The sequence below is a fragment of the Aquarana catesbeiana genome, linkage group LG09 (assembly GCF_042186555.1).
Source record: "Aquarana catesbeiana isolate 2022-GZ linkage group LG09, ASM4218655v1, whole genome shotgun sequence".
Lineage (NCBI taxonomy): Eukaryota > Metazoa > Chordata > Amphibia > Anura > Ranidae > Aquarana > Aquarana catesbeiana.
Genome location: NC_133332.1, coordinates 56,199,163 through 56,321,058, shown reverse-complemented (window position 1 = coordinate 56,321,058; position 121,896 = coordinate 56,199,163). Strand labels below are relative to the sequence as shown.

Sequence of the window (121,896 nt, the reverse complement as noted above, 5' to 3'; positions counted from 1 at the left end):
AGAGCCAGCAGGTGTTCACCAGAGCCTCTAGTGTTGAGCATGGACTGTGCTGCAGTCTGACTCCAGGTCGCGGCCCCCAGGGTCTCACAGCTCACGGTAGACTAGAGGAGAAGAGGAATGAGGCAGCAGGCTGGAACAACAAGGATAGTAAAGGGATAAGCCAAATGTTGGGGCGACTAGCAGACAAGGATAAACATAACACTCCAAAAGGTCAGGGTCACAAGCAGACAGAGATAGTCGAGACCAGGCCAAGGTCGGTAACTGGAATCAGACGTAGGAAACACAGCAAGTACACACAATGATTGATAAGCAAGGTTGGCTTGCAATGGCCAGGTTAATATAGTGTTCCTAATTGGAGCCCGGGGTGGGGCTATGCTGAGGAAAGATTATTTAAACAGTCAGATGAGGGTGGCTGGCCTCTAAAGGTGAACACAGGAGGAAAGGTGAGCTGACAGACACACATTACTGCATAACCATGACAACCTACCATTAAAATTATAGACTGATCATTTTTTTGTCAGTGGGCAAACGTACAAAATCAGCAGGGGATCTAGGGCTGAAACAACTAATCGATTAATCGACAAGTAATCGATTATGAAATTAATCGATTACTATATTCATAATCGATTAATCGGCCATCAACATAATGGGGTTAAAAAAAACTAAGATAAGCCCTTTATAGTACAAAAAGAGCAAATAATCGCTACTGTAAATATTACTTTCACAGTTCTACAGTAAAAAAATGAACCCCTTATAGTAGTGATTATCTGCTTTTTTTGTACTATAAAGGGCTAATTTTCGTTTTTTTAACCCCATTATGTTACTAAACGTCTTAGGCCTGGTTCACATCTATTTGTTTTTTGGTGCTTTTTGCAAAAACGCACTACAGTTCATTTACATGGTTTCCTATGGGACACGTTCACATATGTGCTTTTTTCAGCCGCTGCGTATTTGGAAAGGGTCAGGGACTTTTTTTAACGCAAAACAGTGCTTTTTTGGTTCAATATACTTCAATGGAGAAGCTGCAGAAAAGCATGTAATGCATTTTTGCAGCAATTTGTGTTTTGTAATCTGCCCAACAACAAATTGGCCAAAAAAAATGCAAAAACGCAAATCGCAGCAAAATCACGTGCGTAAAAATCAAAACGCACAGCAAAAAGCACTGCAGAAACAGATCAAAAGCAAACTGCATAGGTGTTTACCGAGCATTATGCTGGCCACACGGATCAATTTTCAGACGAGAATATTCAGACGAAAAATCTTTGTACATTCGCTGAATGAAAGAATGTTTGAAATTTTAACTTGTTTTTAACATGAAAATTCCTTTGACCAAGAAGTTTTCTATTATTCCCAAATTTTCCCATCACTGTGGTTGAAAATGAACGTGGATTTAACCCCACTAACGATTAGAAAATCAAACAAACATTCTTGAAATGAAATTTTTTTTTGAAGGAAGACATTTGATCTTTGAGTCTGATGATATTTATCAGATTCACCCTTTAATAGTATATACAGTATATCTCCTCTAATAGTATATACAGTATATCTCTTCTATCTGTTATTCTCAGAATGGATTAGATATTTTGCTCCCTAACCATATAGATGGTTAATTATATTTACCACTGCATAGAGATATTTAGAAATAAATTACCTTCTTTTAAAACTTTACATATTAACTAAGTTATACACCACACCTTTTTTTTTAAGGTTATTAACCTATTAATCAAAACAATAATCTGCCAACTAATCGATTATGAAAATAATCGTTAGTTGCAGTCCTAAGGGGATCAAATACTTTTTTCCCTCACTGTAGGAGGTAAGTGTCAAATTTCAAAGCATCAAAGATATCTGTTATTGAGCATATACGTATGTGACATTTCAGGTTCATTTTTAATAAGGGGTAAATAAAGGACCTCAGATATAAACATGAAGAAATGGTATACAGAGTCTTGAAAAAGTATTCATACCCCTTGAAATTTTGTGATGTTACAACCAAAAACGTAAATGTATTTTATTGGGATTTTATATGATAGACCAACACAAAGTGGCACATAATTGTGAAGTGGAAGGAAAATGATAAATGTTTTTCAAATGTTTTACAAATAAATATGTGAAAAGTGTGGGGTGCATTTGTATTCAGCCCCCCTGAGTCAATACTTTGTAGAACCACCTTTCACTGCAATTACAGCTGCAAGTCTTTTTGGGTATGTCTCTACCAGGTTTGCACATCCAGAGAATTACATTTTTGCCCATTCTTCTTTGCAAAATAGCTCAAGCTCTGTCAGATTGAATGTAGAGCGTCTGTGAACAACAATTTTCAAGTCTTGCCACAGATTCTCAATTGGATTTAGGTCTGGACTTTGACTGGGCCATTCTAACACATGAATATGCTTTGATCTAAACCATTCCAACCATGTGTATGCCCCATCGGACTTTTTCTGTTGGCACGGACTCAGATATAGAACGTGTTCTAAACCTTTCCATCGGAAATGCCGACGGAGTTTAGCCCTTTGGCAAGTCCGCTCGTGTGTATGCGGCATAACAGGTTTTCTTCTAAGATTGCCCTGTATTTGGCTCCATCCATCTTCCTATCAACTCTGACCAGCTTCCCTGTCCCTGCTGAAGAAAAGCATCCCCACAACATGATGCTGCCACCACCATATTTCACGATGGGGATGGTGTGTTCAGGGTGATGTGTAGTGTTAGTTTTCCACCACACATTTTGCTTTTAGGCCAAAAAGTACAATTTTGGTCTCATCTGACCAGGGCACCTTCTTCCACATGTTTGCTGTACCACCCACATGGCTTCTCGCAAACTGAAAACTGGACTTCTTATGGATTTCTTTCAACAATGGCTTTCTTCTTGCCACTCTTCCATAAAGGCCAGATTTGTGGAGTGCATGACTAATGCCCCGTACACACGGTCGGACTTTGTTCGGACATTCCGACAACAAAATCCTAGGATTTTTTCCGACGGATGTTGGCTCAAACTTGTTTTGTCTACACACGGTTGCACAAAGTTGTCGGAATTTCCGATCGCCAACCACGCGGTCACGTACACCACGTACGACGAGACTAGAAAAGGCCAGTTCAGAAGCAAGCGCGGCAACCTTTGGGCTCCTTTTGCTAATCTCGTGTTAGTAAAAGTTTGGTGAGAGACGATTCGCGCTTTTTCATACTCGTGCCTTTCAGATAGTTTTCTGCCATTCAGTTTGTGCTTGTGGGTTTGTATCTGCTCTTCAGTGCGTGCAGCAAGTTCCGCGTGACTTTAATTAGTCATTGTATTCTTGTTCGTTCGTTACTGTTTTTCAGGTCGCTCTTCACAGGCCTTGCTGTTCTTCAGTGCGTTCTGTTACTTCGTTCTGAGCAGCCGACCGTTTTCTAGCCATGTTTCGTATGCGTACTCCTCGTAGAGTTCGTGCTGTGCGGGGGCTTGGTGTTGGGGTCCTGACCTTGACACAAGTCCAGTCCATGAACAGGGTGGGGAGGAGTTCATGGACCAAGAATTGGTTGCTTCAGCGTGACCAGTTCTCTCATATGCCTTTGCTCTGTGAGATCCGTGAGAATAATCCTGATGATTTCAGGAACTTTCTCAGGATGACGGACCCCGTGTTTCACCGTCTGTTGGCTTCGCTGACCCCTTATATTAGCAGGCAGGATACCTGCATGAGGCAAGCCATCATCGCTACCCTGCGGTACTTGGCAACAGGGAGAAGCCTGCAGGACTTGAAGTTCTCGACAGGCATCTCCCCCCAGGCTCTGGGGATCATTATCCCAGAGACCTGTTCTGCCATCATCCAGGTCCTGCAGAAGGAGTATATGAAGGTAAGATTTTTATCCTTTAATATCACATTTTATTGTATTGAATGTTTGCTAACATATTGTATTTCTTTCCTCATTCCCTAATTACCATGATTGTAATATGCTGTGAATGTCCCCTTTGTTCTCATGCATGCTGGATTTTTATGTAATTATTATTTTAGGTCCTTCATACATATTTGCCCTTCAATAACCTCCCCAGCATGGTGTCTCCTGGCCTATATTCACCTCATGTAGTCACTTAACAATGTATTTTTTCTGCTCCATAGTAGTGCTTTACCCCAAACACCCCCTAAAATGTTTTGAAATGTTATTTTTGCTTTAAATTCTGGCAGAGTGCCAGAGGGTTTTTTTTGTGGTGTCCCCGAATAATTTTTAGTAGCCCTCCCTCCCCCAACTGCTAAGTCAGCTGATCCCAATTCTCTATCCTCAATCATCTATCTGCTGACTTTGCCAAACCCATACACACTATACCCATCTCTTTAGTGCTCAGATTTATGGATGAATTCCCCAAAGCATGTAGTGCAAGGGCCTGCCTGTATACTTTCAAATGGTACTGTTTAAAGTTTTTGTATCCTATTATTATCTTGCTAGGTAATAGCAGAATGTCCAAATGTGCTCAAATGTGTACAGTGTGTATTTATATCTTTGTATTATGACACTTCTTACCTGTCCAGTGGGCTGCCAATAGTGTAACTAAGGAGGGGCTGTTCCAAGTAATACCCTGTATTTAGGCATTCATCTCTCAATGAAGTGAAGAGGGCTACCTGTCCAAGATTTCCACACACCCCCTATAATGTTAGAAATGGCCCATGAGAGGGGGGGATATGATAGGTGTACCTTATACTTTGGCGTTGTTAAATTCCCCTTAATAAATGCTATCTGGAGGTTGACCCATAATGTTTGTGTCTAATCTGCTTGCCATGTTTCTGAGCAAAAATAGTAATGTTTATTTTTTTTTCCTCAACAGTTTCCTTCCACGCCACAGGAATGGCAGACTGTGGCCTCCCACTTTGCCCAGCGGTGGGACTTTCCTAACTGCGGAGGGGCAATTGATGGGAAACACGTCCACATCGTCCCACCACCCAACTCGGGGTCGTACTATTTCAACTATAAGGGGTTCAATAGTATAGTGATGTTGGCGGTGGTGTCGGCTAATTACGACTTCCTGTATGTGGACATGGGGAAGAATGGCCGGATGTCATTTTATAGATAGCACATGTTGGCACACTGTGTGCATCCTCCAAATTCGGCTTTTCAAAACATTGCAAAAAGATTTAAAACATTGGACCACAATCAAAAAAGTGTTTGTGGGGTTTTAAATTCGCCCCAAAACATCAATGATGTTATTATTTTTTTGAATCACATCATTTATTTTTTTCTGGATGTTTTGCAATTCTACATTACACCCCATGATCTCCCCGATCAGGATCTGGGCACTTTCAGATGTGAAAGGATCTCGATCCCTAACATCACGATCACCTAAAAAGAGAGAAACCAAACAAAAACAGGTATCAAAAATCTGCCACCATCCATCTCTTACCTGAGTCTGTGGTCGCAGACACTCACCTGTTGTGGTGCCAATTTCCACCACATTTTCTTCTTCCTCCTGATCTTCTTGGGTTGGGGGTATTTCACCTTCTTCCATAGGTGGGGGGTCTGTGGTCTCCTCGGATGAGGGGTGTCCTCCGAGTCTTTTTTCCCCTATGTAAAACAAAAATGGTATAATTAGCACACAGATATTTGATGGCAGAACTATAAATAGGAAACATTGCTTGGAAGTGGGGTACAATTGTCAAGCCGAGTTCCAAGATGTCTTTTTTTTATTGCCCTTTGTCAAGCTGCAATACTTTACCTGTTTAGTACAAGCTTCACAGATGTAGCCCCCCCTATAGTATACACTGGAGCACCTGTGTGGCCCCCCTAATAAAAATGGTGTTCTTGTGTCCCACACTAGTGCTCCAGTGTCCAGATGTGAAAACAGCTGCTCAGTGTCCTCTCCTTACACAGAATCTAGTTTGCAGTTCATTCTAGTAACAAACCCATCTACCCAAACAAATATTTGGCATCCAAGTAGGCCCTAAAAAATGTGGGAAAATGCATATGGCCTAAACAATGGTGTTTTAGAGGCCGAAAGAAAAATGTTTGATACGAACGAATAATGGGCCCATGAACATTAAAGTTGCCCTTTTAAACTGTACAATTAAGAAAAGCATATGGAGCAGCACAAACGGAATAAAGACAAAAAGAATAGGAACACAGCACAACTACTTACTTTTTTGCAGCACTCTCCGGATCTTTCTGTACTGCTCTGGCTCTCTTAATTTCAGGTCCGACCACCGCTTCCTGAGCTGATCTTTCGATCGTCGTACCCTGAAATTCCTGTGAAGACTTTTGACCACTTTCGCCATGATCTTGGCCTTTCTGATATTGGGGTTGGGGTAAGGCCCATACTTTCCGTCATAGTCGGCCTTCTTCAGGATGTCGACCATCTCCAACCTCTCCCCAAAGGACATATTTGTGGCCTTAAATCGTCTCCTTCTGGATCGGGACGTGTCCGGATCCAGGCTTTCCTCCTCCTCCTCCTCGTTCCTGCAATTATCACGCACCTGCTGTGACTCCGCCATGTGCTCTTCCCCCACTGCGCCGAACAAAAAGGGGCGGGGAATAGACTAGAAAGAACGTCAGGGGCGGGCGGAGTTACACGCATGCGCAGTGTATATAAAGCGTAACACACGTGCGTATTACGTACGATCTGTGAGCGGAGGAAGGAGCATTGGATCGTAAGAACGAAGGTAAGAGACAAACTTGTGCCTATACTGCTTCTACATTGAGGCCTATATTGTAACAAGATTAGGAGAGTTTTGTCTGACATTAGGCTTTGTCTTGTGTTGTGTCTTGCAGTGAACATGGATATGCTAGTGAAAGACAATGACTTCATGTCACTATTCATTGATATGTTAAGGGAGCTGCCATGTCTGTGGGAGATTAACCACCCACATTACAAGAACCAAGCAAAGAGGAAGGCAGCACTGGAGCAATTGTGTGAAATTGTGACGCAGGTGATCCCCACGGCAGACATCACCTATTTGAAGATCTTAATTGGTGGCCTGAGGAGCACATATGTAAGGGAGCGCAAGAAAGTCCTGGATTCACAGAGATCCGGAGCAGCAGTTGACATCTATGTCCCCAGGATGTGGTACTACGACAGGCTGCATTTTCTGGCAGGCCAGACTGAACCCAGGCCATCCCTCTCCAGTCTTCCTTCCACGCTTCCTTCCCCCCCGGCTGAGGCTTCTGACGCCCAACCTGGGCCTTCCAGGCAACATGTGGAGGAGCCCAGATTGAGCCAGGTATAGCATTCCTCTAAATATTTCTGCTTGTCCAATCAATGATGTTAACTAGATGTTAGTTGGGAGTACTAATTTAGGATTGTGATTGATGAAGCAAAAACTAAAACCATGTCTCTTTTTCATACACAGGGAAGTCTCAGCCAGGAGGTGGCCGGGACGAGCCGACTGCCTGATATGCCGGTCCCTACCCTCCCCCTGGAAAGAGAAAGAGGCAGGAGGAGGAGTGCCCTAGAGGAGGCTGGCAGAGGACTCTTTTGGAGGGCTACAGAGGTCCTGGGAGCACCACACACCATGGAGGAGGACATTGCTGCCACCATTGCCTATAAAATGCAGAGGATGGAGGAGGGACAACAAGCCATGTGTGAGTCGCTCATATTGGAGGCTCTTAAGAAAGGTATGAGGGGCCAAATTACAGCTCAGACACACCTTTGCGATGGTCCTCCTCCTCCTCCTGCAGGTCCTCCTCCTCCTTCTCCTCCAGGTCCTCCCAGTCCTCCTCCTCCTCCGGGTCCTACTCCTCCTCCTGCCACATCTCCAACTGCACAGCCACAGCCTGGAAGGAAGCGTGGAAGGAAGACCAGAAAGTGAGGACCCTGGATTCAGTCTGGTCGGCCAAAAAATGCAGCCTCTTGTGGTACCACAGCCTGGGGACACACATGTCATCTGCTGCTTTCCAGATCTCTGCAAATTCTGGACCAGACTGCCCTCCCTTACATATGGACTCCTCAGGCCACCAATTTTGATTTTCAAGAATTGATGTCTGCCGTGGGGGTCCCAGGCTTCGCTAATTTCTCCTGTTGATCCAGTGTTGCCTTCCTCTTTGTTTGGTTCTGAGCCCTTAATAAAGGATTTTTGTTTTGAATTATACTCTCCTATGTGTTTTACTTCAAAAAGGACAGTTTGTGAGTATTCAGGTACATTTCAAATATGCAATGTGAAATGAACAAGGGACACCAACAACAAACAATCTCCTTGAGATTAAATAATAAAAGATATCAATGGTGTTGGGGTAACTTGACACACAAAACACACACAAAAATAGTCTGGAGTAAAAATAAAAATAACATTGAACAAAGATCAGCCTTGGAAAAAATACAAACATTAAATCTAAAAAAAAAAAGGCTTAAAATCCCAAAAAAAAAACAAAAAAAAAAAAAAAAAAAACATTCTGTCAGATGTGACAACTAACAATATATTCAGGGAATCCCAATAAAAAAACAAAAAAAAAACTTTGTGAGAAGTGTGTGTGAATATGAGCAGCAAAACTACTTAATTCTTCGCACATTATAAAGAAGAAGAGAGTGCGCTGTATTAAACCATTTTTAACATTGCAGCGTGACGAAAGTGCTGTATCCATTGCGAACGCTAAGTTTACCAGAACGAGCTGTTCCGTGTCGGAATTTCTTCTGAGCATGCGTGGCACTTTGTGCGTCGGAACAGGCCACACACGGTCGGAATTGACGCGATCGGATTTTGTTGTCGGAAAATTTTATCTCCTGCTCTCCAACTTTGTGTGTCGGAAAATTTTTACTCACCGCTGGATTTATTTGACTATTTATATTTATTCTTATATATTCATTTTCATGCACATTGTGAAGCGCTTCAAATATCATTATTTATAGATAGCACATGTTGGCACACTGTGTGCATCCTCCAAATTCGGCTTTTCAAAACATTGCAAAAAGATTTAAAACATTGGACCACAATCAAAAAAGTGATTTTGTGGGGTTTTAAATTCGCCCCAAAACATCAATGATGTTATTATTTTTTTGAATCACATCATTTATTTTTTTCTGGATGTTTTGCAATTCTACATTACACCCCATGATCTCCCCGATCAGGATCTGGGCACTTTCAGATGTGAAAGGATCTCGATCCCTAACATCACGATCACCTAAAAAGAGAGAAACCAAACAAAAACAGGTATCAAAAATCTGCCACCATCCATCTCTTACCTGAGTCTGTGGTCGCAGACACTCACCTGTTGTGGTGCCAATTTCCACCACATTTTCTTCTTCCTCCTGATCTTCTTGGGTTGGGGGTATTTCACCTTCTTCCATAGGTGGGGGGTCTGTGGTCTCCTCGGATGAGGGGTGTCCTCTGAGTCTTTTTTCCCCTATGTAAAACAAAAATGGTATAATTAGCACACAGATATTTGATGGCAGAACTATAAATAGGAAACATTGCTTGGAAGTGGGGTACAATTGTCAAGCCGAGTTCCAAGATGTCTTTTTTTTATTGCCCTTTGTCAAGCTGCAATACTTTACCTGTTTAGTACAAGCTTCACAGATGTAGCCCCCCCTATAGTATACACTGGAGCACCTGTGTGGCCCCCCTAATAAAAATGGTGTTCTTGTGTCCCACACTAGTGCTCCAGTGTCCAGATGTGAAAACAGTTGCTCAGTGTCCTCTCCTTACACAGAATCTAGTTTGCAGTTCATTCTAGTTACAAACCCATCTACCCAAACAAATATTTGGCATCCAAGTAGGCCCTAAAAAATGTGGGAAAATGCATATGGCCTAAACAATGGTGTTTTAGAGGCCGAAAGAAAAATGTTTGATACGAACGAATAATGGGCCCATGAACATTAAAGTTGCCCTTTTAAACTGTACAATTAAGAAAAGCATATGGAGCAGCACAAACGGAATAAAGACAAAAAGAATAGGAACACAGCACAACTACTTACTTTTTTGCAGCACTCTCCGGATCTTTCTGTACTGCTCTGGCTCTCTTAATTTCAGGTCCGACCACCGCTTACTGAGCTGATCTTTCGATCGTCGTACCCTGAAATTCCTGTGAAGACTTTTGACCACTTTCGCCATGATCTTGGCCTTTCTGATATTGGGGTTGGGGTAAGGCCCATACTTTCCGTCATAGTCGGCCTTCTTCAGGATGTCGACCATCTCCAACCTCTCCCCAAAGGACATATTTGTGGCCTTAAATCGTCTCCTTCTGGATCGGGACGTGTCCGGATCCAGGCTTTCCTCCTCCTCCTCCTCGTTCCTGCAATTATCACGCACCTGCTGTGACTCCGCCATGTGCTCTTCCCCCACTGCGCCGAACAAAAAGGGGCGGGGAATAGACTAGAAAGAACGTCAGGGGCGGGCGGAGTTACACGCATGCGCAGTGTATATAAAGCGTAACACACGTGCGTATTACGTACGATCTGTGAGCGGAGGAAGGAGCATTGGACGCGCCGATCGTAAGAACGAAGGTAAGAGACAAACTTGTGCCTATACTGCTTCTACATTGAGGCCTATATTGTAACAAGATTAGGAGAGTTTTGTCTGACATTAGGCTTTGTCTTGTGTTGTGTCTTGCAGTGAACATGGATATGCTAGTGAAAGACAATGACTTCATGTCACTATTCATTGATATGTTAAGGGAGCTGCCATGTCTGTGGGAGATTAACCACCCACATTACAAGAACCAAGCAAAGAGGAAGGCAGCACTGGAGCAATTGTGTGAAATTGTGACGCAGGTGATCCCCACGGCAGACATCACCTATTTGAAGATCTTAATTGGTGGCCTGAGGAGCACATATGTAAGGGAGCGCAAGAAAATCCTGGATTCACAGAGATCCGGAGCAGCAGTTGACATCTATGTCCCCAGGATGTGGTACTACGACAGGCTGCATTTTCTGGCAGGCCAGACTGAACCCAGGCCATCCCTCTCCAGTCTTCCTTCCACGCTTCCTTCCCCCCCGGCTGAGGCTTCTGACGCCCAACCTGGGCCTTCCAGGCAACATGTGGAGGAGCCCAGATTGAGCCAGGTATAGCATTCCTCTAAATATTTCTGCTTGTCCAATCAATGATGTTAACTAGATGTTAGTTGGGAGTACTAATTTAGGATTGTGATTGATGAAGCAAAAACTAAAACCATGTCTCTTTTTCATACACAGGGAAGTCTCAGCCAGGAGGTGGCCGGGACGAGCCGGCTGCCTGATATGCCGGTCCCTACCCTCCCCCTGGAAAGAGAAAGTGGCAGGAGGAAGAGTGCCCTAGAGGAGGCTGGCAGAGGACTCTTTTGGAGGGCTACAGAGGTCCTGGGAGCACCACACACCATGGAGGAGGACATTGCTGCCACCATTGCCTATAAAATGCAGAGGATGGAGGAGGGACAACAAGCCATGTGTGAGTCGCTCATATTGGAGGCTCTTAAGAAAGGTATGAGGGGCCAAATTACAGCTCAGACACACCTTTGCGATGGTCCTCCTCCTCCTCCTCCTGCAGGTCCTCCTCCTCCTTCTCCTCCAGGTCCTCCCAGTCCTCCTCCTCCTCCGGGTCCTACTCCTCCTCCTGCCACATCTCCAACTGCACAGCTACAGCCTGGAAGGAAGCGTGGAAGGAAGACCAGAAAGTGAGGACCCTGGATTCAGTCTGGTCGGCCAAAAAATGCAGCCTCTTGTGGTACCACAGCCTGGGGACACACATGTCATCTGCTGCTTTCCAGATCTCTGCAAATTCTGGACCAGACTGCCCTCCCTTACATATGGACTCCTCAGGCCACCAATTTTGATGTTCAAGAATTGATGTCTGCCGTGGGGGTCCCAGGCTTCGCTAATTTCTCCTGTTGATCCAGTGTTGCCTTCCTCTTTGTTTGGTTCTGAGCCCTTAATAAAGGATTTTTGTTTTGAATTATACTCTCCTATGTGTTTTACTTCAAAAAGGACAGTTTGTGAGTATTCAGGTACATTTCAAATATGCAATGTGAAATGAACAAGGGACACCAACAACAAACAATCTCCTTGAGATTAAATAATAAAAGATATCAATGGTGTTGGGGTAACTTGACACACAAAACACACACAAAAATAGTCTGGAGTAAAAATAAAAATAACATTGAACAAAGATCAGCCTTGGAAAAAATACAAACATTAAATCTAAAAAAAAAAAGGCTTAAAATCCCAAAAAAAAAAAAAAAAAAACATTCTGTCAGATGTGACAACTAACAATATATTCAGGGAATCCCAATAAAAAAACAAAAAAAAAACTTTGTGAGAAGTGTGTGTGAATATGAGCAGCAAAACTACTTAATTCTTCGCACATTATAAAGAAGAAGAGAGTGCGCTGTATTAAACCATTTTTAACATTGCAGCGTGACGAAAGTGCTGTATCCATTGCGAACGCTAAGTTTACCAGAACGAGCTGTTCCGTGTCGGAATTTCTTCTGAGCATGCGTGGCACTTTGTGCGTCGGAACAGGCCACACACGGTCGGAATCGACGCGATCGGATTTTGTTGTCGGAAAATTTTATCTCCTGCTCTCCAACTTTGTGTGTCGGAAAATTCGAGGGAAAATGTCCGATGGAGCCCACACACGGTCGGAATTTCCAACAACACGCTCCGATCTGACATTTTCCATCGGAAAATCCGACCGTGTGTACGGGGCATTAGAGTTGTCCTGTGGACAGAATTTTCCACCTGAGCTGTGGATCTCTGCAGCTCCCCCATGGGCCTCTTGGCTGCTTCTCTGATGAATGCTCCCCTTGCCAGCCTGTCAGTTTAGGTGGACAGCCATGTCTTGGTAGGTTTGCACTTGTGCCATACTCTTTCTATTTTTGGATGATGAAATGAACAGTGTTCCGTGAGATGTTCAACGCTTGGGATATTTTTTAAAACCTCACCCTGCTTTAAACTTCTCCACAATTTTATCCCTGACCTGTCTGGTGTGTTCCTTGGCCTTCATGATGCTGTTTACTCACCAAGGTTCTCTAACCAACCTCGGAGGACTTCACAGAACAGCTGTATTTATACTGAGATTAAATTACACACAGGTGGATTCAGAGACCTGCCCCCCCCCCCCCCCCCACTAATTCCAACGTGCGTGCAGATACATCCACCGCACGCCAAGATAGTGGCTTAAGAGTTTTGAGTTCCCAGAGTTCCTCTTTACATCAGAGGACAGGGATTACCACTGAAGAATCAGAGGACAGGAATTACCGCTGGAGAATCAGAGGACAGGGATTACCGCTGGAGAATCAGAGGACAGGGACCCCTGGCAGGTCACTTGGCAGAGCTCCTTTCCCATCCCAGCACTGTATACAGCTCCCCCCCCCCCCACACACTACACAGGGCTAAAATCACATTCCTTTACACACAGTCTGTCAGTCTTAACAGGGTGTATCTGGCTTTTATGTTTCCCTTCTGACCCATGAAATTCTCTGGTCGGAACAGCAGTGTAGTTGCAGTAGGCAGATACACCCTGTGCAGATCATGGCTACCTGGCTGTGTTGTAAAGGAATGTGATTTCAGCCCTGCGGTGGAGAAACATTATAGAGTGCTGTAATGGGAAAGGAGCTCAGCAGCCAGGCATAGTATGCAGGGTGGAGGGGTGGTCAGGGGGCTTTGGGGGGGCAACTTAGATCTGGGAGGGCAAAGCCATGTGACACAAAATCTGGAGCCTGCATCCCTTCAGGGCCCCACCGTGGAGGGGTTAAGGGATTTGTTTTAGCATTTTCTGAAGTTTTCTCTGTCAGTGTTGGCAGGTGTTGGGAAGGTCACCTCCCGGAGGTGTGTCTCTTTTCCCCTGTTGTCAGGGAAGTGGGCTAAGTAGACATCTCCGGGTGGGTACAGAGAATCCCAGCTGGTGACTAGGAGACACTGAGCAGTGTCATACCTCACCAGTGACATTGGTCCCATCATGGCTACAGGACGGCACTCTCCTCTTGCCTCGCTGAGCTCTGTTACCATTCCATGTTGCCAGCACACAGCACAGACACTTCCCTATCCTGGGCTGTTCTCACCTCCTGCTCCTCTCCATTCAGAAAATGGCTCACAGCACCTTCCCAGACAATGGGAACAGACGGGTGTGGACTGTGAAAGGCAAAGTACTGGAGCATGGCTGTGGGGCCCTAGGGCAGATCGGAGCTGAATTTTGTGGAGGATATGATAATATGACAGGGAGGCTGCAGGGGCCCCCTAGAGCTAGGTGTGGGGTTGCAATTGTGACCCCTGCAACCCCTTATGCTACGCCCATGGGTGGATTCTATTTACTAATTAGGTGACTTCTGAAGGCAATTGGTTCCACTAGATTTTAGTTAGGGGTGTCAGAGTAAAGGGGGCTGAATACAAATGCATGCCACACTTTTTTTTTTTTTTAACAGAAAAACGCCACACTTTTTAAAGATTTATTTGCAAAAAAAAAAATGTATCATTTTCTTTCCACTTCACAATTATGTGCCACTTTGTGTTGGTCTAGCACATAAAAACCCAGTTAAAAACATTTATGTTTGTGGTTGTAACATGTCAAAATGTGGAAAATTTCAAGAGGTATGAATACTTTTTCAAGGCACTGTATGTGTTTTCCTCAAACAAAAATTATTGATCTGCCCCCCCCCCCCCCCACATCCACCTTCACATTGTATGTGGGTAACATGAACACTCAGGACTGTAACATGGCCTTTACAGTAGTGGTAATGTTCTTTTTTTGGCAGTATCGTGGCAATCCAGCAATGTTCAAATCAGTTAATAGAGGAACGTTTCACAGAGTTCCCATTGTTTGCTTTTTGGGACAAAATGTATTTCCATTCAGCCAACTTTCAGGCTGGGTTCACACCATTGCCGCATCCGGCCCACAGCAGGGGTCCGGTGCGTCCTTGTTCACCGTTTCAGGTCTGATTTCAGCCCGAATTTTGGGCTGCATTCGGACCTGAAACGGACCAAAAGACACATAGCATTTTTGTGCAAAACGCACCAGACCTGCTGCAGAGATATGTGAACTGGCACCATAGAGAGCCAGTCAAAATCTCCCGCTAGTAAAAATTGCATGCAGGGAACCCGCATCCAATTCGCAATGGTGTGAACCAAGCCTCAGCATGGAATTTTTTTGCTGAAATAACAAAATAACATTCCCATTCAATATACAATTTTCTAAGCTGTCAATAAATTAGCCATTCTCAACCAGAGTTTTGTAGAACACCAAGGGTTCCTCCAGAGTTTGCTTGGGGTTCCTTGAGCAGTGGCTAATTAAACTCCTATCTGATAGTCCCTGCATAGTTTGGTAGCCAATGCCATTTGGTATTACACCAACGACCTTCTAAAGTGCCTGTAAGGTGGACATTCTAAGCACCACCACCTCCACTGTAAAGGGGCATTCTTACCGCTGACAACCAATGAACTGGTTCTCACAGGGGTTATCTGAGATCTGAAAATTATTTCACAGATTCCTCTGAGGTAAAAAGGCTCATAACAGTTGACATAACTTTACTGAACATGATGCAGCATACAGTTCAATATTAACAACGTCCTGTCCCTAATCATAACTGCAATAATGTAGTGGCCCAGACATACCTCTATGAGGTGAGATTCAATTATGGCATTGTCCATGGCTTGGATGTCCTCTGCAATTCCCAGTAGCAAAAACCATAGCAGACGGAATAACGTTAGAATTCAAAGTATCCTAGAAGCTACTAAGGGTTCGTACCTGAAAATGATGACACACACATCACTGAATCTCTTATTGGACAGAGATTGTTCCACTGATATCAAATTGGACAGAGTCCACATAGTCTTCGGTTCTAGAGATCCAGGCAATAGCAGCTACTCTATGGATGTTTTATGCCGCATCAACTTTTTTGTGCTAAAAGAAGAGATCATGCAAAAAGTGGGGGAAGCGAAGTATTTGGAATTTGATGGGGCAAAAATTCCCTGACCTATCAGGCCAAACGCTGTTTATGTGAAGACAATTACAATTACCATTGGTACTGATAGTGTCACCCCTTTCATCTACAGGTCAGAAAGGATAGGCGCCAATTCATCCTGCAGTCCTCTGATCAACTCCCAACTTTTTTTTATTTTCTACACACTGAGGCATTAGAATTCCCTGACTTGCTGGCTCCAACCCCTCCCTCAGCACCTCCATGATGCCACTCGCCTCTCCCACAATGAGGAATCATAGTCAAAGGTCAGTTCAGAAAACCTAAAGTCTGGACTCAACCATGACAGAGGACTAAAATCTGTCATCGGTTATGCTTTGCTTTCTGCTACGGAGCCTTTTTAAAAATGTCCTTTCGAGTTCTGTGAGTACTTTTCCTGTTAAAGCCTGTGGCCCCTGAACCTAATCTTGGGGGGGGTCACATGTTGATAGAGTTTTACATTTGCTGTGATAGGTCTTGGACAACAGTGATGAAGATTCTCACAGTTTTGAGTTCTCTTTATAAGGGGAGGTATTCAAAGACATGAGCTATGAGTGGGGTATGTGAGTCGGCCCATTATGAGATGCTCTGCTCTGACACATTCCTGTAGTTGAGCCTTAATTACACTACAAGAATTAACACCTGATTGGTGTGGGCTTTTTTCAACACATGTGCAGGAGATCGCAGTGTTGCTGTTTGCAATCTCTGAAGCGGATCAAGCGTGGCCAGAACATCAGCCGCTTGGGCACCACATGCTTGACATGACATATGATGACCTGTCATGCAGTCTGTTGGCAACAGCACCTGAAAGACCCACATCATAAAACAATGCAGACTTCTCCTTGCTTATCTGGGATCTCTACCCCTAGTATACCTCAAAGCTTCTAAAAAACCTGCACTGAGAAGAATGATGGTATAGCAATGGGTGTCAATGGGTGGCAATCTGCTAGCAGTACACCACCTGTTGATTTCAGCAGGCAAATTTCGCTACCCCAGTTGCTGAACCATACTGTCCTAGCCATCCACATGCTCAGCGTCTAAATGCTAGTGTGGCCAAATTCCTAGCACTAAAAGTGCTGCCTTTTTATCTGGTAGACTCTGCCCCCTTTCGTGAATTTGCGGAATGTGCCATACCACTGTGGCAGGTTCTAAAAATAAATGTATTTTCACGTTAGGCCATTCCAGCTCTGTACCGCCATGTGGAAGGCAATGTTTTGGCCTTTTTGGACAGGGCGTTTAACAGCAAGGTTCACATTACTGCTGACTCATGGTCCAGCAGGCATGGTCAGTAACATTACATTTCCTTCACGGCGCACTGGGTAACTCTGCTGGCAGCGGGGAAGGATGCAGGACAGGGTTCAGTGCTGGAGCTTGTCCAAAAAGCTTGTGGTGATTCTCTGACACATCTGTCTGCTCCACCCCCTCCTTTTCTTCTTCTCTATGGCCTCTTCTGCTGAATTGTCCTCTGAACCAGCAGTGCTCTCTAAGTAGGTACCCAGGCTTACAAGATCTTCTGAAGCAGGCCAGAAAAGTCTGTGGCCATTTCCGATGGTCATACAATGCCAGTGCTCGGCTGGCTGACATTTAACGGGAATTCACCCTGCCTACCAACCACCTCATTTGTGACATGCCCACCAGGTGGATCTCAATATTGGCAATGCTGCAGCAGGGGCAATCAATGAGTACCTATGTGAGTATGACACAAGGACAGGCTCAGCGAAGCTTGGCTTCTTTTCGCCACACCAGTGGGTACTGATAAAGGATGCATGCACTGTCCTGTCACCATTTGAGGAGGCCACAAGGATGGGGAGCAGAGATAATGCATGCATCAGTGACACTGTCCCTCTAGTCTTTCTGCTGGAGCACACGCTTCGTGGCATCATGGACAGGGCACTTGAGGCAGAACAGCAGGAGGAAGAGGAGGACTTCCTTTCCTCTCAAGGCCCCCTTTATGCAGATACCATTCCTGTGGAGCCGCCAAACACACAGGAGGAAGAAGAGGAGGAGGAGGATTGTGTCAGCATAGACATGAAGGATAGCATACAGCAGTCTTCAAGGGATGGTTTTCAGTTCCCAGAAACCCAAGGAGCTGTACATGGATGGGAGGAGGTGGTTCCTGACAATGTCATCCTTAGTGACCCAGAGGACTCAGAATCTCATGCCTCTTCAAACATACGCTGCGTGGGCTCCCTGATTCTGAACAGCCGGCGAAAGGTCCAGAGGATTCGTAGTATCAAGGAGAGGGTTCATTACTGTTTGGCAACCCTTCTTGATCCACGTTACAAGGGTAAAGTTGCAGAGCTCATCCTGTCTTCGCAGAGGGAGCAGAGGATGAAACATCTTCAGGACGCCTTGAAAAAAAAATTGTGTAATGCCTTTCCAGATCCCGCCCCCCCATTCACCAAAAAAAGTTTTAAAAAGTAAGAACCACAAAAGACAGTTTTTGACAATTCCTTTATTAAAAAAGAAAAAAGTTTCCCGCGATGTCCATCCATCTTCAATCACGCCGCCCAATGGCAGCTATTATATAGGCAAGGGGGGGGTCAACCGGTGACGTAACCAAGTGACCCTGCCCCTTCTGACGTCATATGACGTCAGAGGGGGCGGGGTCATCAGGTTACGTCAGCGGGTGGCCCCACCCTTGCCTATATAACAGCTGTCACAACGAAAAGTCAGCAGTCGGCGGGAGCCCTCCCATGGAGGCAGAGTATTTTTGGGTTTTGTCTTCTATTTTTTGGGTCCATCGGGCGGCGTGATTGATGATGGATGTACATCGCGGGACACTTTTTTAAAATTGATTTATTTATTTTTTAATAAAGGTTTGTCAAAAACTGTCTTTTGTGGTTTTTACTTTTTGAGACTTTTTTTTGGTGAATGGGTAGGGTTACAATGTACTCAATACCCATTCACATAGGGGGGCAGGATCTGGGGGCCCCCTTATTAAAGGGGGCTTCCAGATTCCGACAAGCCTCCCCTCAGACCCGACAACCAATAGCCAGAGTTGTTGGGATGAGGCCCTTGTCCCCATCAACATGGGGACAATGTGCTTTTGAGGGGACCCCAAAGCACCCTCCCCATGTAGAGGGCATGTGGCCTGGTATGGTTCAGGAGGGGGGGTGCTCGTTCGCCCCCCATCCTGTCCTCCAGTCTGGGGGCCCAGAGGACCTGACACTTACATAGTGCTGACAGTAAACGGCTCACTGGAGCCCCACGGACCCTGCTTAACAAACAGAGCATACAGGATGGCACATACAGCCCCCCGGACCAGAGAAAGATGGTACAGAACTGTGATTATATCGCTCCATTAATGGTGAGCGAACCATAGGCCTTTTAGCTGCCTTCTTTTACTTTGCCTCCTGCTGTTTGTTATTTTTCAGACAGTATTAGCCAGCTTCATAATAGCATCATTGAGCTGTTGTTTTTCCAACAGCTAGATCCTGTGAATACATGCAATTCCATTCTGAGAAACTGTATATCTATGCCTTCGAATTGGATACTAACTGTGGATTATAATCATCTCTATAATCTTAATTAAGGCTGTCTCTGTGGGACGAGCAACTTGTCCCAATCAACCACCGTTTAGCAGGTTTTTTTTGTTAAAAGGGTTTCTAATCAAATATAGTGACAGAACGGACTTTGCTATGTATGGTGCATGTCACTGAAACCATCAGTATGATCAATAAAACACTATTTACTCCAACAATAGCCTTGCTATAGGTGTGTGCATGCATGGTTGAAGCGTGATGCAGCTGCTCTTAAACAGACAACGTTGTCTATTTTTAATATGATCTTGGTGTTGGTGGTGTGTACCTGGTCTTGGCTCTTTTTGTATTAAACATATTTTTCTAATAAAATTCATCCCTTATTAAGCAGCATGGTCCGCCTGTGTCTCTTTTCAGTGGGAATCTTTCCCCTGTAATTTTCTCTTTCAATAAAATAGTCCACTAAGTGGGACAGACACTCTTATTAATGACTGCAGAACCCCTATTTCAGATGGATCCTCTGTGCTTTTTTACTGATATAGAATAATGGGACACAGGAGCACAGCCTTTTAAGTGTATATTTTTATTAAAACAAATGGGTAAAAAAGCAACAATAAGCACTCAATTGGATAAAAAACGGAGAAAGGCACATCAATGAGGCATCTGCAGAGTTTGTCATGAAGCTGCCGTGTTAAGGAGAGTAAAGCCTGGAGGCTTTTTTATACAGGGCCGGTGCTACCACTACGCAAACTAGGCAGCCACCTAGGGCGCACTGCTGCCTAGGGCACCCGGCCACTGGTGTTCCTACTCTCCTCTCTCTGCAGCAAGCAACTAAGTCTCAGCATCACTGAGATGCTGAATACTGTCACTGTCTGAGATTGCATCATCGCAAGATTTGCATGTAAATGTATTTGGTGTTTAAAGACTTATCTGTCCATGTACCGAGGGGTCGGGTGCTGGTAAGGCTGCATTTGATGGGCGCTGGTGAGGCTGCATTTGATGGGCGCTGGTGAGGCTGCATTTGATGGGAAATAGGTGAGGATGCATTGATGGGCAATAGGTGAGGCTGCATTGATGGGCATTGGTGAGGCTGCATTGATGGGTGCTGGTGAGGCTCCATTGATGAGCACTGGTGAGGCTGCATTGATGGGCGCTGGTGAGGCTCCATTGATGGGTGCTGGTAGGCTGCATTGATGGGTGCTGGTAGGCTGCATTGATGGGCGCTGGTGAGGCTGCATTAATGGGCACTGGTAGGCTGCATTGATGGGCACTGGTGAGGCTACGTTGATGGGCGCTGGTAGGCTGTGTTGATGGGCTCTGGTGAGGCTGCATTTGATTGGGGCTTCATTACAAAGGTGGGGTATACATGGGCAGGGCAAAGCGGGTGGAGTCAGGGATGGGGCCAAGGGGGAGGCAAAATGAGGTTTCGCCTTGGGTGTCAAAAATCCTTGCACCAGCCCTGTTTGTATACCATTGCAGAGTTCATCAGGGAAGCATTGCCAGGCATTGCAGAGTGTATTGATTGCAGGAAAGAAACGGCTTGGTGCATGGACGCAAGTAGAACAAGCTAGTAACGCATTGCCGGAAACAAAAAGCTGGATGACATCCAGGGCTTTTTTCTGCCGGAACTCGGCAAAACGCAGTTCCGGCACCTATGACAGGCAGCCCTCTCTGCTCTGACCTGTCATGTATCTCACACTAGCGCTGCACACTCAGGGCTGCTACCTTTTGAGATCTTTGGGTCCCAGCACGGCAACATACAGCCTGTGTTGATTCAAGCAGCAGCTTCCATCCCCACCTCTTCTCACATTGGAGCAGAGGAGCGATGGAACTCTGCCCCAGTTACAGTTCTCAATCGTCTGAAAAGCCCACGCATAACACATGGACTGGAGCACCGGATCAGCAGTGGAAGAGAAGAGGTGAGGGAGTTCTGAATGAAAAACGGGGGGAGAGAGCCCTCCAGAGACTGAGTTCACAGTGAGAGAATAACTGTGAAAGAAGGGAAGGGGGGGGGGTGATTGTGCAGTGATGAGGGGGGGTGGAAATTTGTCCAGAGAGGAGAACTGGGAAGGGAGCTTTGCATAGCGGTAAGAGCTGCAGAGGACAGAAGGCAGGTTGTGTAAAATGAGAGCTGTGGAGGGTGAGGGAGGTTGTGTAGAGGTGAGAGCTGTAGGGAAAGCTGGGGGTGCAGAGGTGGGTGGTAAAGGTGAGAGCTGTGAATTGGGGCGAGCTTTAGATGGGGGTCCAGAAGGGGAGCAGAGATAATATGGATGGGGGTGCAGAGGTGAGTTGTGGACTGGGGGTGTAAGTTGTAGTTATAGTGGTGCAGAGGTGAGACGTATGATGGTGGACTGGGGGTGTAAGTTGTAGTTATAGTGGTGCAGAGGTGAGACGTATGATGGTGGACTGGGGGTGTAAGCTGTAGTTAGAGGGGTGAGACATGTGATGGGGGGGAGGTGAGTTGTGGATAGGGGTGCAGAGTGGAACTGTGAACAGGGAAAGAAGAGGTGAGCTGTGGATGAGGGTTGCAGAGGTTAGGTGTGGATGGGGAACACAGAGGTAAGTAAAGAGATAAGCAGAAGTGAGGATTTGATGGTTACTTTTGGAGGGATACTTGAGGGGGAAGACCAGGGAAATTTGCTGGGGAACAGTAAGACCCCTTTCACACTGGGGCGGTGCGGGCATTAGTGGTAAAGCGCTAAAACTAGCGGCGCTTTACCGCTGTTATAGTAGCGCTTTGGCGCCACTAGCGGGGCGATTTTAACCCCCAAGAAGGGGTTAAAAAGGGGTTAAAAGCGACCGCTTAGCACTGCTTTCAAAACGCTTTTAAGGTGCTTTGAAAGCGGTGCCCATTTATTTCAATGGACAGGGGCGGTGGAGGAACGGTGAATACACCGCTCCTCCCACCGCCCAAAAGATACGGCTTGCAGGACTTTTTTTTCCTGTCCTGCAAGCACACCGCTCCAGTGTACGTAATGTATGAACCAAGAGTATGTAATGTATGGCACAGCGTGCAGGGTCCAGTGGTGTGAATTTTCTAACACCTTGTACATTACATACTCAGAACCGCTATACTCTGTGTGCTGTGCTGTATGTTACATATTAAAGACCTCGGAATGGTACTCCTGAATGCTGTACAATGGGTTTTGCATTACATACCCCTGAGCCCTGCACTCTGTATGTTGGACTGCATATTACATAGCTTTACCACTGTTCTCTGTGTGCTGGGCTTACATATTCTTGACCCCTGCACTCTGTACACAGGGCTTTATGCTCCATATTTCTGAGAACAAGGGACGCTTCACATTGAATGTAAGTACTATCCTGTTTGCTGTTTTTTTTTTTCTGCACCCTGTGTGATATGCACCGCTCACAATTGCACAATACACATTCCTGAGCCCTCTGTGTTATAAAGTCCTGAGTCCTGTACTTTGTGTGTTATACATTCCTGAACCATGTGTGATACACAGTTCTAAGGCCTCACTTATTACAGTTATTTGATGCCACTGTACTTCTCTCCTGTAAGGAAGGTGGAGGTGGGCTGGGGGTGGGGTTTGGGCGTGGTTTGGGGTGGGGTTTGGCCGTGGTTGTGGGCGGGGATTTGGGCTGGGAGGGTGAGTTCCTGCCCCTTTTTTCTGAGAAAAAAAGCCCTGTAATGTTTATCAGATCTGTCAAGCATTAATAGAATTACCTAAAAAATGTAATAGGAGAGCTGCTGAACTCTATATATACAGTACAGCATTGTGGAGACCAGAGGGTCATAAGCTAAGATTCATACAATCTAAGGACGTTTACTTTGTCACAGGTAAGAGCTTTCCATCTAAATATTTTTGATCTACAGTTGGCTAAGGATGAATGAATCTGCTGAGGTTCGAGTCGGTTCATTAAAATAGATTTCCAGCCTAACACTAACTGGGGAACTAGGGCGGTTACATTTTTAAGCATGGTTAGTGTTTGCAGAAACGCACTACAGTCCATTTAACATGGTTTACCATGGTACACATTCACATCTATGCATTTTTCAGTCGGTGCGTTTTTGGAAAGGGTCATGGATTTTTTTTCCCGCAGCAGATTGCATTTTGCGTGTATTAGACTTCAATGGGGTCACACCAAAAATGCAAGTGTTTTTTTTTTTTTTTTACTTTACCACACTGTGTATAGCTGGTTGCTAAGGAGCAGACATTTTAATAAAGGACTTGTCAAAAAACTCTTGTACCTTCTTTATTCACTTTTGCACTTCTTTGGTGAATGGGTAGAGGTACTATGTACCCCATACTCATTCACATGGGGGGGGGGGATCTGGGGGCTTGTTAAAGGGGGCCCACAGACCCTCACAACCACAGTACAGGGTTGTGGGGAAGAGGCCCTTGTCCCCATTAACATGGCCCCCCTGCCCCAAAGCACCCCCCATTTTGAGGGCATGTGGCCTGGTATGATTCAAGAGGGAGGGGGCATTCGCTCATCCCCTCTTTTTTCCTGACCTGCCGGGCTGCATGCTAGGATAAGGGTCTGGTATAGATTTCCCCCACCCTGTGCCATTTTTTTTTTTTATTTTGGTGTGGGGTTTCCCTTCAAATCCATACCAGACCCGAGCTGATCACTCATCGGTTGTTAAGGACGCGGCAGCCGGCTTCCCGGCCCACTCCTTAGCAACCAGCTATATACAGTGTGATTAACCACTTCAATACAGAGAACTTCTCTCCTTCCTGCTCAGGCCAATTTTCAGCTTTCAGCGCTGTTGCATTTTAAATGTCAATTGCGCAGTCATGCAACACTGTACTCAAACAAAATTTTTATCATTTTGTTCTCACAAATAGAGCTTTCTTTTGGTGGTATTTGATCACCACTGGGGTTTTTTTTTTTTTGCTAAACAAATAAAAAAAGACTGACTTTTTACATTTTTTTTAAAAAAGTTTTTCTATAAATAAGTATGTTTTCCCCTTCACTGATCGGCACTGATGAGGCTGCACTGACAGGCACTGATAAGGTGGCACTGATGATGAGGCACTAATATGCAGCACTGATGAGCACTGATAGATGGCAAAGATGGGCACTGTTAGGTGGCACTGATATGCAGCACTGATGGGCATTGATAGGCGGCACTGATGGGCACGCATAGGTGGCACTGATAGGCGACACTGATAGGCCCTGAAAGGCCACACTGATGGGCACCTATAGGTGGCACTGATGGGCACTCACAGGTGGCACTGATAGGTGGCACTGATGGGCACTGATAGATGGCACTGATAGGGAGCACTGATGAGGAGGCACTGGCAGGCATTACTGATGGGCACTGATTGGCATCTATAATGGGCACTGATTGGCACCTCTAATGGGCACTGATTGGCATCCCTGGTGGTCATGGGTGGGCATACCTGGTGGTCATGGGTGGGCATCCCTGGTGGGCAGGGGTGGACATCCTCGATGGGTCTGCGCTGATAATCAATGCGCTGATTATCAGCGCAGACCCCCCCTGTCAGGAGAGCAGCCGATCGGCTCTCCTCTACTTGTGTCTGTCAGTGGAGGAGAGTGGAGGAAAAGCTCTTCCTATTTACACTGTGATTGGATATAGCTGATCACATGGTAAAGAGCCTACCTCAGAGGCTATTTATGGAGATCAGAGATGCGGTGTGTCAGACCTGCACACAACACCAACGATCACCGCGCTGATCGTGGGTGTGCGTTCGTGGCTTATCCTGCTGGACGTCATGTGACGTCCAGTCAGGATAATTAAACCACTTTCCGGCCGTCATTCTGCTATATGGTGGGCGGGAAGTGGTTAAAGGGGAAAAAAAAACAAAATGCATAAAAACTTCATGCAAAGGAATTGCATGTTTAACCACTTGCCGACTGCTGCATGTACATATACGTCTTCATAATGGCACGGCTGGGCAAATGGGCGTACAGGTACGTCCCTTTGAATTTGCCGCCGTGTGGGCATGCGCACGACCCTGCCGGGAGCTCCGTGAGTCGGGTCGCGGGTCCCATGGTCTCGATCACCGCGGGGATACCCGCGATCTTATCACAGAGCTGAAGAACGACGAGATGCTAATGTAAACAAACATCTCCTCGTTCTGCCTAGTGACACTGTCATTGATCATAGCTCCTTGTGATTGGGAGCGGTGATCAGTGAAGTGCCATTCGTAGCCATGCCCCCTAACAGTTAGAATCACTCCCCAGGACACACTTAACCCCTTCCCTGCCCCCTAGTGGTTAACCCCTTCACTACCAGTGTCATTTTTACAGTAATCAGTGCAATTTTATAGCACTGATCCCTGTAAAAATGACAATGGTCCCAAAAATGTGTCAAAATTGTCCGATGTGTCCGCCATAATGTCGCAGTCACGATAAAAATCGCAGATCGCCGCCATTACTAGTAAAAAAAAAAAATATTAATAAAAATGCCATAAAACTATCCCCTATTTTGTGGACGCTATAACTTTTGCGCAAACCAATCAATAAACGCTTATTGCGATTTCTTTTTACCAAGAATATGTATTTTATTTATTTATTTCAGGTACTTATATAGCGCCGTCAATTTACGCAGCGCTTTACATATATATATTATACATTCACATCAGTCCCTATACCCTCAAGGAGCTTACAATCTAAGGTCCCTAACTCACATTCATACCTATACTAGGGACAATTTAGACAGGATCCAATTAACCTACCAGCATGTCTTTGGAGTGTGGGAGGAAACCGGAGTACCCGGAGGAAACCCACGCAGACACAGGGAGAACATGCAAACTCCAGGCAGGTAGTGTCGTGGTCGGGAAATATGTAGAAGTATACGTATCGGCCTAAACTGAGGAAAAAAATAGTTTTTTTATATATTTTTTGAGGATATTTATTATAGCAAAAAGTAAAAAAATAATGCGTTTTTTTTTCAAAATTGTCGCTCTATTTTTGTTTATAGCGCAAAAAATAAAAACCGCAGTGATCAAATACCACCAAAAGAAAGCTCTATTCGTGGGAAAAAAAGGACGTCAATTTTGTTTGGAAGCCACGTCGCACAACCGTGCAATTGTCAGTTAAAGCGCCGCAGTGCCGAATCGCAAAAAGTGCTCTGGTCTTTGGCCAGCAAAATGGTCCGGGGCTTAAGTGGTTAAAAGCGCAAAACGTGCATGAAAACCGCATCGACCACATAGATGTGAACCTAGACTCAAAGTTAATTTCTATAAAGTAAATGGGATTCTGTTATCTCACTTTTAATACATTCTTGACACCTAATGTTTAATGACAATAGGGTGGAATATAAAGACTCCTCCTCATATGGTATATAAGATGATTCATCACTCTAATTATCAGTGCCAAGTGAGGGACAGTGCCAAGAGCCACTGTTATGTAATATCAGGAAAATCCAAGTATTTGCATATCTACTTAGTTCCCCTCTTTAGTGCCTCTGTAACCCTGACCCCCATGCCAACTTGGCAAACACATTATTAACCAGATCCCGTGATTGAGAGCGTGACCTGTAAATCACATAGAGTGGAGCCAGGAACTGATAGAAATTACAAAGATTACAGTTGAACTCCAGTTAAATGGCTAATTATATACAATATACCACTATATATGGGGATTATTTTTCATGCCGTAAATAAATCTGAAGCTTTCTTTATAGAAAAAATATATCACTTTTACAAAAAAAAAAAAATAAGCCTCCAGTTTTTGTGTAGCCTATGAAGGGAATGCCTATAAATGGCATTGCTCTGGTAAACCTCTTATGCCGCGTACACACGATTGGACATTCCGACAACAAAACCGTGCATTTATTTCCGACGGATGTTGGCTCAAACTTGTCTTGCATACACACGGTCACACAAATGTTGTCGGAAATTCCGAACATCAAGAACGCGGTGACGTACAACACGTACGACGAGCTGAGAAAAATCAAGTTCAGCAGCCAGTGCAGCTCCTCTGCTTGATTCCAAACATGCGTTGAATTTTGTGCGTCGGAATTGCGCACACATGATCGGAATTTCCGGCAAAGGATTTTGTTGTCGGAAAATTTGAGATCCAGCTCTCAAATTTTTGTTGTCGGAAATTCCGACAGCAAATGTCCGATGGAGCCTACACACGGTCGGAATTTCCGACAACAAGCTCCCGTCGAACACTTGTTGTCGGAAACTCCGAGCGTGTGTACGCGGCATTAGAGGTTATTCAGCAGATAGCAAAAGGGAAAAAAGAAAGGGTTGTTTGTGTATAGAATGTAGGGAGAGCAGCAGTTATTGGCCCAATGACCTCCTTAGACCAATCACATAGGCCACACCACCTGAACATACATCTAGATGACCTACACTTGTTTGCTAGGGATTGTTTTACATTTTTGGTCTTTTTAATTGTTTACACGGCAGGTAGCAATATGGATTGGTATGGCACACTTGTCCTCACCATCATCTTCTGTGTGCTATGTATTATAATGAGCTCCCTGAAGATTTTAAAGGAGAAGGCATCACTTCCTCCAGGACCCATGCCCTTACCGTTCATTGGAAATCTGCTGCAGATCAACACAAAAGACATTGGTGCCTCACTTATGAAGGTGAGCAAGCCTGGAGAGACTTTTTTCTTGTATATTGCTCACATTCTGCAGATTTTGTTTGCACACACATCCATTAAAACCCAGGTCTCAGGTCTAGGCAAAACTTTTTTTTTAGTTGGTCAGATGGTTAGATTGGGGAAGGGTTAGAACCCTTGTTTCTATTAATGTGTGTGCTCCTATTGTAGAGATATTACTTCTGTCCCACTGAATAGACGTGTAGAATTAAAATATTTGTTTTGTTTCTTTCCAGATAGATTCGTTATGTTACTAATTTAGTTTAGTTGATTCATTTCAGAATCAATTTAGTTTTGTTTCGTTTATAAATTATCTAACGAAAAATGATCGATCAATACAAATTCTGTGTGAAGAATAGCAGGTTGTTAAAGCGGAGTTCCGCTTAAAAAAAAAAATTAAAGTCAACAGCTACAAATTCAGCAGCTGCTGACTTTTAATAATCAGACACTTACCTGTCCCAGGGTCCAGCGATGCGGGGGAACGATGCCCCGCTCGTCTCCCCCTCCTCTCTGCGGCACTGGCATTGTAACTGTGGGTGCCCGGCTGTGGCTTCACAGCCAGGGACCCACTGCACATGCGCGAGCCACGCCATGACTGGCCGCGCAATCATCTGGGACCTGTGACGTGTCCCAGATGATTGCCTAGAGGGAGGGGGGAGATGTGATCTTCCTTCTGGCACTGAGGGTGCACCAGAAGGAAGTGGGAGCTGGAACCCTCTGAAAAGAGGGTACCCCCCCCCCCAAAAAAAATGACATGCCAAATGTGGCATGTCAGGGGATCACCTTCTCTTAAAGCGGAAGTTCCATTTTTGAGTGGAACTACTCTTTAAGAAGCAGGCTTGGAAGTCGGCCGTTGTGTCTTTAACAACCGATGACTTAGCTGTCAGCAAGCTTCCCCTAAAGCACCTTGTCCCCAAGGGTTGATGGGGACAAGGGCCTCTTTCCCACAACCTTGGTTGTTGGGGTTTGCAGGAGGGGGCTTATCGGAATCTGATTCTGCCAGAATGAGTATGGCCTACCCATTCACCAAAAAAGTGTAAAAAGTGAAAAAGTGAATAGACACAAGTTTTTGACAATTCCTTTAATAAAAAATAAAAAAAAATGTCCCCCAATGTAGATCCATCATCAATCATGATGCCCACCGCCAGACCCGTAAAAAGGAAAAAAAAACCTCCGGCCTTGTTGAATGCTCCCGCCGACTGCCTGCTCAGCCATCTGACATTTCCTAAATAGCTAAGGTTCGGAGTCACCCGATGACGCAGTTGGTGACCCTGCCCCCTCGGGACATCATCAACCCAGCATGCCCCCTGTCGGTGACATCACAAGGGGACAGGGTTACCTGCTGATGGGTAACCATACCCAAAAATTTACATTTGGACTGAAACAGAATGCACATGTCTTCCACTGTCACACATTGGCATGTGGGGTGTTGTGGAGATGATAGCATCTTAACAGTGGTAGATGCAGTGTGTGTATGTTTGTGTGTGTGTAAAAATTCAAGATGGAGGTGCCCTACGTGAATACTAAAGGAAAAGGTAGTTGTAGTAAGACATGTTCCTAACCTATGGGTCAGGTGTTCTGGTCAGTAATAGACTTCATAACAGAATACGGTATGATGCCAACTTGCAGATTCTAGAGCAGGGGTGTTGAATTAAAATTCACGGGGGTCCGGTCAGTAAAATTTTCTTCCAGCGGAGGTCCGAGTGTCATATTGGTGATGACTCAGATCCTTCACATCACAGCCTTTCGTGCACGTCAGGATTGTTTACTATTGCCCTCGTAGATACCTGTGTTTTTCTATGGCAGAAAAACATAGATCTCTGCACAAGTGTGAACAAGCCCTTACATCAGTGCCCTCAGTCCCTCCTTCACAGCACATCTCTCCCTTTTACATCACAGTCCCCCATCAGAGACTGACCCATCAGAGAGCCTCCAGCCCATTACAGACGTCCCATCACGGTGTGTATCTTTAAAGACCCCCTCCATCACAGATCCCTCCCACCCTAATTACAGACCTCTCCACCCCCATCACAGACCCCCTATCACAGATCCTCTCCACCACAGGCCCCCCTCCAGCACAGACCCCATTCTATCAGAGATCCCCCCATTACAGACCCCATTATCACAGATCCCCCCACTCCATCACAGACCCCACTCCATTACAGACCCCCCCATTACAGACCCCCCCATTACAGACCCCACTCCATCACAGATCCTACCCCCATTACAGACCCCACTCCATCACAGACCCCACTCCATCACAGACCCCACTCCATCACAGACCCCCCCATTACAGATCCCACTCCATTACAGACCCCCCATTACAGACCCCACTCCATCACAGATCCCCCCCATTACAGGCCCCACTCCATCACAGACCCCCCCATTACAGAACCCACTCCATTACAGACCCCACTCCATCAAAGACCCCACTCCATCAAAGACCCCACTCCATCACAGACCCCCTCATTACAGACCACACTCATCACAGACCCCCCCCCCCCCATTACAGACCCCACTCCATCACAGACTCCCCCATTACAGACCCCACTCCATCGCAAACCCCCCATTACAGGCCGCTCCATTACAGACCCCACTCCGTCACAGACCCCACTCCATTACAGACCCCCCCATTACAGACCCCACTCCACCACAGACCCCACTCCATCACAGACCCTTCACATTACAGACCCCCCATTACAGACCCCACTTCATCACAGACACCCCCCATCACAGACCCCCCCCATTTACAGACCCCCCATTTACAGACTCCCTCCATCACAGTCCTCCCTCAATATTACAGAGTCAGACTGTCCCTTTCATAAACGCAGCATTCCCCCTTCCTTCCCCTCCCCACACTGCCCTACCTTAGTCACACAAGCCAAGAAGCACGCATGGCAGGTCCAGACAAAAGGCGGGACTTTTCAAGTTAAAGGTGGGTGATTGGTTGCTGGGACCGCCCCGCTGTCTAGCAACCAATCATCTGCTTTGTAACTTGAAAAGTCCCACCCTTTTTCCGGACCTGCAGCGCTTCCAGGCTTGTGTGAATAAGGTAGGACAGTGTGGGGAGGGGAAGGAAGGGGGAGTGATGCGATGAGGTAAAGGAGAGACCTGCCACGCCTCCCATGTAATCAAGGATGTTAGCGGCAGTGGCGGGCAGGTGAGCCGGCAGAGGGGAGAGAACACTCAGGCAACTATTTGGCGAGGCTGCGGGCCGCACAGGGCTGCTACTGGGTCCGGATTCGACCCGCGGTCCACCATTTAGTGATGCCTGTTCTAGAGCAAGCAAGATTAAGGTGACCAGATTTTTTAAATGAAATCCGGGGACGTTTTTTTTTTTTTTTTTTGGCAAGTGGTAAACTATTTTATAAGCATATTTTCCTCAAATGATATATGATGTATACGTTATTTCTCACATTTCTTCCATGGGTTGAAAAAAAAGATACTACTAATTTTTTGGGATATGACTCCCACATGTTAAGAAGATAAGATAGAGAAAAAAGAGTTCAGGAGTGCACTACTTATAGAGTGCAGAGTTAGGAGTGCACTACTTATAGAGTGCAGCATTTAGGAGTGTGTTACATAAAGAATGCGGTGCTCGCCAGTGCGTTACACACAAAATGCAGGGCTCACCAGTGCATTACACACAGTATGCAAATCTCACCAGTGCGTTACACACAGAAGGCAGAGCTCACCAGTGCGTTACACAGAGATTGCAGGGCTCACCAGTCCCTTACACACAGAATACAGGGCTCACCAGTGCGTTACACAAAGAATGCAGGGCTTACCAGTGCGTTACACACAGAATGCAGGGCTCACCAGTGCATTACACACAGAATGCAGGGATCACCAGTGTGTTACACACAAAATGCAGGGATCGCCAGTGTGTTACACAGAATGCACAGCTCACCAGTGCGTTACACAGAGAATGCAGCGCTCACCAGTGCGTTACACAGAGAATGCAGGGCTCACCAGTGCGTTACACACAGAATGCAGGAATCACCAGTGCATTACACACAGAATGCAGGGCTCACCAGTGCATTACACACAGAATGCAGGGCTCACAATTGCGTTACACACAGAATGCAGGGCTCACCAGTGCGTTACACAGAGAATGCAGAGCTCACCAGTGCATTACATAGAGAATGCAGGGATCACCAGTGCATTACACACAGAATGCAGGGATCACCAGTGCGTCACAGGCCAAGGTTAAACTCTTTGGCCTCTACAATGGGCTAGTGTAGAATAGGTAGACCAGACAGAGAGCTACCTTCAAGTATCTTCAGCCCCTCTTACAGACTTTTTATGGACTTTGAAGACCATCAATTTGACTAAGTGGAACTTTCCTTTAGCTTCAGCTTGCTTCTCTTGGGAGCAAGACTAAGAAGCATGAACTAGGCCTCTCTGGACATATACCCTGCCCAGGCAGCAGGCCTCAAAAGCGAGGACACTCTTCTCACACCCTCCCCAGGCAGTAGGTCTTGGAGGCTAAATTAATCTTCCTCTGGGGCTATATCCTCCCCGAGCAAAGCCTGGAAGATGAATTACTGGGATTCCTCACAGACACACCCTCTACAGGCAAAGTCTGAGAGGGAAGAGCCATTTTGGGAGGTCTCTCTAGATATTTATTCTCTTCCTGAGCATTCCTCACTGGAAAAAACCTCTCTGTGATTGGCCAAGGCAGAATAAATATTTACAACCCTCTAAAGTGTATCTTCCAACTCTAACTACACTCCACAGAAGTAAACAATGGTCAGGCTTAGAGAGAAACCCAACAGACCTAGATAACAGTAAGAGCTCTTTCAGAAGGGTGGACTCCACCAGCGGATCTGCTTATCAGTGGGGAATCTGTCCGCTTATCCCTACTGAGCAGGTGGATGACAGGTCCGTGTCTGCTCTGCTTGTGCAGAGCAGGCACAGACACAGCCCGCTATCCTCTATGAGTGGTTGGATGGAAATAGACAGACTATCCTTTTTAATCCAACTGTCATCCAATCCACTCTTGAGAATAGGCGAACTAGGGGGAATATGATCACCTTGTATAAATTCCTAAACAATCCATTGTCAAGTTGTTCAATTGTTTTGTTTCCATTGAAAAGAGGAATAACCCTGCATATGGAAAGGTGAGTTGGTTCTAACTAAATCTGCAGATTGCGGATAACTGGCTATCAATGTTTATAAAAAATAACACTGTCAATTGTTGATCTGGGGATCCTGTTTCCTGTTGGAGCAAATTGGACCACACTTTGTAAGGACTTTGGGGTTGATTTACTAAAGGCAAATAGACTGCACTTTTGCAAGTGCAGTTGTTCCAGAGCTTAGTAAATAAGGGAGAGCTTTGCTGACTCCTGTCATCCAATCAGGTGCAAGCAAAAATGCATTTTTTTTCTTGTGTGTGATTGGTATTTGAAACAAGAACAGGAACGAAAAATGGACTTTGCACCAATTATAAAAAATACATACATTTTTATTAGACAAATAGTACAAAAATAAACTTTAAAACATTGCAAACAAAATGCAAACTACTAGCTAGGCCTCTCTAATATGAATTGTATACAGTAGATGCATGACATATGCAGGGATGAAATCCTACAATCATTTTTTCAAATTATGCAAGAAAAAGCTCTACATGTTTCGCAATTTGAATGCTTCTTCAGGAGCTTATTAAATATTTTACAGGAGAGAGACAAAATTACAAGCAGTCAATTACAATAAACAAAAAAGATTTATAATGTTCAAGATAGGAAGTCTCAGATTGTTTGCAGGGAGTGTCAAAAGGTAATCAAAATTGAGAACTCCCAAGGGTGAGCGTGTATGTGATGATGCAGGATATAAATTTATCTTTACTATACCCTGCTTTAGCCGTTAGCTTCGCTGAGACATTGCAGCCTGCTCTCTCTTTTATAGAAAGCCATCTTCTTGTCATTCATTTACTAAGATTACAAGGTGACATTATAGAATACTAATATCTTTATATTACTTATATGGGATTACATCTAATCAGTTCCTTTACTCTTATATATATATTTATGTTGTAGGCAACGTTATCTGACTGTGGTTTACAGTCCCACTTGTCAGGCTCATATTTCAGTGGCATTGTCCGCACACCCAGATCTCTATTATTTATTTCCTCCAAGGTAGGCGGAATGCTCTGTAAGTGATCTTACCTGTATACTCCCTCTGTTTTTCTACATGGAGTTAACCCTTTAACTTCTTTATGCTATTGTAGGTTCACTGCCTACATTATAAAGAAAAGTGCAGCGCTAACAACTATAAACATAATCAATATCCATATTCATATCCTGCAATAAATGGTATAACCCAGTGTATAAATTGTATAGTGAACCTTTTAAATAAAACACATGAAGTCCGTAATACAAAGTGTTTGTGGTACACTTGTAATAAAATAAAATAATCCTTGAATATGGTATATATAATATAATACCAAAAAAGTGAAGAGACTTGTGAATGTGTTGATAGAAGATCCACCACCACTTAAATTGGGGGCTTACCGGAAAGATTGGACTCAGATGGGTGTATACCCACTGAGCCAATCTAGCTTGTAACTGTGGGGATCCACGGTGGTATCTGTGTAACGTGAATGTTAATCCAGGTGACCCAGGTACTTGCGAGTGTTTATGTATGGCAAAGGGAACAAATCCACTCAGGCATCCAGAGTATATATGGAAAAAATGTGAGAGTACATAGCGTGATACTGTAGAAAGGGTTTAAAACTCATTTATTAAAAGTAAGAACACTCACATTTCAGAAGAAAAACAGCGCTTTGAAATATAGAGATCTGGCAGTATTGGTGGTGTCAGCAAATCGTTCCGACGCGTTTCGTCCTAGGGGACATCATCACTGCCTACATTATACCTGGTGGTGGACAGTACTTTTTAATTGTTGCTCTTAGCTTTTATATTTTATTTTTATTTTTTAATCAAATCATCTTTTTATTCATTTTATATACACACACACACACACAACAGGAAGAAAAAAAAAAACAAAAAACACACAGCAAAAATAAAAAAGGACAAACCTACGACCCCAGCCCGTATTAAGAGGGAAAAGGGAAAAAAGCACCCCTGGCACCCATGCTCCCACTCCCCCCTCCCCCATTACTCATAGATTGATCCTCTCCTCTCTCGTCTTACCTCCAAGGTATCAAACCACCTTATCCATATTTTTTCGAATTTTTCTACCCTGCCTCTATGTAGGAAAATATATTTTTCCTTAATTAAAGTTTCCCTTACTTGTATTTTCCATTCTGCTACAGTAGATGGATATGATGATAACCATTTTAGTGCTATGACTTTACGAGCCTGGAATAGACTTCTATTTATTGAAACAATGTATTCCGCTGGAATTCTTGATTCATCACCTATACCTAGAAGGCATCCCCCAGGCTCCATAGGCATCCCACTCTCAAATACCTTATTGATCATAGATACCACCCCTGACCAATAGCGATAGAGTTTAGGGCATCTCCATAGCAAGTGTATTAGATTGGCTGCTCTCCCTTTACATCTAGGACATTGGTCTGTACTCTGCGTTTCCATTTGAATAATTTCTGTGGTGTGTAATGTGCTCTGTGTAAGATGAATAATTGTGTTAAATTTTGTGTTGGAGATAAAGAGGCCTGAGGTATTGCCGATAGTGCCCGTGCCCACTGTTCATCTGAAATTGGCCCTATGTCGCCAAAATGCTTTCTACCAGGCACGCCCCCACGTATATCCTGCATCATCACATGCACGCTCACCCTTGGGAGTTCTCAGTTTTGATTACCTTTTGACACTCCCTGCAAACAATCTGAGACTTCCTATCTTGAACATTATAAATCTTTTTTGTTTATTTTTATTGACTGCTTGTAAATTTGTCTCTCTCCTGTAGAATATTTAATAAGCGCCTGAAGAAGCATTCAAATTGCGAAACATGTAGAGCTTTTTCTTGCATAATTTGAAAAAAATGATTGTAGGATATCATCCCTGCATAGGTCATGGATCCACTGTATACAATTCATATTAGAGAGGCCTAGCTAGTCGTTTGCATTTTTTTTGCAATGTTTTAAAGTTTATTTTTGTACTATTTGTCTAATAAAAATGTATGTATTTTTTATAATTGGTGCCTACAAAGTCCATTTTTCGTTCCTGTTCTTGTTTCAAATACTGCTATTTAGGACGTGGCACTGGTCTATCAATAAAATTCCCGCAGTACCATCCTATGCTGGAGTTTGGCCAACTTTTTGATATATATTGTGTGTGATTGGGTATTCTTTGTAAAGTGAAGCTTTACCCCATTTACTAAGCTCTGGAGCAACTGCACTTGCAAAAGTGAGCAGTCTACTTGCCTTTAGTAAATCAACCCCATTGTGTCTTTCTCTGGATCAACTGCCGGTTAAAGGTCCATACACCCTAGGAGTAGAAAAAAATGCCAGCACATCTAGCAGAAAAAGTGGCATCAGAACTGCTTGTAGTGGCTCATATTGCATAAGAGTTTAGGAGAGTTTATTGGCATTTGCTTTTATAAGCTTTTTTTCAAAACATTCCCCCTCTGCTTTAGTAGATTTGCCTTAAGTAAATAATATTTAGTTATAATCAATGTACACTTGAGATGCTGAATGCTCTTTTAGGAGCTTTTAGGAGTGTTTATGATCGTTTAATGTTTTTTCTGTCCAAAAATGCCTCTCAAAAACGCACTTGTGATGTTTTTTTTTTTTTCTGCCTCTAAACTCTCCTCTTGAGATATGATCTTTTTACGCTCAGTGTGCATGCATTTTTTGTCTTTTTTTTTACCTAAGTATATGAGATTTCATTTCACTTTTCTGCAGCTGAAAGATAAGTATGGACCAGTCTACACTCTGTACCTGGGGCCTAAACCTGGAATTGTCCTATGTGGATATGATGCTGTGAAGGAGGCCTTAATTGATAAAAGTGAAGCATTTGGAGAAAGGGGAGACTACCCGGTGTTCTTGAACTTCATAGGTGAACATGGTGAGACCAAGTTGCATTCTTTAGTTGTCCTAAATTAGCCACTGACATGTTGGATCCCAACTACAACCAACATTTATATTGGTTTTGAGTATAGTAGAGAAAGGATAGGACCTCAGGAAGTAAGAGAAATCTTTCCAATGGGGTTGCATACAGCAATAAAAACCTACCAAAGCTTCTAACACGTCACCACTGTACTTAAAAAGGTGCATTTATTTGCATCTATGTCACTATTTGGGTTATTTCTCTCACTTCCTGTCTCAATCACTACAAAGGAAGAAATAAAAATGTTGTTAAATTGATAAAAACACACATTGTTTAATTTGCAGTATCCCTTCTCTTTCTGTACAAGGATAATGTACAAGTAATTATTTAATAAATTATTATTATTTATAAACAAAAAATAATAATCAAACTACCTCTTTTCATAATCGATATACAGTTGTCACATGACCCAGCTCTTTCCCAGCTTGTTTCTAGGGAAACATAAGTAGGAGGAGCTTCTAGTCCTCTGCTGCTGGTTACATGTTCAAAATAAACAAAAACAGCCTTTGGAATATCAATAAACTGTTTTTTAAATTGTCATACAAATATATATTTGAAATCAAATCTTTATAATTTTAGACTATAACATGGTGTGGGTGGACTTCTGGCTGTCACAGGCCGTGTTACGCCCCTCCTGTATCTTAGAAAAAGAGGGGGATGAAGCCTCCATCATTCTACATGCAACCTACAAGGAGGAGGGAGGGAGTGGGCTGTCATTTACCTCTGTGTATACGCCCACGTGTGTGACTCTATAGTCACATGGGCTGCTCAGATGTGATAGGGAGGAAATTATAAATCAAAGGAGCAGCGCTATACAAGAAGTGCATACTGTATATACATCAACAATTTATAAAAGCAAACAGAAATGACAAAATTAGGAAATTCATCAACAACAAAAAGTGGCTGTTAATGAATTTCTTTGTCATTTCTGTTTACTTTTGTAAATTGTTGATGTATATACAGTATGAACTTCTTGTATAGTGCTGCTCCTTTGAATCATACTTTGTACAAATTTGTATAATATTTTATAGTGGCTGCTTTACACTTATAATTTTATAACCTAGCGCAGATTTTTTCACATTTTTAGTATTTTATTTTTGATATGGAGGAAAAGCATAGAAACTCACTGAAAACTGAACATGTGCAGAGCTGCCAACACTGCTCTGCACAATTTCCAACTGTAGTGGGGACATAGAAAGGAGGGAGGGATAGAAAACAGCAGGATCGACCAGTTTTTTGCAGAATACAGAAAACAAATCCCTTAGTGACTGAGTGAATATGAACAGCATGTAATATAACATCTACTGATAGTTTTTAATGATGGCTTAATGACTCTTTAAAACCAGTGGGGGCCACTCCATTAGGGGCACAGGGGTGCCGTCCCCTTAATCCATGCGCCTGGTCCCTAATCTACATGCAGGTTGCCGGACACCTGAATTTCAATTTTTTTTTTTTAAGCACATGATTAGAGCCTGAGGCTCTAATTGGCTTCATAAAGGGTGGGCTCGGGGCGCAGAGCACTGCACCCTGAGCCCACCCACTTGTGTGACAATAGCAATATTCGCTATTGTCTTCTTGCTTCTCCTCCCAGCCAACCAGGAAGCGGGTCTTAAGACCTGATTGGCCGAGAGGAGAAGCGATACTATTGGCTGGCCGGGAGCAGAAGCAGGGGGGAAGCCGCCGAGGAGGAGACACATGAGGAAGCCGCCGAAGCTGCCCGCAACCTGGATGGGGTAAGTTATATTGTGCCAAGCTGGACCAATGTAAGTATGCAATAAAGATCATACTTGGGGTTCAGCTTTAAAAAAAAGAAAAAAAAACTAACAGATGTTCTAACTTCCCCATTCTATCCAAAATCAACAAACATTTTATTTTCTAGAATTAGAAATATATTAACAGAAAACATACAAAGGTTTTGTACATTAGTTACAGTTTAAGCAATCAGTCTTTCTATACTGCCAGCTTGTTGTAAAACTGTTTTGGAGTCATTTAGATTTTTTAGTACAAAAAACACAACATATGCTCTAAATTTACCATTTGCCACTTAGCATAAAAGACGAGATTGTGTCAGAGTAATAAATACCAAATACATTAAAGCGTACCTTCAGTCATTTTTTCATCTTTCCATCTATTACATTTTATGCCCATGTTTTAACGTTGGATAGTAAAACATTTTTTTCTGCCGGTAAATACCTTATACAGCCCACTTCCTGTTTCTTGTCTGGTAAAAAGCCTAGGCTTATGACGTCATGCACAGCTCTCGATTTTACTCTCGTGAGAATTTTCCAGGAAGGAAGGGGGGATGAGTCATAAGAGGGCCAATGAGAGCTGCAGAGTTGGAGGTGTGTGTCTGTGTAAATTCAGGAAGTTAACAGGCAGCAGCTTCAGCTGCCCACAGTTAAAATCGATGCAGCCAGACTCAGTGAAGGGAGATTTCTGCAGCATATTTGGCAAGTACAGAATCACAGTATATATAAAATAATATGCAGGGGGCGTGGTTTAGCGCCGGACTCTAATGGACGCCTGATTCCTGCGCTCCGGTCCTCAGAGGGTCTAACAGCAGCTTAATAGAGCCATCCGAGAGCCACAACATGGGGAAATCTAAGGGGAACTCATCCCCACCCCGTTCCCGATCTCCGCGGAGACCCGACTCACAAGCGGGTCGCAGCATCCCGGAAATCTTCCGGACGCAGCCACGCGAGGCCCCGGCTTCATCTCAGGCCTACTCGGCCACAGCGCGCTCCTCCAGCCTCAGCCCCTCTGGCAGACACCGGATGCAAACGCCTTCACAGCATACGATGACAGAGCACCCCCTGAACATAGGGGACCTAAGAACAGTAGCAGAAGATATTAAAGCCACCTTCGCAACGGTCATCTCTGACCTGAGGAGAGACATTCAATCCATGACGGTCCGCATGGACAACATTGAAGAAACAACAGCACACAGTGAAAATGCCATCCACAGGCTCCAGACTTCATCACAAGCACACTCCGTCCAGCTCAGAGATCTATACAGATACATGGAAGACCTGGACAATCGTGGCAGACGACACAACCTACGGGTAAGAGGCATGCCAGAATCGATCGATCATACCCAACTTACCCAGGCAACCATAGCGGTATTCAACGATCTCTTAGGCAGACCCCCTGAGACCCCCATTGAATGTGAACGTTTACACAGGGCCCTCAGACCCCGGGGTAGAGACACCGACCCTCCCAGAGATGTGGTATGCTGCCTGGTTAACTTTAAGCTGAAAGAGGAGATCCTTCGCAGGGCCAGAGATCGTCGCAATCTCTCATGCCAAGGCTCAGAAATAAAAATCTTTCAAGATTTATCGCCTATCACTCTACAAAATAGAAGAGACTTACGCCCTCTCCTTGATCTACTACGCACAAACGGAATTCAATACCGCTGGAAATTCCCTTTTTGCCTCTCAGCATCAACACAAGGACGAACAGCGAACCTTAGAGTGCCCGAAGACCTCACTACATTCTGTGAAATTCTGAACATCCCTTGCATTGAACTGCCTGACTGGTACCGCTCTCTCAGACCTCCCCAACTCAGAAGGTCCAGCTCCATGGATGCCATCCCAGTCCGCGATGAGTTCCACGTACGAAGGCGCAGATCCAACTCTCCCAGGACCAACTCGTCCACAGGACCCAGGAATCCTACAGACAACAGCCCCACAGCTTCTCCTGCTCACAGACGACCCCGTCACGGGGGTGCCGAATAACGGGGCAACCCACCACTATCTCCTATCGCTCACTTGAAATCCTTTCACCCCCTACACTATAAAGGCCTACGCAAGACAGACGTCAATCCAAAATATGACCATCCGAATGCCTGCAAATGGATCTTCTTCAAGCCAGAAGCAAGATGATTTGTCCCAAAGGACCAACACAATTCCTCGCCTCCCCCTCACCTAGTCCATGATGGACGCTTATCTCTCAGTTCCACAGACTGGCCTAACCTATGAAAACATCCCCCACCCCGTTACCTCTCCCCCTCGTGCCCGTCTGATCTCACAACAAATTCAACTCAGACTTCAAGCAATGGAACATTGGTCACGCAAGTATAACATTAACATGCACGAAGATAACTAATGTCTGGGATCGCAATATAGCCCCCCCAAATAATAATAATCCCTTTCTGTATTTCACCTCCACCTCCCCATCCTATCACCCCCCTTACTTAACCCTCAAGTAGGCCTTTTTGAACCTCCCTAAGCAAGTATCACTCCCCGCTGTGTCAGACACAAGTCACATCCCAGGGTCAGAATCCCCTTATTCTAACCGACACCCTTTTGAAAACAGACCGGGACTCACACGTGTTTGTTAATGATGTTAGTTTCTATATGGAGGGGCGATTCCACACAGAACTTCAGTCACACCACTAACTTCACCCAATTTCCACATATCCAACCCCTATGGATATCCCCCTAATATTAAGAGCTGATTTCCAAATACTCAGACCCCCCTTTCACCTGATTAAGCGACTACCCTACTAGTTAACGGGTATCTAAACCCTAACATCCACTAAGATGGCAAACAAGACACAATCTGCACACCCCAATGACCCCAGTAAAAGCATTAATATGTGTGGAATCGCTCACCAGATATGTATATTGCCATAGAAAGTTATCATGTTATCCTCAGTTGAGTTACAACCCATAGGAAGCTAACAATCTAGCCAGAAGGTATTGGTACCATTATTATTCCTGTTATTACTTGAATACCCGTTATACAATGACCTAAAGTATATGTGGAACCTTGATAGACACCTCACCAACTAAATGGCCAACCCCGTTTGGGGCAGGCCTGAGACCTAGGCACTTAACATGTAATGATATGTCATTTTATTTCTTTGTATTCTTGTTTTCTTTAGTGATAGTTTAACTCAACATACAATGTTTGTTTTTGGTAACCAAGCTAAAGAACCCGGATGGACCTCCGGCATGTGTGAAAGACCCCCATATCCCGCCTGGTTAACGGTTTCTATGTTATGGCATCCAGACAAATAAACACACGGGTAGGTCGGGCCGGCCTACCTTTATGGTGAACTTGCGGGCTACCTGTTCTTATACCGTGTGGGGCTCGGACACACAGGCTGGAGGCCTACTCTGAGAGAGAGGCGAGCAAAATTATCGCAAGAGATACATACTAAATATATAGAGTTTGGTTATTGTTATAAGGTTGATTGTACAGTTGACTCCTTACCTATCTCTCTAAACATCTGAATGACTCACAACTAGACGTCCACTCCACATCCCCACAATAGCTAAGGCCGACTCCCCTTAATCAGGCGGACTCATTCTCCTGCCTCACGAGACCTCACTTGATATTCTGTCTCGGGCGATGACATTACTTTAAACTTAAGATCTCCCTCATTTAGTCCACAATCCCCAAGACTAATACTATAACTTATAGGCTCACTCTTTTATCTAGACCTTCCACACCCCTCTGAGGACCAGAGGATTACACTATATTTCCAACCCGTTAGCTCCTTTCACCTCCCCACACAACGGGAACCTATCTTCCCCGTTGACCTATACCGGACAACGTACTACCCCAAAAGAAGGGTCCCTGAACCCTTCTTTACCTCCGGTACACCTAGACCCTACATATCTATCAAGTTCTTTTTTCTTTCTTTTCTTTTTCCTCTTCTTTCCTTTTCTCCCTTCTCACCCTTTCTCTTCCTCTTCTCCCTTTCCCCTCCCCTTCCCCTACCCTTTAAAGACCCCTTTTCCACTTCAGATTCTCCCTCCTTACCCCTTAATCACATTCAGTTTTTTCAAGCCCACCTCTATCGCCCTTACCCCCCTCTTCACTGCCCCCTCGGTCTCCGCCACCTCCACTTCACTACCACTACTCCCCCCGATCCAACAACAACCCCACGAATCACCCCTAGCACACTCGAAGAAGTGTATAGACTAAGCTGACAAAAGACCACATCCTTTTAAAATATGTCGCACATACCACCTACCACCAAACATGACACGCTAAAAGTGACATCCCTAAATGTAAAAGGACTCAATATCCCAGAAAAACGCAGCCAAGTTCTGTCTATGATGCACAAACTAAAATCCAACATAGTTTTCCTTCAGGAAACCCATTTCCGTGCAGATAAGGTTCCTAAGCTTACAAATCGCTGGTTCCCTCATTCCTACCATTCTACCAACCCTCTGGCAAAGACTAAGGGAGTTTCAATCCTGATCTCCAAAAACCTATCCTGGGAACTCACTGATTCACTTATTGATAAGGATGGCAGATACATCTTTTTAAAAGGCAAGATGCAGGGCCGGCCTGTAACCTTGGCTAATATTTACAGCCCTAATTCTGCACAATCTAGCTTCTTTAGACGGATCTCTCAACTTTTATCAGGCTTCTCCGTTGGTCTAACCGTGCTTGGGGGAGACTTTAATGTAGCCCTATACCCAATTTTAGACACCTCTTCAGGCTCCACATCGCTGCCATACAGAACTCTGCGCCAAATTAAACTGCAATTGAACGACTTGCTTTTACATGACACCTGGCGCACTCTTCATCCAAATGTCAAGGACTATACTTTCTTCTCCGCCCCTCACGACAGATATTCCAGAATTGATTATCTCTTCCTTTCCCAACCAGACCTTCCATTTCTTTCCCATGCGACAATTGAACCAATGATCCTATCTGACCACCACCCCATTACAATGACACTGACCTTCCCTGAGCACCAGAATGTTTCTAAAATCTGGCGCCTAGATTCTACCCTCTTGACTTCAGAAGGTGATATCGCAGACATTAGACAAGCCATACTCAACTTCTTTATCGACAATGACAACGGAGACACATCTCCGCTAACACAATGGGAGGCCCACAAATGCGTCTTAAGGGGTAAACTTATTGCCCTTAAAACGTCACGGAAAAAAGCCCACCAAGCCAGTATTTCAAACCTGATCCAGAAGATCAAAACCCTAGAGCTAGCTCACAAACAGACTCAGGCCCAACAGACATATCAAGAACTTATACAAACCAGAGAACATCTACTCACAGAGTTATCACAAAAAACAAAACGTAAATTCATCCTACAACAGAAATTGTTTTATGAATTTGGAAATAAGAGCGGAAAATATCTGGCCCGAGCCATTCAGAAGAACAAAGCCCGTTCCAATATCCATACGATCAACGACTCCCAAGGTAGATCGAAAGTCACAACCCCTGACATAGCCTCCCAATTCCAAGCGTACTATTCTACGCTATACAATCTCGGCACACCAACTGACAGCTCACCTAATAACATGGATAGGCGATCCCTTATTAAAAGTTTTCTAAAAGAACATTGCCCGAAACCGATTGACAGAGAAGATGCACGCCAATTAGAACTCCCCATTTCGGAAGCAGAACTTAAAAATGCAATCAAACAACTAAAAGCCGGAAAGAGTCCTGGCCCAGACGGCTTCACAGCCGTATATTTTAAAACCTTCATAGAGACACTTACTGGCCCCTTTCTCAAAGCCTTCAACTCCCTGTCCTCCTCCACACTTCCCTTCCACAGACTCCTTGAAGCCCACATTACAGTTATACCAAAGGAAGGAAAAGACGCAACCCTAGTAAACAACTATAGGCCGATTTCCCTACTAAATGTTGACATAAAACTCTTTGCAAAAATCCTAGCCAATCGCTTGCTTCCTCTGTTACCATCACTGATAGATGGAGACCAAGTTGGTTTTATCCCAGGCCGAGAGGCAAGGGATAACACCATTAAAGCCATAAATCTCCATCATTGGATGACAACTAATAAACATAAAGGTTTCTTCCTATCATTGGATGCGGAGAAGGCGTTTGACAGACTGGCATGGGACTACATGGGGGCAGTGTTGCGACACCTAGGCCTCCAAAATCGCATGTTTAACTCAATCATGTCTTTATACACGACACCCATGGCCAGAGTTCGGATTAACGGACATCTGTCAAACGCCTTCTCCATAACCAACGGAACGAGGCAAGGTTGCCCACTTTCCCCTATCCTCTTTGTATTGACCCTTGAACCGCTCCTGAACTGCCTCAGGAGAAATGAAAATATTAAAGGAATACCCATATTAGGCCACACTTATAAGTTGGCAGCTTTTGCTGACGACATCCTGCTTTCCCTTAGCGAGCCCCACACCTCTATTCCGAACTTACTAAAAGACTTCCACCTCTTCCAGCGCATCTCTAATTTCAAAATAAACTTCACCAAATCACACACCCTCAATGTCACCATCCCAAAAGAAACGGTTACACAGTGTGAAACTAACTTTCCCTTCCAGTGGCGACGCAACGCAATTAAATACCTTGGCATTCACCTTACAACGAACCTATCAGATCTCTTTGCACAAAACTACCTTCCCATCCTCAAAACGATCTCTGCTGATCTCAAAAATTGGAACAAACCCCAGTTTTCCTGGTTCGGACGTGCAGCCATTATTAAAATGAACATTCTTCTCCGCATTCTATATATTCTACAAGCTGTCCCCATTAAACTCCCCCCGTCATTTTTCTTATCCTATAGAAGGCTTTGTTCAGAATTTTTGTGGAAACAAAAACATCCGAGAATCGCTTACGATCTCTTAACACAACCTAAGACGAAGGGGGGCATTGGTCTTCCAGATCTGAAAAAATATTACTGGGCCTGTCACCTTACCCGTATAGTGGACTGGTCATTACATACCCAACACAAAGATTGGGTCAGACTGGAGGGGTCACTGTCCCCATTCCCGCTGAAATCCGCACCCTGGCTGACGTCGACGCATATTCCCTCCATTCTCAAAGATCACCCTCTTATTAGTCCGACCCTGGGATGTTTCAAGGATGCCTGCCGACAATTACACATATCTTCCTCCCCGGGTCCTTTAACTCCTATAAGACAGAACCCTGCCTTCCCTCCGGGCATGTCCGCACAATTTCTAGCACAACAGTGGCAACTACCCAACATACAAGCACATCAGTTTTTCCGCGACGGCTCTTTTCTAGATCGCCTCACACTAACACCCGCCATCACCAGCGACCCTTTAACATTTTGGACCTACTTTCAAATTAGACATTTTCTATAGGGAAGTCAATCACGACTCTTCTATATCACGACCATTTACTCCATTTGAGCATTTATGCTCTCAATCCAACCCCCAACAACATTTAATCTCCAGTATATATGCTATACTATTTACTGGAACCCCCCCCAAAGAAGGGAAAGCTTGCAAATCATGGGAAAGAGAATTACAAGCAGAACTAGAAGAAGACCAATGGGAACACATATTCACGATTGCCCATAAAGGCTCCCTAAACGTGTCCATTCAGGAAAATAATTATAAGACCCTGACACGATGGTACAGAACCCCAGCCATCTTGAATAAAATTAACCCTTCACTCCCCAATAAATGCTGGAGAGGTGGGGATGAACCGGGCACACTGTTACATATTTTATGGTCATGCCCAGCTATTCAACCATTCTGGACGCAAGTCCGAGAACTCACGGAATCAATATCGACCTATAACTTAGACCATTCCCCAACCCAATGCTTGCTTCATCACTCAGATTTGTCTACGCCATACTACCGTAAGACACTGATCTTACCCCTACTGAATGCAGCGAAAATGTGCATCCCTAGACACTGGGGTACGTCTCATGCTCCGACCATCCAAGAATGGTTCACACAAATTAATAAAATAGCTGAAATGGAAGAACTCATTTCCATCTCACGAGACTCTCCAGCTAGATTCTCCAAGACGTGGGCATGCTGGACTCACTTTCGGTCAACCGACAGATACCTAACACTGATGAAATAACCCCCGACCTGAAACTGCCCAACTGAGACCACCACCCACCACCCGTCATCTACACTATTCAATCCTCTCAGCCCCGCCACTCATATACCTCCTCTCCTTCCCCAGATGACGTAGACCCCCCACCCCTAAACAAGGGACGAGTATGGGGGGTCGCACGTCGAAATCAGCTCAGTACTACTCTCCGAGAGTAGAGATCGGACAAACCTGACCTACTTCACCATAAAACAACACCAAACCGAATTTACACCACAAATGGCGGAGACCGAGGAGACATACACCCCTCTATCTCCCTCGATCTCTCCCCTCCCCCCCTTCTAGTTCCCTCTCCCCCCCCCTCACTTCCCTTAGATCACCCCCCTCCCCCCCTTTTCTTTCCTTCTCTCCTTTATTTCTTCTCCTTTTTTCATTTATTTCTCAATGTCCACATACAACCCTTAACCCCTTGTACGGTATGGATCTCCTAGCAGAGCTCCCGACCAATACCCCTACTTTATTTGTGGATTGAATTGTCATACAAACCCCTACACCTTCACCCAATGAGTGGGGATCCTCCCCCAAAAATTATAACAGCAACTTGGAAGGAGGGGTGGGAGAGAAATAAGGGGAAAAATTAGAAGAAATATTTTATGTCACCATAATCAACACCAACCCCTCGACAGTCACTTCAGTGTAATAATGGATTAGCCCAAACCCCCCCAACATACATATATTATAAAGCATCAACCAGAGATTCTCTGTTATAGCCGATTCATTGTTACATTTGTCTCAATTGTAAGAATTTATGTCTATTCCCCACCTCTTGTACAACTGTATGATGAATGATACTGTTATACTATTATATTGTTTTACTTTTCTTTCAATAAAAATCAATTTTGTAAAAAAAAAAAAAAAAAATAATAATATGCAAAGTGGTTGGAGGGAAGCTTCAGATTGGCAAAGATGTTTTTATTACAAATTATGTGAGCAGACTGCAGTTCCTCTTTAAGCATCTTACAGAATAGCATAACACTACAATACCCAAAATCACAAATAGGTTGCACATTTATATTCTTTATAGCTCATTCATTTAGCTTAAAAAAATGGCTCCAAAAGCATTACTTCTAGCATCTGTGGCGATACTTAAGGGTCTATTAAAAAAAAATAGTGATGAGAATGCATCAGCTTTCAGGCAAAAGTCGTAAATAATACCCTTGCGAACATTTTTATTATGTGTAAATTGTTTGTTTCTGATATTTAAAAAGGATTTTTGTTATTTTTTTCTTTACAAATACTGTAGCTGCTGACTTTTAGTAAAAAGACAATTACCAGCCCAGGAATCCAGCGCTGTCCTGACCCAGGCCAGTTCTTTGCTGTTCTTTGGGTCCCCAGCGCCTCTAGCTTGCCTGTGTTTCACAGCCATCTCCCCACTGCACATGCATGAGACGCGCTGCACTTTCTCAATAGTCCCATAGACTCCTGGGACCTGCGACCTGTCTTAGGAGGTTGTGGGCAGGGAGGAGGCCGGTTGAGCTTCCGCTCTGCTCCAAGTTTAGCTTTAATAATTACCTACAATAAAAACCTATAAAATGAGTGGTCAAAACTGTTTAGTTTTTTTATTAGTGTTACTAAACCCAGGACCCGGCATTCACAATATCTGAACTCCCACAGTACACAGAACATGGCAATGCAATAATTTTAGTCAATATAAACTGCTAAAAACCATTTCTCATCAGCAGTGTATAGCAGTCTTGTGACTTCTATTAGTGTCTGGTTAAAGCTTGTAGCAGATGTTTTCATACTGCACTGGCTGTTCTATCAGGATGCAGGACCCCTGACCCTCTGTCTGGACAGTGCTGATTGGCCCTGTGCTGATCACATGCTCTCCCAAGAAAAGAAAAATGTTTCTAGCAATACACACCAATCTGAGCAGGTGCAGCCTGACTCCAGTAACTCTGTCTCATCCGGATATGTTATGGGGACAATGCAAGAAGAGGAGGATCTGTGCATACAAGATCAAACAGCCTTTTTACACAATGCAGAGGATTAACCCCTTAGGTTTCACAGTAAGTATAACAAGCATGCTTTACTGCATATACAGACTGATTTTACTGTTGTGGGTTTATTAACACCTTAATATTAATAAAGTAGATTTTTTATGCAATTACATGCCCTGCGAGATTTAGAGTTCTGTCAATATTTTTTTGTAAAGCACAGAATTCTGTTCACTGGGGTGCCGCATTCAGGACACACAGAAGGGACTTTTCTAAGACAGGCAGTTTACTGCTATGCTCCCATTCTCCATCCTTAAAGTAGTTGTAAACCTCAGGCATGAAATATGATCAAAGCATATCCTTCTATAGTGTGTACTTGTCTCAATCCAGAGCACTAAGTGTTATTTTTCTCTACTGCTTTGTTCCTTTGCTATAAGCGTGAGTCACTTCTGGCAAGTTTTTCTGACACCAAGAGAAAAATGGTGACGGGGAGGGATTTCCAGCTGATTGACAGCCTCAGCTCTGTTCCTGTTTGCTGTGTGGAGGAGGGCGCGTACCTTCCCTCCAATTAGCTTTCAGAACTCCCCTCACTGATGTAATTTCAGCTCTCTGCCCTCTACTTTTTTAGAGCTGAGAGATCCTGTGTAAATTCTACACTTTGAATGGATGTAGGGGAGACACAACTGTAGATAGACAGGTACAACTTATATAAGATGATTTGTTTCATCTCTGTGTATCATATGAGGCCAGTCACTTCACTGGGTATATGTAAGGGTTTACAACCACTTTAAAAGGCCCACGGTGCTCTTGGAGGGGAACTGGATGAGTGCTGCTGGGGACAGTAGGGGAGATCTGATCAGGCTTCACCATGTAGAAGTGGTTGGTTGGCTCTATAGCCCACTACATTATTTCTACCAGATTTAGCAAAGTCTTTGAGTTTCTTTGATCTCTGGATGAAACCTAGCCCCACCAAGCCATAGGCACCTGTTTAAAGTGGAGTTCCACCCATTTAAAAGTAGGCAGCTACAAAAAGTATAGCTGCTGACTTTTATTATTCAGACACTCGCCTGTCCCGCGGTCCAGTGATGCGGGCGGACGAAGCCCTGATCCTCTCCCCCTCCTCTCCGTGGTGCCTGCATGCTAACTGTGGGCGCCCAGCTGTGGATTCACAGCCGGGCCCGCACGGCGCATATGCGAGCTGCGCTGCGAATGGCCAGGCAATCTTCTGGGACCTGTGACGTGTCCCAGAAGATGGGGGGGAGGAGGGAGAGGTGAACTTCCTTCGGGCGCCGCAGCGCCAGGGGAGGAACTGGGAGCTGGGTGCCTGTAAAAACTGGGTACCCTTCCCCCCCCCAAAAAAAAATGTCAGGGGGTCACCAGCACTTAAAGCAGAAGTTCCATTTTTGGGTGGAACTCCTCTTTAAGTTATTTTGTAGCCACCCCTGCATGGCCCCTCAAATTTGCTTAGGCAACATGTAGCTTTCTCAGCACAATATATAGTTTGTAAATGTCTTTAAATCTAGTATCACATCAGCACTATGTTAACAAACACGTATGTGTCCTTGATAAGTAAATAACAGTGCAGCACTAGTGATACATTAAAAAACAATCAAACTAGTTGCTCATAGCATAAAATATTGAAAGTCCCCTTCGGTAAAGGAAAAATGAATATGAAAGTTGACAGATAAGATCTCCTTGGCGGTGATAAGGGTGCTCACAGACATTCATATGGTGTATCTTAATCCGTGATTCCTCCACCAGCTAGCCAAACCGCTCACCTCAATCACTGGACCCCTGAGTTAACAGATGGGTCAAACAGGCATTCACCACTTAAAGTGGTCACAGATGGAAGCGTGAATAGACAGATGAATAGGACACGATGTTCAACCACTTTAAACAACCGCACGTTGTCACTCTTAATTTCCAACTGTGGTACCATAAAAAAACAATAAAAAGTATATAGTGCACACTGTGTAGCTAAAAATACTTTCTTTATGCATGTATGTGTCCTTGGCACGTCAGCTCCCTTGTAATACATCACCAAAACAAAACTGCTGTGGACATCTAGAGGTGCTTGCACACACCCAGAAAAGCCTCCCAAACCCTACTGTTATGGTCAAATAATCTGCTGTTGTGACGGACAAACCTTTAGCACTTTCTGGTGGCATGCCCACACATTCCTAAATTCTGTAGTCTCCTTTTGATGACAGAGGCTTCCCATTAAAGTGATGAGCCAAGAAGAGTGTATTAGTGTTGGGCTTAGCACCAAGCTCTACCAGAAGTGTCTAAGCTTTGACTGCAAGAGTGGGCTGGCATTTGGTAACAGGGTTTGGGGAGGCTGTTTTTCCCCCAATGCAAAGTCTTTTCAAGGCACACAAGGTGGGATAACTACAGGACCTGTGATTGGATTAAAATTTAATAGACAGATTTAACAAGAGCGTGTTTTTCTGACTTTTAACAAGAACTGGCCCCCATGAACATTAGTGATTATACACCCGTTTTTTTTTTTTTTTTTACTCTAACAGACCTTTGCTTTACCAATGGGGAGAGATGGAAGTCACTTCGGCGCTTTGCTCTACTCACACTGAAGAACTTTGGAATGGGGAAGAGGAGTGTGGAAGAGCGAATACAAGAGGAGGCTCAATTCCTCGTGGAAGAGTTTAAAATGACAAAGGGTACAGCTCTTCTAAAAATCTGATTTTATTTTATATGTTTTGTATCAAATATACTACAAAGGAAGAGGACAGCCAAAGCCAAAGGCTTCAATTAATCTGTTAATGTATTTTCCAAATATGATCATAATTCCATGTACATCTCTGTTTTTCAGCCACATACCCTTTTAGAATTAGCCTGTCCCAGTTCTTCACAGGGTAGATGGGGACAACATACAGGTGTCCTTTTATGAAGCAGTGAAATATATTCACTGCTTCATTCTTTCATTCTTCAGATCTTTCTCCTCTGTGTGCCTGTTTATGAAGCGGAGTAGATCGATTCACCTTTGGAGGAGTGAAGTGATCTACAAACGCTTCAAATATGCTTCTAACGCCCCCTGATACTGGAATGTCGTGAGACTTTATGAGATTACAGTACCAGAAATTCACAGAAATACAGAGATGTCAGTTTATTAAGCAGTGATAAATTATCACCGCTCAATACACGGACAGATGGCGTGGTTAATGTCAATAAAATAACGAGTCCCCCTACATTATATATATATATATATATATATATATATATATATATATATATGTATACACACACACACACATTATATATACATGCATATATACACACATTATATATATATATATACACATAAATATGACAGGGGGACATGGTCATATAGTGTTGGGGGGGTCTGAACGAGGCATAAGGAAGTTAAAAATCTTCCTCCTTCCCCCTCAGATCCTCCAAGATTCTCTCTTCACTCCCCGATTCTCTACCTCTGAGCTGGTGAATCTGGGAGGGTGAATTCTGACTCAGATCACCAGTGAAGCGATGAGATCACAGCTTCATAAACTGGCCGTTTCTATGTCATTCAATGATAATTCTCCATGTGCGGAGATCATCGGCGGGAGAACATGTTCAAACACTTCTCCCCCCGATTATCTCTGTTTCATAAACTGTTTATGGACTGTGATCAGCGGTGATCCTGGGAATCACCGCTGATCACTGCTTCATAAACGGACACCAGAGTGAGGTGGAGAGGATGTGGGTGGGCTATGGTTCACAGAAAGTGGAGGTATAAGCCATGAGGGTGGTTGGAGGTTTGGACAGTGTTAAGGTGTATAGGCTTCAGAGGTGGAGCACAGGCAATAGATTGCTGGGTTGTGGTCTGGTTAGCTGCAACAAACAGTAAGGTCTCATGTACACTGCGGCTGGTAAACTGATGTTCAGAGGCAGTTGGCTGCTTTTTTCAGCTACCCCTGAATCCATCCAATGTTATCTTATGTGTACATGTACACAGGTTCATTTAATGTCATTTTTAGGCAGTTGCATTTATAGGCTTTTCTTTGAAGGCAAAAAAATGAATTCAGAAGCCGAAGTTTCCGACGTTTCAGACGCAAAACGTGGCAAAACGCCACAATTTCACTTATAAGCGTTTTTACAGGTGCCCTATTTTTTAACATTGCAAAACTTAAAAATGATAGCAAATGATGAAAAAACACAAACATTTTTTTTAAAAACTTGTAATTGCTTGCTATGCTTCATAGACCATTTATATACCACTAATGAGCATGATCCAATCCAATACACCACTAGCATTGCTGTTAGCCAAAGTATAAGTTTAGGATTATGGTAAGTGTTATGGTTTCCCATTAGGGTTAGGGTTTCTGTTTAGGGGTTAGGGTTTCCCATTAGGGTTAGGGGTTATGGTTAGGGTTTTCCCCTTGAAGAACAAGTTAGGATTAGGGTTTCCCATTAGGGTTAGGGGTTATAGTTAGGGTTTTCCCATTGAAGAACAAGTTAGGGTTTCCGGTTAGGGTTGGGGTTAGGATTTCTGGTCAGGGTTGGGGTTTCCCATTAGAGTTAGGGGGTTATTGTTAGGGTTTTCCCCTTGAAGAACAAGTTAGGGTTAGGGTTTCTGGTTAGGGTTAGAGTTAATTAAAAATATTTTAAAAATTGCAATTAAAATTTGAATAAAAAAGACAAAATAAATTTATAAAAAAAAAATGAAATTACACATACAGCTTTTAAAAAAAATTAAACAAAAAATTCTAATCAATTGCAATTTAAATATATATAAAAAAATTCAATCAAATTTTGCATAAAAAAGACAAAATAAATAAATAAAAAAAATGAAATTACATATACAGCTTATAATAAAAAATAAACAAAAAATATACTAATCAATTGTAAAAAAAATTAAATATATTTAAAAAATTAGCATTTTTTCCTCATATATGCTCATTATGGGATGCATAATAAAAGCACCGAAATTGAGGTAGATACAAGTACACTGCTACTCTCTCAGCTGCTACTGCTCACTCTGGTCTCACAGAATGGCTGCAATAGTTAAATAATACTGTTTTTTGGGCTTTGGGAGGGTCCTATGATGCTATCTTAAATAAATGTTCCTAGACGCAAACGCGGCAAAACCTGGATTTTTCGAATTTCCAAATTTCCAAATTTTCTAATTTACGAATATACGAATTTTCTAATTTACGAATGTACGGATTTACGAATTTGCGAATGTACGAATTTACGAATGTACAAATTTACGAATTTACTAATTGCGATCATAACGAATGACCCGAGAAACAAATGAAATGAAAACTAACACATTTTTTGGCAGTGCACATGTCTATTATGGGGTGGGAGTGTGGCCTACATACACTAATGGATTTGTCAAGACAGTAAATAACACTGATGTGTATGACTTGTTTCCTAGGGACTCCAGTTAATCCCACAAAATACTTTGCTCGATCAGTCTCAAACGTGATTTGCTCCATAGTTTTTGGCAGTCGGTTTAATTATGAAGACAGGAGACTCTTGGCAATAACCGAAAGTATTTATAATAACTTCCTTGTCATGAGCGGCACCTTGGGAACGGTGAGCATGAAGTGATTTATTTTCTTTTTTTAAAAGATTAGTTCTAAAAAATAAAAATGTTGTTCTTTTTTTGTTTAGTCAGGTAAGTATAAAATATTGCATATGAATATGCTTTTTCAATTTTTTTAGCCAGCAGGTGAAGCTCTCTGGTTCTTTTTAAAAGGTTTCCTTTGTTATAAAAAATATTGTTTACAGAGCTCAGTAGGTCATGCTGAACATGTACACACAAAGCTGAATGAGTTAGAGCAGGGACACATTTCTAAATGGTACCCTATGGATGGTACCTTAAAGGCTTAAGTAAATAGATAGAAAAATATAGATTCTGTAGATAAATAGGTATAGGCAAGTGAAGAGTACCCTTTGTGATACTCTGAACTTTCTTATGGTCCATGATATACAACTGGGGTTAAGACAACAATTGCCTTTTCACTTTTCACCAAACCTACATCTAAAATAAATGGGCAAAGGCTGCACAAATAAATGGTCATAGTATGCACAAATTCTTGGTGTGTGTGTGTGTTTGTTTGCAGCTGTGAAAAACGTATACCCTTAAAAAATAAATAATGAAGCTCATCCAAAACCATTTTGATTTCCCTTTAGGCTAGAAACACATGTGTGGCTTGGCCTGTCAGCATCAACTTCCAGTGTTTTAAGCATCCAGGAAGCACAGGTGCATCATCCAGCCCACTGCCAGCAGCCGGTTAAAATTTTTGACCGGCTGAAATATGTGACAGTTGTACACTGTACCGATTGGTACTCATATTTAGGGCCATGTTCATTCAAGGATGTATGCTCCAAAAGCAAAATTCTGCACTGGTACAGCATCCATATACCACGTGTTACAACCTGTCATAGATTTTATCAGCCAACTAGAAGTGAATGAGCAAAAATAGGATGGCCGTACTCCCAAATTAGATGCAATAGAACTGTTTGACCACAGTGTTGGGTACATGCTGCAGGAGGATGCACAGTGTTTTGAAGGCTCCGATGATGGTACCCAGCTTGAGGAAGGCAGTAACGTGAGCCCAGAGAGAGGGGGTGCCCAAGAAGGACAACAAAATGGCAGTCATGTTCCCCCAGCTGCAGCATACTGCCAGGTTTGGGGATGGGATGATGAGGTCACTGACTCTACGTGGGTGCCTGATAGGAGAGAGGAGGATGAAGAGGAGGAGGCACATCTCCAATGAGGCAGGATGCTCTCCAGGGGCCAGCTTAAGGGCAGCCAACCAAATGCATCACACTGCAGAGCTCCGCATATGCAGGGCGCTGCTGACTCCGCGCATTTTTCCAAAAGTTCTTTGGTGTGGGCCTTTTTTGAGACGTGTGCAGCAGATCGCATCATTGCTGTTTGCAACATATGTCTGAAGCGTATCAAGGGTGGTCAAAACAGCAGCCGCTTGGGCACCACATGCTTGACCAGACATATGTCAAACTCCCATGCAGTCCGTTGGCAAGTGTACTTAAAAGACTCACACCAAAGAACAAGGCGGACCTCTCCTTACTCCTCATCAGCTGGGACCTTCAACCCCACTATACCTTCAGTTCTCTCAGAAACCTGCACTGAGAGGAATGAAGGTGTAGAATTAGGTGTGCCAAGTACTTGCGGGCAATCTGCTATCGCTACACCAACGTCCGATTGTAGCAGGCAAATTTCCCTACCCCAGTTGCTAAACCAGCGAAAGAAATTCGGTCCCAGCCATCCCAGCTGCCTTTTCAGCTGGTAGACTCTGCCCCCTTTCGTGAATTTGTAGAATGTGCGGTACCTCAGTAGCAGGTTCCCAAACGCCACTTTTTTTCACAGAAGGCGATTCCGGCTCTCTACCGGCATGTGGAAGGCAATATCTTGGCCTTGCTGGACAGGGTGGTCAGCGGTAAGGTTCATATTACCGCTGACTCATGGTCCAGCAGGCATGGACAGGAACGTTACCTATCTTTCACGGCGTACTGGGTGAAATCTACCCCTAGGAAGGGAAATTCTCTCCTGTAATGCCTCGTACACATGACCGTTTTTTCCATCAGAATAAACTCTGTCGGTTTTTCCGACAGAGTTCCGCTCAAGTGGTCCTGCATACACACGATCACACCAAATTCCAACCATCCAGAACAATGTGACATATACCACGTATGACGGAACTAGAACAAGGAAGTTTAAGAGCCAGTAGCCAATAGCTTCCGTCTTGTACTTCAGATCATGCGTCGTTTTTGGTCCGTCGGAACAGCATACAGACGAGCGAGGAAAATTTAAAACAAGTTCTATATCCAAGTCCGTCGGAATTTTCAACGGGAAAAGTCCAATGGGGCATAACACAATTGAATTATACGATGAAAAGCTCCCATTGGACTCTTTCTGTTGGAAATTCTGCTAGTTTGTACACGGTATAAAAGTTAACCACTTGCCGACCGCCTAACGTATATATACGTCGGCAGAATGGCACGGGCAGGCAGAATCACGTACCTGTACGTGATCTGCCTCCCGCGGGCGGGGGGTCCGATCGGACCCCCCCCGGTGCCATCGGCGGTCGGCATCTGACTGGGAGCGTCGGGAGGCGAGGGGGAGACCATCCGATCGTGGCCCCCCCCTCGCGATCGCTCCCAGCCAATGGGAATCCTCCTCTGCCTGTGTGTAGTTTCACACAGGCAGAGGATGTGATGTCATCTCTCCTCGGTCTGGCAGTTTCCGTCCAGCGCCGAGGAGAGAAGACATGTAAGTCCACACAACACAAACACACACACACACAGTAGAACATGCCAGGCATACTTTACACCCCCGATCCCCCCCCGATCCCCCCCCAATCACAAACTGACATTAGCAGTATTTTTTTTTTTTTTTCTGATTACTGCATAGTGTCAGTTTGTGACAGTTACTGTGTTAGGGCAGTGAATATTACCCCCCTTTAGGTCTAGGATACCCCCCTAACCCCCCCTAATAAAGTTTTAACCCCTTGATCACCCCCTGTCACCAGTGTCACTAAGCGATCATTTTTCTGATCGCTGTATTAGTGTCGCTGGTGACGCTAGTTAGAGACGTAAATATTTAGGTTCGCCGTCAGCGTTTTATAGCGACATGGACCCCCATATACTACCTAATAAAGGTTTTAACCCCTTGATTGCCCCCTAGTTAACCCTTTCACCACTGATCACCGTATAACTGTTACGGGTGACGCTGGTTAGTTCGTTTATTTTTTATAGTGTCAGGGCACCCGCCGTTTATTACCGAATAAAGGTTTAGCCCCCCGATCGCCTGGCGGTGATATGCGTCGCCCCAGGCAGCGTCAGATTAGCGCCAGTACCGCTAACACCCACGCACGCAGCATACGCCTCCCTTAGTGGTATAGTATCTGTACGGATCAATATCTGATCCGATCAGATCTATACTAGCGTCCCCAGCAGTTTAGGGTTCCCGAAAACGCAGTGTTAGCGGGATCAGCCCAGATACCCGCTAGCACCTGCGTTTTGCCCCTCTGCCCGGCCCACCCAAGTGCAGTATCGATCGATCACTGTCACTTACAAAACACTAAACGCATAACTGCAGCGTTCGCATAGTCAGGCCTGATCCCTGCGATCGCTAACAGTTTTTTTGGTAGCGTTTTGGTGAACTGGCAAGCACCAGCCCCAGGCAGCGTCAGATTAGCGCCAGTACCGCTAACACCCACGCACGCACCGTACACCTCCCTTAGTGGTATAGTATCTGATCGGATCAATATCTGATCCGATCAGATCTATACTAGCGTCCCCAGCAGTTTAGGGTTCCCACAAACGCAGTGTTAGCGGGATCAGCCCAGATACCTGCTAGCACCTGCGTTTTGCCCCTCCGCCCGGCCCGGCCCAGCCCAGCCCACCCAAGTGCAGTATCGATCGATCACTGACACTTACAAAACACTAAACGCATAACTGCAGCGTTCGCAGAGTCAGGCCTGATTCCTGCGATCGCTAACAGTTTTTCTGGTAGCGTTTTGGTGAACTGGCAAGCACCAGCCCCAGGCAGCGTCAGGTTAGCGCCAGTACCGCTAACACCCACGCACGCAGCATACGCCTCCCTTAGTGGTATAGTATTTGATCGGATCAATATCTGATCCGATCAGATCTATACTAGCGTCCCCAGCAGTTTAGGGTTCCCACAAACGCAGTGTTAGCGGGATCAGCCCAGATACCTGCTAGCACCTGCGTTTTGCCCCTCCGCCCGGCCCAGCCCAGCCCACCCAAGTGCAGTATCGATCGATCACTGACACTTACAAAACACTAAACGCATAACTGCAGCATTCGCAGAGTCAGGCCTGATCCTTGCGATCGCTAACAGTTTTTTTGGTAGCGTTTTGGTGAACTGGCAAGCACCAGCGGCCTAGTACACCCCGGTCGTAGTCAAACCAGCACTGCAGTAACACTTGGTGACGTGGCGAGTCCCATAAGTGCAGTTCAAGCTGGTGAGGTGGCAAGCACAAGTAGTGTCCCGCTGCCACCAAGAAGACAAACACAGGCCCATCGTGCCCATAGTGCCCTTCCTGCTGCATTCGCCAATCCTAATTGGGAACCCACCGCTTCTGCAGCGCCCATACTTCCCCCATTCACATCCCCAACCAAATGCAGTCGGCTGCATGAGAGGCATTTTCTTTATGTCCTCCCGAGTACCCCTACCCAACGAACCCCCCCAAAAAAGATGTCGTGTCTGCAGCAAGCGCGGATATAGACGTGACACCCGCTATTGTTGTCCCTCCTGTCCTGACAATCCTGGTCTTTGCATTGGTGAATATTTTGAACGCTACCATTCACTAGTTGAGTATTAGCGTAGGGTACAGCATTGCACAGACTAGGCACACTTTCACAGGGTCTCCCAAGATGCCATCGCATTTTGAGAGACCCGAACCTGGAACCGGTTACAGTTATAAAAGTTAGTTACAAAAAAAAGTGTAAAAAAAAAAAAAAAAAAAAAAAAACCATACAAAAATATAAAATAAAAAAAAAAATAGTTGTCGTTTTATTGTTCTCTCTATTCTCTCTCTCTATTGTTCTGTTCTTTTTTACTGTATTCTATTCTGCAATGTTTTATTGTTATTATGTTTTATCATGTTTGCTTTTCAGGTATGCAATTTTTTATACTTTACCGTTTACTGTGCTTTATTGTTAACCATTTTTTTGTCTTCAGGTACGCCATTCACGACTTTGAGTGGTTATACCAGAATGATGCCTGCAGGTTTAGGTATCATCTTGGTATCATTCTTTTCAGCCAGCGGTCGGCTTTCATGTAAAAGCAATCCTAGCGGCTAATTAGCCTCTAGACTGCTTTTACAAGCAGTGGGAGGGAATGCCCCTCCCCCCCCCAACGTCTTCCGTGTTTTTCTCTGGCTCTCCTGTCTCAACAGGGAACCTGAAAATGCAGCCGGTGATTCAGCCAGCTGACCATAGAGCTGATCAGAGACCAGAGTGGCTCCAAACATCTCTATGGCCTAAGAAACCGGAAGCTACGAGCATTTTATGACTTAGATTTCGCCGGATGTAAACAGCGCCATTGGGAAATTGGGAAAGCATTTTATCACACCGATCTTGGTGTGGTCAGATGCTTTGAGGGCAGAGGAGAAATCTAGGGTCTAATAGACCCCAATTTTTGCAAAAAAGAGTACCTGTCACTACCTATTGCTATGATAGGGGATATTTACATTCCCTGAGATAACAATAAAAATGATTAAAAAAAAAAAAAAAATGAAAGGAACAGTTTAAAAATAAGATAAAAAAATAATAATAATAAAGAAAAAAAAAAAAAAAAAAAAAGCACCCCTGTCCCCCCTGCTCTCGCGCTAAGGCGAACGCAAGCGTCGGTCTGGCGTCAAATGTAAACAGCAATTGCACCATGCATGTGAGGTATCGCCGCGAAGGTCAGATCGAGGGCAGTAATTTTAGCAGTAGACCTCCTCTGTAAATCTATAGTGGTAACCTGTAAAGGCTTTTAAAGGCTTTTAAAAATGTATTTAGTTTGTCGCCACTGCACGTTTGTGCGCAATTTTAAAGCATGTCATGTTTGGTATCCATGTACTCGGCCTAAGATCATCTTTTTTATTTCATCAAACATTTGGGCAATATAGTGTGTTTTAGTGCATTAAAATGTAAAAAAGTGTGTTTTTTCCCCAAAAAATGCGTTTGAAAAATCGCTGCGCAAATACTGTGTGAAAAAAAAAAATGAAACACCCACCATTTTAATCTGTAGGGCATTTGCTTTAAAAAAAATATATAATGTTTGGGGGTTCAAAGTAATTTTCTTGCAAAAAAAAATTATTTTTTTATGTAAACAATAAGTGTCAGAAAGGGCTTTGTCTTCAAGTGGTTAGAAGTGTGGGTGATGTGTGACATAAGCTTCTAGATGTTGTGCATAAAATGCCAGGACAGTTCAAAACCCCCCCAAATGACCCCATTTTGGAAAGTAGACACCCCAAGCTATTTGCTGAGAGTCATGTTGAGTCCATGGAATAATTTATATTGTGACACAAGTTGCGGGAAAGAGACAATTTTTTATTTTTTTTATTTTTTTTTGCACAAAGTTGTCACTAAATGATATATTGCTCAAACATGCCATGGGAATATGTGAAATTACACCCCAAAATACATTCTGCTGCTTCTCCTGAGTATGGGGATACCACATGTGTGGGACTTTTTGGGAGCCTAGCCGCGTACGGGACCCCGAAAACCAAGCACCGCCTTCAGGCTTTCTAAGGCCGTAAATTTTTGATTTCACTCTTCACTGCCTATCACAGTTTCGGAGGCCATGGAATGCCCAGGTGGCAAAAAAAAACCCCAAATGACCCCATTTTGGAAAGTAGACACCCCAAGCTATTTGATGAGAGGTATAGTGAGTATTTTGCAGACCTCACTTTTTGTCACAAAGTTTTGAAAATTGAAAAAAGAAAAAAAAAATTTTTTTTTCTCGTCTTTCTTTATTTTCAAAAACAAATGAGAGCTGCAAAATACTCACCATGCCTCTCAGCAAATAGCTTGGGGTGTCTACTTTCCAAAATGGGGTCATTTGGGGGGGGGTTTGTGCCACCTGGGCATTCCATGGCCTCCGAAACTGTGATAGGCAGTGAGGAGTAAAATCAAAAATGTACGCCCTTAGAAATCCTGAAGGCAGTGATTGGTTTTCGGGGTCCCGTACGCGGCTAGGCTCCCAAAAAGTCCCACACATGTGGTATCCCCATACTCAGGAGAAGCAGCTAAATGTATTTTGGGGTGCAATTCCACATATGCCCATGGCCTGTGTGAGCAATATATCATTTAGTGACAACTTTTTGTAATTTTTTTTTTTTTTTTTTTGTCATTGTTCAATCACTTGGGACAAAAAAAATGAATATTCAATGGGCTCAACATGCCTCTCAGCAAATTCCTTGGGGTGTCTACTTTCCAAAATGGGGTCATTTGTGGGGGTTTTGTACTGCCCTGCCATTTTAGCACCTCAAGAAACGACATAGGCAGTCATAAATTAAAGGCTGTGTAAATTCCAGAAAATGTACCCTAGTTTGTAGACGCTATAACTTTTGCGCAAACCAATAAATATACACTTATTGACATTTTTTTTACCAAAGACATGTGGCCGAATACATTTTGGCCTAAATGTATGACTAAAATTGAGTTTATTGGATTTTTTTTAGAACAAAAAGTAGAAAATATCATTTTTTTTCAAAATTTTCGGTCTTTTTCCGTGTATAGCGCAAAAAATAAAAACGGCAGAGGTGATCAAATACTATCAAAAGAAAGCTCTATTTGTGGGAAGAAAAGGACGCAAATTTCGTTTGGGTACAGCATTGCATGACCGCGCAATTAGCAGTTAAAGCGACGCAGTGCCGAATTGTAAAAAGTGCTCTGGTCAGGAAGGGGGTAAAACCTTCCGGGGCTGAAGTGGTTAATATGGGAAAAATGTGTCTCCTCCACTGATGCTTTATCACCAATCCTTGTTTCCCTAAAAACCCCACATTTTCAAAATCCAATTGTTGTTGGGACAGAAAGTGAGGTGAAATCTTCTGGACAGGGGCACAGACAGCAAAACAAATGTTACAGGGGTGATAACCCTTCCCTATGTTTTCCAAAAGCTTAAAAATAGATTTTTTGGCTGGAGCTACACTTACAAATTGTACCTGTTCCAAATTACAAACAGATGCAACTTAAGAACAAACCTTCAGTCCCTGTCTTGTTTGGACCGCCTGTATACTGCTGTTCTGAATATATAGGGCCGGGGGGCCCCCACGCCTTTTCTTTTTTTAATTTGGGTGTGGGGTTCCCCTTAATATCCATACAAGACCCAAAGGGCCTGGTATTGGGCTGGGAGGTTACCTATGCCGTTTTTCTCAATAATTTTCATCCATATTGCCGGGACCCGACAGTACAGCCGCAAGCAGTTTTAAATGACTTTTACTCCTTTGGAAATGTCACTTTGTGCAGGGACTGTTCTGAGCACGGGAAATACGCGCCACTTTACAGGTATACTATAGACACCCCCCAGGTATGATATTTAAAGGAATATTTCACTTTTATTTTTTCATTTAAGCATCATTAAAATCACTGCTCCCGAAAAATCGGCCATTTTTAAAACTTGTTTTGCATTAATACATGTCACCTGGGGCAGGACCCGGGTTCCCAAACCCTTTTCAGGACAATAACTTGCATATTAGCCTTTAAAATTCGCACTTTTGATTTCTCACGTTCGAGTCCCATAGACTTTAACAGTGTTCGAAAGTTCGCATAAACTTTCGGTCCGTTCGCATGTTCTGGATGTGAACCGAACTGGGGGGGTGTTCGGCTCATCCCTAGTCAAAACCATCCATTTGCCTGCAGCAGTGACAGGGCATGCACCCCATCTGATGCGTATTAATTTGCAGCTCAGCGGTCTTCACCTGGAGCCGTTCTTTCGTTTTGTTCAACTAGAAGTGAGCTGTCAGTCAAAATTCCAGGGTTTGATGCTGACGGGCCAAACTCCCACGTGCACCTTCCCGCTTCCACCTCCCAGCCCTTTAAAAGGTCCTAAATGCTGGGAGATGGAGGCAAGCATTACAATCATGTGACCAGCAGTCACATGATTTGGAAATCTCCCAAACACAATTATACATCAGGCGCTGTTCCAGGAGCGTGCTCTCAGCACAGAAATATGTTTTAATAGGGATGCATATATGCTGCCTTCGGGCGTTAAAGCCCATCCACCGAGAGGCCACATATATGCGTACCTCCGGCGGGAACTGGTTAAAGAAGTTTTAAACCCTCATCCCTAAAGGCTGCCATACAATGAAATTCAGCCGGTTCAGCAGGGACTGGCCTATTGATCGACTTGTATACAACCAGCCTGTTGGGTTTTTGTTGAACGATCAGTGCCTCCAACTAAAGCCAGCAACACTGACCATTGTATTCTGATAGTGGGGAAGGCTCCCTGCTGTCAGAATACAATGCCACAGCGGGATGAATTTCTCATCCATCTTGAATGTGTCGATGGGGGAATTGGATGATTTTTTTCATTCAACCCACTGGTTGAACAGAAAAAGAAAAAAAGCAATGTATGGGCTGCCCAAGTTAACATTTCTCTTTGGATATAAATTACTTATTTTTTTATTTATTTTTTTACCTTTTATTAAACTTTCCATGCAGTCCCCTAAACTTCCAGGCAGGATGGCGCGGTTACAGAAGGACAACCTGACTTTCTGATGTAGGATAAATATGCAACCATTAGATAAACCAGCTGTCAACTGAGAACCTTCACATAGAGCTTGTCCTTGTGCAGCTGAAGTTACATGGAGGAGAGTGTATATAGGGGCGGCTTCAGGGGAAATCCACTAGACACCAGAGCCACCCTATAGACGGAAGTGTACTTTGCCAGATATTTAAGTTCCTCTCCTGCAGAATAGATGGCACTTAGAAGGAAATCATGTGGCGTCAATCAAAACATGTATGTGTGGCTAACACAGTATTCTTAGGGCCAGTTCACCCCACAAGCAGTCCAGTGTGTTTCTTTAATGGCATAGTTCACACCAGTGCTTGCAGTTCAAGTGCGTTCCAGAAAACAAAGTAGAACATGCTGCATTTTTCCTGCACTGGACTGTACTAGAACGCTGTAAAAAGCATCAAAAGCGCACTGGAACGCACCTAAACACACTGGAACACATATGTCCTTATTTAAGTTCAAGAAAAAAGAGAGGGGGAAAATGCACTGGACTGCATCAAAAACGTACATAAAACGCATCTAGAATGCACTGGAACGCTTAAAAACCACGCATGCAGAAAAGCATCTGAAACGCATCTGGACTGCGTTTCTATGGTGTGAACTCGCCCATAATGACTTTTGGGTATAATAGCACATTGACACATATTTACAATTTTACTACATTCAACTGAATTCAATTCAACTGAAATCAATTAAACGTACATTCGACTAATCAGCTAATCCACTAAATTAAAAACTGTCAAAAAGACTAGTTTTCCTTTAAGTGTATAGAACTATTTAAAGGTAGGCTGCGTGGTGGGCACAGGCTGCATGGTGGGCACAGGCTGCATAGTGGGCACAGGCTGCATGGTGGATGGTGGGCACAGGCTGCATGGTGGACACGGGCTGCATGGTGCATGGTGGACACGGGCTGAATGGTGCATGGTGGACACGGGCTGAATGGTGCATAGTGGACACGGGCTGCATGGTGGGCACAGGCTGAATGGTGGGCACAGGCTGCAAAGCGGGCACAGGCTGCATGGTGCATGGTGGACATGGGCTGCATGGTGCATGGTGGACACGGGCTGCATGGTTCATGGTGGACACAGGCTGCATGGTTCAGGGTGGACACAGGCTGCATGGTTCATGGTGGACATGGGCTGCATGGTGCATGGTGGACACGGGCTGCATGGTGCATGGTGGACACGGGCTGCATGGTGCATGGTGGACACGGGCTGCATGGTGCATGGTGGACACGGGCTGCATGGTGCATGGTGGACACGGGCTGCATGGTGCATGGTGGACACAGGCTGCATGGTGCATGGTGGACACAGGCTGCATGGTGGATGGTGGGCACAGGCTGCATGGTGGATGGTGGACACAGGCTGCATTGGTGGACACAGGCTGCATTGGTGGACACAGGCTGCATTGGTGGGCACAGGCAGCGTGCACCGGTGGGCCCAGGCAGCTTGCATTGGTGGGCACGGATAAAGTTGTTGTTGTTAATATTTATTTTTGTAACTTAATTCTGCATAAAATATTTAAGTGTCATTTAATGAGATAATGTATGAGAGCGTGTTTAGGAGTGGGGTGTGTTGTGGGGCGGGGTTGGGTGGGGCAACTGGTGGCGAGTAACCCTTGAGGCTTGGCTAGTAGCTCAGGACTTGAAATTTTGAGGCCTGTTTTATCATATCTTTTCACGTGACAACACTGAAGAAATGACACTTTGCTACAATGTAAAGTAGTGAGTACACAGCTTGTATAACAGTGTAAATTGGCTGTCCCCTCAAAATAACTCAACACACAGCCATTCATTTCTAAACCGCTGGCAACAAAAGTGAGTACACTCCCAAGTGAAAATGTCCAAATTGGGCCCAATTAGCCATTTTTCCTTCCCCGGTGTAATGTGATTTGTTAGTGTTACAAGGTCTCAGGTGTGAATGGGGAGTAGGTGTGGTAAATTTGGTGTTATTGCTCTCACTCTCTCATACTGGTCACTGAAAGTTCAACAGGGCACCTCATGACAAAGAACTCTCTGAGGATCCGAAAAAAAGAATTGTTGCTCTACATAAAGATGGCCTAGGCTATAAGAAGTTTGCCAAGACCCTGAAACTGAGCTGCAGCACGGTGGCCAAGACCATACAGCGGTTTAACAGGACAGGTTCCACTCAGAACAGGCCTCGCCATGGTCAACCAAAGAAGTTGAGTGCACGTGCTCAGCGTTATATCCAGAGGTTGTCTTTGGGAAATAAACATATGAGTGCTGCCAGTATTTCTGCAGAATTAAAGAGGTGGGGGTCAGCCTGTCAGTGCTCAGACCATACGCCGCACATTGCATCAAACTGGTCTGCATGGCTGTCATCTCAGAAGGAAGCCTCTTCTAAAGATGATGCACAAGAAAGCCCGCAAACAGTTTGCTGAAGATAAGCAGACTAAGGACATGGGTTACTGGAACCATGTCCTGTGGTCAGATGAGAACAAGATAAACGTATTTGGTTCAGATGGTGTCAAGCATGTGTGGCGGCAACCAGGTAAGGAGTACAAAGACAAGTGTGTCTTGCCTACAGTCAAGCATGGTGGTGAGAGTGTCATGGTCTGGGGCTGCATGAGTGCTGCCGGCACTGGGGAGCTACGGTTCATTGAGGGAACCATGAATGCCAACATGTACTGTGACATACTGAAGCAGAGCATGATCCCGTCCCTTCAGAGACTGGGCCGCAGGGCAGTATTTTAGCATAACGACCCCAAACACACCTCCAAGATGACCACTGCCTTGCTCAAGAAGCTGAGGGTAAAGGTGATGGACTGGCCAAGCATGTCTCCAGACCTAAAACCTATTGAGTATCTGTGGGGCATCCTCAAGTGTAAGGTTTAGGAGTGCAATGTCTCTACATCCACCAGCACCGTGATGTCTTCATGGAGGAATGAAAGAGGACTCCATTGGCAACCTGTGAAGCTCTGGTGAACTCCATGCCCAAGAGGGTTTTTTTGATTATTTTTTATTTTTTTTCAATAGATTTTATTGAAAAAGATAAGTCAATACAGGGTATCACAATAATGGGTATACGGTTTTCTCATAACATTATATTCTCGTGCCAGTATAAAGAAACCAGTAGACTGAGCATATACAAACACGGCTGGAGACGGATTTCTCAGGTATGAGATAACAGGAAACACAGATACAATAATCATGTAGAGATAACTGGATGGATCAAAACACTGGGGGTTTCCAGCGAGCTACTGGTGGTAACAAGAATACAGGGGTGAGGGGGAGGAGGGAAGGGGAGGAAAATTTTTGGGGGGGTGGCAAAACACCATTGCATCGTCCAAAGAAGAAAAAAAAAAGAGTCAGCGAGAAATGAAGATGGAAGAAAAAAAAGCCTCTAGGGCTGGGTTCCATGCATGGGCTATGTGCCCTCGGGAGAAGTGAGACTGGTTGAAGTAGATAAGTGTGAGAGGGGTAGGTCCTGTTGGGCGACAGAAGGAGCATTTGGTATCACTGGCGTGGGGCTAAAGGTATAGAAAAAACTTCCTCCTCAGAAGTGGTCGTGTGAGACTCATGGTAGGTGAATGAAGAATTTTCGAAATTTTGCAGGTCCTCTTGTGTTAAGGTCGATTGCATGAAAGCCCACCATCTGGAGTAGAATTATGTGTTGGAGTTTGCTTGTGTCAAATCAGTGTTGAGTTTGTCCTTGTAGAGCAGGTTTAGAAGCTCCCGTTTAAGTTGTAGGATCTGAGGGCATAGCGAAGAGGTCCAGTTCTTTAGAATTAGTCTCCTGGCTAGTAAGAGACTGATCAGAATCCAGTCCTTATAAATGGGGTGAGTGGTCGGGGACCACGGTAAAAGTTGGGCGTCCCAGTATCCGAAGATGAGGAGTAAGGGGTCTTTAGGTATTTTTAGCAGCATTATGTCGAAGATGTAGGAGATGACTTGGTTCCAGAAAGAAGATATAGAGGTGCATTCCCAAAACTGGTGGGAAAGGGAAGGTTTCGGCTGGTGACACATGGGGCAGCAGGCCGCACCCTTGGCAGTCTTGTCAGAGAGGAAAGGTATGTAAGCGCGGTGCATGATCTTAAGTTGAGTTTCCCTCCAGATCTCGTTAGGGATCAGCTGTTGAGTTTTGTTATAACCTTGAAGGATCTTCTCCACTATGTCTGAGTCAGGAAAAACTTTACCCCAGTTGGCAACCGACGAGGAAGCAAGTGAGGGAGTAGATTTTAACAAGAAAGGCTTATATATGTTTGAGATTTTATAAGAGTCACCTTGTAATAGCAGGTCTGCAAAGGATGTCTGGAACCTCTTACGTTCTTCTCTGCATGAATCCTGTAGGAAACTGATGCATTGCGCATAGTGTAAGGCATGAGATTTCGGGAGGGAGTATGTGTCTGCAATGACAGAAAATGTATGAGGTCATCCTAATTCCATGTTGCATAGGAGTTGAAAAGTTTGTGAGGCCTTTTTGTCGCCAGATAGAAAAAGGTTTGTATTCCAGCCCCGGTGGGAAGCTAGGGTTTCCTTGGATCGGGAGATACTTGGACACAAAGGGTGATAGTTTTAGCGCTTTTCTGATTTCCCTCCAAGCTATGGCCGTATCTCTGAGAAGGAGATTGTGTTGTATGGGTGGAGGAGTGGATTTCCATCTGCAGTGGAGAAGGGCCACCAAGGAGTATGGGTGGACCATCGAGGATTCCAGGGAATAGTTGGAGTATCGAGATAATTGCGATATCCAGTCCAAACCTACTCTCGACAGGCAAGAAAGGTTACATGCTCTAATATTCGGCAAGCTAATACCTCCTTCGCGTCTGGGAAGATAGAGTTTTTTAAAGGATATACGCGGCCTCTTGTTGTGTCATAAAAATTTGGAGAAGGCTTTAAGGGATGAGGTATCTTTGTGCTTCAGAAGCAGGGGGATCGTTTGGAGCGGATATCGTAATCGAGCAAAGCTGACCATCTTTATTAGGTGACATCTTCCCAGGAGCGAAAGAGGCAGATCCATCCAGTTACCCAATTCTTGAGTTATTTTTTTTATCAGTGGTGGATAGTTAAGATGATAGATGGAAGAGGGCAATTTCCCTATCTTAATACCGAGATACGTTATGTAGGAGTTGGCTACCGTGAAAGGAGAGTGATGAGCCCAGGGAGGTGCAGATAGAGTTCCTATTGGGAGGATTTCGCTCTTGCTGTAGTTAATGCGAAGGCCCGAACAGAGTCTGAATTTGTCAAAAAACTGTTTTGACAGTGGACATGTCAGAAGAGGGGTTGGCAGAGTAAATGAGGACGTCATCAGCGAAGAGCGATGTGCGGAGTTCTTGTGAGCCTATCTTGATTCCGTGTAGTGGGGCTTTTTGTGTGAGATATCGAGAAAGGGGTTCCAGTGCGATATTGAAGAGGAGAGGGGATAGGGGGCAGCCCTGCCTTGTGCCCTTATGCAGGCGGAATTCATCCGAGAGGAGGCCAGCCACCACCAACCTGGCCACGGGGGATGCGTACATGGCATGTATGAGGTGCGTGAAAGGGCCTGCAAAGCCCATTTTAGATAGGGTCATTGATAGCCATTCGAAGCTGACATTGTCAAAAGCTTTTTCCGCGTCCAGGGTGATGATGGCATGATCCCCCCCACCCCGAGTTATGTGTGGCATGTTCTAGAGCAATCATTACTTTACGAATGTTAATGGTGGCCGTTCTGCCCTTCACAAAACCTGATTGGGCTGGGTGTATCAGAGAGGGAATAATGTTGGCTAGTCTGGAGGCCACTATTTTGGAAAGTATCTTTACGTCTAAGTTTAGGAGTGAGATGGGTCGGTATGAGCCAGGCTCCTGGGGGTCTGATTTCCGGTTGATAGATAGGGGCCACCAGACCATATGCTGCTATAGACTGCAAGAAGAGCGGGTTCAGTTATAGATTGTAAGGTCTTGTAAAATTCCCCTGTAAAACCATCAGGGCCCGGAGCCTTGGAGGGGGCTAGGTTTCGAATGGCAGTGGATATTTCTGGCTGGGAGATAGGTGCATTTAGGGTTTCCAATTGGGAGGGAGAGACCGAGGGCAAGGACAGATCGTCTAGGAAGGATTTGGCAATGTTCCTGTCAATGGGGTCGGCGGCATTAAAGCGAGGAATAGTATTGCAACATAATTCTGTTTATATCATGTTGTGAGGATTTTATGTTGCCTACAGTGTCCTGCAGGGAGGTGATGTGTGTCCGGCTAAACAGGCCTTTGCAAAGTCTTGCTAGTAGTTTGCCGGCTTTATTGCCAAATTTATGGAGGGTGGCCTCCAATTGGGCCTTATGTGTCCATTCTAGGGTATCCGCCCATGTGTCAAATGTCCTTTTTGCTACCTGCCAGTGATCTCTGTTCTCGGGGGAATCCCTAGCATAAAGAGCACGCTGCGCAAAGCGCAGGTTAGCACTGGCTGTTTTATAGTTTGCCAAGGTGTTTCTCTTGAAAGAAGCAGCATATGAGATGATGCGACCTCTGAGGAAGGCTTCACCAGCTTCCCAGAAAAGGTTTGGGTTGTCCGAATGGGGAGAGTTGGCTGCAGAGAATTCAGACCAAGCTTCCTCCATGTAGTGTTGAAAATCTGAGTTGTTTTGAAGGTATGAAGGAAAGCGCCAAAGGAGGGGAGAGGGACGTAAGTCAGGGGTGTCTAGTGATAGCGATACGGGTGCGTGGTCTGATATGGCGATATCGTGGATAGTTACCTCTGAGATCGTTGGGATAAGACCGTCAGTGCAGAAGAGATAATCGATTCTAGTGAAAATGTGGTGAGGATTGGAATAAAAGGTATAGTCTCTATCCGTTGGGTGATGGAGACGCCGTGAAGATGGATAGAATCCATAGTGGATGCAAAGTGGGTAGTGTCAGAGGACATGGGTGTTGATCATAGTCGGTTGGAGGAAGACCTATCTTCAGTCGGGTGCATGGTAGTGTTAAAATCTCCCCCAACTATATGTGGTAGGTGCGGAGAGCATAGTAGCCAGATGGACAACTCACTGAAGAATTGCTTGCTGGGATTATTCGGGGCATATATATTGGAGATCACTAGTTCCCTGTTTCCCAATTTTATGCGTATAGATATGAAGCGGCCCTGGCTATCGGTGTCTACGGACATCACCTCGTGAGGGAGGTTTTTATGGATCAAAATGAGAACCCCTACTTTATGGTCAATTGCACTGGAGCCCAGTACCGCCCCCACCCAGAGTTTTTTCATGCGGTGGAAATCAGATGAAGATAAGTGAGTTTCTTGGAGCAGGGCAATATCAGTTTTAAGTCTCTTCAAGTGGCGAAGTATTTTGAGTCTCTTAAAGGGGGACCTAAGCCCTTTCACGTTCCAAGAGGTGACTTTCATGTGGGTGAGGTTATGTGTAAGTTATGGTAAGATCTACTGTTTACATCAAGTGGAGACCAGAGGAGAAAGGAAGACCTGTCGTTGTGTGTCAGGATGTGCTGACTATGAGGAAGAGGTGTTGTCGTGGTGGCTGGTGTTTGACAAAAGCTTTGGAAGAGAGGGGGTAGAGGAGGGGGGGAACCAAAGAGGGCAAGGATAAGTAACAGAACCATAACAGAACATTGAAAGACCTTCACTTTTTTCCGCATAGAGTCCCTGTGTAGACCAGCTCTCCTTAACGATCCAGGTGCTGCTGTAAACGAGCACCCTTTAGGACTTAGCCCCACTTAACGTGGTTGCGTGACGAGCATAGTTGTGGGATCAGGAGGAAAGCCTACACAGCGAGGTTATGAGAGGTGTTGCAAGGCAATGGAGACCAAATAATGGAGGTGCAGAAGGATGTAACATCAAAACACATGACATAACCTGGAGAAAGAAAAATAAAACAGTCACTTATGAACGAGCTAAATACCTGAGTAGGCAGCGAGCGTAGGCTTAGGTAGCCTGGAAGAAGCATCGCTCGTGCCCATATGGAGGGGAAAAAAAAGGAAAAAGAAAACATATCAGCGTGGGGTGTTGTGATGAACAGATCCAGATGTTTTGAGGCGTTTCGGGGAGTCTTTCATTGGGCTTCGCTGGTCCAGAGGTCGGTTGCTTGGGGAAGCTTGGGCGGAGAGACAGATTGTGGATCAGCTTTCAGAGTACGCAGGAATGCTTCCACCTCAGAGGTGTCCTGGAAGGATAGCTGGTCCCCATTGGGGGCTTGGAGGCGGAGGGTTGCTGGGAAGGCCAGTTTGAACTTCATCTGTTGCTGATACAGTGCTGTGCAGATGTGCTGGAATGCTTTACTCTTTTTCGAGACCTCCAGAGAATAGTCTGCGAAGATCAGAAGTTTGACACCATCAATTTGGAGAGATCTGTTTTGCCTGAACTTTTCTAGGATGGTGGCCTTGTCAATGTAATTGAGGTACTTTGCGATGATCGGGTGGGGAGATTTGCGGTCAGGGGCGAAGGAGCCTATTCGGTGGGCCCGTTCGACCGTGCAAGGGCAATGAAGACCAAGTGCCTCTGGGATACGTCTGGCACAGAATTCGGCAAGGGCTGAGGATTGTAAAGACTCTGGTACCCCCACGAATCTTAGATTGCTCCTTCGGGATCTGTTCTCCAAATCATCAAGTTTTTGGAGTATGTATTGGTTGATTTTATCTTGTTCTTGTTCGGTGGCTTGCGCCTGATAGACTTCTTCCTCCAGGCTCGATAAGCGGTTTTCTACCTCGCCGAGTCTGGTGGAATGTTCCCCCAATTGTGCTTTGAATCGCCTCATCCCCGCATCTACCGCCTTTTCCACTGAGGCAGTGATCATGGGAGACAGGAGAGCTGCTACAGCCTGGGCTATACAGTCAGTGTTGCTGTCCCCCAGGTACGGGGGGGAGGCAGAGTGCGGGGAGAGAGAGTTCTGGAGCGAGCAGGGTGGTGTAGTATGAGCACTCACCTCCATGTCAGGGTTGTCCACTGTGTCGTCCGGTAAGGCCGAGACCGGGGCCTGGGCTGATTGGCTTAAGGCGGTCGCATGGGAGCGCGCACCGGTTTTCTCCACAAAACGGTCCATAGGAGAATGGATGGTCTCTGAGGAGGGTGCTGACTGTTGGGAGAGGGAGGCCGGCCCGTGTGTGGAAGCTCTGGTGTGGATCCCGCTTCCGAGTAGGCCATGACCGGGGCCTCGATATTTGGCTATGCCGGGTGGAAGCCGTGTGGTATCAGGCGCTGATTCTTGGGCCCAGATCGGACGGAGGGAGAGGGGGGGGGCTCTTGGTGGGGCTGCAGGCAGCAGATGAGAGACGGGCCTGTGGTAGCAAGGCCCTAATCCTGGTCGCGGTGTCTGCAGGCCGAAGCCGGGGCCTCAATTTGTGGCTAGGCCCGGTGGTATGTTGCGGCCGCGTCTAGGTCCACGTCGGTTTTCGGTCACAAGCCGCTTGCCAGGAGGTGGGGGAGTGCCGGGTATGCTGCAGGTGACAAGAGGGGGGTCGTGCATGTATTTTCAGGCCGATTTAGGGATTGTGCTGCAGGAGCTGGGGGAGAACGCAGCTACTCCATACGGCGCCGGAACCGGAAGTTTGCCCAAGAGGGTTAAGACAGTGCTAGAAAATAATGGTGGCCACACAAAATATTGACACTTTGGGCCCAATTTGGACATTTTCACTTAGGGGTGTACTCACTTTTGTTGCCAGCAGTTTAAACATTAATGGCTGTGTATTGAGTTATTTTGAGGGGACAGCAAATTTACACTGTTATACAAGTTGTACACTCACTACTTTACATTGTAGCAAAGTGTCATTTCTTCAGTGTTGTCACATGAAAAGATATACTAAAATATTTACAAAAATGTGAGGGTGTACTCACTTTTGTGAGATACTGTATTTGCCCTAGGTATCTCAACCCCATGTTGTCATGCCTTTTAATCATGACTATTTTGTTATTAGGGTTGTGTTATCAGACTTTTAGTGCAAGGTCCCTAGATGCCATCAGACTGTGGTCCCCTTGATTTGTCCCCTCTCAGCATTTGGTGTCACATGCCCACGTATGTTTGCTCCAGTTGTGCTCTTTGGTTCTTTGTTGATATATTGTATGTATGTTTTGTTTTGTGGCAATCCAGTTGTACAATATGTATCCAAAGCTTATGGAACACTTGCCAGGTCCACACAAAAGAATGCAGAAGTATTTTGACATGATCTACGACATTTCATCGGAAAGCATCAAATTCCACAAGAATACACTGGATCCTGAAAATCCTCGTGACTACATTGACTGTTTCCTCATAAAGATGAAAGAGGTGATCATAACTAGGAGCTACGTTTTTTTACATGATTCCTTACTGAAATGGCCATAGTCTTCTTTTATTTTTTTTTTTTACATACATGTAAAAAGAATCCATTAGAGGTGAACCTGAACATTACAGCCCCAGTTCCACATTTCCATCACTCAACGACTAGCCCGCTGAGACTAAAGAGAAATTCCATGTACTTTTTGGTATGGGGAGAATGTGACTCACTCCCCCTTCTTCCATGTGACTTGTGATGCTGCTTGCCATGTGACACTGCTTACTGTTTGACCACTCAGGCAATACCCAGTGCAGTCACACTGCCCAGGTGAGGGACCTCAGCCCACGTTTCAGAAACTTATACAGAGTTTCCTCTCTATACCCTTGGTGGCCATGTGGAATAATGAGGGAATGAATGAGGGAAAACATGCATTAGTAAAGCTGACCATAGATGGATCAAAATTCAGTTGGTTCAGCAGGGACCGGCTGATTTTCAATCCATGTGTGGCCACTTCTACTCTACAGAAGTCAATCTGTGAAATGGAGTTGTTGGGAAAAAAAATTCCTGATCAGCAGCTGCAGTCAATGGGCCATAGCCACTGATCAGAGTATTCTGACAGTGGAGAAGTCCGCTGTCAGAATACAATGGTACAGCGAGGAAGTTTCCTCTATCCACCTCTCTTGTCCACGTTCTCTTGGAGCGAAAATTAGTCATATTTGGCCAGCCTAAGACTACGCAGTCAAAATTCTATAAAACTGAATGCCAAAATTGTCTCTTAACAAAGTAAAAGGGATTTTGGAACAATGTAAACATGCAGAACACACAGAAAATTAATAAATTCCCATTAGGTGAAGAAACAAAGTGCTCGTGCTTAAATTGACATCTCCTGTGCAATGTTATTTAGACTGGGTGCCCCACATAGATGTACACTTACCCTGGATGTTGACCAACTATCGCTAGTATGGTCGTTTAGGCATGTGGGGATACCCCTAGGGAGCCTGTTGAAATGGCGTCCCATTTCAGTTTTGTATGGGCGGAAGTAATACGATGACGAGGTGAAACCCTTGACGTTTCAGCTTGTCACAAAGCCATCATCAGGAAATGATGGCTTTATCACAGACCGAAACGTCGAAGGTTTCTCCTTGTCATCGCGTTACTTCCGCCCATACGAAACTACCCAGGAATCTAGCTGAACGCCGCAAACGGCGGCTTTTCCTATCAGGGCCGATTACCCTTAATAATCACCTGCTACACACGCTGGTAGCCAGGACTATCAGGCACTTTTAAATGGGAGCAAATTATTTTAATTTGTGTATTTAATAAACCTGGTTTTACGGAATTGCACAATGAAGGTTTTCTTTTGTCATTTCCATCCATACTTATGAGGTGCATTCATGCATGAGACATCATTTCCACAGGCACCCTAGGGGTATCCCCACATGCATAAATGACCATACTAGCGATAGTTGGTCAACATCCAGGGTGAGTGTACATCTATGTGGGGCACCCAGTCTGAACACCATTGCACAGGAGATGTCAATTTAAGCACGAGCACTTTGTTTCATCACCCAATGGGACTTTATTACTTTTTTGAGTGTTCTGCATGTTTACTTGAATGTGATCAACCCTAAGCACAGCAAACTGTTTTTATATTCTCACTTTGCTTCTTTGCCATTTGCTTATTAGTGAGTTTTTTACTGCAGATGGATTTTGATGATCAGTTCTTTTATCCAAAGGCGCTAAGGTTTATATTTTTCTATTTTGGAACAATGCCTTTCATTGACCCCACATCTCCCCTAACAATCCCATTTGCTACAATCCAGACCTTCCACACTTTCAGTCTATTCCTAATGGTTCTCATAGGGCCCAGGTGGAGTTGAAATATGTGCATCAGTTATACTCTCAAAGATCTTTTAAATATTTTCTTATGTTGCTGCAAGAATTGGGGATCCATTGGGGATCCATTGGGGATCCCTAAATAGACATTTTTAAAGAGGAACTTCACTTAGGGTTCTCAAAAGTTAAACATCAGCACTAAAAATGCTGTAGCTGCTGACTTTTAACAAAAAGGTACTTGCTTATCAGCCCATGAAGTCAATCACTGTCCTACTTCGGACCAATTGTTCGCTGGACTTCAGATCCCCACATTGGATGCACAATAGGGAGCTATCTGTAAACCATCGGAAAGTCACAGCCAGCTCCCTATTGTGCCTCGATCATGTGGTGCTGTGAGACTCGTCTTGCTGCCTCTTGGGTCATGTGAAATGTCCCAGGAAACTGCAGGCTAGTGGGAGGAAGGGCCAAGCTGACTTCATCCTCTTCCACTGGAGAGTGCATTACTCCTACCTATTCATACCCAGTTAAACTCTAAACTATATAGTGATTTTAAGCAGTGCAAACTCCCCATCAACAGATCCCCTGCGGAATCAGAGCTGAACAATACGGATGTCAATTGTGTGATATCGGTGTCTGTTCAGTTGTTTCTGCCCAGACTTTAAAGTGTAACTAAAGGCAAAACTTTTTTTTTTTTTTGGGATGGAGTGAAGAGGGATTAGAACACTTCTCAGTTTTTACTACTGTTTGTACCCTCCATTGGGGAGATTCACCCTTTCTATTTATCCTATTTACTGTTATCAACCTTGATGTGGTTGTAGCCATATTAGTGCAATTGTGACAGAGAAAATTGAGTACTGTTCGTGATACTTTTTTTTATTAGCACTAACATACAATTTTTCAGGACAAGCTTTCGGGGTATGTCCCCTTCTTCAAGGTCAGTACTGCTTGGACCTTGAAGAAGGGGACATACCCCGAAAGCTTGTCCTGAAAAATTGTATGTTAGTGCAAATAAAAAAAAGTATCACGGACAGTAGTCAATTTTCTACTGTTATCATCGAAATTAAAAGAAAATCACAAATTTTGCATTGGCACTACAACAGCATTGGAGGGGAAATCTTCCAATGGGGTTACTCGTTCTGGTAACACCCTGGACATCCCTCACCTGGAAGGACTTCCTCTCACTTTTGTCTATGGAACAGAAAGTGAAGGAAAATCTCCTCTATGGAACACAGATGGAAAAAAATATTTGACAGGGTTTAACTCTCCCTTACGCTATCCAAAATGAAAAAACAAAAAAAACGTTTTGCCTTTAGTTCTATTTTGAGGGCCCTATGTTAAGGGTGTGTCAATTTCCATCCGTCACATCTAAAAAATGGAAAAGGATGCAGACCTTTTTGGGGTTTTTTTTAGACCAAGAGAAACTCAAAGGTAATCAGATGTGAACAAACTCATGTCCGTTTACAACCACCAGCCCATAGACTTACATAGAGCTTCCATTCAAATCCGCCTGAAAAACTGGTAGTAAACTCTAAACTGAACTGTAAGTGAAAGAACCTATAAATGTAGGATTTTTTTCTCTTTATTATCTGTCATGACTTGTTGAAAGTACCTTGCTATATATCAGTGAACAAAATATAAATCTTATGTTTTTATAACGTTAACTTATTTAAAGTTAAATTAGTAAATTAGTTAAACTAGTTAAATTATTTCTACACGTTAAGGAAACAGACAACCTAGACACTGCCTTTTACGCCAAATCTTTGTCCAGAACAATTCAAAACCTACTGTTTGGAGGAACAGAGACAGTCAGCACTAACCTGAGATACGGATTCTTGGTGCTTATGAAATACCCGGAGGTGGCAGGTAATTTTTATCCTGTTTAAGACCTTTGGTCTCTTTTGGGTGGAGACACTTTTTGCAGCTATAGTGTTGATGCTTGACTAAAAGTATTTGGAAGAGAGGAAAATCGAGTGTGGCTATTATTTATCTATTCTTTATAATGGTGAGCCAAGATGGGTTGTTTTGAACTGGCACCCTGTTTACCGGAAGGCAGGTGAGAGGAGCAAGTCTGGAGCAGTTCTACAGGTTTGGGATGTTTCAAATATAGTGTTTACATGATGTAGTAAAAAAAGTCATAAAGCAGTGGGAGAGTTATGGCAATTTCCATCCTAATTTGCTTGTGCCCAGGATGGCTATTATCTCATACAGGAAGACATAGTGAATCTATGACCCTTCACAGAATCAACTAAATACCTTGGCATGTACACAGTCTCCAGCCTTGGAAAGGTGGTGGTCACCAACACAGCAGTATCTGAAATCTGAGGTCTTATTTAACAATTTAAAAAGAAGAGCAAAGGGTTGGGAGGCTTTTCTAAGGAGATAATGGATAATGGAAGGATGACAGATTTTTTCCAAAAGTCACAATATTTCTGGAAATTAGATAATGGCATAAAATTATTAAACTGAATGATAAATAGCATTTTCTATCTCTTGGAGACTTAGCGAGATCTAACTTATTCTGTAAAATTATGCAAAAAAAAAAATGTACAGTACAGGAACAGAATATGATGAGGCTTGCATTCAACTTTCATACCTTCTACACTGTTTCCTGGTCCAGAGAAAATGCAAGAAGAGATTGACCACGTTATTGGAAGAAACCGACTGCCATCTGTAAGCGACAGAAGCAATATGCCATATACAGACGCTGCTATCCATGAACTCATAAGGTTTTGTGATGTGCTACCGGTCAGTCTTCCTCGTTGCACATCTAGAGACACATTTTACAGAGGATATTCAATCCCGAAGGTAAGAGAACTCCAGTACTACCAGACATTTGGGAGATGCCATTGCTAGTCTGTTTAAAAGTGCATACTCCAGGACCATAATCTGTATCCTATATTGGCAAGTTGCTGACTTGGAAAAAGCATATTAGATGTCCTAATACCTTAAACGAACACGTTTGCCCTAGGAGTGTAGCCAACCAAGTAATGAAGAAAGGGTAAAGCTGACAGCCCTGTAGCATGCACCTTTTAAAGCTTTAGGCTGGGTTGACACTATTGGATTGCGGATTGCCCGGTCATGCAACACTGTACCCAAATTAAATCCTTATAATTTTTTTTCACACAAATAGAACTTTCCTTTGGTGGTATCACCACTGGGTTTTTTGGGGTTTTTTTGCCAAACAAACAAAAAAAGATTCAACATTTTGAAAAAAAATGTTTTCATAGATTGTTGATAGGTGACACCGATGAGGAGGCATTGATGGACACTGGCAGCACTAATGGACACTGATTGGCAGCACTGGTGGACACTGATTGGCAGCACTGGTGGACACTGATTGGCAGCACTGGTGGACACTGATAGGACTGCATTGACAATCAGGACACTGATAATCAAGCCGGTTATTGCCTCTCTTCTCCCCTCCTCATGCATGAGGAAAGGAAAGCCAAAAACTGGCTTGTGTTTACATTGTGATCAGCTGTCATTGGATACAGCTGGTCACATCTGTGATTAGCTGAGTCCAAAGTGTCAAAAGTATCAAATAATGTCCGATTGTCTGCCGCATTATCGCAGTGCCGCTATAAGTCCTTTATCGCCGTCATTACCAGTATAAAAAAATAAAAATAAATACAAATTCCAGAATATATCCCACAGTTTGCAGACGCTATAATTTTTGCACAAACCAATCAATATACACTTATTGGGATTTTTTGTACCAAAAATATGTGGCAGAATACATATTGGTCTAAATTTAAGAAGAAATTTGATATTTTTAAAATGTTTTTATTGGATATGTATTCTAGCAGAAAGTAAAAAATGTTGTTTGTTTTTTTCAAAATTGTCAGTATTTTTTTCCTTATAGCGCAAAAAATAAAAAATGCAGAGGTGATCAAATACCACCAAAAGAAAGCTCTATTTGTGGGGAAAAAAATGACATAATTTTTTTATTTTTATTTGGGTATAGTGTTATGACTACGCAATTGTCTGTTAAAGTAATGCAGTGCCATATTGCAAAAAAATGGCCTGGTCATGAAGTAAATCTTCTGGAGGTCGAGTGGATAAAGCAAAGTGACCTGGTGCAGTGCTGCTCCTACCTACCACATATAACTGTGACAAAAAAATAATAAGTAATGCCGTGTACACACAGGCGGACTTTCTGACCGGACTGGTCCGACAGACTGAATTCGGAGGACAATCCGACCGTGTGTGGTCTGCATCGGACTTCCGACGGACCGTTTCGGTCGGAAATCCAACGGACTTTAGATTTGAAACCTGCTTCAAATCTTTCCGTCGTAACTCCGCCGGACTCAGTTCCTAACGGAAAGCCTGTTCGTCTGTATGCTGGTCCGACGGACCAGATACGACACAAGGGCAGGGTACTGCCTCTCGCGCTCGCTGCAATAGGAAAAACAAATTTTCCTATTGTGGTGAGTGCGAGGCGATGATGTCCCTTTGGTCTGGTGTGGATTTTAAGGGGAACCCCCTACACCGAAAAAACGGCGTGGGGTCTCCCCCAAAGTCCATACCAGACCCCTATCCGAACACGCAGCCCGGACGGTCAGGAAAGGGGGTGGGGACGAGCGAGAGGCCCCCCACCTCCTGAACCGTACCAGGCCGCATGCCCTCAACATGGGGGATGGGTGCTTTGGGGGAGGGGGGCGCCCTGCGGCTTTGTTATGTTTGTTATGGTTTGTTATGTTTGTTAACAATGTTTGCTGTTAACTTAACCACTTCGCGCCCGCGCTATAGCCGAAAGACGGCTACAGTGCAGACGCCAATTGCCTTGAGGGTGTCCCTAGATGTCCTACTATTTACTTCCGCGATGTGTGCTCCCGCGGGCATGCATTGGGGAAATTCTGTGCTGGCCGTGTCCCTTGGACACAGCCAGTCACAGATCGCTGTAAATGGCCAATCACAGCGGCCGTTTACAGCGTGATCGGAGCTTCCAATGAGAGATGATCTCATATGTAAACATATGAGATCATCTCTCATCGCCGGCCCTCCCTCCTCACACAGAGACCGCGTGTGAGGAGGGAGAGCTAACGGCTGCAGCGTGAGTGCCAGGAAAAAAAAAACATAAAAAAAAGTGAACACAGTACATGTCAGTGCCATATGTCCTCACTGTCATCTGTCCTTACTGTCATCTGTCCCCACTGCCATCTATCCCCACTGCCATCTGTCCCCACTGCCATCTGTCCCCACTGCCATCTGTCAGTGCCATCTGTCCCCACTGCCACGTATAAGTGCCATCTGTCATCAGTGCCACATATAAGTGCCATCTGTCATCAGTGCCATGTATCAGTGTCACGTGCCATCTGTTATCAGTGTCATGTGTCATCAGTGCCACGTATCAGTGCCATCTGTCATCAGTGTCACATATTAGTGGCATCTGTCATCAGTGCCACATCAGTGTCACCAGTGCCACGTATCAGTGCCATCTGTTGTCAGTGCCACGTCAGTGTCACGTGTCATTGTCCTGGTGCTCCAGGGCCTTCAAAAGTGTAATAGGTAGTCAACAAGTTAGATGTGTAATTTATGCTCCTAGAACACCTGATGGTGCTCCCTGCATGTTGGGCCTCTCTATGTGGCTAGGCTGTGAAAAAGTCCCACACATGTTGTATCGTAATACTTAGGAGGAGTAGCAGAATGTATTTTGGGGTGTCATTTTTGGTATACACATGCCATGTGAGAGAATTAACCAATTACAATGACAATTTTGTGGGGAAAAAAAAAAAAAACTTCATTTTTCAAAGAATTGTGGGAAAAAATTACAACATCAAAAAGCTCACCATGCATCTTACTAAATACCTTGGAATGTCTACTTTCAAAAAAGTGGTCATTTGGGGGGGTATTTGTACTTTCCTGACTTGTTCGGGTCGCAAGAAATGAGCCGTCAGTACATCAGATGTAATTTTTTATGATTTGCACCACAGCTTGTAGACTCTATAACTTTCACAAAGACCAAATAATATCCACTAATTTGGGTTATTTTTACCAAAGATATGTAGCAGTATAAATTGTGGCCAAAATTTTTTGAAGAAAAATTAATCATTTGCAAAATTTTATCACAGAAACTAAGAAAAATGCGTTTTTTTTCAAAATGTTCGGTCTTTTTTCATTTATAGTGCAAAAAATAAAAAACCCAGAGGTGATCAAATACCACCAAAAGAAAGCTCTATTTGTATGAAAAAAAGGACAAAAAATTCATTTGGGTACAGTATTACATGACTGAGTAATTGTCATTCAAAGTGTGAGAGCGCTGAAAGCTGAAAATTGGTCTAGGCAGGAGGGGGGTTTAAGTGCCCAGTTGTCAAGTGGTTAATTTAACTTTTATTGTTTCCTTTAAATATTCTACGCTCCCGTGCACATCACAGCCTCCCGGAGACGTGTGACCTGCACCACTACCTGACGTCTTTGCCACATAGAGGTCCCTACAGTCCTTGCCATTAACCTGTCAATGACTGCCTGGTCGACATCTTGTCAGGAGTCCCCTCTCCGGTAACGCTGTCACATTATTGGTGGCTACGTGAGGAAGAATTGCTCTAACTTGATCTTTTCCTATACACTGCTCCCGAGTATCCCCCCCCCCCCGACTAGGGCCGTTTTCATCCCTCCCCTCCCCCACACCTCCCGTTGTCCAGTTCTAACCTCTGAGTGCTCCCCAACACCAGCCACCCAGTTTATCACTTACCCCCCTCCCCCCCGTTATGCAAATTACATCCTGGAAAGTTAAGGGGCTTCGCTTCCCGCATAAACAAATGGCGGTACTGCGACATTTAGAAAAGGCTGAAAACTGACATCGCCCTCCTACAAGAGACACATCTTCCCCCAGAAGAATTCCCACATGTGCGCAAACTATGGGTGGGTAAAGTATTCGGCTCGGCATCAACTAACCGAAAGCAGGAGTCTTGATCCTTATCCATAAAAACCTCCCATGCAAAGTAAAATCCATAGCAAATGACACGGAAGGTCGTCTTCTGACCCTTCACATGCGTATCGCAACCAGAGATCTCGCAATCACAAACGTATATGCCCCCAACTCTCCCGCCAAAACCTTCTTCCAGTCAGCCTCATCACATATAGCCCCATACATGCATCTACCTCTGGTGATTGGAGGCGATCTAAACTCAGTTATGGTAGCTCAGGAAGACAAGTCCATGAAAAGACCCCCCCCACCCACCCACCCACCCTCATTCCCAACCTCCAGGCACCCCATTATTCTCTTTCACTGACGCTCTCCAACTTATTGATCTATGGCGATTAGCTCACCCCAAGAGTAGAGAATTCACTTTTTATTCACCCCCTCACCACACTTTGTCCAGAATCGATTATCTATTTTGCAACCCCGCTCTTTTGCCTCATATGTCAGATACTCTTATTCATGAAATAGCAATTTCAGATCATGCCCCTGTCACAGTTTCAATACAAGACTACGGCTTACCACCCCCAGCTAAAACATGGCGCTTCCCCCAATATTTAGCCCACAACCCAGAACTAGAGAAAACACTAAAAGAAGCCTGGTCTGAATATGAATCGATAAAATGCGGTTCACAGCACTTGCCCCAACCTATACTGGGATGCTGACAAAGCTGTCTTGCAAGGTAGAATAATTGCTTTTGCGGCCTCCTATAAAAGAAAAGTTCTAAAGCACTATCGAGAAGCCAGCGACCTTCTCAGACACACCCAATTACTGCTCTCGCAGAACAACTCCCCTGAACATCGCAAATCATGGCGAGAAGCCAAGGCTGAATTTGACTTATGGGCTCGGGCCCAGAAACAAATATATCAAGCACATCTCGACTTGCAATACCACAAATTCGACAATAAGCCAGGGAAGTTGTTGGCGAGACTGTGCAGGGGCACACATACCCCCACCCACATATCATTGCTAAAAGACTCCCAGGGAAGCATCTCTCCCTCTGCCGCCGACATTAGTCTAATCCTCGAATATTTCTACACCAGACTATACAGCCCAAACCAAATTGACATCCCTGCAGCAAAAGACTTTTTAGCTCAAATCCCTCTACCTCAAATTGACCCTACACTCCTCTCTAACCTTAATTCTCCGATAACAGAGCAGGAGATCCGTAAGACAATCTCCACGTTAGCGAACAGTAAGGCCCCAGGCCTGGACGGATACACTCCCAAATTCTACAGACTAATGGCACACACCGTGACCCCCCCACTAACAACGGTCTACCAGGAGATCCTAAAAGGAGGCGACTACTTACTGTCTGGATACCAAGCCCACATAAAATTAATAGCCAAGAAGGGCAAGGATCCCACGAAACCTGGCTCCTACAGACCAATATCTCTTTTAAACCTGGACTCCAAAATTCTTTCAAAAATCATGGCCAATAGACTGGCCAAAATTATGCCCACCCTGATACACCCTGGGCAGGCCGGCTTTACCCAGGGCCGCTCTGTGGCATCCAACATACGAAAAGTGCTTGCGGTCCTTGAATATGCAAAGGACAACCCTGACAGCAACATCGCCATAATCTCACTGGATGCGGAAAAGGCCTTTGACAACGTCAGTTTTAGCTGGTTGTCAATGGTCCTAAAAAGTTTTGGTTTTTCGGGCCCATTCCTACACCTGATTTCAACAATGTACGCAGACCCCACAGCAAACATTGTAGCTGGACTAGTTTCCAACCCGATAAAACTACACAAAAGGCACCAGACAAGGCTGCCCCCCTCTCCCCACTTCTCTTCAATCTGGCCTTGGAACATCTCTCCTGCCACATTCTTGCCCATCCCTCCCTGCAAGGAGTACACACTGGCCAACAAAATCTATGACTAGCACTCTTCGCGGATGACATTCATCCTTTTCACGTCCAACCCGGCTTCAGATATGATAACTATCCAAGAACTTTTCACATGTCTTCAGAGATTTTTCCAAAAGTGAAATTCTCCCCTTACTACACACTAGGCCCCCCTCATGGACCAGCTCCTCCATCTTCTCTGTCGCAAAATCCCACATCACTTATCTAGGTATTAACATTGGTAGCATACCCTCCTCCCCATCTCGCTTCTCGGGAGGTGTCACCTATTTAAAATGGTCAGCTTTGCCAGACTCCTGTACTCCCTACAAACCATCCCAATATTGTTGCATCACAGCGACGTACAAAAAATATACAAAACTCTATCAGAATTTCTATGGCAAAGACGATGTCCCCGCATTGCTATGCACAAACTATTCCTCCCGAGAAGCGAGGCGGGAGCAAACCTTCCCAACCTTAGCGTTTACAATCTATCTTGTCTTTACAGTTTGTATGGACTGGATTACGCAAAGCTCTAAATATACCAATCACGAGTTAGAAACCCATATGGCAAGCCCATACAGTCTACCAGCCCTATTACACTGCAAGCTACGATCTATCCCTGCTCACCTACAGCAGAACTTGTTAATATGGGATACGTTGGTTGCCTGGTGAGACCAGACGAAAGTTTAAACTGTCACCATGGGTATCTCGCTTTCTCCCAATCCATGAAAACCCCTCCTTCCAGAACACCAAACTCCACACGGGCTACACGATGTGGGCTTCCCAAGGTCTGTCACATTTTGTTCAGCTCTTTGATCTGACTACAGGTTCAGCACTACCCACTTCTCAAATACTGTCTCATTTTAAGATACCGCAACATCATTTCTTGTATGTTCACCAAGCAGTTCAGCACATCGCGAGCTTATGTCCTAACAGACTCTAAAGATTTCACACTACAATCTCGAACATTTACAAGCCTTTAAACACTAGCCTCACTAAGTATCTCTCCTCCACCTCGGTGACATCCTGGTATAAAGACCTAAACTCCCCAGTAGCCGTACACCGTATTTTGACTGGGTACAACTCCACATGCACATTGATTACCGAGTTCTGGCGTGAACAACAGTTTAAAATAATGCATCGAGCCTACATCCCACACCTCCCCTCTCTGCAACAACCACTCAAACGCCTATGCCCACTGTGCGGACAAGCCAAGCCATCGCAAATCCATAGGCCCTGGCAATGCTCTCACATTGCATCCTTCTGGGACCAAGTAGAACAATTTGCCTCAACGGTGACAGGACGCTCTCCAACAAAAGATTTCTACCCTTTGTTGTTTGGCGACTTAACATCTGTCTCTCCAAAGGACTCAGCAGCACAACAAGTCATCGTCCAACAAAACAAGGCCTAGCTGTCAACCTGCTTTATGTCAGCCAGACGCTCCATTATCAAAAAATGGTCCTCCACCATCCCACCCACTATTTCAGATGTCATACAAGATCTCCTGACCCTCCTGCGCAAGGAAAAGCTTGATGCCAACCTGTCAACCACCAGCACATCATCTCGCCTACAGCTCAAATGGTTACCCTTTATCACAAGGATTCTACCAAGCAAGGACCAACCTGGATACCTAACTCTGCCCACTGGTTTCAGTTTCCTCCTACAATGATACTGTCTTTCCAGATGCTCCCAAGCTTGTCCTATAATGACCTACACTCTGAACTACGAGTGTATTTCTCTAATCTACTACGCATGTGACTCTCTGCGTCCTAAGCAGACACCCCAGAATTACTACTTGAGTACATTAATATGCCTGAGGCCCTTTCTTTCCATCCCCATCCTCCCCTGGTTGCGCTACAATATCGTGTTCACTTTATTGTCAATCTGCTATTCTATATGCCACCCTAGTCACACCCTAATTAATCCATACATCTGTCTCCATTTCGGGGCTTGTCTACTTCACTCTCTCAATACTTTCCTATTAACTGAGCTGGACCTGCCTGTTGGAGATGACTCTCCTTACCAGACCTGACTTCTCCTCTTTCAACCCCCCCCCCCCCCCCCAACTGCCTCCCCCGTCTCTTTCTTTTGCTGCCCACTCCAGGGCGTGGTGGGAGGGGAAGGAGACGATTGATTACTCAGTTTGATCCAAGCTTTAGTTACACCCAAGGTGGGGACACTACATACCGGGCCCCAGTTTGGTCAGATTTGTTATATATTTGTTATTTACTGCTGCTGTTGTCGCCTGCGCGCAACTATTAGTTACTACTGACTTTTATGATTAAACATTCTCTGTATGTCTGTTCCTGCTCTTATGCTGGAAAAATGAACAAAACTAATAAAGTTTATTATAAAAAAAAAACACAAAATAAAAAACAAAGCTCAAGGACTGTTCACTGTGTCTGGATGAAAGCAGAAAATGTTATATGCCTGGCTGTGCAGCAGTGGGGAACTGCAACTCCTACGGGGGTAGTGCTACAAATGGGTTATATGCACCTAACTCCTTCAAATCAGACCGACTGGTGGGACGTGTTGTATCAGTCTTCCAGTCCCAGGCACTAGTGGGGCTTGCCTCTCACAATGTATCACTCAGGAGGTATAGATGTAAGTTATGGGACCCTTTAAAAGATCATAGCCATCTCTCCATATGTAGGATGGTGTTCCAAGTAATACAGAGAAATCGCCCAATAGTGCAATAAAATATAAACTTAAAACTATGTATTAATGATATTTGCGCACTCACATAGATATAAAATAGACCAGCTTTCTGTTTGTGATGAATACAGTTCGCAAAGTCTCTATTCTAACCGACGTCTGGTTCCGATCCATTCAGCCTTAAAAGGAAGTTAGCGCTTATAGCTTGCATTTTTTTTCCTCGTGCCATTCACTTCATTTAAGATCTTCCTGCCCCAGCTTCAAGTGTCGGGGGGAGAAGAGTTTTTACAAATCCTGAACATAATAAAAAGTATATTTAAAAATCCTGCTAATCCTGCTAATATTTTTGTTTTTAGGGCACACATGTCACTCCGCTCCTGGCCTCTGTCCATAGGGACCCGAAACATTACACACAGCCAGAAGAATTCAACCCAAATAATTTTCTGGATGACAAGGGACATTTTAGGAAGAATGACGCCCACATGCCTTTTGGCGCTGGTAAATTATTTATCATTTTTATTATAATTATGTTCTAATAAGTATCCTGATAAAGTTGTGCTTGCTCATTATTAGGAATGCAATTTGTGATTTTATCTGTTCAGAATCGTATGTATAATGTCAGTATATAGAAGACCTGGAAAAACAGACAATTACTGTACTGGCTGTTCTACATAGCATTATACTGACTTTAGCTTAAAGCGGAGCTCCGCCCAAAAGGGGAAGCTCCGCTTGTTCGCACCCTCCCCCCATTCACTGCCACATTTGGCACTTTTTGTGGCGGAGTTGGTTTTGATTGGTACCCGCTTCCACTTCCGGTTAGATCGCAATTGCTATCTGCCGTCTCCTTCTTCTCTTCCACACAACAGTGTTCACTAAATCAGTGCCAACAGCAAGGTTAACAATGTCCCAGTGACATGTATAAATAATTTGAGAACAGTAATAAAATGAGTACCAAGTATTAAAGGGTTAGTTCACCTTCAGCAAAAACTGCCTATGCAGAGAAGGGGTGTCTGTGGATGAAAACAAGCTGTGCAGCTCTGACCAAACTTGAATAATGCTCTTACTATAGGTGTAATCCATTTACATACCTCATGACGTCTGACTGTAAAACTCCCAGGACGTTGCTAAGCATGTTTCTAAGAGATGCCTAGCTGTTATTGTTCATCTTCACCATCACAGGAGTTAGCTCTTTCTCTGATTCAAACCCACTCGCATGCATTTTCTTTCCCCTGATGTAGTAGCTCTGACCTCAGTGTCTGAGAGCTCACTCCTATGATGGTGGAGGTGAGCAGTAATAGCTGGGCCTCACTTTGCAATGTCTTAGGAGTTTTCAGGTCAGGCTTCATGAGGTACATACATGGCCTATACCTATAGCAAGGGCATTATTCAACTTTATTCAAAGCTGCATAGTTTTTTTTATCTACATATGCCCCTTATCTGGGGAGCATGGTCTGGAAGTAAACCAGGTGGGACGCACAACACCAGAGCTCCTGTCCAGACATAATCTTTCTGCCATCCTGTTGGCACTGATACTGCTTCTTTCCCATGAAAGGCTTGTGCCTGCTCTCGGTTGCCTGCTGACCCCTGCTATGTTGCCTGGCAAGCCCCGCTCTGCTCGACTTCTGGGAGTGCTCTCTGCACTCAGCCTGTGGTGGCCATCTTAACCACATGGTCTCCTGCTTCCAATATGTCGATGAGCACACAGACCTCCTCTGCTGACACCAGGACGGGCCCACTACAGCTGACATCCTGGTGGCTATAACCTCCTGCAAGGAAACCCTGACTGCCAAGATAGGCTATCTCTCCACAGACATTAGTCTTATTTGCAATGACTTGAACAAGTCGGAGGCTGAGGACAGGGTCTTACAGGTGGAACACAGAGTATACTCTGACTCCACTAAATTGCATGCCCTACAGCAACATGTTAAGGCCCCGCAGGAGAGAGCTATTGACACTGAGAATAGGCTATGCTGCACCAATCCCAGGATATTTGGGCTGCCTGGAGGCGGCTCTAGGCTTTCTGAGGCCTTAGGCAAAACCTAGACATGAGGCCCCACTCACGCCCATAATGGGAAAAATAATTAAAGCGATAAAAATGAACTGTATAAATTGTATATATTAAAAGCCTTAAACACTATGAACTATAATTTCACAGTTTCTAGAATTTTCTCTAGCAAATTATCATTAAACATATATATATTACATGCACACAAATATAAATACAATTTGTGCAGCTGCTACTAGTAATGTGTAGTAGTAGTAGTAAAATAAAAGTCAAAAATCATATTTCTTCATTCACATAAAGCTCAGGTTAATATAACCCAGCACAGAGTTCCCCCTTACATCAGAGTCTGCAAGATTCCCCCTTACAGTGCAAGGGGAAATGCTGCAGACTGGAGTAAGGGGGAACTCTAAAGTAAGGGGGGCTCTGGTGACCAGAGATCACCTTATATCAGAGTGCACAGCATTCCCATTTACATCAGAGTTCCCCTTTTTATCAGGGTCCGTGGAGTTCCAACTTGCATTTAAAATGAGAACTCCAATGTGAGGAATACGCTGGTGACCACACACCACCCGCAGAGTGAATACACTAAGGTAAAAGGGGGGGTGGGGTACTAATATAAGGGGGAACCTTTATATCAGTGCCCCCTTACCTTACTGTATTCACTCCCTCCTTACATCACTGACCCCCATCAGACTATCCTTGCAACGCTGTCACTGACCTCATCTCAGGTGCACCGTACAGGGCTCAGCCAGACGGTCCTCTCTGGGCTCCAGCTTAGTGGCTCTAGTTTCATCCTATATTATCCTCTACGCACTCCACATAAGTCCAACTCCTCTTGTGACCCCCCTCCTAGCAGTGCTTCAGCTCTTGACTCCTCTGTAACCCCCCCCCTAGAGACTGCAGACACAATAAAGAAGATGGTCAGAGGCTATGCAGATATGATACAGAAAAAGGTCTGTGCAGACATGATACAAGAGATAGTCAGAGACTGCAGAAATTATACAATAGATGGTCAGAAACTGCTAGCATGATACAAGAGATAGTCAGAGACTGAAGACATGATACAAGAGATGGTCAGAGACTGCAAACATAGTACAAGAGATGGTCAGAGACTGCAGACATGATACAGGAGACGGTCAGAGACTGCAGACATAATACAGGAGACGGTCAGAGACTGCAGACATGATACAGGAGACGGTCAGAGATTGCAGACATAAAAACAGGAGACGGTCAGAGACTGCAGAGATGGCAACAGGAGATGGTCAGTGATTGCAGAGATAAAAACAGGAGACAGTCAGAGATTGGTAATAACAAGCAAACTCTCACATTGCTGCAGCAGCCACCAAACACTACAGCCACAGACAGCATCTTTTTGATTGGGGGGGGGGGGAATGATATGTGATAGGGGGTTCTTTGGGAGGGGGAAAGACTTGTGCTGGGGGGTGAGGGGGATGGATTTCATATCCATCCCCCCTTGTAGCATCAAGTCTTCTACAATCCCAAAGTGTCCATATATCCTCTCCCCCAAACCACTCCAAGTGTACTGTATGTTTATCCCCCCCCTCGCAAGTCTCACTTTTAGCCCATTAATAAAGACCTCAGATCAGCGCTGTCCCGCAGAGCTGCATGGCCAGGGGAGGGCTGGCAGCCTTATGCCGCGTACACACGAGCGGACTTTCTATCCTACTTGGTCCGGCACACTTTCCGACGGACTTTGTCCGCCAGGTGCGCCGGACTTTAAAACGAACGGACTTGCCCACACACGCCGGGATTTTCCGGCGGGCTAAGTCCGCCCGTCTTTCCGACGGACTTTCGCCGGAGTTCCGGCGGACTTTCAGAATGAATGGACTTGCCCACACACGGACAAGTCCGTTCATTTTGAACGTGACTCAGGTGCGACGGGACTAGAAAAGGATGTCAATCTTGCCGCTTTTATCGGCTAGATTGACACCTTGCGAGCCCCGTCGCGGGGCATACCAGGCCCTTAGGTCTGGTATGGATTATAAAGGGGAACCCCGCTACGCCGAAAAAACGGCGTGGGGTCCCCCTAAAATCCATACCAGACCCCGATCCGAGCACGCAGCCTGGCCGGTCAGGAAAGGGGGTGGGGACGAGCGAGCGCCCCCCCCCCTCCTGAACCGTACCAGGCCGCATGCCCTCAACATGGGGGGTGGGTGCTTTGGGGGAGGGGGGCGCCCTGCGCCCCCCCCCCCCAAGCACCTTGTCCCCATGTTGATGAGGACAAGGGCCTCTTCCCGACAACCCTGGCCGTTGGTTGTCGGGGTCTGCGGGCGGGGGCTTATCGGAATCTGGGAGCCCCCTTTAATAAGGGGGCCCCCAGATCCCGGCCCCCCACCCTATGTAAATGAGTATGGGGTACATGGTACCCCTACCCATTTACCTAGGAAAAAAGTGTAAGTAATAAAACACACTACACAGGTTTTTAAAATATTTTATTAAACAGCTCCGGGGGGGGATCTTCCTCCGGCTTCGGGGGTCTTCTTCCGGCTTCGGGGGTCCCTCCGCTTCATCTTCTCCCGGCGTCCAGTTGGTTCTTCTCCGCTCTCCGGCCTCTTCTCCCGGTGTCGCAGGTCTTCGGCCGGCCCCTCCGCTCTCTTCATGTAGCTCTATTGCGAGCGGAGGTCCGGACTTCTGGGCTTCTGGGCTTCTTGGCTTCTTGGCTTCTTGGCTTCTTGGCTTCTTGGCTTCTTGGCTTGGCTTGGCTTCTCTTCTCTTCCCCCAGATGTTGACACGACGCTCTCTCCGGCTGGACTGGTTTCTGAGGGCTGCGTTGTGACTTATATAGGCGGAGACCCCGCCCCCATATGATGTCACAGTCCCTGGGCATGCTGGGACTGTGACGTTTTAGGGGGCGTGGTCGACCACGCCCCCCGACCACGCCCCCTAAAACGTCACAGTCCCAGCATGCCCAGGGACTGTGACATCATATGGGGGCGGGGTCTCCGCCTATATAAGTCACAACGCAGCCCTCAGAAACCAGTCCAGCCGGAGAGAGCGTCGTGTCAACATCTGGGGGAAGAGAAGAGAAGCCAAGCCAAGCCAAGAAGCCAAGAAGCCAAGAAGCCCAGAAGTCCGGACCTCCGCTCGCAATAGAGCTACATGAAGAGAGCGGAGGGGCCGGCCGAAGACCTGCGACACCGGGAGAAGAGGCCGGAGAGCGGAGAAGAACCAACCGGACGCCGGGAGAAGATGAAGCGGAGGGACCCCCGAAGCCGGAAGAAGACCCCCGAAGCCGGAGGAAGATCCCCCCCCGGAGCTGTTTAATAAAATATTTTAAAAACCTGTGTAGTGTGTTTTATTACTTACACTTTTTTCCTAGGTAAATGGGTAGGGGTACCATGTACCCCATACTCATTTACATAGGGTGGGGGGCCGGGATCTGGGGGCCCCCTTATTAAAGGGGGCTCCCAGATTCCGATAAGCCCCCGCCCGCAGACCCCGACAACCAACGGCCAGGGTTGTCGGGAAGAGGCCCTTGTCCTCATCAACATGGGGACAAGGTGCTTGGGGGGGGGGGGGGCGCAGGGCGCCCCCCTCCCCCAAAGCACCCACCCCCCATGTTGAGGGCATGCGGCCTGGTACGGTTCAGGAGGGGGGGGGCGCTCGCTCGTCCCCACCCCCTTTCCTGACCGGCCAGGCTGCGTGCTCGGATCGGGGTCTGGTATGGATTTTAGGGGGACCCCACGCCGTTTTTTCGGCGTAGCGGGGTTCCCCTTTATAATCCATACCAGACCTAAGGGCCTGGTATGCCCCGCGCTCGCCGCAATAGGAAGATTTGTTTTTCCTATTGCAGCGAGCGCGAGATGCAATACCATCCCCTCGTGTCGTATTTGGTCTGTCGGACCAGCCTACACACGAGCGGGCTTTCCGTCGGACCAGCACACACACGAGCGGACTTTCCGCCCGAAACTGAGTCCGACGGAAAGATTTCAAACATGTTTGAAATCTAGGTCCGGCGGGCTTTTGGGAAGAAGTCCGCCGGAAAAGTCCGCCGCCGCCCACACACGGGCGGATTGTCCGGCACACTCTGGTCCGCCGGACCAAGTATGCCGGAAAGTCCGACCGTGTGTACGCGGCATTAGGCCTGGGGGGCAAGTCTAGTCAAGTGGCCCATTGAACCACCGAATCAGCTCACCATCCATCTGCTCCACATTGCCTGCACAGAGAGCGAGAGAGAGAAATCTCTCCACATTGCAGTTTCTCTCTGGAAGCAATGTTGCACAGTCTCTCTCTCTGTGCGGGCAATGTGAAGTGGTCACTCTCTCTGTGTGGGCAGTGCTGTGCATGTGCAGGCACAGGCCTGTGCACTGGCCCCCCAGGACCAGATTAAGGGCATTGTGGGCCTGGTGTGGCAGTAGAGCAGGGATATGATGCAAGTAATGTCCTATCCCAGATTTCCTCTCACTGGCCACCCACCTGCGTTTCCAGGAGCCTGTGCTGGCTTGTGCCCAGACTTGGTCGCAGACGCACATGTGTAATGCAAGGGAATTTGATTTACCAAGCTTCCGTAAGAGCCACGTGTCGGTGTGTGCTCTGAGGTGAACGTTTCCCAGCCATCAGAATACAGCCAGCTGCCAGCAGTGATCGACAAAAAGAAAACAAAAAAAAAAAAAACAGGACACGATGATTGTACTGAAGTCAATTGATAGATCAGATTCTGTATAACCAGTCTGCACATTGATAGATTGAAATTCTGCCAGTTCAGCAGAAATTTCAGTCTGTCTATGGTGGCTTATGTCCACCAGTCTCTGAGTTTAATAACATCCTCAAATCTTCTGAAAGGAGTGCTCCACTTAGGTGTAGAAATTCACTTTGAACTCCACCTTATTTCCAGAACTCTCATTATGTATTAGATGTGCAAACAATAAGGTGAGAGAACATCTAATACCTACAGAGAGTAATGGAAATAAGGTGGAGTACAAAGTGAATTACCTGGAGGGACTGGCATTGAGGAGGTTATAATAGGCAGGGAGGAAATTAGACATCGCCTCCTCACTGCCTGTCAAATGCCTCTGAAAAGCGACCTAATCATTGATCACTTCAGTGGAGTGGCAGTGCCTGCTAAGAGTGCAAGCCTTTGGGCTCACACTGGTGCTCAACATTTTTTTTTGGGGGGGGGGCAAGCAAACTGAAAAAAAAACATCAAATGCAGCCACTGTGCCCCCATCAAATGCAGCCACTGTGCCCCCATCAAATGCAGCCACTGTGCCCCCATCAAATGCAGCCACTGTGCCCCCATCAAATGCAGACACTGTGCCCCCATCAAATGCAGACACTGTGCCCCCATCAAATGCAGCCACTGTGACACCCCCTTCGCCCACTTGCTGTCTGACTGACACTTACCCCATCTTGGTGATGGGTCAGGCAGTGGGTGATGGCGGCGAGCTGTGGGACATGCAGTGGGTCAGGTGATGCCCCTGTCCTGTGTCCTCCATGGTTCCCGTGCATCTTTTCTTCTGGTCTGCTAGATGTCCAATAGGAATGCCTGTGCCTTCAGCCAATCAGGTGACGGGTATTAGACCCGTACTTCCTGATTGGCGGAGAGGTGGTTCAGTGTTAGAAAAGAGAATATTAATTAGCTTTTTTAACAAACCTGGGTGGGCTCATGGTGCAATACTCTGCGCTCTGAGTCCACCTTTTTTGAAGCCTATGGCACTAATCAGGTAGTTTAAAAAAAAAAAAAACACACCCCCACCACTGTAATTCAGGCGCCTGGTGTTTGAGAAGGGGCCAGACGCCTGAACAGGGGGTAGCCACGGTGGCCATGAATAGATTCATGCAGTGCATGAATCTATACATTTTACATATAGGGAGTGGCATAATGGAGGGGGCACTGTGCGTCCTTAATGGACAGGCTGCCACTGTGCTGGCAGTTTTCCATAGCCGCAGTCCTTCAGACTTCTAATTAGGTTGTGCGTTTTGCTGCATTTTTTTTCTCGAATTGCACCAAAGATGCAGCATGCAGAACTTCTTGTGCACTTTCAGAACATGCAGCAAAAATGTACAACCTAATAGAAGTCTATGGGACCGGGGGTAACATGCAGGAAGACTCCAGTACACCAGCACTGCAGCATGCCAGTGTGAACCCACATCATAACATCTAGGAGGGCAAGGTACTGTCACAGGCTGTAATATAACACTTAAGCTGCAGAGAGGGGAAGAGACAGCAGGAAGGAAGGGAGGGAGGGAGGGAGGAGAAGCTCACTTGTCACTTACTTGGACGCAATGGACACTAGTTCCAGGAGGCTCACTTGTTTTTTTTTTTTTTTTTAAAAGACTGTGGTTGCTGAGCTCAGCCGACTGCTCAGTTTTAACTTTCCCGCCCACACATCCTCTTCACAGACAGCACACGGGCTGCCCAGAGTGTGGGCGGGGAAAGAAAAAGCAGATCCATCCAGCCTCTGCCAGAGCTTCGTGTGCAGGAGGGAGGGGCGGGGCTAACACAGACTGTCAGCACTGTGACAGAGCTCATCGCTGGGTTGCAGTACTGAATCCGGTGTCTTATCGAATTCAGTCCCCTATCATATAGTGTCCTCCCTGTACTGCGCAGGCGCAGTACGGAGGACAAAAGAGACGCCGAAAGTCTCCGAAGTTCAACAGCTGATCGTCAGCTGTACACGGCGCCTGCGCATTTATTCTTACCCTATGTCCAGGATCATTCCCTACTATCCAAGTGGACATAGAGTTAGAATAAATATTTGCCGAGCGCAGCGAGGCCGTGCCCGAAGCGTGGCGAGCGAAGCGAGCCCGCGAGGGGCCCTCTTACACTGCCATCGCTAACAGGTGCCCGAGCGCCGTGTACAGCTGATGGTCAGCTGATCAACTTCGGGCATTTTCGGCATCTCCTGCTCCTCCGTACTGCGCAGGCGCTGCGCCTGCGCAGTACGAGGCGGACACTATTTGATACGAGGACACTATATGGCAGAACACCGGCCATGCCCTCCACCCGAGCAGCCGCCCTCTGCCAGCTCAGCGGCCTTTGTGCAGGACATTAGAGCAGCCCAGGGGGCAATTGCATCCCCGCCCCTGTGCATGGCCATGCTTCCTCCCCGCCTCCTCCTCTGTGTCCAGGAAAACATCACAGCAGGAGGAGGAGGGGGCGGGGTCAGTGCGCAGAGCTCCGTATGTGTGTGTCAGCCGGGGAGAGATGCCACTTTGCGGCTGCCATACGAAGCGTTGCTCGTGGGAACCAAGACACCCCACGGGCATTCAGGGACTCTGATTCGCCAGGACTATCCTGGGGCGGTTAAGCTACGGGAAAATTAGGCTTTTGCGAGGCCCCTTGGATTGCGAGGCCTTAGGCAAAGGCCTAATTTGCCTAATTAGAGAGCCGCCTCTGTGCCTGAGCATGTAGAAGGAGCTAAGCATGCTGCAATTGTGGAAACCTTCCCAACTGACCTCCTGGGTCTGCAAAATCTGCCGCCAACGTTATTGGTGGAGTGGGTGCATCGTGACCCCCCCCACTCCTCTAGTCCCAGGTGCCCCAGCGAGACTGTTTCTTCTTCTGATACTCAATTACAGGGACCATGACATGATCTGTGCTGCTGCCAGAAACACTCCTGACCTCAAGCATTACAGATGCCCCTTGTCTGCATAGGCAGCATTTTATTTTTATTTTTTTGGTAATACAACCCACACTTGCAGAAATGGTAGAGCTGAGGAGTTTACGAGTGGCAGTAAGACTGTGCAATAGAGAGACAGTATGGACTACACTGACACAGGCAGAACAATGGTTCAAGAGCAAACCAGACAAATAGTGGATCAGACTAGGCAGCAGCATGGCTGATCACGCTGGCACAGGTGGGAACATGGTTCAACAGCGAACTGAATGAATAGTACACTGGATCAGGCACTGGACCCAGCATAGGCAAAAACACAGATTTAAAGGGGAACCAGAAAACAGGCCAGAGGTCAGGACAGGTGGCAAACAAGAGGATTCAAAAGGTTGCAGAGGTTGGTACACAGGAATTCAGTGCAAGGTTAAAAAAAAGTTGAATACCACTCTCCAGGGAAGGCTCTGAAACAGGCAGAAGTGTTACTCAGGTGGTGACCACGTAGGTGCTGGTGCTTTAAATCTACACACACCAATGACCTCAGTAACTGGGGACAGGATTCCACAGCAATGTTTTAGACGGATCCTAGAAGCCAGGCAACGCTGGAGCACGACTTTTTTGTTTTTTATTTCTGTTTAGTGTCGTATAACAATTTTAGTCACAGCTTAGTGTACTGTATATTTAATAGCGCAGTTTTTTTCCTTTCACAATGCTGAAGCAAGGAAGGTAAGTGACGTTTATCTCCAAAGGTGAGTTACCTGTTTTTTATTTATGATACACAAACTACAAATGATCTCTATATGTGGCTGTTAAAAATGTAAAATATGGGGCAGAAATTGCAATTAAAGGAATGTTACCTGTTTTGCATCTTAGCTATTTTCTTTGTGTGTAAAATCAGCTCCCTTAGCCCCTGAGGACAACCCTTAAGATAAAGTGCATATGGTAAAGCTTGGGTACTGATGTCAGGCATCTTCTCACAGCAGGTGCTACTGTCCTTATGTGGGGCCATTAGCACTTTTATGCTATCTTTTAAATAAAAATTGGAAAATATTTTTTGTATGATTGGAGTTTCCTTCCATTTTGGAACACCTCTAGGAGATTGCACCAAATTAGGAAGATTGGGATTTCCAGTGGCTAATTATACTAGGCTCCATGTGACAGTAGTCAGAGAAGACCTGCTTATCTTCATTATAACAAGCATATATCGATCTCTAAGTGCCCCATGGTGATGGTCACACTTGATCTTGAAATTGACATGGGTGAAGTCTTTAGAAGACTAAACTTGCTTTGCTGGGTGGGAGTGGCCCTAGCTGTTGAAACACATCTCACTTTAGCCTGTTAGGGTATAACTTCTGTGAAGTGATTTTGAGGCCTAGCCTAAGAGCCATGTCACGTTACTGTTCCTGTAGCAGATGAAATATTGGCAGCAGTGGGATCACTAAAGATACTACTTACCTTTTACCTATAATGGTGCTCTCCCATTGGCTGCAAAGTCTCACTTAACAGTGAGGGAGCAGCTACAGAGTGACACCTTCTTGATTTGGCCTGTGAAGCAGGGACACCGTAGGAGCAGGTAAGTAGTACTACTACTCTCTTAGTGATTCTGCTGACAGCATCAATAGTGTGACATGTACCCTAGGTAGTGACTGTTTTTGTAGCGTAAAGACATTCTGGTTGGATAATCTATGATGTGATCATTAAAAAAAAAAACATATGCCAAAATTGTGTTTCTAGTTGGGGATAGAGTAGAAAACAGTTAGATTTTCTACTCAAATAAAAATGTTTTTCATTGCTGTCTGTTTTCCTATTGAGGAGAATCCCCCTCACATCCTGCCCCAGTTACCATTAGTCACAGTAATAAAATTCTGACTGAAGTTCTTAATCTTCCCCACTCTATCCAAAATAAAAAAAAAAAGCCCAGAGTTTTTCCCCCTGATCATTCTATAATTGGTGCCTTTACCTGCCATGTGATCTCACTAATATGGTGTAGGTCAGGAGTAGGCAACTTCGGCCCTCTAGCTGTTTTGAAACTACAAGTCATTGAAAGACCCTGACAATCACAGGCATGACTCCTAGAGGCAGAGGCATTATAGGATTTGTAGTTTCACCACAGCTAGAGTGCCAAGGTTGCCTATACCTGGTGTAGGTCAATTAGAGTGTTTGTTTTGGGTCTGGCAGGTTTGCTATCCAGAGGAGCTTGAACAGGTCTTCCTAATTTTACTTGGTTACAGATCTGCCCTAGTGTGGCTAACCTCATGGTTTCTTGCAGCCACTTAGAAGTCAGTGCGTGGTATGGGTTAGATATGAACTCTGAGCTGCCATTTATAATGTAGTATTTTGTCTAAATGGTTTCGCTATGAACTTCTTCCATCTTCCATGCCCATAGCCATTTCAAAACTTTTCTTCAAGGAAATAACAGAAAAGGGGGTCAACCAAGGGACCTGATAAAACAAACATTGTAATGTGTTAGGCAGTGCTTCCTTATAATCTGTCTGTTATTTTTCCTATTGCACTGTTAAATAAATCAAGAGTGCAAAATCCATGTCTTACTATTGCTCTAATTTTGTTTTGACTTGGCTAGGAAAAAGGGTATGTCTTGGAGAAAGCTTGGCGCGAATGGAACTCTTTCTATATTTCACATCATTGCTTCAAAATTTCAACTTCAAACCAGTCATTCCAAAAGAGGAGATAGACCTTAAACCAACAGGAAGTGGACTGGGCAATGTCCCACCAAACTACAAGTGCTGCATCATACCTCGCTAACCTCCTGGTCTTTTAAGCCCTACAAGGATCATGTGGGAGCAATTTTAAAGAGAAAACCCTTTTAGAAAACTGAAGTGACTTAAACCTGATAGAAAATTATACTTTTGTTTGCTACACAAACCATTTTGTGATTTAAAGTAAACAAAAAATATATATTGCAGCATACCACGCCTTAGATGTTATGGGCTGCATTTGTTATTGTTTTTTGTCTTTTTTCCACCTGGTTATCCAGTTAGTAACACACTTCTGGTCTTAGGGTGGCTCCTCCCTTTACCTAAGTGACTAATAAGTTAAAGCTTAACTCCAGCTCATGTTTTCAGCAGTTACAGAATTATTTTTCCTCTTTGAGATAAAGGTTTTAAGTGGTTGTAAAGCCTAAACATTTTTTACCCTAATGCATTCCTTACCTGAGCCCTCATTTCATTCAGCGCTATGCACGTCAGCAGCTCTTCTCTCCCCTCACTTCTGGCTTTCGCCTCTTTTGCTGGGTCACCGGGAATCATTGGCTCCCAGTGTTGTCAATCAAAGCCAGTGACGAGGGAGCGGGGGTGCTGCCTGTGTCAATGGGCGGGACACAGCAGCAGGGCTCAGGTGTGATCACGCACGAGTGCCCCCATGGGAAGCAGCTTCACATGGGGGAACTGCACATAGGAGAGGAGCCAGGAGCGCTGGCAGGGGACCCGAGAAGAGGAGGTTCAAGGCCGCACTGTGCAATTCTATTGCACAGAACAGAGGGCCATTTTTAATTTTGATTGGACCCTGGGCAAACATTTTCTTGGGCCCTCCTCAGTCCACTTATCAACTATTTGCAGGCAATGCAGGCTCAAGGGGCAGCTGCTTTGGGCCCCACAACAATGACTGGGCCCAGGGACGCTGACCCCTTTGCCCTGCATTAAAGACGGCCCTGCTGTTTGTTATTAAAAAAAATGTTTACCTTTACAATAGCTTTCAACTAAATGAATAACAGCAGACCATTGTAAGCTTCCCTGTCAGCGTTAAATGGTTTGTTCCAACCCTCTAACTGCAAGAAAGTTGAAAAATAACAGCAGGATCAGGTAACAAACTAAGTAAGAGGGGGACTCAGAAAAACAGTCTGTTTTGTTAATGACATTGACAGACTGTATCGCATATGTCATTTTTTATTTTGCTTTTAATACCACTTTAACATTCTTGAAATCTACCAACCCATTACTGTTTGCAGCAAGCCATAATTTTTTAAAACTACCAAAGAACACGTTAAGGAGGATGGTCACTGCGGACAGCTGACTGCACAGTAGACATGTACATGATGAAAAGATTTGTTTTGTTTCGTTTAGATTTGTTAATCTAGTTATTTTGTTTTGTAAAATTCGGTTGATTCGTTCAATTTGTATTCGGAATTCATATTCGTAATTTGTTTTGTCCTTTTTTCTAATTTCCTCAGATTTTTTTTTTTTTTTTTAGATTAAAAATTTTTGAATCAATACATTTTGAATCGGTCGAATCACTCATTATTTCCAAATGGTACACTAATAACACACACAGGGGATCATTTACTATAGCGCCGGGAAGTACAGCGCACTATCACATGTAATAGCGCCCATTTTAGGCAATTAAGATTTCAATAGAACAACGTGTGAATGAAAAAGAGCGCTATTAGCGGCGAACATACGTGAGTAAATTCGGAAATCAGCGCTAATTAGCGATTCCGCGGATATGCAAATGCAAATTTCTACCTAGTTATTATATAGCACTGCACTGCAACCATGATCCATGTATGTGAAAGAAATATGTTTATGTGAGATGTGCTCTACCTCTACCCCTTGTTTTGCTAACGAATGCAGTTATGAATGATTATCACAGAGTAATGTCTGCTATTCTGTAAAGTTACATGTATTGAACATTTACAGTAGGTTACCTATTTGTTGTATGTTGTTTTTTTCATGTTTTTTTTTTTTTTTTAATTTAGGTGACAATAAAGCGGTAATTATTTATGTTCATTCTTTAATCATACTAAGCTATTATGCAGTACTGCGTACTTAGCACAATGGCTTGGTGGACTGCCCAGATATCTCCACAGAACTCAAGGTATGAGTTCAAATCCCAGCAAACCTACCATCCATCAGCTTTGTTTATTTTTTCAGTGCACAAGCAAATTAAAATAAACAAACAAAGAAATGTAAACTGCCCGTTAACTAGTGTGTGATGTTAGGAATTCCACACCATAAAATATTATTGAATACTTACATACCATTGCATGCATTTGAAGAGTTAATTTAATAGAATCAGCAGTGCATTGGCTAATTGGCATTCACCTATTTTCAGTATATGCTGCTTTGGCTAAATGTCATTTGACTTTTTTTCCACCAATGCAATCTTTTAGTATCCCTCTGTGGGATCTAAATCCAGGAGTCCTCCAAGGCCTGAGTTTTTCAAGTGTTTTTCAAGCACTGACCACTAGCCTATTGGGCTTAGCAAAATCATACATAGAAAATACATTTACTAGTGTTGGATGTTTCTTCTCCCCGAGCCTTCTCTCCTGCTGCCGCTGTCTTCTCCCACTGCTGTGTTCAAACCGCGCAGCCGGTTACCCGCTAATAATAAAAAAAAAAAAAAATGCTCTTCTTCTGTGGCAGCCTTCTGTGGCCATCCGATGACATCACCCAGACAGCCCGCCCCATGGCTATGTATAAGACGCCACACAGCAGGTGACAACACAGCGGAGGAAGACCGCCACAGAAGAAGAGCAGCTTTTTATTTATTAGCGGGTAACCGGCAGCGCAAAAGAACACAACAGACAGAGAAGACGGCGGTGGCAGGAAAGACGGCTTAAGGAGAAGATGGCGGTGGGAGAGACAGTAGCAGGAGAAGATGGCGGTGGGAGACACAGCGGCAGGAGAAGACGGCTCAGGGAAGAAGATGGCTCGGAGCTATTTTACAATAAAGAACTTGTCAAAAAAACAGCTATTTGTTTTTTTTTACATTTCACTGCTTTTTTGGTGAACGGGTAGGTGTACGATGTACCCCATACCCATTCACGTAGAATTGTTAAAGGGGGCTTCCAGATTCTGATAAGCCCCCCGCCCACAGACCCCAACAACCACTAGCCAGGGTTGTCGGGAGGATGCCCTTGCCCTCATCAACATGGGGACAAGGTGCTTTGGGGGGGACCCCAAAGCACCCTCCCCATGTTGAGGGCATGTGGCCTGGTACGGTTCAGGAGGGGGGGTGCTCGCTAGCCCCCCCATCCTGACCTCCAGGCTGCATGCTCGGATAAGGGTCTGATATGAATTTGGGGGGGGGCCCACATCAATTTTTTTTTTAATTTTGGTGTGGGGTTCCCCTTAAAGTCCATACCAGACCCGAAGGGCCTGGTATGTACTGGGGGGGGGGGGAACCCTACAATGTTTTTTCCTTGATTTTTGGAATTCCACTCCATAATATTATTGAAAAATTACATACCATTGCATGCATTTGAAGAGTTAAAATTATGGAATAAACCGAACTGCTGTGTATTGGCTAATTATGCTGCTGAGTTCAATGCATGTTTTCAGGAGGTGATATCGTCGGTGGGATTCAAACTCGTGGCTTGAACCTTTGAAGGTAGCATGGCATACCACTATGCTACAGCGCTACAGACTTGTCATTTGACTTTGATGTCCAAAGTCACAGGAAAAGTCGCACACGTGTGAAAGGGGCCTCAGCCCGACTTTGTGAGCGATTTCAGCGACATCGGTGCCCTTTCCTGCACAGATGTCTAGTGAAATCGCATAGGTTCCAACTGTCCCTGATTTGGAACAAAGTCCCTAGGTCCCTCTCTCCTCCTTATTTGTCCCTCATTTTGTTCTGATCTATATAGTTGTATATAAAATGCACTTTTTTATCTTTCAAAAAGGATTTCCAGTGCTAAACTTTTCATCTAATTTCTAATTGCTTTGTTTGTAAATTTCCAAAGCCAATATAAAGGAATATTATTGGTGAAAAAAAAAGCACTTGGTGGTTTAACTAGTCATCATTTTTTTTTTTTTAATAATTCTCCTTTTATGGGGATGTGTCCTATGCCTACATAATTTTGCTAATAGGTGTCCCTCATTCCCATCTTAAAAAGTTGAGAGGTAAGAAATTGCCCCTTCAAGTCGCTCAAAGTATTGCAGGAACTACTATTGGAAATCGGTGTGGCGTTGCATCAATTCAGACAGTTCCATTGCCGTCAATTTGGCCTGCAATTTGAACGTGGGTGAAGTTACATAGATATGAATGGAAATCATGAGGGGGAAACTTTTCATGCGACTCTGAGGTCCAAAGCTGCACGAAAAGTCACCCAAGTGTGAAAGTAACCTAATGAGATTAATTGATAACACCTATGAATTAGGACCCATTTGCACTTGTGCGACCTTAAAATTGCACAGCTTTGTCGTGACTTGAAGCAATGCCTGTGTAATCTTGCGGTGTATGGACCTCAAAAATTGCATCAAAGTCAAACCAAGGTAGTGCAGGGGCGAATTTTCCCCACTTTCAGGATGCACAAGTGACAATAGGGCCAAATTCAAAAGGGTTTATCCATGAATCCCATTCACACTGCTAAGACCTGAAAGACACATTATTTTGCTGCTACTTTGCCCCAACTTCTGGGAATACCTGTGTAATATATGTACCTCAAGTCGCATATACAGTGGCTTGCGAAAGTATTCGGCCCCCTTGAACTTTTCAACCTTTTGCCACATTTCAGGCTTCAAACATAAAGATATAACATTTTTATTTTTTGTGAAGAATCACCAACAAGTGGGACACAATTGTGAAGTGGAACAAAATCTTTTGGATTTTTGAAACTTTTTTAACTAATAAAAAAATGAAAAGTGGGCCGTGCAAAATTATTCGGCCCCCTTGCGTTAATACTTTGTAGAGCCACCTTTTGCTGCGATTACAGCTGCAAGTCGCTTGGGGTATGTCTCTATCAGTTTTGCACATCGAGAGATTGAAATTCTTGCCCATTCTTCCTTGCAAAACAGCGCGAGCTAAGTGAGGTTGGATGGAGAGCGTTTGTGAACAGCAGTTTTCAGCTCTTTCCACAGATTCTCGATTGGATTCAAGTCTGGACTTTGACTTGGCCATTCTAACACCTGGATACGTTTATTTGTGAACCATTCCTTTGTAGATTTTGCTGTATGTTTGGGATCATTGTCTTGTTGGAAGATAAATCTCTGTCCCAGTTTCAGGTCTTTTGCAGACTCCAACAGGTTTTCATCCAGAATGGTCCTGTATTTGGCTGCATCCACCTTCCCCTCAATTTTAACCATCTTCCCTGTCCCTGCTGAAGAAAAGCAGGCCCAAACCATGATGCTGCCACCACCATGTTTCACAGTGGGGATGGTGTGTTGAGTGTGATGAGCTGTGTTGCTTTTACGCCAAACATATCGTTTTGCATTGTGGCCAAAAAGTTCGATTTTGGTTTCATCGGACCAGAGCACCTTCTTCCACATGTTTGGTGTGTCTCCCAGGTGGCTTGTGACAAACTTTAGACGAGACTTTTTATGGATATCTTTGAGAAATGGCTTTCTTCTTGCCACTCTTCCATAAAGGCCAGATTTATGCAGTGTACGACTGATTGTTGTCCTATAGACAGACTCTCTCACCTCAGCTGTAGTTCTCTGCAGTTCATCCAGAGTGATCATGGGCCTCTTGGCTGCATCTCTGATCAGTTTTCTCCTTGTCTGAGCTGAAAGTTTAGAGGGACAGCCAGGTCTTGGTAGATTTGCGGTGGTCTGATACTCCTTCCATTTCAAAATGATCGCTTGCACAGTGCTCCTTGGGATGTTTAAAGCTTGGGAAATCTTTTTGTATCCAAATCCGGCTTTAAACTTCTCCACAGCAGTATTACGGACCTGCCTGGTGTGTTCCTTGGTCTTCATGATGCTCTCTGCGCTTTCAACAAAACCCTGAGTGCCGGTTCACACAGGGGCGGCACGACTTGCAGGTCGCCTCAGCGAGGCGACCTGCAAACGACTTCCGAGGCGACTTGCAAAACGACTTCTGTACAGAAGTCTATGTAAGTCGCCCCAAGTCGCCCCCAAAGTAGTACAGGAACCTTTTTCTAAGTCGGAGCGACTTGCGTCGCTCCTATTAGAACGGTTCCGTAGCACAGAACGGGAGGCGACTTGTCAGGCGACTAGGTCGCCTGACAAGTCGCCCCTATGTGAACCGGCACTGAGACTATCACAGAGCAGGTGCATTTATACAGAGACTTGATTACACACAGGTGGATTCTATTTATCACCATCAGTCATTTAGGACAACAGTGGATCATTCGGAGATCCTCGCTGAACTTCTGGAGTGAGTTTGCTGCACTGAAAGTAAAGGGGCCGAATAATTTTGCACGCACCACTTTTCAGTTTTTTAATTGCTAAAAAAGTTTAAAATATCCAATAGATTTTGTTCCACTTCACAATTGTGTCCCACTTGTTGGTGATTCTTCACAAAAAATTAAAATTTTATATCTTTATGTTTGAAGCCTGAAATGTGGCAAAAGGTTGAAAAGTTCAAGGGGGCCGAATACTTTCGCAAGCCACTGTAAGTCACACCAAAGTAGTACAGAGACTACTTTGAAGTTGGTGCGACCTGAAGTAGCACAGACATGAATGGTTATCATAGAGAACCATGGGGTACAACTTGTCATACAACTCGGAGGTCCAAATTTGCTGGAAAAGTCACCAAAGTGTGAAACAAGTCATATGTATTTTAATAAAAGGAGCTCTCATTTATATTTGCATAGTCCTTACTGATTTACATAAGCAGAACAAATGCAGGAAGTGATGTGTGCACATGGAATGTATAAAAAACACTGCGCTCTATAAAAAACCAAAATAAATAAGCAGCAGCATACGTTGTGACAAAAAACAATAGGGTGAAGGTGAAAAATGCAGCGCTAAAAAATTAAATAATAAAGAAAAAGGAACCATAAATCAAGTCCATGAGTGTGGTCTTGGTGGTAATTAATGTGGTAAATAAATCATATAGTCCAAATATAGAAAATAATATGTAGATGAAGTGTTTACTCGTGTCCATACACTGAAGGAAAGGCAAAAGTGGATGGCTGAAGTCCCAAAGGACTGGTGAATGTGATGTAGATCCGTGGGAGTGAAACAACATCGATGGTGTTCAACATCAAATAAGTGAAAGAAGATGGGTACTCTTACCGGATGAGGTGGACTCCCTTGTCAGCGACATGGAGTCAGTCAGGCAATAAGCCCCATCAGGCTAAGGAAAGGAAATCCGGAATGCTGGAACTGGCGGGGTGAACCTCAGCTGGCAGAACCTCCAAAGGTCATTCGGTGGGTACCCGGGATGGAAGTTTCCAGGTGTGAAGCCTCAAAGTCACAGACCGACACAAATCGCCCAGAAGGAATATTGCTCTTGTCCAGGGGTTATGTAAAAGAAAAAATCACCGCTTCCGCATAGTACAAGTAAAAACAGGGGGATTTTTATTGCTAAAAAGCCATACAAGATAAAATAGTAATCACAAGGTTAATAGCAAAGGCAGCATGGAGAGGGGGTAACCATCTGACGCGTTTCGACCCAATGGTCTTCAACTGGGGCAAGTTGTGTGCACATGGGTCAGAAACAAATGTGTGGTGATGCCAAATAAATCAATGAACCCCACCCACACCAAGTCTAACTACTACACCCACCCCCACATTGAGTAAGCACAAGTACATATCCTACACTTACCCGGCAAATGAGCAGCACCTCCTCGCCATGTCCACCTAGATGGAGATCCTGACCAGCACAGGAACTTCTGGGTGATTACAATGACTCATTTCCGGGTCAGAAGATGAAACCACGCTCTTTTGAGAGCAGCTGCAAATATTTAATCGCAACCACAATTAGAATTTATATTTTCGTTTATTTGCAGATATGCAAATCTGTATTTCTACATATAACAATATTTGAAGGCAAACTTAAGGGAGCTTGATAAGAAATGATGTCCCTGAGATTGCAGCAGGTGAATTACAAAGACAAAGGCCCAGTTTGAGCCCTGGTTCACACTGGCAGCGGGAATGAAATTGTGAGAGTTCAGCTGAACTCTCACAATTTCATTCCCGCATGTCAGTCCCGACTGCGGGGGGAATTTCAGAGACATCTGTGCAGGGTTCTGCACAGATGTCAATGGAAATCGCACCCCAAAGTCACCAAAAGTAGTACAGAAACTACTTTTGGAAACTGCGGCGCCGCAATTGCCGACGATTTGACATGTCAAATCGCACCAATGTGAACCAGGGCTGACACATACAACACTGCCTATCCACCAGCTGAAGTCATTACCTGCAATTTTCCACAGATGTTATATACAAAGACTCCACCTAAACACCTTTATCATTTACTTGCAGGTGTGCTAAACAGATTAGGTTTTTTGGTGCACAATTATATCTTATAATTTCTATGGGTAGAAGTAAGATATTGCACTTCCCCAAAACCACCACCCCCAAAACTAAATTATAAAGAAGAAAGAAAAGAGAAAAAAACAAGCTCAATAATGTACTTTTATTTTGCCAGCAGAAACAAAATGATGTACATTAATTTACTAGCATAAAAAAAAATAATTCTACAAGATAAATGGCGCTACATTTAGCAAAACAGTTAGCAATTGGGTTTTAATGGCCCTGCTCATAGGAGCTTACAATCTAAAATTTGTCTAAACCTTAGAGTGGACACAGCTTTACTTTCAGTGTATAACAGGCAACACATTTCATAGTACAACTACTCACCCACATCACATTTCTATCTGCAAGATTATAGAAACATACTTAACAGTCATTATTCTTACAAAGCATTCTAACATAATATTTAAAAAGGCACATATTCAAACTATAACACCCACCACCACCCCACAATTCACACACATACATAGGTGACCATGTTCTGCTGGAAGCTGCTAGGGATGAGCTTGATGTTCGGATCGAACATGAGTTCGACTCGAACATCGGGTATTAGCCAGTTCGCTGAATATTGAACAATATGGGGCATTTGCGGGAAATTCGAGCACGGAACGCCCCATAATGCACTGCGAGATCGCAGTGCATTGCTGTATGATGATTGGCCAAAGCATGCACCTGACCTGCATGCTTTGGCCAATCCCAGCGCCCTCTGCTAAGAGAGCCATAATTGGCCAAAAGCAAGGTGCCTTTGGCCAATCATGGCTCAGGGGGACTAAGTCCATGCCCCACACTATATAAGGCTGCCTGCACAGTGGCCCTGTGTAGTGTTGTTGGCATGGACGGAGACATAGCTTGATTTAGATTGAGCAGGCAGGTTATTCAGTTAGTATCAGTGCATTTAATATATATATACACAGTCAGTCTAGTGTGTGTATATATATATATATATATATATATATATAAATATCTATATCAGCCCTCAAAAAATCCACTCGCCTGCTCGCATTTTGCGAGTGGATTTTGAGGGCTGGCGAGTGTGGGGGCTGCCTGGGGGCGGGGGGGGCGAGCACCGCCGGCAGCCTGGGTTTGTCGGACCGATCGTAGGGGAAGGGAGAGGAGAGTAGAGCCGCCGCTTGGTTGATCAGGGCCCGGGGAACATAACAGCTTTCATTTCAATAGCTGTGTTCCCCGCTGTGCGCCATCATATACAGCCCCTCCTCTTTGTCCGGGCACTTTGATAGACAGAGCACCCGTCCGAGGATCAAAGTGCCCGGACAAAGGGGAGGGGCTGTATATGACGGCTCGCGGTGGGAAACACACAGCTATTGAATTGAAAGCTGTTATGTTCCCTGCGCTCTGATCAACCAGGCGGCGGCTCTACTCTCCTTTCCCCTACATAGGTAGGCTGCATTGGGGACACATGGCTGCATTGGGGACACATGGCTGCAATGGGGACACAGGGCTGCATTTGGGACACAGGGCTGCAATTGGGACACATGGCTGCAATGGGGACACATGGCTGCATTGGGGACACGAGCTGCATTGGGGACAGATGGCTGCAAAGGGGACACAGGCTGCATTGGGGACACAGGCTGCATTGGGGACACATGGCTGCAATGGGGACACAGAGCTGCATTGGTGACACAGAGCTGCATTGCGGACAAAGGCTGCACTGGCGGACACAGGCTGCATTGGGGCACATAGCTGCCATGGGGACACAGGCTGCATTGGGGACACATAGCTGCAATGGGGACACATGGCTGCGCTGGCGGACACAGGCTGCATTGGTGACACAGGCTGCACTGGTGGACACAGGCTGTACTGGCGGGCACAGGTTGCATTGGCAGACACAGGCTGCACTGGTGGGCACAGGCTGCACTGGGGACACAGGCTGCACTGGCGAGCACAGGTTGCATTGGTGACACAGGCTGCATTGGGGACACAGGCTGCAATGGGGACACAGGCTGCATTGGGGACACATAACTGCATTGGAGACACAGATAAAGTTGTTAATATCTATTTTTATAACGTAATTCTGCATAAAACATTTAAGTGTCATTTCATGAGATAATTTATGAGGGTGTGTTTAGGGGTGGGATTAGGGGCGGAGCATGGTAGGGGTTGGACGGGGCAACTTGTGGCGAGTAACCCTTGAGGCCTGGCTAGTAGCTCAGGACTTGAAATTTTGAGCCCTGATACATATATATACACACACACACACTCTGCAGCATCCAGTGTAGCGTATATCTACAGTGCATTCCGTGGTGTACTGTTTCTACTACTTTTCTGGTGGTGTACACAGCACACAATACAGTGCAACCGTAGTGCAGTTGCTCCTACTTTTCTGGTGGTGTACACAGCACACAAAACAGTGCAACCATAGTGCAGATGCTCTTTCTTTTCTGGTGGTGTACACAGTACACAAAACAGTGCAACCGTAGTGCAGTTGCTCCTACTTTTCTGGTGGTGTACACAGCACACAAAACAGTGCAATTGCTCCTACTTTTCTGGTGGTGTACACAGCACACAATACAGTGCAGTGTGGTGTTGCCAAACAAAATATACATCATGTCCGGAAGGCCACCAAGGAGAGACAGATGCTCACAGGCCACTAAAAGAGGGCAAGCAGGCTCTGTGTCTACAGTCAACAGTGCTGGTCGCGGACATGGTGCATCCTCTGCATGTGGCAGCGGGGATCGCTTGTCTTTTTTTCCTGCTGCTGGCCGTGTTATTGAGCCAGAACATGCAGAAGAGTTGGTGGAGTGGATAACAAAGCCGTCCTCATCCTCCGTCACCCAGGTTCAGAGTAGTTTGCCTTCCAATGCAGCTGCCAAAGTGGCCTATTCCAACAGCTCCTTGTCCACAGTCACTCCTTCCGTAGCCCCACCATCATGCACGGAGGAGTCCCCCGAACTATTTGACAACAGTGTCGGGTACATGCTGATGGAGGATGCGCAGCCCTTAGAAGGCGCCGATGTTGGTTCCCAGGTTGAGGAAGGGAGTAACGTGAGCCTAGAGAGAGGGGGTGCCCAAGAAGGACTAGAAACTGGCAGTCATGTTCCCCCAGCCGCAGCATACTGCCAAGTTTGCTCCAGTGACGAGGAGGGAGGGGATGATGAGGTCACTGACTCTACTTGAGTGCCTGATAGAAGAGAGGAGGAGGAGAGGAGGGGGCATAACTCCAACAGGGCAGGATGTCCTCTAGGGGGCAGCTTAAAAAGTTCCTTGGTGTGGGCCTTTTTTGACACGTGTGCAGCAGATTTCATCGTTGCTGTTTTCAACCTATGTCTGAAGTGGATAAAGCGTGGCCAGAACAGCAGCTGCTTGGGCACCACATGCTTGACCAGACATATGACGACCTCCAATGCAATCCGTTGGCAACAGCACTTGAAAGACCCACATTAAAGAAAAAGGCGGACTTCTTCTTGCTCCTCAACTGGGATCTCCAACCCCACTATACCTCCAGTCCTCTCAAAAACCTACACTGAGAAGAATGAAGGTATAGCAATAGGTGTCCCAAGTACTTGCAGCTAATCTGCTATCAGTACACCTCCATCTGATTTTAGCAGGCAAATTTCCCTAACCCCAGTTGCTAAACCGGAAAAAGAAATTCGGTCCCAGCCATCCACATGCTCAGCATCTGAATGCTAGCTTGGCCAAATTGCTAGCACTACAATTGCTGCCTTTTCAGCTGGTAGACTGTGCCCCTTCTGTGAATTTGTGGAATGTGCTGTACCTCAGTGACAGGTTCCAAAATGCCATTTCTTTTCACGGAAGGCCGTTACAGCTCTCTACCGGCATGTGGAAGGTAATGTTTTGGCCTTGTTGGACAGGGTGGTCAGTAGTAAGGTGCATATTACCGCTGATTCATGGTCCAGCAGTCATGGGCAGGGATGTTACCTTTCTTTCACGGCGCACTGGGTAACTCTGCTGGCAGCTGGGAAGGATGCAGGACAGGGTTCAGTATTGTTGGAGCTTGTTCCACCACCACGCCTCCAAAATGCTAGTGGTCATTCTGCCACAGCTCTCTCCTCCACTCCCTCCTCTTCTTCTTCCTCTATGGCCTCTTCTTCTGATTTCTCCTCTGAACCAGCGGTGCTCCATAAGCGGTGCTTCAGTTGGTCTGCTTAGGGGACAGGAGCCACACTGGGGCAGAGATTCTGTCAGCTCTGCAGGGGCAGGCTCAGAGGTGGTTGACGCCATGCCAGCTTCAGCCAGGAATGGTTGTATGCGACAATGGCACCAACCTTCTCTCCGTCCTCCGACAGGGACACTTGACCCATGTCCCATGTTTGGCACATGTCCTGAATTTGGTGGTGCAGCGGTTCTTCAGCAGATACCCAGGCTTATAGGATCTCCTGAGGCAGGCCAGAAAAGTCTGTGGTCATTTCCGCCGGTCATATAATGCCAGTGCTCGGCTGGCTGACATTCAAAGGGAATGCAACCTGCCCACAACCGCCTCATTTGTGACATACCCACCAGGTGGAACCAACGTTGGCAATGTTGCAGTGGCTGCACTCGCAGCTGAGGGCCATCAATGAGAGTACCGGTGTGAGTATGGCACCAGGCCAGGGTCAGGGGAGCTTGGCTTTTTTTCGCCACACCAGTCGCTACTGATTAAGGATGCATGCACTGTCCTGTCACCATTTGAGGAGGCCACAAGGATGGTGAGCAGCGACAATGCATGCATCAGTGATACTGTCCCTCTTGTCTTCCTGTTGGAGCACACGCTTCGTGGAATAATGGACAGGACACTTGAGGCAGAACAGCGGGAGGAAGAGGAGGATTTCCTTACCTCTCAAGGCCCCCTTTACCCAGATAGCATTCCTGTGGGCCCACCAAACACACAGGAAGAAGAGGAGGAGGAGGAGGATTGTGTCAGCATGGATGTAGAGGATAACACTCAGCAGCAGTCTTCAAGGGATGGTTTTCAGTCCCCAGAAACCCAAGGAGTTGTACGTGGTTGGGAGGAGGTAGTCTCTGACAACATCATCCTCAGAGACCAAGAGGACTCACAATTGAATGCGTCTATAAACTTACGCTGCATGGCATCGCTGATTCTGCAAAGCCTGCGAAAGGATTCTAGGATTTGTGGTATCAAGGAGAGAGATCATTACTGGCTGGCAACCCTTCTTGATCCACGTTACAAGGGTAAGGTTGCAGAATTCATCCTGCCTTCGCAGAGGGAGCAGAGGATGAAACATCTTCAGGAGGCCATGAAGAAAGGTTGGTGCAATGCGTTTCCAGACCCTGGGAGGTTACAATTTCCTGGTGCTGAACAATGTGTTGCTGAGCCTTCGGTCAGTCAGAGGAAGAGCGGTGGAGAAGGTGGCCGGCTGACTGATGCCTTTAGACAATTTTTTAGTTCTCAGCGCCAAGGTCTGATCAGTTTAAGCAACCATCGCCAACGTCTGCATTACATGGTGCAGGAATATCCTGGGGCAAGAGCAGACTTGGAGACCTTTCCAACAGACCATCCACTGCATTACTGAGTCTTGAGGATGGACCACTGGCCAGAACTTGCTCAATATGCAATTGAGCTACTGGCCTGTCCTGCATACAGAGTTCTTTCTGAACGCACACTCAGTGCTGCTGGAGGGTTTGTAACAGATCATAGAATGTGCCTGTCCACAGACTCCATTGATAGGCTCATATTCATAAAAATGAATCAGTCTTGGATCAGCAGCAGCTATCAAGCACCTGATGCTGATGTAACTGATTGATTTTTCTATGGATGTGGGATCCCTTGAAGACTGCCTATGCTGAGTAACTATCCTTTTCCTCTTCAATCTTGATGATGCTAGCTGACCAGGGGCATGTATTTACAATTTTTGATCAAATATTTCATAGCAGGGCCTGTTCCTGCGCCCAACAAGCTTAACTGTGAGGGGTTACAGTGTTCTGGCACCACCACCACTGCCTAAGGCCCAATTTTTCTGCCCCTGTTTAACAGGGACATGTAATTACAATTTTTGATATAATATTTCACAGCAAGACCTGTTCCAGCGCCCACCAAGAGTAACTGTGAGAGCTTACAGTGTTGTGGCACCACCACCCAAGGCCCAATTTATCTGCCCCTGTTTAATAGGGGCATGTAATTACAATTTTTGTTTAAATATTTCACAGCAGGGCCCATTCCTGCAGCCAACAAGCGTAAAATGTGAGGGGTTACAGTGTTGTGGCACACCCCCCCACCACCACCACCACCATTGGCTAAGGCCTATGAGGTCTAGGGCTAGAATTATTGCTCTCGATCTACCGATCGCGGCGATACCTCACATGTGTGGTTTGAACACAGTTTTCATATACGGGCACTAGTCACGTATGCGTTCGCTTCTGCATGCGAGCCCGTCGAGACGGAGCGTTTTAACAAATGTATTTATTTTTTTCTTATTTATTTTACTTGATTTTATTTATTTTTACACTGTTTTTTTTTTTTTTAATTATTTTTGCCCTAGTGGAGTGTTTGTCATTATGCACAATCTCATTCCTTCATCACAAATCACAGCAAAAAACCTGGCCTTCTCTGTCTCGTCGTGTATGTCTAAAGTGATTGCACCTGATGAGCAGGAACACATAATAATATTTGCAACTGTGTTAGCCCTTGGCTGTGTGCATCAAATCTCCAACTACAGGCCAAAGATCAAAGTCCATTTGCATGCACATAAACAAAGCAACAATTTTCTAAGCATATGTACCTGTGCAGTGTAAACCCTACAATTTTAAATGTCAAAGTCCCTGGGCATGATTAGTGCTAACAAACATTAACATCAGTCCATGGCTGCAATGAGCTTCCAATCTAAAGTCCAAAACTAACTTTCTTACATTAGAGACTATTTCGACAGGAGACAAATAAAATGCCAGCATGTCTTTGGATTGTGGTGAGAAACCCACACAGGGAGGACATAAATTTCAACAAAAGCATTAGCATGTTGGGGAATTGAACCAGCAACCCCAGTGCTGCTAGATGGAATGGCTACCCACTTAGCAGCCTCACACATATAGTCTGCATCTCTGTGGTGTGAACCAGCCCTAAGTCCATAGCCAATGCTCAGTGTCACAAGCAATATACAACATATTGTCCTAAGTATTGGGTACGTCTGCTTTTATATGTACATGAACTATTACAAATGGCACCCCAGTCTTAGTCCGTAGGGTTCAAAATTGATTTGGCCCACCCTTTGCAGCTATAACAGCATCAACTCTTCTGGGAAGGCTGTCCACAAGGTTTAGGAGTGTGTCTATGGGAGTGTTTGATCATTCTTCAAGAAGTGCATTTGTGAGGTCAGGCACTGATGTTGGAGGAGAAGGCCTGGCTTATAGTCTCCACTCTAATTCATCCCCAAGGTGTTTTGTTGTGTTGAGGTCAGGACTCTGTACAGGGCAGTCAAGTTCCTCCACCCCAAACTCACTCATCCATGTCTTTATGGACCTTGCTTTGTGCACTGGTCCAAATCATTTGGTGGAGGGGGGATTATGATGTAGGGTTGTTTTTCAGGGGTTGGGCTTGGCTCCTTAGTTCCAGTGAAGGGAACTCTTAAGGCATCAGCATACCAAGACATTTTAGACAATTTCATGCTCCCAACTTTGTGGGAACAGTTTGGGGATGGCCTCTTCCTGTTCCAACATGATTTCACACCAGTGCACAAAGCAAGGTCCATAAAGGCATGGATGAGGGAGTTTGGGGTGGAGGAACTTGACTGGCCTGCACAGAGTCCTGACCTCAACCCGATAGAACACCTTTTGGCTGAATTAGAGCAGAGACTGTGAGCCAGGCCTTCTCGTCCAACACCAGTGCCTGGGCTCACAAATGCGCTCCTGGAAGAATGGTCAAACATTGCCATAGACACACTAAACCTTGTGGACAACATTCCCAGCCTTCCCAGAAGCTGTTATAGCTGCAAAGGGTGGGCCAAATCAAATTTTAACCCTGCGGACTAAGACTGGGCTGGCATTAAAGTTCATGTGTGTGTAAGGGCAGGCGTCCCAATACTTATGGCTAGATAGTGTATCTGGCAAGATTTACAATGGTGGTGGAACCTTCCTACACATAAATACTACATTTAGACATAGTTATAGGACCTGAGCCAGGAGTTATGTTTAACAACATAGGGCAATGGGACAACTTCTCTACATGAAGCAACATGTTTAGGATTCAAACCCAGACCCTGAGAGATGCTAAGCAGAAGTTCAAACCTCTAAGCCATGGGGCTGCCACATGTGGAACCCTCCTACACATACACATATACTGCATTTTTTTGGACATATATGTGGTGGAATTACATTACTCAAGAGTTATTCTTCTTGATTTATTCTGTGATATTTGGCGGTTCTTGGTGAATGAGTGTAGAATAGTGATGTTACCCTCTAATTTTTGGGAATTACATTTTGATTTCTGATGTTGGTACACATATCACATTTTTTTGGGCTCAAATTATGATTATTTGGAAATAATAAAAAACACACAAAATTGTGACTCATTTTAAATTTGCATCAGCAATGGTATTATTGTTTGTGGTTTGTAAAGACACCTGTGTGAGTTTGGGTAAAGATGTTTGTGAGATGGAGAGTAACAAGTGAAAGTGACAAAAAATATATTTTAACAAAAGTGAGCAAAATATATTTTAACAAAACATCAAAACATTCCACATTCTAGCATTCTTAGGAAGATACATTTCATCTTAACATTAAAAGTATTTATTTAGGGAAGTTACAATTGTACCATTAGAATCAATGGCTGAAACTTGCATTGGACTAAATAGCATTTTAGCCCAGCGCTAATTTTGGCATTTACTATAGCGCCCTGTAAAAAAAGCCATAGTAGTTAAAGTGAGAGTAGTTTGCAGGTCTGAACATGCTCAGTTGTGCTGTCACCTAGTTGTACAGAGACGGGGAATTTATCTCTTCTCAGACTTTTAAAGATTTTTCAGTGTAGAAATGTTTTCACCCTGTTTAAAAGCACATTATCTTTAAACAATATACCACATATTTCAGTACCATTTAGGCAAATATATCATGCTCTAAACATTATTTCCATGTGCACTACTCCAGGTTTTAGCAGGGTAATGCCATGTACACACGAGCTGAATGACCATCAGAAAAAGTCGGATGGGAGCTTTTCATCGTATAATCCGACCGTGTGTATGCCCCATCGGACTTTTTCCATTGAAAATTCAGACGGACTTAGATAGAGAACATGTTCTAAATTTTGCAACAGAACTAATTACTATCGGGAAACCCGCTCGTCTCTATGCTGTTCCGACGGACCAAAAACGGCGCATGCTCTGAAGCAAGTACTAGACGGAAGCTATTGGTTTCTGGCTATTGAACTTCCTTTTTCTAGTCCCGTCTTACGTTTTGTACGTCACCTCGTTCTGGACGGTCGGACTTTGGTGTGACCGTGTGTATGCAAGACAGCTTGAGCGGAATTCCGTCGGGAAAACCTTTAGAGTTTATTCCGACGGCAAAACCAGTCGTGTGTACAGGGCATAAGGGTTTGAGCGCTATTTGTTTTCAGGGAGCTATAGTAAATTTAATTTTGGGAGTAGTAGCATGATTAACGATAATTAGCTCTAATTTGCGGTAATTAGCGCTAATTAGTGCCGCGGCACTATAGTAAATGACCCCCACAGTCTTTGATTTCAGAAATATGTTTACAGTTCGAATTCAAATGGAATTTAATGTAAAGTTTGATTTGAGCTTAAATTCAAATTTCGGAAATTTGGACTAATTGCGTTTCGTTATTCGGAGCATTCGGTAAACTTTGTTTATACTGTAATTCAGGTATTCGGATATACCCGAATCTCCGAATAACGAAAAATTTGTCTGAATGTTTCTTCGGAATGAAATTAACTGCACATGTCTACTGCACAGCTGCTCTGGAGGCAGGTGTTTGTTCATCCTTCTATATCTTTTACCAGATTAACTATTGATGCCTCAGTTTGGTTAGATGTATGTTATGTGAGTCTTGACCTTCTCTCATCGGCCCCACACAAGAGGATAGAGCCATTGGCTTCCAATGGGTGTAGTACTGAAACGAATCACATGCCAGCATTTTAAATAACAATATTGCCTTTTATTCTCTGTTAAGTGAACAGCAAAATGTGTTGAGACTGATTGCCCCATCATACAGAAATTTTGCTACATGAAATGCGGGAAAGTACTTTTTCTATGTATACAACGAAAGTCCAAAAAAAACACTTTAGCACTAAACCCAGGGGAAATCTTCCATCACACTTCTTTTCAGAATGCCTATCAAGGGTGCAGCCCTCCTCTGACCGGGAAATCCTTGGAACAACTGGCAAAAAAACACACAGAAGGGTGCAACCACCTTGTGCATTACCATTGATAATTTTTATTAAGTCCACATAGACATCTGTTTTGCTTGTTTTTTATTCACATATAAGTATCCATTTGTCTATGTGGATTTAATAAAAATTATCAATGGTAATGCATGAGGTGGTTGCACCCTCCTGTGTGTTTTTTTTTTTTTTTTTAAGCTTTTTCTATGTATACTATACAGCAGTGGTTTTCAACCTCAGTCCTCAAGTACCCCCAGCAGGCCATTTTTGGCAATTTCTCTTAGATAAAATAGCTGTTCAAAATACCAAGCCATTGACTCTGATTTAAAGCACCTGTGCAAGATAAAGGAAAACCTGCAAGCATGGAGGTTTATTTACTAAAGCTGGAGAGTGCAAAATTAGTCTCACTTCTGCAGAGAAACCAATCAGCTTCCAACCTCAGCTTGTTCAATTAAGCCTTGGCAATAAAACCTGGAAGCTGATTGGTTTCTATGCAGAAGTGAGACTGAATTTGCACTCTCCAGTCTTAGTAAATAAACCCCATGGCCTGTTGGGGATATTTGAGGACTAAGGTTGAGAACCACTGCTATACAGTATAGCTATTGTAGGTGGCAATGAGGCAATCTGAGTTGACATGTTCTCTTATGTACAATGTTCTGGAAGTATAAGGACTACCCCTAAGTCATCAATTTTCATTTTTTTTTTATATGAAATGTAATAAAGATTATGAATTTTATGTAATAATTTGCATTCCATATGTTTTTGCCACCTACAAATTCCTCATCCAACTAAAGGATGTTTTATAGCAAAACCGCCAAAACTCAGAAAACCTCTAAAACATGATTTCCTGCCTGTCAGTGTTGCCAACTTAACAAAGTGTAATTTACTGACAATTTACTGGCATAGCCACATTTTTACTGACATTTCAAGGAAGTTACTTAAAGAGGAGGTCCAGCTTTATTTAGAAAATCCAATATAATAATCTATCCAGTGCCAATCACTTTTATACTGTCAGCACATGTTAATAGTAACTTGACATAGTCTAAGGCCCCTTTCACGCGATCGGACCGTTCAGGTCCGCCTGTCAGTTTTGACGGCGGACCTGAACGGGCGCTCCATGTTAGCCTATGGAGCGATGGATGTCAGTGGAGAACCCGTCCGATCCGCTAAAAGCAGACGGATGGCCCTACGTCCAGGTCCATCGCTGGCAGTTCGGATCGGGTGAGATCTGACGAAAACGGACATGCTGTCCGTTTTCGTCCGATCCCTCCATAGGCGGCAGCGGCGCCTGACAAGCCCCTCCCCACTCAGTGAGCAGAGAGGGACCTGTCATCCGCCGGCACAGCAGAGATCAACGGACTGATCTCCCGCTGAGCCGGCGGACCAAGGCGGGCTCCGTGAAAACGGAGTCCGCCTCGTGTGAAATGGGCCTAAAAGGCCTGGCCTTACCATGAGTGTCAGATGGGCATTAGACTGGCTGAACTTCCACTCAAGGGCATAGCCCACAGACACAACACTACTTGTTGCCAAGGTCAAACTGCCAATAAAGCTGTGACAATTATTCTTAAACAGGGTGGGTGTGCGGTCAACTCTTTTGAAGCTAAAGTTCCTCAGGTCAGTGTAAATTTCTACAGAGTCCAGGCCATGCCCAATAACCCCGTGCCTCAACAGCCAATAACCTTAGGAGCTACTTTAATTCTGCTGCCTATGCCCACACCTATTTATTAAGCCATGCTCCCATCAGTCAAGGTTCCCGTTCCCTATGGGCTTTAGGGGCCTTCATTCCTTCTACTACCTAAACACACATTGTAATTTGAGCTTCACTCTGAGAGCATACATAAAACATACTTTAACCAGTTAACAACTGCCTTATTGTTGCTTTACTGCAACAGGGCAGCTGCTCTGTGCAGAATTATGTACTGTATATATACTGTCTCTAATCCAGGGTAGGATTAGACACAGCAGAAGTCGATCAGAGGGTTGTGCCAATGGTTGACTGCTGGCACCAGCTGATCAGCGAGGAGACAGACAAGATGGAGCTCTGCCAATATAAACAATGCAGAGCTCTGTCCTTTCAGCGGGGATGTGCTGGATTTTGTTTCCCTGCAAAAGCAGGGAAAAAATCCAGTTCATCCCTTAGTGAAAGCATCACACTGTACACACATAAACACTGGCTAGGCACACATTTAACCCATTGATCGCCCTAGATGTTTAACCTCTTCCCAGCCAGTGTCATTAGTACAGTGGCAGTGTATATTTTTAGCACTGATCACTGTATTAGTGTCACTGGTTCCCACAAAGTGTCAATTAGTGTCAGATTGTCCACCGCATTATCGCAGTCTTGCTATAAGTTTCTAATTGCCACCATTACTAGTAAAAAAAAAAAAAAAAAAACAGTATACGCACCATAGATTGTAGACGCTATAACTTGTTTTATTTACCAAAAATATGTAGCAGAATACATATTGGTGGAAATTTGTAAAGAAATTTTTTTTATTATGTTTTATAGCAGAAAGTAAAAAATATTGCTTTTTTTTTTTCAAAATTTTTTGTTTATAGCGCAAAGAATAAAAAACCCAACGGTGCTCAAATACCACCAAAAGAAAGCTCTATTTGTGGGAAAAACAATGACACAAATAAATTGTATGTACAGTGTTGCATGACTGCACAATTGTCAGTAAAATAACAGTGCCGTATAGCAAAAAATGGCCTGGTCATGAAGGGGGGGGGGGGGAATCTTCCAGAGGTCAAGTGGTTTCACAGAGGTTTCATGGAAAATCCATTCCAGTGTCAAGGTTAAACTTTATAATATTGTATTTGCCAAAATGGACCATGAATAAGCTGTATCTACTGTTCTGTAAAGAAAAGGGACTTCTGTCATTCCTGTACTGGGGTGATGAATCTCCTTAAACTGAGGCCAGAGGAACATTGACAACGATCACAAGAAAAAAAGGAGGGTGAACCTTCCCATACCCAGACAGCACTGCATTAAGAACCCAAAGGTGGTTAACCCATGTCCACTCTTAGCAAAATTAGGCTGTTTCAGCTAAAGTTTATGTTAGGTAGCTGTATGCAAGGGAAACACTTAAAGGGTAAGCACACCTTTCACAAAAAATGAAAAGGTTTACTAAACCCAAATATCATGGCCACCCCTCCAGACTCCACTGCACATAGCACCTGTGATGCCCGGTGCTGCCAGTGTAGCAAGCCATACACCATAATAAACAGCCCTGGAGAGTTTATTCATCATAACGCTCGTAATGGTGATTGGAAAAGGGTTCTTTCTTCTGGGTCACCTTACCAGATGAAGGAGCCTCAGATGCACTTCTCATTGATTAGCATGGTCATGTGGCTGTGCTAACCAATGAGCGCTTGCCCCATTGCGAGCATTATCATGAATACTCACTCTGGAGATGTGTATTATGATGTACTGACTGGTACACTGGAAGCACAGGGCATCACTATGTGTAGCAGTATCCAGAGGGTTGCGCAGATCACTGGCGTTAGTTG

At 44.8% G+C, this 121,896-nt stretch overlaps 1 protein-coding gene across 3 annotated transcripts; it reads left to right on the top strand.

Annotated features, from left to right (window-relative positions):
• The first annotated feature begins 336 nt into the window (after positions 1 to 336).
• LOC141107663 (cytochrome P450 2F3-like) lies at positions 337 to 102,296 on the top strand. Of its 3 annotated transcripts, none has more exons than XM_073598555.1 (10): positions 337 to 443; positions 27,647 to 27,831; positions 36,673 to 36,835; positions 51,180 to 51,329; positions 54,047 to 54,207; positions 73,911 to 74,087; positions 77,634 to 77,775; positions 78,530 to 78,717; positions 87,689 to 87,830; positions 99,493 to 102,296. In XM_073598555.1, exons 2-10 carry the CDS (start codon positions 27,655 to 27,657, stop codon positions 99,672 to 99,674), a joined length of 1,482 nt encoding a protein of 493 aa, XP_073454656.1. In that variant the 5' UTR covers positions 337 to 443; positions 27,647 to 27,654; the 3' UTR covers positions 99,675 to 102,296. The 3 variants fall into 3 exon arrangements, with proteins under 3 accessions (XP_073454656.1, XP_073454657.1, XP_073454658.1); XM_073598556.1 differs by lacking the exon at positions 337 to 443 and adding an exon at positions 16,053 to 16,076; XM_073598557.1 differs by lacking the exon at positions 337 to 443 and adding an exon at positions 22,947 to 23,094.
• Positions 102,297 to 121,896: the final 19,600 nt, after the last annotated feature.

What these genes read in the sequence shown, in the direction of transcription:
- LOC141107663 (XM_073598555.1), top strand. Translation starts at nt 27,655, where the DNA reads ATGGATTGGTATGGCACACTTGTCCTCACCATCATCTTCTGTGTGCTA. An exon ending in TTGGTGCCTCACTTATGAAG is followed by an intron (nt 27,832 to 36,672) that starts GTGAGCAAGCCT and finishes ACTTTTCTGCAG; the next exon opens with CTGAAAGATAAGTATGGACC. An exon ending in CCACATGCCTTTTGGCGCTG is followed by an intron (nt 87,831 to 99,492) that starts GTAAATTATTTA and finishes TGACTTGGCTAG; the next exon opens with GAAAAAGGGTATGTCTTGGA.